Genomic DNA, 144,179 nt, shown 5'->3' with positions numbered 1-144,179 from the left:
AAAGAAATACTTAAAATGCATATACATGAAAATATTTTATTGGATTATTGAATTATCTTTATTGGATTTTTAAAGTTATGAAGTAATACATGTCTGCAACAATGAAACAAGCCAAGGATGATGAAGAAAATGTTACCATTTCTGCATTTGTTCCGTTTCACTGCTTTATGTGAATATTTGAGCGTCAATGCCACACTGTTTTGTTAAAACAGTTTTAAAGCTGTAATATCCCCTGAGGCAAAATACTCCCCTCACACCATTGTTTTATAAGATGTCCAGGCTATTCTCAGACTTTGTTCTTTTCAATTACCTTTAAGATATATTTATTTAAAGATATAGTATAGGGATTCCATTTAAAATCGCATTTCATTTTCATTTTTATACAATTTTGACTTTCTATTTAGGTATATGATATGTCTGTCCAATGTTATTTTAATTTCTTTAATACAGTTGTATAATGTTCTTCAGTAGGTGTTAGATTCTTCTTGCTAGTTTTGTTCCTATGAATGTTGCAGAATTTTAAATAACTAAGATGAGTAGGAGCTTTCCATTTTCATTTCTAACTAAATTTTGACAATAGAGAAAGGCTATTTATTTTCATATATTTACCTTGTATCCAGAAAACTTGCTACATGTTCTACTCAATACTAAGTTTTTAATTACTCTCTCAAGTTTTCAAGATATGCAATCATGATAATTGCATATAAATATAACTTTGTCTGTTTCTAATATTTATATTTTTAATTTAATTTTCATGTTTTATCTTAGTAATAAAAACACATAGTTTTAAAAGTCAAATGATACTAGAAGATTTATAATTTTAAAAAGCAGTTTCTTGCTACATTCACTTTTTTTGCCACACTTACTTTTTATTCTGAATCTTCAGATGCAGTGACCTTGACCTATTTTAGCTACTTCTTTCAACATTTTCACAGAGCCATATTTTTAAATAACATGTTCATACAAGCACATTTTTTTTTAGGTTTAGATACTATCTATTGACTTCCTACAATGGGAAAATAAGAATTTAGCTCTCTTATACCACCCCTCACCCACATATATATTCCCCATTCTTCTAATATAGTTTTACCTACCACAATAAACCAATTTTTATATTCACATAGTCATGGATATGTAAATATTATCTATAGTTGTGCCATACACATAGTGACCATCTTTCCTTTGCTTTACAGTTTTTCTTTTCCCTGAAGTTAATAATGGCTTTAGGTTTTTGTTTCTTCCTTCCTTTCTTTCTTTCTTTGCTTCTTTGTTTTCATGTGTGTGCATGTGTATTGTTGTTATTGTTTCGTTTTGCTTAGCTGTTCATTAACATCTCCTCTGGATACATTCTCCTCTCAATACATTTAAGTATACCCCATAATCTATTAATTTTGTATTTTCTTTTTTCTTTTTTTTTTTTTTTTTTTGGAGATCTCTTTTTGGTGGCCCTCTATATTCCTGCTACAAATGGGATCAGCTGCTCTCATAGGCAACTACATGGCTGTAATTCTGGAATTCCATTCACATTAACCTTTCAAAACATCTTTTTGCCTTTCAGTCATGTTTCCTGCTCGCTTATTTTTCATTTTTTCATGATCTTTTTCTGTATTAATTTACTCTTTGCAGTAGTTAGAAGAGAGATGATGAGAAAGAAGTCATTCCCACTTGTAAAAGTTTTCCAGTAGAGAGAAACATGAACTACTAACCCAAAATGGCAGAAGAGAAAGGGTTAACTGAAAGAGGAAAACTGTGGTCACCCAAGATAAGAAGGTACTATGTGGGAGAAAGTTCCCAGAGATCACACATGGGTGAGCTGGCTTTGGAGAGAGGAAAGTCTTCCCACAAGCATCGACCGGAAGAGCTGAAAGGCAGACTCTGCTTCTGGGAATTTGGCAGACTGGACTATTTGGGTCAACCCTTCTGCAGAACACAATGACAAATGTCAGATAAAATAGGAGAGACACATATTTTGAAGCATCCAAAAGCTGGCTAAATATTAGATCTATTAAAGTTGCCTTTTGACAGTCAAAAATGGTGTACTATTAATAATATCATATGTTGCAACCTAATAGTGAGGAATAATTAGGCCAAACATTTAAGAGAAAGAGGGAGCCCCAGAGAGGAAAGAGCAATACTGGAGTTGCTTTCGTTTTGAGGGCATCTGCTGATCCAGCAAACTTGAACTTTGATTGGTTCCTGATGGTGAAGGGGAAAAAACAAAAGTGAAGAGTATAACAGGAGAATCTCCCCATATTAAATCATGAGCCAAAAAAGCTATACCCTCAGAATAAAAATGAGTCAGTAGTAATCTTCTTCTCCCATCCAAGAGAGGGAATTAAATGAGGCACTGAGCAGAGCAGGAGAGGATAGTGATGTCCTCTCAATATCTGTAATGATAAGTAGGCCTTTAGGAAGATCTGCATCCCAAATTCACATTCCTGGGATGGTCCCAAACTAATCTTAAGTGCAAATTTAGTTTAAAGTACTCTTTGACTAGTAGTGACTCCACACAACTTCAGGAAAAAAAAACAAAAACAAAACATGCAAACCCTGAAGGAAAACACTTTATCCCACAAATAATTTTTCAAGGACAATGAGTATTATACAATAAAAAATAACCAAGAACATAAGGCAACAAGGCACCCATGAGTGAGACCCAATAGAAAGAATGAACAGCAGAAACAAACCCGCAAAAAGTCAGATACTAGAATCATATGACATGGATTATAAAATAACTACACTTCTTGATGTTAAAAGATTTTTGAAGCTTAAAAGATCCTGCAGAGAATAGGAAACTATAAAATGTGACATAGCAAATTTGAAATTGAACCAAATGGAACTTCTAGGAATAAAAATAAGGAATAATCATAGGTTAAAACTCAGTCAACAGGTTCAACAAAAGCAGAAAAAGCTGAAGAAAGAATTTGGGAACTGGAAGCTAGGTCAATAGAAATCACCTAGAATGAAGCACAGAGACGAAAAGTGGAAAATATGAAAGAGAAGCTAAGAAATATGGACGATGGAATGAGAAGACCAACATGCATTTAATCAGAGTCAGAGAAGGGGAAGAAAAGAATGGAGAAAAGTCAATATTTGAGGAGATAGTAGCTAGACATTTTCAGAACTGGTGGAAGTTTGGAATATGATCCTGGGTAGTGTTCCTCACTAAATACATAACAAAATTTGTTCTGCCGTCATAGAGTTGTGGGTGTTAGTAGGACTTGGGGAATTTAAAATTTTATTAAACCAAGATCACACCACCCCACCCTCTGACTTAAAATCCAGTATCAGTGTGATAACGCATTACAAAATTAGCCCTTACTCTGGATGGGAAATGATGACTTACAGCCCAGCTGAAATGGAGTGGATGAAGTTGTTTAGAAACACCGATATTAGTATAGAATTCCTTTGAATCTTCCCAAAAGAGCCATGAAGGTTCATTTTTAAAAATCAGTATTTTGGTGAAAAAGCATAACTTCCTTAAAGGATGAAAAAGAAAATCCCACAAGGTCCTACATCAACAACCCGGGCCAAGGCGCCAGAAAAACTTCATATACTCTGGTCTTGTCATGAGTTACAATCATTGTTCTGGGAATTTTCTCAGGGGCTTGGCATTTTTCCTTATAAACAAAACTACATATCATTCTTGAAGCTGTCTGATAACTGGAATGCTGGCAGTTATAGCATCTTTTCCAGGCCAAAGAGCAATGCCCAGTGGTCCCAAGGGGCAACTAGGGGTCTAGGTTTCAGTTTTCATTCCCCAGTGGAGCTACTCTCATTCAGGACACATGTGGAGACAACCAGCTCACACGGACCTCAGAGGGCTTCTTCCTCTACTCCAAAGCCCTGTACTTTTCTCTGCCTGGAGATATCAAAGGTCAAGGGCTAAGGCTTCTGAGGGTCTATTAGTGTGTACTAAGTTCCTTGAGACTCCTAGCTCAAGTACCTATGGCTGGTACAGCACGTTCCTTGTTTGCAAGTTAATCCTGTGATGAAGTTTATAAGACAAAGTTTGATGACCTCTTGGATAAAGGGATGCAGGCTCAGAGATAGTTTAAATAAACTGAACTAAAAAGGCAAAGAAATAATCATTGGCAAGCTTCCCAGTCATCTTTCTTTTAGTTTCTCTCCCTCTTTTCCTTCCTTCCTTGTTTCCTTTCTGTTAGTAATATCAGGGTAGTTTATCTCTTCATTATCTAGCCTTGATTCCCCACCATGCCTTGAGCAGAGCCCCTGATTCCTTTAGAGATTGATCAGGGAGTCATGTACTCTTCTGTGTCATTGTACCTCTATTGGTAGTGGTGCTGGGCTCTTTCACGTGAATATGAGACTGATCCCTGTAGGACTGGCAGAAGGTGGCTTACAGGTATTCTCAGCTGCCTTGAAAGCCTGCTCTCACTGGAGTCTAGGTTCTCTCCTTCTCCAGTGCCTCCCCCTGGCTGCCCCGCACACTCTTCTTCACTCATAAATCTTCAGTCACTCCCCATCGTCTCCAGCCTTAAGGCTAACCTTGTTTGGCTTTCAAAGCCTTCCTCAGTCTAATCCCAATAACAGTCCCCAGCTGATTTCCAGCTCTTATTTCTCTAGTGGTTCTCAACCTGGGGTGCCCTAGAGGGTATTTGGAAATGTGTAGAAGCATTTTCATTGTCATTAGGATGGGGGTGGTACTTACTGGGCAGGGTCCAGGCATGAGAATTACCCTCTAATGCCTGGAACAGTCCCACACACTGAACAATTGTCTCATCCCGATGCCAGTAGTGCCCCTGTTGAGAAACGCTGCTTGATTCTGGCCAAACTTGTTCACTCTCCGTCCATCAAACCAGTTATGTGTGTTTGTCACTACTGGCCCAACTCACCTGGAATTTCCCTCCTTTCCTCTCTGCTTTTCTGAGTTCTACCCACTTAGAAGGCACTCATTTTGAAGATATGGCTTGCTTGGACACACAGCTGAAGCCATTCCCTCTAAACCTTCAAAGCCACGATTATCACTGAGAGGCTGACCAGCTAGTGGGAAGTATGTGGACACTGGAGCCACATAGCCCCAGGTTTGAGCCTCATTCTGCCACTTTACCCATGTGGCCTGAGGGGAGCCACTTCCTCTTGCTAAGCCTACTTTCCTCATCTCCAAAGTAGAGATGATAATAGCACCTACCTTTTTTCTATGAGGAATTTTCTATGAGGATTAAATGCTGCACCATAGGGTAAAGTGCCCAGTGCCTCCTGGCATGTGGCAGGAACTCCATTAATGCTATATATATACTTATATATATTCCTTACAAAATGGTGTGCTTATTCACTAAATGCTTGTAGAGTTGATATCCACCCCAAGGCTATCTACAAAGTTGAAGCATGTAGTTGCTGCAAAGTTGAAGCATCATGCTAGACAGACTATGTAGGCAAAGATTTATTTTCCTACAGCCACATAATGTGTCTTAGTATAGGAGCCACTTAGAAGCAGCAAATGAAGAGGGGCCCCCATGGGGCAACTCCCTCAGAATCCTATCTTTCCACTATGCTGAAGCACATGCTTAATGATGCCCACTCCCGGAGGTCTGTGCACATCCTGAAGAAGAGCTAAGAGGAGAACCTGGGCTCCATCAGTCTTACTGAGGGCAGTGACTGCCCATAAGAAATGGAAGCCAGAGGGTGGGAGTGAGATGCTGCCCCATGAAATGGAGTGCAACTTCCACGCCACTTCCAGCATCTCTCAGCTGCTCTCTCCTTGCTCTGGTTCTGTACTCCTAAAACTCCATTACCTTGGAGTCTTCCTAACTCGGCTCTGCTCTGTGGCCTAAGAAAAGGCATTGACCCTTAGTGGAGGAATGGCTTCACTGCATTTATCCAGTGACATGGGATGTTACAGATATCCAAGAATGAGGGCAAAGGCCAGACCAGCCCCAGCTTGCTGGTCTGAGCCCAAAGCCTGAGTCCCTGCTGTCTTTGAACTGGCTCATAGCAAACACGAAGGCCTCACCGATGAAAGTCCAGGATGTGACTTGCTTGGTAACCTTTAAGAAATGAAAGTTGAGAAAAATTCTTAGCAAGGAATGACTAAGAGTGATACTGTAAGCCAGGGACTTTCAAGTGCCTCCTCAACGATTTCCTACTTTAAAGCTTAACAACATTCCAGAAGTCTAAGAAGATGCATAGAGAGTATTGCAAACTCCCAAGAGGAAGAGTTCAGATGCAAGGCATTGAATTTGCTGGGCTTTGAAGACAAGGAAATGTCAAAACCAAACTCAGGACAATATGTTAAGGGAAAGGATGGGACTGTCTGGTGGGAGTGAAGGAGCCATGGACAGAGTGAGGAGGACTGAACCTAAGCTAAATGACAGAAGACTTCTGGGCACCTCACACAACTTCTCTGAGCGTCTGCCTCATTATTCCATGAGAACACTGGCCTATAAAGACTACGATGCTCCCTGACTTACAATGGGGTTGCATCCCAATAAACTCTTCATAAGTTGAAAATATCACAAATCGAAAATGCATTTAATACACCTAATGTACCAAACATCATAGCTTAGCCTAGTTGACCTTAAACAGGCTCAGAACATTGACATAAGTCTACAGTTGGGCCAAAATCATCTAACACAAAGCCTACTTTATAATAAAGTGTTGAATACCTCATGCAGTTTATTGAATACTGTACTGAAGTGTGATTTCTAGTCAATGTGTATAACTTTTGCACCATTGTAAAGTTGAAAAACCCTAAGGCAAACCATCATAAAATCTGTACGTTTATGTGATGAGCCAGTTAAACACCCAATGGACTTTTACCCAAGGGATTGGTAAGTGGCCAAAATGATTGCATTGGATGATTTTTTGTCTGCTGGCTCTTTCCACAGAAGACGTCCCCCTCACATGATGAGCCACAAAGGCATCTGAGGATGCCCAGCTCTCTCGGGTCACCCCAGATCCACCTGATGCTACGTTCCTGGCCCTGGGTCCTGGCACCAAGCTCTGCTCTTGACACCAGTCATCTGTTAGTTACCCCTCTGGACTTCCCCTTCTTCGTGTCTCCATGAGCTTGCTCACAGACCCCAGGGCAGGGTTAATTCCATCAGGGCTCTGGACTGGGTGTCAGTTGCACCTGTGCCCAAAAGCCAGAGCCAAGAAGCTGCGATGTCCTTTGCTCACCACACTGCACTGGGTAGCACCTGGTGTACAGTCAGAGCACCAGGCTAAGAATAGACAAGGGCCAACTTGGACTCCTGTTCTCTGAGGGGAATGCGGCTGTCACTTCCCTGAGCAGGTAAGTCAGAGAGGAGCTGGAACAGAAGCCTGATTGGGTTCCCGCACCTGTTGGCACACCTCTCAATACAAGGTCTCGACAGGAGCTCTGGACTGAGAGTCACAATCATTTACACCGCTGGGTAAAAGTCTCTAAAAGAGAAAGGCTGGAGGGGACTCCCTGGCCAATGACAAACACAGTGTTCCTCTTCAGGAGCTGGAGAAGCCTAGGCTTCAACATGGAGAAACATGTGTCTGTCTCAAACCTATGTCTGGTCAATGTAGGCACATGTTTCCCTGCCAGGGGCCAGCTGAAAGCTTCCTAGAACTCCTTATGCTTCTGGCCTCTTCAACTTACAAACTGTTCAGCGGGGCAAAACCCTTAACAAGCTGGAACATAATCAAAACTCTAAATGTATTAGGTCATTTCTCCTGTAATGAGAAAGAAATCACAATAAAACAAATTCACATCAAGGACATACTAAAAGAACAATAACAATAGCCATATCCACAAAACAAGTCTTAGCCTTGTCACCAACGAGGAGGCAACCTTAGGATGGTGACTCTAAGGCCATCAAATCCCCAAGGAACTGTCCAACCATCCAACAAAAGAATCAATACTGGAGATGATTGCTGTTTCCCAAGGCAGAGAACAAACACATGCATCGCGCCTTGTCAGTGACGACGCAAATGGAAATGCTTCTGTGGTCAATCCTCAGTGAATTCGATGATTTTATTAACTGATTCTTGAGTATCCAGGGCCCTCCTTAAACATTTGGGTGAAAGGACATTTGTAAGATACACAAAGGATTCACACACCCTACATCTTGACAAAATCAGACACTTCATATCCTTTGTGGAAATGAGATCGAGAACAAAATAAAATATAAAAATCTTTGAAAATCCACAAAACAATGAGGAAAAGAGAAGGGGACGAGGGGACAAACAAAAAGAAAAGGGGCCACTTGCACGACCCTTTGGAGGCCTGGAAAATTAAGCGTGTCCTGAAGTCATGGCACTGGCTGCCCTCCAAAATTTGAGAGGTACCTCAAGGCATTTGGAAGAAAGCACCACTTGGCTGGGAAAAGTGGTACCAAGGGAGGCTTTCGGGCCAGGAATTACAAGGAAAGTAACAATAATGTTAATCAAGTGCCTAGAATTGGCTTCACACTGACTTTCTCTGCAACTAACTATTGGCAAAGCATAACTTTCAGTTTATTTGCACAATTGACCAAAATTCCTTCTACCTTAGAACGTATTAACCTGTTCTACTTGTTCTTAAGATTCAGGAGATCACAGATTCCTTTGAGAATCCAACAAAGCTACGTACCCTTTCCACCAAAAAATTATTGTTGGCACATACTTTTCAATGAATTAAGAAGGACCCTGAAGCCAACTCGTAGACCCTGGTTTGAAACCCCTGTGCTAAAGTGGGCTCCATTTGTGACCCATGGACCAAGGATGGGAGCAGTTTCATTTCCCAAGTTTCAATGTCAGGGGCCAATCATCTATGGGAGGTGACGGGATCATTCTAATCACAAAAGAAAGGCACCTTGGCACCTCCCAAGTTTGCCCTGGGAATTTAGTATCCTCACTGGTTATTGTGGAGGCATCCATGCAACCTTGCCAGGGCCCTTTCTCCCAGGGGCTTTCAGGCATTTACAAAACACCAGTTGGCACGACTCTTCTAGGCAGGTATGAGACAGGACGACATAGTAGTACTCAAATCAGGGACTGTCTCCATTAGGAGGGTGTGTGTGTGTGTGTGTGTGTGTGTGTGTGTATGCACGTGCGTGCACGCACCGGTGCACCTGGGAATCTCAGGCCATCTCAGTGGGCTGGTTGGGTTCATCTAGACTCACCTGAGCCATTTCTTCACTCTGGAGCATTTCTCCAAAGGAATTATGGGTCAAACCAACATCATAAATGATGTAATGATTTGGCCCAGAAGTGATCCTCATCACTTCCCCTCCCAGCCCTTTGGCTGGGAGCAGTGCTACGGCCCCGTCTGACAAGGGAGGAAAATAGAAACTCCCATGTGGTCCACCAGAGCAGAGCACTGGATCCAGGCAAGCTCAGGAGTTCTCCTCCACACACTCTTTACACAGGAGTCAGAGACACCGATGGGTAAAATGACATGCTCTAGGTTACTGTCTAGAAAGGGCACAGCCAAGACTCCTGCCTGGGTCTGTCGTACACAGTTCCTAAGCCCCAAATCACAGTCGGAGCGCAGTGAGGGTATACAAAGGGAAGGCAGAAACAAAGAACGTTCTTGCTCTGTGTGATGTGTTTTCAGATTGCAAGGAGCTTTCTGCGTGCTGGGGGACCACCTGCCCTGGGAGAGTCTGGGGTCTACAGGCCTCCCCCCATCCCACTACTGGGGAGAGCACACTGATGACAGCCCTCACCTGGTGTTACTGATGTCTTGGCACGTTGGCCATGCGATAAGCGGATTTTCATCTCACCTCTGACTTGGCGACACACAATGAGCCTCCTGGTGAGCTTGAGGGTCGCACTGCAACATTCCATTTCTATTGCATCAGTGTCACTGGGGCACACATAGCCCTTCCTGAAGCCCCAAACCTACTCTGGCTACAGGCTCCCCCTGCAAGGCCCCTCCCTACACAGGGACCAGGGTGGCAAAGAGTGCACAATGCCCTCTTCCTGTGGACTATTGAGAAGGAGTGGGCAGGGCACGGAGGCAGTGGGGAGGCTATGAAGGAAGGCTTGCCTTCGTTTTAAGGGTTGGTGCTTTTAGACATAAACTCTGAGTTTCTATCCTGACACCATGCCCACAGTCAGGAGGCTGGGAAGTCAGGCTTGCTGGGGCTCAGACCTGAGTAGCCCAGTCTTCATGCTCTGAGCCAAAGAGCACAGCAGGGTCTGTGCCTGGGGGCAGTGTCCTCACAGCAGCAGGGCAGCACTGGTGGCCCATAGCAATGAGACTGAACTATTGCCCTGGGGTCCTGAGTGGCACACCACCCCCCAGTATCAACTAGGAAGGGTCTGGAGTCAAGCTTCTGCCCCTACATTGTGTTGTCTGTCTCTTTCCTACACAATGTTTAGGGGTTTGCTTGATTTATTTTGAGGGCAAATTACTCTCACAATTAGAGAGCCCTGCGCCCTCGCCTGTCCCAGGGCTCTCCGTCATTCCCCCAGTGCTTTCTCTCTTTCTCTCTCTCTCTCTCCCCTGTACACTCCCACCCCTGCAGCTGATGTGACACAGCTCAGCAGAATGATTTAACCCTGGGATCATTCCTGCCTGACACTCTGACTTGGGAGAAAACCTGGAAGTTTTTGTGCATAATAGAGCTACCTTCCTCACTCAGCATCAGCATTTACAGGCTGTACAACTCACTCTTCCTGGAATTTGCTCTTCTTGTTCTTGTAATCCTGGGCTGAGTGATGCCATGCCTCCCCGTTCTCTGTTTCCTGCAAGGAGTTTTTTTTTTTTTTTTTTTTTTTTGGCTGGTCACATTAGATCCATTAGAAGGCTCCCCTTTTTTCCCCTTCCATTTCTCCCTTTCCATCCCCCTTTCAGTCCATCCTGAGGGGTTCTGAATAAAGCCGGAGGAGTGCATTCCCGCCTTTGACTCACACTGCTCCAGTTGAAAGTTCACTGAATTTCCTTATGCACCAAGAAGCTTCACATTGAGTATCTCTGAGAAACTCTTACTCATGTGATTACAACATTGCTAAACTTTTGGCAGAACACATGTTTACCCATTTAATTATCATTATTAAGTGTTTCTCCCACTCGGATTTCTGGTTTTACATATTATATCATTTTTGGCTGAGTAGACATGTGTGGGGAGTGGTATATAGAAGGGGGGAAAAGATACAATTGATTAGGCTGTGCACTTAAACTTTAATTTTTTCTCCCAAGGACAACTATCTAGGAGCTATCCATGTCACTAAGCAAATATTCTGTTATTTAAATCACTTTTCTTTTGTTTTCAGAAAAAGTCTCTTTCATTGGTCCTCCCCTCACTGGGTCTTACTCATGCCTCAATCACTTCCTACTGGGGTTATAAATGGCTTTTGTTTCATGACATCTAAAATGATGTCTTTTGAATGAATATCCAAGGAACCAAACAGACATAGAAAGATTGATTCTGGAAAATAAAATATTAGTCATTTGCTTTCCTCACTTGTGAAACATGCTGAAGGATTAAAATTCAAACCACTCATCCGGATTTCCAAGGTTTTCGTCATCCCAATCAATCTCGTAATTCAAATCCAGCATCAACTTCATCTATTCACACATGCCTTTCTTTTTCAGTGGATTTGTGGGTGACCATTTCCAAGCCACTGGCCAGGGAAGACAATACAGGATGACCCCTTTATGAGAACTGCAGGTCACTTGCCCACGAGCCCAGCTGTCTCTAAGAGAGGACTGAGGAGCTACTGCCAAGGACACACTGACCTCTGGGATGCCCTGGCCTGAAAGGACCGCCACATTTGACTCTGCTCTAACTACCTGTCTCGTCACTCTTTTGTTACCCACTGCTCCCCACCAGGGCTCCTGGCTCTAAGTCCACTCTCGAGGACGAAGGCACCAGCTGAGAAGGCATGGTCCGAGAACATCTCATGTGCAAGGGGCCACGCTCTGGCCCCAGCCTCAGCTCATGTGTGCGGCTGACATATCTTCCCATGAGTGGGAACTGCAGGTTCACCCTTGTCTTTGTTCTCCAGCAGGTGGCCCTCAGCGAGCAGCCCTTCCTCACAGTCACCCGCTTCCCTCTGGGCCTTGACGCTGCTACTGTAGAGAAGGCTGTGTGCTCACCAAAAATGTGTGCGCACCTCCGAGTGTGGGGTGGTGCCTGGGAGACAGCCCTGTCCAGCAACAGCCCTGCCGGGAACGACATTTCCCCCTTCGCTTGCTTACAGGCAAGGCCAAGGCCAAGTGACTAGTTCTTGCCAGAGGAATGTCGGCAGATGTGCTGAGTGTCGTTTCTGAGGCAGACGTGACTGAGCCTTCCCTCCACTCTCCAGCTGGAGAAGGAGTAGGTCCAGGAGCCTGGGGGATGGCAAAGACACAAGATGGAGAGATCCAGGTCTCTACGGACAGGTCGCCGTTGCCCAAGCACGTCTGCCTCGGACTGCTGGGCAGTCCGGACTGCCTCGGACTGCTGTTCTGCTGAGATGCAGGGGGTCATTTGTTCCAGCAGCCAGTGTCCCCTCAGCCTCCAACGGCCATCTTCACCCCTCCCCCCCGGAGCTGCTAAGTTCCTGGCAGAGCTCCCTGGGTGTGGCCACCCGTCCTGAGCCTGCCACCTCCCAAGGGGCTAATTTCCCCACAACAGCTGAGACCAGCACCCTGAGGGCCAGCAGCAGTGTCAGCTTCGAACCTCCAAGTCTTTTAATTATTTATTTATTTTTTGAGATGGAGTCTCACTGTGTTGCCCAGGCTGGAGTGCAGTGGCACAATCTCAGCTCACTGCAACCTCTGCCTCCTGGGTTCAAGTGATTCTCCTGTCTCAGCCTCCTGAGTAGCTGGGATTACAGGTGCGCAGCACCACGCCTGGCTAATTTTTGTATTTTTATTAGAGATGGGGTTTCACCATGTTGGTCAGGCTGGTCTCGAACTCCTGACCTCAGGTGATCCACCTGCCTCAGCCTCCCAAAGTGCTGGGATTACAGGTGTGAGCCACCTCACCTAGCCTCCAAGTCTTTTGTCAAGATGACTTCTGTCCCTTCAGGGCACGTCCAGCAGGTGCTGCCCAGGCTGCTGTGAAGGGGACAAGGGCTCATTCCCTAGTAGAGGTGAGGTGAAGCTATACTGGCGTCAGCTCCCCAGGGTGCAAATCTGCACCCAGACTTCACAAGGAGCCTAGCCTGTCTCTCTCTCAGTTCTCAGCCTGCGAAAGAGGAGAATGACACTTCCTGCAGGGTGGCTGGAGGCTTTCAAAGGATAAGACACCTAACGTGGCTGGTGCAAGGGCTCAGGAAACATTAGCTCCCTTCCACCCTCCCTTCTGAGTAGGAAACTATGAGGCTGAAAGTCATCTAGAGAGGCGAAGAGGGAAACCCCCCTAAAATCCCAAGACAGGTCGGGCACAGTGGCTCACGCCTGCAATCCCAGCACTTTGGGAGGCTGAGGCAGGCAGATCACCTGAGGTTGGGCGTTCGAGACCAGCCTGAACAACATGGAGAAAACCCATCTCTCATAATAATACAAAAATTAGCCAGACATGGTTGCACATACCTGTAATCCCAGCTACTTGGGAGGCTGAGGCACGAGAGTTACTTGAACCCCAGGGGGTGGGGGTTGCGGTGAGCCAAGATCGCATCATCGTACTGCAGCCTGGGCAACAAGAGTGAAACTCCATCTGAAAAAAAACAAAAACAAAAACAAAAAAACCCAAACAAACTCCAGACAGGCAGGCAAACCAGACAGGGCGCAGTCACTTCTGGCCATGCCCTTTCCAGTTAGGGCTGAGCTTTACCTGCCTTCTAGCATTCCAGGGAGGTGACATCTGGACCGGAGTCCACAGCAGCCAGCCTAGGCCCACTGTGACCTGTGCCCCAGAACACACCACAGTGGCATGCAGGGTGCTGTTGGGACCCCCTTCCCACCACACCTAGGGTCAGCTGGTGGCAGAAAGGAAGCTGCTTCCAGAGCTCTTTAAAACAGCCCTTGATTACGACAAAGCCAAAAAAAATAACGGATGCTGATAAGGTTGCTGAGAAAAGGGAATGCTTACACACTGTTGGTGGGAGTGTAAATTAGTTCAGTCACTGTGGAAGACAGTGTGGCGATTCCTCAAAGAGCTAAAAACAGAACTACCATTCAAGCCAGCAATCCCATTACTGGGTATATATACCCAAAGGAATATAAATCATTCTACCAAAAGACACATGCACATATATGTTCACTGCAGCTCGAGTCACAATAGCTAAGACATGGAATCAACCTTCATGCCCATTAATGACAGATTGCATAAAGAAAACATTGTTTACATATACACCATAGAATACTATGCAGCCACAAAAAAGAACAAGATCATGTCTTTTGCAGGGACATGCATGGAGCTGGAGGCCATCATCCTTAGCAAACTAACACAGGAACAGAAAACTAAACACCACATGTTCTCACAAATGGAAGCTAAATAATGATAACACATGGACACATAGAGGGGGAACAACACACACTGGGGCCTCCTTGAGGGTGGAGGCTGGGAGGAGGGAGAGGACGGGAAAAAATAGCTGTTGGGGTACTAGGCTTAGTGCCTGGGGACTAAATCTGTACAACAAACTCCCATGACACGTGTTTACATGCACAGGTACCCCTGAACAAACCTGGACATGTATTCCTGAACCTAAAGTTTTAAAAAACCTGCACATGTATGCCTGAACCTAAAATAACAGGTTTTTTAAATCATCCCTAGCTATATGAACTTAAATGAATGAATGAATGAATAAATAAATAAAACAGCTCCTGGGGTGTGCGGCCACCTCCCTCCTTCTCGGATGGAGAATCAGTGCTCTCCCACTGATCTTGTCTTGATGCGGATGCAGCCCAGCCTGCACTTGAGAAAGCCCACAGCTACTTTCCATCCAGCTGCCTGATGAGGAGGGAACACAAGGGTTGTTCTCCAGGAGCAGCTCCAGCTCCACCATCCTCGGGGGCCTGCCTCGCCCTCCACATCTCTTTCAGCATGTGGGCAGCCCTACCCTTGTGTCCTAGGAAATGCGCCTCATGTCCTGCGCTCCACCAGAGCATCCGCTGGAACCGCAGCATGGGAGCCCACTTGTCATCGGGGGTCTTTTTGAGGCTCTGGCCTTCGTCTCAATCCATCCATGAGCACATGGTGCCTGGATGTGGCTTGCCTTAATCCCGCTTCTGCAGCATGTCTGCTCTCAAGGAAACTCAGTCAAGACACCAAATTCCACGGGATGTGGAATTCCTGAAGAAGAATTCAGAACCTCTCATTTCAGATGGAATCAGACACTGAAGGATGATATTCGTCCTCTGTCTTTCCCTAAGACCTGAGAGTGTCTAAATGTCAGCCAGGACAAACTCCATTTGGGGAAAGTAGGGTAACTTGTTTAAAGCCTTGGAGATCATAAGTGGAATTACATTTTTTTATATGCAGGAGTTCTTGGGGAGCTCAGGATGGCTACTGCCCCTCTCTTCTCAGGATGGCCCAGCAGTAAGGAGGAAATAAAGAAGTCACCTCCGTCCTTACCCTAAAGGGGTGCCCTAAAGAGTGAAGGCACTCTTTCCTGCTCTGTGGCCAAGACCTGAGAGCCCTCCAAGGCCAGCTTCCAGGAAAAAGGAGATGACAACTTAAGGGCAAAACATCTCCTCTCTGGAGTGATAAGCCCAGATTCTCTTCCAGACCCACAGGACAAAATCATGGGTTTTTTTGGAGGATGGATAGAGGAAACCCTTCCTTTCTTCTCTGCAGATGGAGCTACTGTCACTAGTGCCTCAGCACCTCCAGAAAGGCCCACATGCCAGCCAGTCCTCCAAAATTAAAGGAGCAGTTCATATTTTCAGCAATCGGAAGGGAGAGGAAAGCATGTGTAGATGACAGCTCTGCATGGCAGGAGTGGGGACAAAAGGGGCTATCAGAAATAGAACCAGGAGACCCACCCCCACCCAGGGACCCTTACTGGCCTTGGGGCCCATGAGTAAAGTCTTGACCACAGCAGGGTCCACAGGAAACCACTCCCTGACTGCTCAGATGGCCCTCAAGTAACTTTGATGTTTAGGGAAGCTTCTGTTAGAGTCCACAATAAAAGAGTCTGTGAAAAAAATAAGATCTGGGGCTTTTGTCTACTGCAGTATTTGAACTGGAACTACCAACTGCCTCTAGAGTTATAGATCCAGCCCTGCGTTAAAATACCCTTTCATGCCTGATGACAAAATGCTAGCAAGTGTTTAAAGCACTCTTCATTTGTGGATGCTGCAAAACCATCAGACTTTAGAGTTTTTGATAGAGGTAGTTCAATGACATTAAAAACACCTTTGCAAAAATTATAACAGTGAGAAAATTATGACAGTTAAATGTGGTCTGACCTAACCAACTTCATCTTGCCTTTAACCTCCAAACTGCCCTTGGTCATTCCTGAGTGTGGGCCAGGCTAACTTTAGGAGAAATTTAGTCTATAGTTTAAATGATAACAGCCCTCCCCGCAAAACTAAACTGCCTCTGTAAAACGAATGAAAGGCCAGTGGCTTAGGCAGCTTAGAGGAGCCTGAATTCACAGTTAAACTATTACCAGCCATGACTCCGGAGGTCATAAGATTTGCAACTTCCCCAATTACTCCTGTAAATAACCTCATGATTGTAGAGCCTGAGATGGGCCTTTTGAGATGTGTTTTCAGACTTTTGCATTTCTGACTACTGGATGACTCCACCAGGACCAGTGATTCCTGTGGCCCCCATCCAGAAGCAAAATCAGTGCATGAGGACCATTTTTCACACCCCCATGATCGTATCCCCAACCAGTCAGCAACACCCATTCTCTAGCCCCCCGCCTGCCAAACTATCTTTAAAAAACCCTAGCTCCAAATTTTCAGGGATGCTTATTTGAGTAATAATAAAACTCCAGTCTCCTGTTTAGCCAGCTCTATGTGTATTAACTCCCTCTCTATTATAATTCCCCTGTGTTGAGAAATGGGCTCTATTTGGGCAGTAGACAAGAAGAACCTGTTGAGTGGTTACAACATCAACCACTTCATTACCAAACATTAATGAAACAGAAAGGCTTCATTTCAGAGGGACTGACCCTTGAGTGAGCAGATCCATTTGCTGGAGATTTTCCAAGGCTCCTGGCCTGCTCCCCATGCCCAGTCGTCATCAAGTCAACTCTTGAAGGTAGAGTAGATGTCTGAATGCTTCCAATCAGGGGTAGGATTTGCACTCCACACAACTCTCTGTGTCTCCATATGCAAAGTCTGGCCACATGCCTCAAGTTTCTCAACTTGCAAAGACACATGGAGGACATTCTGAAAGGATATGTCATGAAGTTTGTGAAAGAGGGTCCCTATGGGGCACACCCATTGTCTGAGTTAGAAGAAAAGTGGGGCCCAGTCCTTTGTGCCCATGAAACCTTCCTCACCCCCACATGCTGGCCAGTCTCTTCTCTCTCCCCTAATCTGATCAGATGCATAAGGGCTTCTGGATAATGGATTGTAGTTAGGAGTTGCCTTTGCAACACTTTTATCTTCATCTTTTCTCCAAATGTCATAACATGATGGTCATAATGTTCATTTGTTTTCTTAAGAAATTTGTGTTAAGCACCAGGTGCTGGATGAAAAAGGTGTCCCATGTTCATGAAGCTCACATTTTTGTGGGAAGGAGAGTCCCACAGCAGGTGATACAGGGAATAACAGGACTCCCCAACTACTCTGGGGTGGTCAGAGAAGGCTTCCTGCAGGACAGGATGTCTCAGCTGAGACCTTAGGAATGCCCAGGATTCAACCAGCAGAAGGGAGAAACTGAAATGGCGTGGAAACCTAGCCAGACTCAGGCCTCAGAAGCAGCAGACGCAGAGACAGTGAGGTGAGAGAGAATGTCGCACTTGGGGAAATGGCTGAGACTGCCAAGAAGAGATGAGTGGGGCCCACAGACCCACAGGAAGCTTTAATTTCATCAGGCGTGGTGGCTCACGCCTATAATCCCAGCAGTTTGGGAGGCTGAGGTGGGTGAATCACTTGAGGTCAGGAGTTCGAGACCAGCCTGGCCAACATGGTGAAACCCCATCTCTTCTAAAAATATAAAAATCTGCCAGGTGTGGTGGCGGCACATCTGTAATCCCAGCTGCTCTGGAGGCTGATGCAGGAAAATTGCCTGAACCCAGGATGCGGAGGTTGCAGTGAGCCGAGATCATCGCGCCACTTCACTCCAGCCTGGGTGACAGAATAAGACTCCATCTCAAAAAAAAAAAAAAAAAAAAGAAAAAAATCTTAAAAAAAACAAAACAAAACAAAAAGAAGCTTTAATTTCACCCCAGGGGCAACGTCAGGACACAAACCTGGCCTGAGAATGGCTGACAGGTAAGTCTGAGTCAGCTGCTATGTGTTATAAACTATAAGATGCCATCCATTTTAAGCCACAGTCTGTTTCAGAAATGTTAAAATGTGAAAAAATGTCAATATTAGAATATGAGAGATGGAAGGCCACTCCATTGAATGAAGAAAAAGTAATATCAGCTCAAAGCAACCCATGCACCAGAGGGGTGAGGCAGTCCCACCTGGGGAATGCAGAGTGTGGGTTGGGGAGAGGAAGTTGCAAACAGTACCACTTTGCTGGGGACAATTGTATGCCCCTATATGCCCTACTCTCAACAATTTTTCCCAGGCCAAACAGATAAAAGTAAACCTCGGCAGGGTGCAGTGGCTCATGCCTATAATCCCAGCACTTTGGGAGGTTGAGGCAGGCAGATCATGAGGTCAGGAATTCAAGACCAGTCTGACCAACATGATGAAACCCCATCTCTACTAAAAATACAAAAATTAGCCAGGCATGGTGGCACATGCCTATAATCCCAGCTACTCAGGAGACTGAGACAGGAGAATCGCTTGAACCTAGGAGGTGTAGGTTACAGTGAGCTGAAATCACACCACTGCACTCCAGCCCTCCAGCCTGGCAACAGAGGAAGACTCCATCAAAAAAACAAAAACAAACAAACAAACAAAAAACAGGATTCCATTCCAAGACGGCTGAATAAGAACAGCTCCAATCTGCAGCTCCCAGTGTGATAGATGCAGAAGATGGGTGATTTCTGCATTTCCAACTGAGGTATCTAGTTCATTTCATTGGGACTGGTTGGACAGTGGGTACAGCCCACAGAGGGCGAGTTGAAGCAGGATGGGGCATCACCTCATCCCGGAAGTGCAAGGGGTCAGGGGATTTCCCTTTCCTAGCCAAGGGAATCTGTGGCAGACGGTACCTGGAAAAATGAGACACTCCCACCCAAACACAGTGCTTTTCCAACAGTCTTAGCAAATGGCACACCAGGAGATTATATCCCGCACCTGGCTTGGTGGGTTCCATGTCCATGGAGCCTTGCTCACTGCCAGTCCGATATGGAACTGTGAGGCAGCAAGCCTGGCAGGGGGAGGGGCGTCAGCCATTGCTGAGGCTTGAGTAGGTAAACAAAGCAGCCAGGGAAGCTCGAACTGGGTGGAGCCCGCCACAGCTCAGCAAGGCCTGCTGCCTCTGTACTCTCCACCTCTGGGGGCAGGGCACAGCTGAACAAAAGGCAGCAGAAACGTCTACAGATTTAAACATCCTTGTCTGACAGCTCTGAAGAGAGCAGTGGTTCTCCCAGCACAGCGTTTGAGCTCTGAGAAGGAACAGACTGCCTCCTCAAGTGGGTCCCTAACCCCGTGTAGCCTAACTGGGAGACACCTCCCAGTAAGGGCTGACTGACACCTCATACAGGTGGGTGCCCCTCTAGGACGAAGCTTCCAGAAAAAGGATCAGGCAGCAATATTTGCTGTTCTGCAATATCCGCTGTTCTGCAGCCTCTGCTGGTGATACCCAGGGAAACAGGGTCTAGAGTGGACCTCCGGCAAACTCCAACAGACCTGCAGCTAAGGGACCTGACTGTTAAAAGGAAAACTAACAAACAGAAAGGAATAACATCAACATCAACAAAAAGGACATCTACAACAAAATCCCATCTGTAGGTCACCAACATCAAACATCAAAGTTAGAAAAAACCACAAAGATGGGGAGAAACCAGAGCAGAAAAGCTGAAAATTCTGAAAACCAGAGAGCCTCTTCTCCTCCAAAGGATCACAGATCCTCGCCAGCAATGGAACAAAGCTGGACAGAGAATGACTTTGACGAGCTGACAGAAGTAGGCTTCAGAAGGTCAGTAATAACAAACTTCTCCGAGCTAAAGGAGGATGTTTGAACCCATTGCAAGGAAGCTAAAAATCTTGAAAAAAGATCACACGAATGGCTAACTAGGAAACAGTGTACAGAAGACCTTAAATGACCTGATGGAGCTGAAAACCATGGCACAAGGACTTCGTGACACATGCACAAGCTTCAATAGCTGATTCGATCAAGTGGAAAAAAGGGCATCAGTGATTCAAGATCAAATTAATGAAATAGAGTGAGAAAAGAAGTTTAGAGAAAAAAGAGTAAGAAGCAATGAACAAAGCCTCCAAGAAATATGGAACTATGTGAAAAGACCAAATCTACATTTGACTGGTGTACCTGAAAGTGACGGGGAGAATGGAACCAAGCTGGAAAACACTTCTCAGGAGAGCTTCCCCAACCTAGCAAGGCAGGTCAGCATTCAAATTCAGGAAATACGGAGAACACTACAAAGATACTCCTTGAGAAGAGCAATCCCAAGACACATAATTGTCAGATTCACCAAGGTTGAAATGAGGAAAAAATGTTAAGGGCAGCCAGAGAGAAAGGTCGGGTTACCCACAAAGGGAAGCCCATCAGACTAACAGCGGATGTCTCAGCAGAAACTCTACAAGCCAGAAGAGAGTGGGGACCAATATTCAACATTCCTAAAGAAAAGAATTTTCAACCCAGGTTTTCATATCCAGCCAAACTAAGCTTCATAAATGAAGGAGAAATAAAATCCTTCACAGACAAGCAAATGCTGAGAGATTTTGTCACCACTAGGCCTGCCTTACAAGAGCTCCTGAAGGAAGCACTAAACATGGAAAGGAACAACCAGTACCAGTCACTGCAAAAACATGCCAGATTGTAAAGACCATTGATGCTAGGAAGAAACTGCGTCAACTAATGGGCAAAATAACCAGCTAACATCATAATGACAGGATCAAATTCACACATAACAATATTAACCTTAAATGTAAATGGGCTAAATGCCCCAATTAAAAGACACAGACTGGAAAATTGGATAAAGAGTCAAGACCCATCACTGTGCTGTATTCAGGAGACCCATCTCACATGCAGAGACACATATAGGCTCAAAGGGATGGAGGAAGAGCTACCAAGCAAATGGAAAACAAAAAAAAAAAAAGCAGGGGCTGCAATCCTAGTCTCTGATAAGACAGACTTTAAACCAACAAAGATGAAAAGAGACAAAGAAGGCCATTACACAATGGTAAATGGATCAATTCAACAAAAAGAGCTAACTATCCTAAATATATATGCACCCAATACAGGAGCACCCAGATTCATAAAGCAAGACCTCAGAGACTTACAAAGAGACTTAGACTCCCACACAATAATAATGGGAGACTTTAACACCCCACTGTCAATATTAGACAGATCAACGAGACAGAAGGTTAACAAGGATATCCAGGACTTGAACTTGGCTCTGCACCAAACGGACCTAATAGACAGCTACAGAACTCTCCACCCCAAATCAACAGAATATACATTCTTCTCAGCATTACATCACACTTATTCCAAAATTGACCACATAGTTGGAAGTAAAGCACTCCTTAGCAAATGTAAAAGAACAGAAATCACAACAAACTGTCTCTCAGACCACAGTGCAATTAAATTAGAACTCAGGATTAAGAAATTCACTCAAAACCACACAAATACATGGAAACTGAACAATTTGCTCCTGAATGACTACTGGGTAAATAACAAAATGAAGGCAGAAATAAATATGTTCTTTGAAAACAATAAGAACAAAGACACAATGTATTAGAATCTCTGGGACACATTTAAAGCAGTGTGTAGAGGGAAATTTATAGCACTAAATGCCCACAAGAGAAAGCTGGAAAGATCTAAAATCAACACCTTAACATCACAAACAAAAGAACTAGAGAAGCAAGAGCAAACAAATTCAAACACTAGCAGAAGGTAAGAAATAACTAAGACCAGAGCAGAACTGAAGGAGATAGAGACACGAAAAAACCCTTCAAAAAAATCAATGAATCCAGCAGCTGGTTTTTTGAAAAGCGCAACAAAATTGATAGACCGCTAGCAAGACTAATAAAGAAGAAAAGAGAGAAGAATCAAATAGACGCAATAAAAAATGATAAAGGGGATATTACCACCAATCCCACAGAAATACAAACTACCATCAGAGAATACTATAAACACCTCTACACAAATAAACTAGAAAATCTAGAAGAAATGGATAAATTCCTGGACACATACATCCTCCCAAGACTAAATTAGGAAGAAGTTGAATCTCTGAATAGACCAATAACAGACTCTGAAATTGAGGAAATAATTAATAGCCTACCAACCAAAAAAAGTCCAGGACCAGACGGATTCACAGCCGAATTCTATCAGAGGTACAAAGAGGAGATGGTACCATTCCTTCTGAAACTATTCCAATCAATAGAAAAAGAGGGAATCCCTCCTAACTCATTTTATGAGGACAGCATCATCCTGATGTCAAAGCCTGGCAGAGACACAACAAAAAAAGAGAATTTTAGACCAATATCCCTGATGAACATCGATGCAAAAATCCTCAATAAAATGCTAGCAAACCGAATCCAGCAGCACATCAAAAAGCTTATTCACCATGATCAAATGGGCTTCATCCCTGGGATGCGAGGTTGGTTTAACATATGCAAATCAATAAACGTAATCCATCACTGTTTATGAACCAATGACAAAAGCCACATGATTATCTCAATAGATGCAGAAAAGGCCTTTGACAAAATTCAACAGCACTTCATGCTAAAAACTCTCAATAAACTAGGTGTTGATGGAACGTATCTCAAAATAATAAGAGCTATTTATGATAAACCCATAGCCAATATCATACTGAATGGGCAAAAACTGGAAGCATTCCCTTTGAAAACTGGCACAAGACAAGGATGCCCTCTCTCACCACTCCTATTCAACATAGTGTCGGAACTTCTGGCCAGGGCAATCAGGCAAGAGAAAGAAATAAAGGGTATTCAATTAGGAAAAGAGAAAGTCAAATTGTCCCTGTTTGCAGATGATATGATTGTATATTTAGAAAACCCAATCATTTCAGCCTAAAATCTCCTTAAGCTGATAAGCAACTTCGGCTAAGTCTCAGGATACAAAATCAATGTGCAAAAATCACAAGCATTCCTATGCACAAATAACAGACAGAGAGCCAAATCATGAGTGAACTCCCATTCACAATTGCTACAAAGAGAATAAAATACCTAGGAATCCAACTTACAAGGGATGTGAAGTACCTCTTCAAGGAGAACTACAAACCACTGCTCAATGAAATACAAGAGGACACAAACAAATGGAAGAACATTCCATGCTCATGGATAGGAAGAATCAATATCGTGAAAATGGCCATATTGCCCAAGATAATTTATAGATTCAATGCCATCCCCATCAAGCTACCAATGACTGTCTTCACAGAGTTAGAAAAAACTACTTTAAACTTCATATGGAACCAAAAAGAAGCCTGCATTTCCAAGACAATCCTAAGCAAAAAGAACAAAGCTGGAGGCATCACACTACCTGACTTCAAACTATACTACAAGGCTACAGTAACCAAAACAGCATGATACTAGTACCAAAACAGAGATATAGATCAATGGAACAGAACAGAGGCCTCAGAAATAACACCACGCATCTACAACCTTTAACAAACCTCATAAAAACAAGAAATGGGGAAAGGATTCTCTATTTAATAAATGGTGCTGGGAAAGCTGGCTAGCTATATGTAGAAAGCTGAAACTACATCTCTTCCTTACACCTTATACAAAAATTAATTCAAGATGGATTAAAGACTTAAATGTTAGACCTAAAACCATAAAAACCCCAGAAGAAAACCTAGGCAATGCCATTCAGGACATAGGCATGGGCAAGGACTTCATGACTAAAACACCAAAAGCAATGGCAACAAAAGCCAAAATAGACAAATGGGATCTAATTAAACTAAAGAGCTTCTGCACAGCAAAAGAAACTATCATCCGAGTGAACGGGCAACCTACAGAATGGGAGAAAATTTTTGCAATCTACCCATCTGACAAAGGGCTAATATCCAGACTCTACAAGGAACTTAAACAAATTTACAAGAAAAAATCAAACAACTCCATCAAAAAGTGGGCAAAGGATATGAACAGACACTTCTCAAAAGAACACATTTATGCAGCCAACAGACAGGTGAAAAAATGCTCATTATCACTGGTCATCAGAGAAATGCAAATCATAACCACAATGAGACACCATCTCACAGCAGTTAGAATGGTGATCGTTAAAAAGTCAGGAAACAACAGGTGCTGGAGGGGATGTGGAGAAATAGGAATGTTTTTACACTGTTGGTGGGAGTATAAACTAGTTCAACCACTGTGGAAGACAGTGTGGTGATTCCTCAAGAATCTAGAACTAGAAATACCATTTGACCCAGTGATCCCATTACTGGGTATATGCCCAAAGGATTAGAAAATCATGCTACTATAAAGACATATGAACACATACACATGTTTATTGCAGCACCATTCACAATAGCAAAGACTTGGAACCAACCCAAATGTCCATCAGTGATAGACTGGATTAAGAAAATGTGGCATATATACACCAAGGAATACTATGCAGCCATAAAAAAGGATGAGTTCATGTCCTTTGCAGGGACATGGATGAAGCTGGAAACCATCATTCTGAGTAAACTATCACAAGGACAGAAAAGCAAACACCACATGTTCTCACTCATAGGTGGGAATTGAACAATGAGAACACTTGGACACAGGATGGGGAACATCACACATCAGGGCCTGTTGTGGGGTGGGAGGCAGGGGGAGGGACAGCATTAGGAGAAATACCTAATGTAAATGACTAGTTAATGGGTGCAGCACACCAACATGGCACATGGATACCTATGCAACAAACCTGCACATTCTGCACATGTACCCTAGAACTTAAAGTCTAAAAAAACAATTTCACATACCAAAAAATGGATTCAAAACTTCATCTCAGTCTGAAATAAAAGTAAGCCTCAAGGCCTAATTAAAAAGAAAAAAAAGGCCAGATGCCGTGGCTCACGCCTGTAATCCCAGCACTTTGGGAGGCCGAGGCGGGTGGATCACGAGGTCAGGAGATCGAGACCACGGTGAAACTCCATCTCTACTAAAAATACAAAAAAATTAGCCAGGCGTGGTGGCGGGCACCTGTAGTCCCAGCTACTCAGGAGGCTGAGTCAGGAGAATGGCGTGAACCCGGGAGGTGGAGCTTGCAGTGAGCTGAGATCGCGCCACTGCACTCCAGCCTGGGCGACAGAGCAAGACTCCATCTCAAAAAAAAAAGAAAATTTATATATATATATATATATATATATATATAAATATATGAATTCATATATATATATATGAAGAAAAGGAAACACTTGAACAATGTTGGTAAATTAGTACAGTCATTATGGAAAACTCTATGGAGGTTCCTCAAAAACATAAAAATAGAACTACCATAGATCCAGCAATCTCACTGTTGGTGATTTAGCCAAAAGATTTGAGATCAGTATGTGAAAGAGGTATCTGCACTCCCATGTTCACTATGGCGTTATTCACAATAGCCAAGATATAGAATCAACCTAAGCGTCCATCAACAGATGAACAGATAAAGGAAATGTGGTATATATACACAATGTAGTACTATTAGCTTTAAAAAGACAGAAATTCTGCCATTTGTAGCCACATGGATGGAACTGAAGAACATTATGCTAAGTGAAATAAGCCAGGCACAGAAGGACAAATACCACATGTTCTCACTTATATGTGGAATCAAAAATAAGCAGATGGCTGGGCATGATAGCTGATGCCTGTAATCTCAGTACTTTGGGAGGCTGAGATGGGAGGATCACTGGAGAGTTAGAGACCATCCCTGGCAACATAGTGATATCCACATCTCTACAAAAGATAAAAAAAAAAAAATAGCTGGGTGGGGTGGCACAGGCCTATGGTCCCAGCTACTGTGGAGGCTAAGTTGGGAGGATTGCTTGAGCCTGAAAGGTTGAAACTGCAGTGAGCCAGGGTCACGCCACTGCACTCCAGCCTGGGTGATAGAGTGAGACCTTATCTCGAAAAAAAAAAAGGGGGAAAGGAGAGGGGAAGGAGGCAGGGAAGGGAGCAGAGAATAGAATGGCAGTTACCAGAGCCAGGGGTTGGGGAAAATGGGAAGACAATGGTCAAAGCGTACAGGGCCTCAATTAAAAAGGAGGAGAAATTTCGTTTTCCTTGGAGATATAGTGCACATCATAATAAAATTATAAAAAATAATGTATTGTACATTTTAACAACGCTGAGAGAGTAAACTTCGTTCTCACCCAAAAAAACGAAAACTTTTGAGGTGATATGTTAATTAGCTTGATTTAATTTTTTCACATTGTATTCATAAATGAAAACAACACTTTGTGCTCCACAAACACATACAACTATAATTTATCAATCTACAATTAAAAAAAGAAAAGTCCAGAAAGGGGTTCCCTAAGTGGGACGTGGAGATGAAAAGTACAACCTGTGCTTTTCTGAGGGGGCACATTTGGGCCAGTCTCATGCATATGAGGCTCCCACCCACACAGAGCTGCCTTTCCAACCCCAAACTCAACAGCAGCCCCCAGACTGTCCCCTGCTCTGTCTCCCACCCTCTAATGAGGCTGTGGTTGTCCTGCCCTCTGCCGGATGGTCGGCATTCACACACCATATTTCCTGGTTTACATTTTACCCTCTTTTTAACATTTCTGTATCGGTGATGCCTTTTACAATCAACGCCTATATTAAGATGGTGGCATTTTTCCCTTCTGAAAATCTGTTACTACCCTGATGGCACATCTTACAATAACGGCACAATCTAGAGCCTGAGACTCCAGAATATTCGGTAATCCCCGTGCCCAGCAGATCATGCTGGAGCGAATGTGACTCATTAAAACACACACGCATGAAAACAGGACACGAGCTTTTTTTCCTTTTTGTAAATACTGCTGTCTCCAACTGGTCTCCCCCTTTTGCAAATGTGCACAAATTCCAAGCTCTATTGGGTAATTCCTCTTAAAAAGGAAAAAAATGGGGGAGTCTTGGGTTAGAGTCACAAGTATTTTGGGTTAGAGTCACAGGAATTAGAGTCACAAGTATTTTAGGGAATGCTTTTTGCCTCCATTTGTAGCAGTATGGATTTTGCAGTGGGGTGGGGGAAACAATCCCAGCAAAGCAAAGGCTGGGCGATTTGGCTGGACGCAGCTTGCTTAACTTGCTGACTGGCATTTGCCAGTGCCTGTTGACACCCATCATCTGGGTCCTCTTCACAGGAGCCCTGTGCCCACTGTCCAGGTGTGGGAACTGAGACTCTGGGAGTGAGGTGGCTTATACATCACCACGCAGCACAGAGGTGCACAGTCAGGACCTGAACACGGGTGCATCTAATTCCATACACCCACAGAGATTCCCAGAGAGAGGCACGGCGCCCAGGGTGCTTTAACCCAAGATGCAAATGAGCTTTCCTTAAGTTCTCCCCAGTAGCCCCTAAGGGCAGAGTTCACCTCCCTGCTACACAGCGCTGCCATTTCCATGTTGAAGAGGAATCGCTGGGTGGAGGTTAGTTCATGAAACGTTTGTTTCTATCTGTACTCCCAAAGCTGCGCTGGAAATGGCCCCTTTAACAACAGAGCCATTGGCAGGGCCCGCCCCTTTCTGGTGACTTCCAGATATTAAAACAGTGTGGTCACCTCCTGCCATGCTCACCTGGCAGCTCTCAGGAAGTCTTGCAGGGGCGGGGGGACTGACTTTCCAATACCTCAAGCGTTTCCATTGCGGGTATGGGCCTTAGTGCCAGAGCCCAGCCTGGGGCTCTGGGGAAAGGGTCCTGAACAGCTGATGTATTAACAGGGCTGGGGTGAGGTAGCCCGGGAGCAGAGCCCATGGCTTCCCAGGTAATAGTGTAAGCATCCCAACTCTCCCCATCTCCTCTTCTCTCCCTGTGACTTCCACATATACCCAGTGCTCCCAGCACTGGGTCCCTGTGATTCACAGCCTCCTGCCACTTCAATGAGCATGCTTTGAAAAGTGAGCCCTTATCCTTCCGATCTTAATCAAGTGTCCTATGACCATGTGGAGGTTGACTGCACCAAGCAGGCCATGGCTATGTGGAGCCAAATATGGTGACTCTGATGGTGGAATTGTGTTCCCAACTAAAATTCATGTGTTGAATTCTAACCCCGAGCACTGCAGACTGTAATTTACTAGGAAATAGGGTCTTTGCAGGCTGTACCAAGTTAAGATGAGGTCATTAGGGCGGGCCCTAATCTAATGAGACTGGCGTCCTTATAAAAAGGAGAGACGTGGACACAGAGAGACATGCACGGGAAGACTGCCACATGGACATGAAGGCACAGACCAGGATGAGTTTTCAACTAGCCAAGGGACACCAAAGATCGCCAGAAAACCCCCGAAGCTAGAGAGAGGCCTGGAGCAGAGTTTTCCTCCCAGCCCTCAGTAGGAACCCACCCTGCCAGCACCTTGATTTTTGACTTTCAGCCTCCAGAACTGAGAGACGATACATTTCTGCTGTTTAAGTCCCCAGGCTGTGGCACTCTGAAACAGCCCTCGCAAACTAATACAGCGACCAAAGACCCTGGAATCTCCAGGAAAGTTACAGTTCCAAGTGTCTAAACCTCAGTCCTCATAAGCTGTCAAAATGTCCCAGAAATTCACATTTAAGCTACAAAATACCCTCTCCCAATCTGCGTCCGAAACCCCCAAACAGCATAAAAGCTCATTGAGAGATCTAAGTCTTAATTCAGGATTCAGAAAATGAGGCATCAAACAAGTAGATCCGTCTACAAAAGCCTGCCTCATTCACGACTCACTTTACCCAGGGGGAAGTAACCAGGTTTTCTCTCGCTCTCCAGACTCCAGTAACGGTGGTGGGGGCTGGACCCACCCTCGGAAGGCAGGTAAATTCCTGCCAGGAGTCAGCCGAGCTGTCTCTCGCAGAAAGCTCCAAGCTCCAGGAGTGAGCCAGGTGCTGCTCCCGTGCTGGGAGTGCTGTCCCTCCCTTGGTGCCCTAGGAGCTGCCCCTGGGAGGACAGCCCCATTTGAAGCCCACGTGCAGGCAAAACTCCTTCAGATCTGGGCATGGGCTTCCAATCATTGCCACATCACTCCCTGTCTGAGCTTGAACATGTCTCAAGCTTGCTGGTTGTTATTGGGTCACAGTAACTAGATTTTCTTGGGGGGCAGGGGGCGGGGATGGGTGGGAAGACACATCCAGAAAATGAAATCAAATGCTGCCTCTTATTCACCAAGAAGTTTTTCAAGCCAGAAGACCATGGTGTTTTTTGTTGATTGGTATCTTGATTTAGATTCAGAAGCTGGGCTCTCCTACAGTTACCCAGCCCTTCACTGGACTGGCTGACAAGGAGCCAAACAGCCCTGTCAACCTGTGTAATGCCTGAGGGTCAGCCAGAAGCCTTGGAGCCCCTGGTCTGAGTGGGGAAAGCAATTCACAGTGGAATGTGCCGAGGCAGGCTTCCAGCAAAACCCAACCCACAGTGGCTAGTGGCCCGAGACACGTCACCTGGGCTCTGGGTGAACTGTTTAAAGATGTCACAGTAAAGCCAGCCAAGGGACCAGTTAGACTACATGCAGCATTGTCTGTCTGCAGAGGAGTCCCCTGAGAGTTCCTAGAGACAGACATGTGGCTACCGTCCCACCTCTACCACTTCCTCGCCATATGACTTCGGGCAACTCCCTTAGCCTCTCTGTGCCTCAGTTTCCTCATCTTCATCTTGCGGTAATGGAGTGCCTGCCTCATAGAGTCATTGAGAAGAGTTGCCTGGAAGAGAGAGTATCGCACAAGCACACACACACACACACACACACACACACACACATGCATGCATGCATGCAATCCACGCACCCAGGTTGCTAAGTTGTCAGTAACCACAGCCTTTAGGCCATCACAGCCAGCAGGGCCCAAAGATCATCGAGTCCAGAGGCCACCCGGGCTTCAGGGCCAGGCGGAAGCCCCCTCCTGAGGGGATCCCCTTGCCCTCACACAGAGCTGGGACGGTCCACATGCTTACACTCACCATGTGTCTTTTTCAGACCCAAGAAACCCACATTTCAGGAAAGATGATTTTCTTTAGTACGAGAGGCTCTTATTACAGGAAGGAAACAATTTTAAAATGGCATCTAGAAATGGCCACTTAGGTTAGGTGGGAACAGAGAGACATAATGACCCTCAGTCCTCCACTTTCCCACACACATTTCTGTGAGGGGTGTGTGTGTGTGTGTGTTTAAATACAAGTCTGAGTCACAGAATTTAAAATCTTAGGAAGGGAATTTTCAAGCAAGTCTCGTCAGCTCCAGCTCTGTGGGACCCACCAGCTTGTCCTATCTATTTACTTTATTATTCGGTTGTTGGCCAGAGAGATGAAATATGGGATTAGAGAGGAGGTGAGGGACAAAACAATCCACCATGGTGTAAATAAATGAAGAGCCAAATCCTCCGTCCAAACAAAACCCAAGTGGCCTGGCCAGGCCTTCCTCTCCACGCGCTGCCCCGCGCCTCGCCTCCCCTCAACCGCAGGAACATATGGAGTCGGAAAATGCACGTTAGCAAAGTGCTGCACATCGCCAGGCGCTGGCTAGTCCCTGGAAGAGACACAAGCATTTCCCAGCCTCTGCTGAAGGGCCAGATGTTTTCCTCATTAGGTTTTCCTCGGGTAGAAATAATTCTTGCCTGTTTAATGTTCAAGTCAATTAGTAATCACTCTACAAGGCCTGGGAGCTGTCTACTTTCAGTTGCCTTTAGAGATGAAACTCTAAAAACATATCCTAGAACACAGCATCATCTATGAAACATACCTGCCAAAAACGCTGACCCTGAACCCAGCCTGCTGCCAAACTTACTTCCAGTTTACCGGATACACCAAAAGTAGAGGAACAAGCTAAATGGCACCAGGGATAAACAGGCACGCAAATCCAGAATATGGGATATTCTCAAGACAAATTTTCTGGACTCTTTAGTCAACTCCTGAGGTTTTTTTTAAGGTAGGGTGTACTATTCTGGAATGAAAAATCAAAGGGACACAACCAAATGCAACGAGTAAACCAAGATTCAATCCTGGCTTTAAAAAGTAAATCAAAACAGTTATAACAGATATTCTTGTGGCAACTGGGGAAATTTGAATAAGACCTCTGTATTAGATTTTGAAATTACCATTGTTTTCTTACGAATGATATCAGTATTCTGGTTATATTGAAGAATGTATTTTTGGATGCAAGTGAAGTATCATAATGTTTATACCTTCGTTTCATTTATTTATTTATTTTCAGAGACAAGGTCTCAGCCTGTCATCCAGGCTGGAGTGCAGTGCACAGTCATGGCTCACTGCAACTTCGACCTCCGGGGCTCAAGTGATCCTCCCACCTCAGCCTCCCAAGTTGCTGGGACTACTGCTATTATTTTAAATTTTTTGTAGAGACAGAGTCTTGCTAGATTGCTCAGATTGGTCTCTAACTCCTGGGCTCAAGTGACCCTCCCACCTCAGCCTCCCAAAGTCCTGGGAGTACAGGTCTAAACCACCATGCCCAACCAATAACTTAGTTTTAAATAGCACAGAAAAAAAGATACATAGGCTTCCCGTACACATAAAGAGAACTCAGCGATGTTAACATCTTTACAAATGTTGAAACCACAAATGCTTTCATATTAAACAGCTGGGGAAGGAAAATAAAGAAAAATAAAAGCAAATGAACAAAAATAGTTTTCAAACTAAAAAAAAAAAAATAAGTTAGTGAAAAATCTATTCTAATTAAAAGCCATGCACTCCACTACTCTGTCTTCTGAAAAGCATAATGGAGAAAATACTGCCAGCCAGCAAGTGTGCATGATAAAACTACTAGGCATGAAAAGAGGAAACAAGAGCATTGTAAGATCAAAATGCAGGGTAGGCCAGGTGCAGTGGCTCACACCTGTAATCCCAGCACTTTGGGAGGCCAAGGCAGGAGGATCACTTGAAAAATGGAAGGGGGGAGCCATCCATAAATGCACCAATGATGATAGCTCAAAAATCAAGTAAAATCAAATACTGCCCAGTTCCTGTACTTGGTTATATGAATGATGAGAAAATGTTCTCACATTGATCTTCAGTCCTCTGGATGCTGAACTAAAAGAATTATACCAGGCCAGGTGCGATGGCTCAAGCCTGTAATTCTAGCACTTTGGGAGGCCGAGGCAGGCAGATCACGAGGTCAAGAGATTGAGACCCTCCTGGCCAATGTGGTGAAACCCCGTCTCTACTAAAAATACAAAAATTAGCTAGGCTTGGTGGTGTGCACCTATAGTCCCAGTTAATCGGGAGGCTGAGGCAGGAGAATCACTTGAACGCGGGAGGTAGAGGTTGCAGTGAGCCAAGATCGTGCCACTGCACTCTAGCCTGGCAACAGAGTAAGAGCCCATCTCAAAAAACAAAAACAAAAACAAAAACAAAAAACAAAAAACAAAAAAACAACTTATACCCATTACAGGATGTTTTAGTTCATTCAATTATTCATTCCATAAATATTTACTGAGGTCCTGCTATAGTCCATGGACATAGACATATACACATATGTCATGCTATCATGAAATACATAAAGCATAGTAAGGGGCTTGGCAATAGAGAGTCTGACTTCTGGCCAAGGGGCCAGGGTTGAGCTCTTGGAGAAGGTGCCCTCTGGGCTGAGACTGGAGTGAGTGAGCGAGCTGCCCTGTGTTCCGGAGGGAGGAGTACTTCTGGCAGAGGAACAGTCAGTGCACAGAAAGGCTGCAGGGCAGGGGTGTGCTCTGCACGTGGGGATTGCAGGGCTCCGAGCGACTCCAGGAAAGTGCTACAGGCCAGAGAGGGCTGGAAGCCATGGGAAGCACTTCAGATTTGGTGAGTTGGAAGCCATCGGTAGGTTTGAGAGGAGTAGTGACATATCTGATCTGTATTTTTAAAGGTTAAAACCAAATGATTATCTTGAAAGAGTAAACCAGATTATTATCAAGTCTATGAAGGCAGGAGTGATATCAAAAACACTGAGCAACTTTTGAGACAAGGGCTCTGCCAGTCTCAGTTGACACTGGTCTTTGCATAGAAACCAGGTGCCAGAGAGCCCGCCTGCTGGGGCAAGGGCCAGTCCTGGAGTTTCTGGATCTGGATGAGGTACCTGAGATCCAGGAGGTCTCAGGGAATGCCTGTTTGCCCATCTGTATGGAAGTAGTTAATATTTTAACAAAAGAAGGGTAAACACACGCACATATAGAGATAAAATGAATATAAATAAGAGTCAGTCGTGTCTCCATTTAACTGTCTAAAGTAGGTAGAATTGAGCTGGAAGTTTAAGAAAACTCAATCAAGGTCATCAATGAGCAGTTCTACTTCTTCCCCAACTGCCTTTATCCATAGACAATTCATCCATCCATCCATCCATCTATCCATCCATCCATCCATCCATCCATCCATGCATAGAGAATCCGTAGTTTTTAAGTTACTGGCACGTGCCAAATACTGTTTTAGTGCAGAGGGTATATCAGTAAAGGCAGGCAACGTCATCAGTCTAATGGAGTTTATATGTATGTAAATGAACAATCAACAAATACACATCAAGCAAATTTCAGCCTGAAAAAATAAAAGCACTTCATGATGATAAGGTGATTGGGAAGTAGGTTAAATACTTTAGATTCCAGAAAAAAAATCAGCAAGAGAAAGACAGTAGAATAGAACCTGTTCCTGCTGTATTTCTGGAAAAGCATCTGGCATGTGGAAGGTTCTTTATATTGTTGGAAGAAAAATTGAATGTGGAATATTATTTAGCCAACAACAAGAATTCACTATATCTGCACATGGTAACATGAAAGGGTTTCTGCAAGTAGAAACATATAAGCTGCAGAGAGATCATTTTTGTAAACTACATGCACACAGATAGATGCACAGAGAAAGAGCTGGAAGAATCCACACTGCAATGGTTAGCACTGGGAAGGAAGAACAGGCTTTCACTTTTTACCTAAGGTATTTGTTCACTGATTATATTTTAAGGGTATATGCTCATTTTGAAATAAAAAAGACTTTTCAAAAGATGCACACAATGATTTATATGCATTGGTGGGGGGTGACTTAGAGCAGGAATACTGCTGAATAATTTGATTCAAACATGAAACCTGCACAAGACAAAGTCACTTTACAGATGACGACTCTTCAGATGTTCAGGCAAACTCACTCACACACTCACACATAATGCATCAGCCAGGCTCCCTGATGCCCCCAAGTCCTCTTCTATGTCCAAGGAAATACTTCTGCAGAGCATGTTAGAGTTTCCAATGCATGTGTGTTATCTCAGAAACAAAGGGCAGAAGGGGAAAAAACAGAAAATAAAGTATTGCAAGTCTCAAATTTCAGCATCCTGTTGTCACCATTGAAATAACTTGCCAGGATTTCTAGCGGTTAAATAGTCCAGATCTCTACTACAGAGGAAAATTAGAGATGCTGACTCGATGAACTCAGTCCAGGCGAATTCTGTTACTGGGTTGCAACAAAAAGAACTGGACGGGATGAGACTGTCCTTGTGGTTTCTCGCCCTAGAAAGACCCGCTTCATGTTAGGAGTATTAAAATCCTGGAGACAAAGGCGTCCTGTGCTGATTTTTGTGACAGTGTTAGAAAACTAACAAGGCATGCCCTCCCTAAATTCTCCTGGGCAGTGTTGGTCCAAGGGCCTCACCATGGACAGCTGCACACAAAAAATCGGTGGGTGGGATGCTGGCAGGAGAGGGTCCCAGGGTGAGGGCTCCCTGACCCCAGAGGCTGAGCTGGCGAATCAGGTGACTCAAACTCCTGAAAGACCCTGTAATTTTCAGTTAACTAAATGGGGGGAAAATCAAGATGCAAATCACCTTTCAAGTATTTAATTTAATTAGACAAGGAAAATGAGGCTTCTTGAAAATTCTTACTTGGTATTAACTTCTGTCACAAAGCAGCCTAGAGTAATTGGTAAAAGTGAAAAAGTGATTACCGAGGCTTAAGCTTATTTATCACAGCTGGTGCACTTTTACAAAGTGAGTTTTATGGTGCTAAACCCTCCACCAGAGCAAAACAGGCCCTGGAGCATGGATTCCAGCCTTTTCATAAGCCACTTCTAATAAGCCATGGTAAGAGGGTGGGTGGAGAGGGGAGCATGGCAACAGGCAGCCGACGTGGGGCTCTCGGCTCCATCTGTTGCCCTGGGTGCCCGGTTTTTCCCCCTGCTGGCCTCTCTGTGATGTTAGGATCACAATGTGTGGCAGCTGAAGGAACCCTTAGCTCATGCCTCTAACCCTGGGCAGATGACTCAGCCAGAGTCATACCACCACTTACCAGCACAGCCAGCTTTCAATGTCAGCCTGCATGAGGCCAGGTTAGGCTCTTTTGTCTTTTTAGCAAGCTAATCAGAAAGAAAATGGAACCAGGTCTCATGAGTGCACTGCAGAAGATGTTCGTCTCTAATTGGCAGCCTTGCTTTAGTGTTAGTGCATTAATAATTTTTGTTTATATTCTTTATTCTCCAAGGGTCTAAACATTTGGAAGGTGGGTTCCTGATCCCATTCCTCTTCCAAGATGAACTACCATATATCGGATATAGGAAGCATTGGACATAACAGAAGAAGAAAAGAAAAGAAGAAAAGAAAAGAAAAAGAAAGGAATCTCTCCATGTCAATAACAAACCTAACTGATGAACTTTAGGAGTCTGTTTTTTCCACCAAAACAGAATAAAACTTCCAAGTAAGGGGTCGACACTTGCAACGCAACAACCTCTGTGCTGAAATTCAAAAACTGAGGAAAAAATAGACTCAGCCCACAAAAAACAATTAAGTGGGTAAGACGACAATTTTCCTTTTTCATTTTTGAAAAAAGATATTAAAATGAAGGCTCAGAGAAAAATAGCACAAACAGTCATATACTTACTTCCAAAACAGTACATTTCATCAAACTCACTTTGTCCCTCCCAACCCAAAACAGTCAAATAAAATCAGTATCATGGCAAGCCAGGACTTGTCTGGGGTCCTGAACCAGTGAGCCGGGGATCTAGCAGCATTTCCCTCTAGAAAAATATTGTTAGGCAAGTCAGTAGATACACAGGTTGGAAAATATGGCCATTGCAATCTATGTGAGGATTCAAAGACCCTAAATATTTTATTAAGCACCTTTGCCTGATGAAAAGATTTCTGAACCCCCTCTCCCTTACATCTTGACAGGCTGTGTTCTTACTAAAAGGGGCTACAAAACTGGGCAGGCTTTGGAGCAGGGCGGGCTGGACCCAGTCCTGGGCTGTGTGTAGTAGATGATTGTACTCTGAAGAGAAACTTTGGATGTCCTTTTTCCTTCAGAGTTGTCTGTTTTTCCAATTTCAAAGAGAAACCTATCAAATTCATCCAATTGTATACATTAAATGTGTGTGATTTTTTGTGTAACACTTATATCTCAAAAAAACTGTTAACCAAAAAAGAACCAAGTTTTTGTTGTTGTTTTTGTTTTTGTTTTTGTTTTTGAGATGAAGTCTCACTTTTTGCCCAGGCTGGTGTGCAGTGGTACGATCTCAGCTCACTGCAACCTCTACTTCCCAGGTTCAAGTGATTCTCCTGCCTCAGACTCCTGAGTAGCTGGGACCATAGGTGCCTGCCACCACACCTGGATATATATTTTTTATTTTTTAGTAGAAACTGGGTTTCACCATGTTGGCCAGGCAGGTCTCAAACTCCTGACCTCAAGCAATCTGCCTGCCTTAGCCTCCCAAAGTGCTGGGATTACAGGTGTGAGCCATCATGCCTAGCAGACCCATCTTTGTTTTAGCAGGCAGATTCCATGCAGAGATGACTCTATGTCGGCGGTCTCACCAGTGGCTCCAGGACCCACAGTAGCAGCAGCATCTGATGTGAGGCTATGCTTACCTCCTAGCTGATTTATTTTTCTTAATGCCCCCGCAAGAAGCTCAGGCTGCATTGAGTGGCTGGGAAAGAATTCATAGGTGCCATGGCTTCTTTTACTATTCAGGGGTTGGGGGTGGGTTGGTCAGGCTGCAGTCAGCTGGAGCTGACAGGGTGTTTTCTATCTGCTATCAGCAATTGGCGCAATGCTGCCCATGCTTCTTAGAGACACTTCGTTGGCAGGCCGCCTCACGGGCAGTGCCAAGGCACATGCTGGCTGAGGCAGCTAGAGTCATTGTCTCTCCCACCCTGGAGCAGGCCGGGGTTGTCATTATTAATGTTTGGCACACATTATTATTTACGAGCCAGCAGATGAGACTGAAGAACATTTAACAGCAGGATAACAGAACTACAGGCTACGGGTTTTGTCTGTGCCCTACTTAAATTAAGTAGTTGCAAAAGATAATTGGAGACATAAAGGCCTAGGATGTCGAGTCAGCTTGTAGTGTGGCAGGAGAGATGTGTAGTCTTTGTTCATATAACACATGCGGAACTATTCAAGGCTAGTCCGTAAAATAAGAAGACTCAGTTTTACGTGTGGGTTCTGAAAATCACTACATCATTACTCACAACTCATGGGTAAGCAGATAGGTGGCTACTGTAACATCTCATAGTGACAGTAGGCTTTCTTTCTTTCTCTTTTCTTTTTTTACCTTGTCCTTTTTTTGCTCCAAACAGTCCAAATACCCTTACACAGTAGTTCTAAGTTGAGTCCACAGACCAACAGCACACACCTCACCTGGGTGCTTGTTAGACATGGATATTATTTTTTTTTTATTTTTTATTTTTTGAGACAGAGCCTCACTTTGTTGCCCAGCCTGGAGTGCAGTGGCACGATCTTGGTTCACTGCAACCTCCACCTCCTTGGCTCAAGCAATTCTCATGGCTCAGTCTCCTGAGTGGCTGGGACTACAAGCATGTGCCACTACACCTGGCATTTTTTTTTTTTTTTTTCCAGTAGAGACAGAGTTTCATCATGTTGGCCAAGCTGGTCTTGAACTCCTGACCTCAGGTGATCTGCCCGCCTCAGCCTCCCAAAGTGCTGGGATTACAGGCATGAGCCGCCATGCCCGGCTAGACATGGAGATTGTTAAGCCCCACCTGAGAACCACTACATCTGAAATTCTGGGGGTAGGACTCGCACTATTTTAAAAAGTTCTCCAGTGGGTACAGATGCTTGCTCACTTGCACTAACACAGAGAGTACCATAATTCCACACCCCAGGGATTGCATATGTTTTGAATCTGGAAAGCAGAAGTCCCTGGCTCCGCAGAGCCCCAGCCCTGATCCCCACCCAGCCCAGTCTTCCCGTGCCAACCCTGCTTCTGTCCTCTTGCTCATCATCTGGGCTCCCACGCGGGCTCCTTCTGAGTGCTGGCACGAATCTGGTCCTTCAGTGTAGGTGCTCAAAAAGTATGTGTTGAATGAGCAAGCAGCACTCACCAGGTTCATTTCTGAACACTCCCGGGATTTTGTGAACATGTGCAGTAAGAAACACCAGGGCAGAACCGAACGGGGATTAGGCTTGACTTAGAAGCACCGCGGGACTCCTCTCAGGGTCTGTATCACTTCCAGGGGATACAGTCTGACCTGAGAAATCTCTCAAAGTGCGTGTCATGAGAAGATGAGCTTCTACTGAGCAGGCTTTTTATTATTGCCCACTAAAACACAAGGTTATTAGAGTACTTTTTAATTAAATAATTGTTAGATGGAGTAGGAAGTAATGGTACAGGTTAATCTCAGGGTAGGGTTTTTTTTTTTTTTTTGAACCCTCTAATAACTTCCTAAACATCAAGCATTTCCATGAAGCTAGCCAAAGTTACTTAATTATAGGCTTCATGAGTAAGTGTTTCTACAGAATTCTCAAAGGGCTCATCAGGCTCCTCATATAACACACGGTTTAGATGTTTCCACGTGGAGCCTATATACGTGCTTTTAAAAAAATTTTTTTAGAGACGGTGTCTCGCTCTGTTGCCCGGGTTGAAGTGCAGTGGCACGATCTCGGCTCACTGCAACCTCCGCCTCACGGGTTCTAGCAATTCTCTTGTCTCAGCCTCCAGAGTAGCTGGGACTATAGGCACACACTGCCACACTGGGCTAATTTTTTGTATTTTAATAGAGACAGGGTTTCACCGTGTTGCCCAGGCCGGTCTCAAACTCCCGAGCTCAGGTAATCCACCTGCCTTAGCCTCCCAAAGTGCTAGGATTATAGGTGTGAGCCACCACGCCCAGCCTGTGCTTTTTTATCTTAAGGCACAAAGCTGTCCAGAAGTACATGCCATGAGGACTTCAACACCTGGGAGCCAGCTGGCTCATGGATGAGGCAACAACCGAACTCAGTTGCTGGCATCCCCACCCTGCCCAGCCACCAGCACTGCGGGGCCTGGCATCAGTTACATAGTGGCTCTCCTGGCGGGGGGGGGGTCCCTCCAGGCAGGTGAGCACACCCTGGTGACAAGAATGTCACAGCTCATCGCCGAGACACCCGACATCGCTGTTGCATCCCCTCACAGCTCTGAGAATCTCCCTTCAAAGTCCTTTCTGCAGGCAAAGCCAGGCTGGGTATTGTAACATAGCAGCCTGCAAGGCGTTGGGGCAAATGTGGGCACAGTGGACCGGCAGCAATGCAGCACCAGAGCCAAGCCCAGCATCGCCACCAGCAGGGAGCTCTCCAGGCTCTTTCAGTCTTGATGTTCCCTCTCTGCCTGGAGGCCGCCTCCTGAGTGCTGACAGACTCTCTCTCTGCATCTAAAACAGGACCCATGTGGAGTTAAGTGAAGCAGCATAAACAGAGTTGGGGGAGAACTCGGGGAACACAGGGGCAGCCTCCGAACCCACTCAGCCTGAGGCCTCCGAACACACATGGCCCAAGGCCTCCAAACCCACCCAGCCTGAGGCAGGGCCTCGGGATGGGGATTCGAGGTCCAGAAGGCAGGAGGTGGCAGGCCCTGTGCGTCACACTCAAGTCACCTGACATCGGCAAGCTCAGCAGAGCAGAGATGCTCGGGAACTATCACAGGGGCGCCCATGTGTGGCGCCTTAATACTGCCGAGATCACAGTCCGCTTGGACATGGTGACAACGCCACAGACCTGCTTCCCAGGAAAGGTCATGTGTCTCCCCTCAGAGGGGCTTCCCAGCCCTGAATTCGGAGCCCCGAGGAGCGCGCACACACACACACACACACACACACACACACACACACACACACAGCAGGACAGCGGGACACGTGTCACAAAACAGGCCTGTGGGGACCCAGGAGGGTGAGCTACACCAGCTCAGGAGCCTGGGGAAAGCATCCCAGTGAGAGGCCCTGCGGAAGTGGGCAGAGAAGGGAAGACGCCCCTCCACCTCTTCACCTGTGGAAATGACTGGAATACCCACTGTGGGGCGGGGTGGGGGGGCGGTGGTGAGGGCGCATGGGAAGGGCTGTAGATTAGGAGTGGGTACACGAACAAATCACTGATTCCTTTCCAGTTCTCTCACCTGGTACCAGGGTTACGACCAGAGGCCTGCCCGTTTCCTCACTCACCCAACATCTGTCACCCAGGGACCACACACAGCGCCGTTCTCTTTGCCGGGCCGCCAAGCCTAAGGCCAGATCCCTGCCTTCCCGGGACTTCCGACGTGGCAGACAAACCAGTTTCCCCATTACAAAGAGGAATTGTGGGGCAACCCTTCCAACCTGGAGTTTCCCAAGGACACAGACAGACCCAAGGGCAAGGAAGGTGCAGGGAAAGGGTACCCTCCCAACTGGAACAGGAATGCCCAAAGCAGCTGGTCTGAGAGGCTGCTGCTGTCCTGGGTACAGATGGGGTGTGCAGCAGGATGGAAATCAGTCCTTTGCTCTCCCCAGCCCGCCGACTAGCAGACCACACTTCTGCATAGGCACCAGCCTCTCTGCCATCTCTGGTGGGATGAAAGGGATGGAAAGTCTAGAAAATTTGAGCATAGGTTACTCTAAATTCACAGGCCATGAACAATGAAGCCCGCCTTGGCCTGCACAACTGTAGCTGACCTCTCTGAAGAGGAGCTATAGGCCCAGCCTTCCCTCCGTGGATGTGGATGAGACAGAGGTATAGTTTCCTCCCCAGCACGGTTTTTGTTTTTGTTTTGTTTTGTTTTGTTTTGAGACAGAGTCTTGCTCTATTGCCCAGGCTAGAGTGCAGTGGCACCATCTCGGCTCACTGCAACCTCCACCTTCTGGGTTTAAGCGATTCTTGCAGCCTCAGCCTCCCTAGTAGCTGGGATTACAGGCACGGGCCACCACACCCGGCTACTTTTTATATTTTTCGTAGAGATGGGGTTTCACCATGTTGGCCAGGCTGGTCTCAAACTCCTGACCTCAAGCGATCCGCCCGCCTCAGCCTCCCAAAATGCTGGGATTACAGGTGTGAGCCACTGCGCCCGGCACCAGCATGCCTTGTATCAGAACCTCATCCTCGTTCATCTAAGGCTTTAATGTAAACGCACACACCCCTTGGGGTGGGTGGTAAACTTATGTCATTTTCACATTAGAGGACAAATGTGTCCTGAGAACAGACTTAATACGAAGCAGGACTAAAGGTGAGTGTTCTGAACAGGTTGTAGCAAAGCAGCAGTTGCTTTCTAGGCCCCCAGTGCAGGCAGGGAACGGTGGCAGAGCTCTCCTGGCCCCAGACAAGATGTGCCCTAGTCTTTGAGGGGCTCCTAGGTAAGGATGCTACTGCTCTCAGTGCTGCCTGTCTCCATCCCAGGCGCCAGGTCTACCTTAGAATCTGTTGTTAGGCTGCCGCTGTGTGTCCTGCTCCATGCCTCTCAGGGAAGGCTCTCCTGACAAGGAGAGGTAGGAGGCAGGGGCCGTTCATCTCTGCTTTACTGGTAGAGTGAAGGGCTGAGCCACTACACTTCATGTCCTAAAAACACCTGCCAGGGATGGGGCTGGGAGGCTGGAGTGGTAGAGGTGATGACTTTCAAATCTACCTGGTATTAGGTTTGACAGGAAGTTGCAAGAGACCTGATCACCTTGTCATTGACATGTGCACTGTGATTTTAAACACAGAACCTCAAGATGCTCCATAGATAGTATATGTGAGTCCACAGTTCTGGGATAAAGCATCACTATCTTAGTCTCAAAGGCTGATAAATTAGGACAAACGCTAATGGTATGACAGTCTTGAAATCAGCACACTGAAATACGCAATCTTACTTTTTACTTGCCTAATGGTCTAACACACTAATAGATTAATTTATCAACTTCTTATAGAAACTTCAGGAGAAGACTCCACGTAAGTAAATGTCAACGTAAAATATATACAGCCACCCAACAAGTGCTATCGGATACAAGGATATTTATTTCAACTTTATTTCTAAGACAAAATATCCACGTTCTTCTCCCTACTCCTCCCCAAGTCTCTTTAACAATTCTCTTTTTCTCTTTTCAGTGGAAGTGTATGTTATAAATGTGAGGGATCATAAAATATGATGAAAGGATAGCAGTATACCAATCTCTTAGCTGACGGTAATGAAAGCTAAAAAAGCCAGCCAAGTATGCATGCCACTGGCCTCTGTGTGCAGGCTCATATGTTCAGTTATCCTGCTCATCTTGTAAACAGTGGACAGGCGGAGCTGAGAGCAGTAGCATCCTTGCCTAGGAAGTAATTCTTATTGCCACACTCCCGAGGCCAGCAAAGGGCACACGGAGTTCCTAAGGGAGTTCTAGAACCCAAGCTGTTTCCTCTTAGTCAAGATTATCCGAAAGACAGTCAGGTGCGGTGGCTCACACCTGTAATCCCAGTACTTTGCAGGGGCTGAGGCAGGCAGATCACCCGAGGTCAGGAGTTCGAGACCAGCCTGGCCAACATGGCTAAACCCTGTCTCTACTAAAATTACAAAAAATTTAGCTAGGCATGGTGGTGTGCACCTGCGGTCCCAGCTACTCAGGAGGCTGAGGCATAAGAATAACTCGAACCCGGGTGGCAGAGGTTGCAGTGAGTCAAGATCACACCACTGCACTCCAGCCTGGGCGACAGACAGAGACTCCGTCTCAATTAAAAAAAAAAAAAAAAAAAAAGGAAGGCATGGTGGAGGCTAAGACTGAACTCTTGGGCCACATTTTATAGGAAATTACAGGCATTTTTATAGATGTGTGGGCTTTAAATCCAGGAAGTATAACATGTGAAATCCTAAGCCTTGCCAACTTTTGCCAAGATGGGTCTCATTCTATTATTGCTGTCCTCATAATGGGGTGATTTCCATTCCGTGGAAACCAACTGATGCCAGCAGGAGAGGAGTGACACCAATTCAGGGATGGTGAGGACCAGCTAAGAGCATAAGAAGGCCTGGCTTTCCCACCTGCCCAAGGAAGGGTTTGGACTAGATTCACTTGAAAATCTGCGGGAGTGAAAATCCATAGTGTGAAAGGCATTGTGCCAGCCAGGCACTAAAGAGGGCAGAAATGGTCAAACCAGGACCGAGTCGGCCAGGGCTTTCCTATGTAAGAATACCACCCATGCAGTGTATGAAACAATGGAGAAAAAGCAACACGGCGTAGAGATGCGGGGGGGATCCACCTCAGTCCCCATCCAGCTTCACGGAGAGCGCTGTACAAGCACAGCCGGAGCCTGCATAGATACTCCAGCGAGGCAGGTGCCTGGGGGCAGCTCTGAGTCAGCCATCTAGACTGTGCCCTGCCCTGCCTCCTTCGGGGGCTTGCAGCACTGTGGGGGATCAGGGAGGGAGAATCCTGACTGATACAATTCCTGGCAACCAAAATCCAGTGGTCTCTGCTGAAGGTCTCAGTGCCCACGAGACCAGTAGCTAGGCTCCACTGCCAGGTGACGCTGACAGCAGGGAGGCTGAAGAGAGGAGGCGGAGGGAAGAAGGAAGAGCCAAAGGCAAGACTGGTGGGAATTAGGAGGGCCTGAGACTTAAAGCTATGAACGACCTGGCCCTCTTTTCCTTGGAGCCCTGAAGGAACAAAGTTAACATGCTAGGGACCAAATGCCACATGCCACTAAGGCCCTGGAAAATGGATTCTGTTGGCAAATACTGTTTGAGGGTCAGGCAAATAAGACCCAGTGTTTGTCTTCAAGGAACTCTCTGCCCAGTGGACTCATAGCAAATGAATTCTTAAGAGCACCAGTGGTAAACCAGCAAGAAATGCAATTTGTTCTCTGGTGCTACCAAAGATGGAAAATGGCTGTAGCCAACTGATGAGGCATTCTTCCAAAATGATAAGCTGTATTTCTACTCAGGTAAGGCAGAGAAAATAAGCCATTTGGGAACTCTAAAATCAGCACACTAAAACAACCTGATGAGGCTGAGTCTACACCTTGTACACAGGCGTGTACCTCACTAAAGGGTTAAGTGACCAGAATGAAGAGAGGGAAAATCTAGAAACTCTCTAGAGAAATCTAAAATGGTCATGTACAGTAAGTCCATGCCCCACAACTGTTCTTTTTTCTGGTAAAGAAAAAGAAAACTAAGAAGTGACCTGACCTGAAACTATTAGAGGAAGAAAAGCAACATTAGCTCAAAACTGAGCAGCAAGAAAAATATGACTACATTTGCCAGATAAAATAGGAAATCTCTGCAGCTGGAGTACTTCTGTGTCAGTCTACTCATCACATAACCAAATTTCTCAACTTAAACTGAATGTCATTGTCCAAATTCAGCCATCTCTGTTCTGATTCATAAACTAGTTTTGCAAAAAAGTGAATAATTTCATTACTTCTTAATGTAACATAACGCTACACTTTTAATTTAAAACAGTGTTCTAATAAAAAGGAAACATAAAGGTTCCAAGTGAGATTTTCAAGATACTGGAATCAAGATTGAAAATATATTTACAGGCCGGGCATGGTGGCTCACGCCTGTAATGCCAACACTTTGAGAGGCTGAGGTGGGTGGATCACTTGAGGTCAGGAGTTCGAGACCAGCCTGGCCAACATGGTGAAACCCCGTCTCTACTAAAAATACAAAAACTAGCTGGGCATAGTGGAGCACACCTATAATCCCAGTTACTTGGGAGCCTGAGGCAGGAGAATCACTTGAACCCGGGAGGCAGAGGTTGCAGTGAGCCAAGACTGTGCCAACTGCACTCCAGCCTGTGCGACAGAGTGAGACTCTGTCTCTAAAATAAAATAAAATAAAATAAACTTACAATAACTACCAATGATGACGTTTTTAAAAGGTCACATCTGCGAAAGAAGAGAAATACTGTGCTTGAATGTGATCCTTTACTTCCAATGGTTTAAGGGTCAGAATGAATCAAACCCTTGCCTTGCAGATACACAACTGAAAAGCAGCACGAGGTGCTCTAGGCATAGCTGGATGAATGAGACTTAAAGATCACATCTAATCATTTAGTGTAAGATACTCGCTCAGGACAGTGAGACCAAGCACTGGGGCAACAGGGCTAGTTTAGGGTTTTACTCCCACACTGATGATCTTTCATAGTCCATACACAAATCACCTCAGTCTTTTCAAATGTGATTCAGAATGTTGACTGTCACTCAGGAATCATAGAGTTCTTCTGGAAGATAAGGAAATATCCATCAAATGAGCCACGGTCTTCAGGAAATATATTACCAAGAGTGGAACACTATTTGTCAGGGGCATACAAGAGAAGTCATGAGATCCAGTTGGCCATATGCTGTCTGAACCTTTGTTTCATTTAATAGGTAATAACAAAATAACTAAAGATAGAATAAAGAAAAATTATCTTTGTATCTTAGTATGTTGAGTTCTATCATCAAAACTTGTAAAACTTCACTCTTACTCCTTCAGTTAAGCACACACAGTTACATTAAGTTACATAAATACAGGCAGAGGATACAAATCCATGTTCTTTCATCTCAGATATCCAAATATGTGAGATGTGGAACTATTTTTTTTATCAAGTAGATAATGTTTTATCAATAGCTGTAAACTATTTTTGTAAACTGTCTTTCAGCTGAGAAAACAATACACTACTTCTATCATATTGGAAAAGGAATGATCTCAAGGTTTCCAAGCAACACAGCAATTTTTCAAAGCTGAACTCCCCTGCTGATCATTAGAAATAGTTTCAAATGTCCTATTCTTGGCCTTCATTCGTGCCAAACCCTGGACAAGGCTGCAACAAGATTATAATTCCAAAACATCCCACTTCTGCATGGGGTGCTAAGCAGTCCCTCTTCCCTTTCTCTTAGCACACCATCATTCATATTCACTTTGGGTCTCTCCTGAATCAAGCTGTGTTTATGTTTTATAGAGGAAATGTGAAATCAAAGTTGTTTTGCTTCATCCCCTGCAGGGTAACTCCGTCAGATTCATTGCTTTGACTGCATACTGTCCTACGTTTAGAAACGCTGTGGTCTAAATCCTGTCCTCAGTCAAGGTGTGACACGCGTGAGGTAGGTGGCGATTACGGCCCAAGAAAGCTCAGTGCTGGATCGATACACTCAACACTGTGATAATCTTTAGTTGGTTGGTATTTGCAGAATGCATTAAACAAATTAAAGGAGGGTAAGAAATGGCTTATCTGGTGACAATGTAGAGTGGTATTGTTTTCTGCATCATCATATTCTTAAACAATTCCCAGTGATCTAAAATGCTGATGAAGGAAGGACAGAGTTTTATTTATTTTCACCAAATAGCTGGACATATTAAAAAGTTAAGGTAGACTGGAAATAAAATACAACTCCAACATGTTTTAAATCAGATTTGATTTTTTTTTAATTCAAATTGACCCAAAGCAAAACTTACATTAAAAAGGAAGAACAAAATACATTATGATATAACACACTAGGAGTTACATGAAAGCTAAATTTGTGGGCAAATGGCCTTATCCCAATCACATTCTGGGCTAATGAGCACTTCTGCAGGAAAGTTAGAATCTCAATTTTGTATGGTCCACGCTGGTCATTAAACTACACATTCTCGTCTCTTAGGGTGTGCATCTGACAAATCATGCTAGACTCCCTCATGCTCCAGATGTGCACTCTTGCTACTGCCAGAACACTGAATTCTCTAGTGGAAATGCTGTTCCAAGCATGACTGATAATGAATTAAAAAACGAAACAGTCAAGTCCTCCAAACTAACAGGCATGGATTACTGTGTAGTAAATAGTTTAGAAATATGGGAATTAAATAATCTAAAAAACACTCTTACTCTGCTGTACATTTATAAACACAAATATTTACAAAAAAAAAACAAAACACAAAACCTTGTTTTCGAAAGATGAGGTTTACAGTTCATTAATGATCATAATCTTTTATGAGCTGGTTTCTTTGGTGTATTTGCCAAATATATTTTTATAAAGGTTTAGTAATAGGCTTAAATAATAAATTTCAAAGGAAACATAAAAGAATCTGACAAATTTGAAAATATTCTGAACATTTTCTGCTCTGTCTTCTGGAAAAAACAATCAGTTGATTTTTCTGAAAAGTTCTGTTCTCCCTATTCATTATGTGACCACGGAATGCTTCTCTGTCAATCCAATTCAAATGCAGACCTGCAGGTTTCACCACTATAATCTACCAGTAACCCACTTGGAGACATTTTAGTTATTGTGAAATGTGATTGGGATTTTATTAACAACAAAAATAAAACATTCTTTTTAAGCTTCCAGATAAATCAAACCTCAAACAATAAATAATGGAATTATACACTTCTTCATTAAATAGAAATTTCAAAATTCCAGGAAGAGCTCTCATAATTTTTTTCTGAAGTCACAGCAGCAATACAGAACAAAGAATTTACCTTAATCTGATCTTTTTTTACTTGGAATTCCCTGACTCAAACTCAGTGGCTTAGTTTGGAAACCTCTGAATGGCTGGGGAGAGAAAATCATTTTAAACTAGGTGAATAAATTAACACACACATACGTGGAAATAAGCCCTGTGCAAGTGTAACATTAACATCACTGCTCAGAGTGCAGAAACTCCAGGCACCCCTCTGCCTCCTCACATCCCTGGGCCTGGGGTTTTAGGGAGAAGTCACACTCAATTCATTTCTAGCCACACCATGTCCCTAAGACTGCTAGTGTGTCCTAGCCCTGACCTGGGTATTGGTTTAAAGAATGAGAATATAGCTTGGCAACTGTCTTCACAGGGGACTTTCTCTGGAGATAAATTTTTGGAATATTTTTATGGAAAAAAGGACAGACTACTCGTTCCTATCCATCAGGCTCCAGCTAGTTTGGGGATGGTTATAGAACTGGCCACACTCAGACTGGCTGCCTGCGAAACAGTCTATGCCAAAGAGTCTATGGGTCACACCAGTAATCTCCCGAATAATCCTTTTTTCTGAAGCTGCCCGTCTTTGGAAACCTGTGCAATGCCTAGGCACAAGCAGATCGAGTGTAAGACGCCACAACTACTCTGCACCCAAGAGAACAAACACTGTGCTTGAGAAAACAGCACTGCTGGCTCTGAAAAAGGTAAAGCCAGAGACAACTCCTAATTCTGCTTAGTTACACTTCTGGGTGAAACAGTTTTACGCTTTATGACTTAAATCTAGAAATTCAGATGAGAGAAGCCCTTCGTCTTGTAAACTTCTGATAACAAATTTATTAACAGTGTGTGAATATTTTTTCCCAAAGCACTAAAAACGATACTGGGACATTTGAAAAGGTTCTTCTGAAGCTAATAACACAAATCAAGCACAGAATACATTTCTGAGGGCATCATCTTAGATGCCTAATGCCTCTGGGACCTTTTCCATTGTTACTGACACTTATCATATCCGTGTTTACACAGCAAACAAATGCCCAATCAACCCAGAAAATAATTGTCCTGAAGAGCCTCACTGTATATAACCTTAAAATAGGAAATGTTTAATTAGCATATTAGAAATTAGCCAGACTTACAAATGTGTACCCCTTAAAGATTTTACCCTTAAAAAGTTTTTTTTTTTTTTAAACTGGGAGAAAAAGAAACACCATGAAGCCATTCCAAATTATTGAACCATTAAAGCCAAATGATTTAACAATTTTTAAGGGAAGACTCTACCACCAGGATACAAAATTTTCTGCTTAAAGTGAAGTAAAAGACATAGCTTAAAATGGAAATTGCAACTGACATACTATGGTTCTGCCATGAAAATTAAAGTGGCGGCTCCTGTTCTCACGGGCATGTCAAAGCTGGCTGTGAAATGATGACCAGCAAGTGAAATAATGGATAAAATACACCAGAAAGAGTATTGCACTGCAGGCACAGTTTTAAAAACAGAATACACTGGCTTCAATTAAAGTTAGTTTCTTTCCCATTAATTTTTTTAAAAGCACAACTCTAACTAGAGATAGAAATCGAGACACAATGTCTCAGGGTAGTGTACTACAGTTGTTAAAAAAAAAAAAAGTTAAAAACAAGAGCACACCAAAAGAAAAGCAGAGATACTGAATTTATGTCATCCGAAAGCTACATCAATTAGGAAAAAGAACAGTTTGAAACAGCCAATTTATACTCATTAAAAATGAATGAGGTGACAGCATTACTTTAAACATTTCTTAGGGCATTTTCCAGAAGAACCCAGGGCCCCCCTGGGTGAAACTGTGCCTCCAAACATTAACAAGTGCTCTGCTGGTTTAGAATATCGTGCTTACCAAGGAAACCATAAATTTGGAAAGGGTAAATTCTCCACTCCAAACCTGCTTGTGTCATTTAAGAAAAGACAATTTTTCTAAATGCAGTATTGTATACAAAGCTTGGACCTCTTAAACTTGGACCAAGAAACCAAATTAAGACCTTCAAGCATGTGGTGTGTGTTTTTATATATATATAAAAAAATCCCTTCCCTACAATGAAAACCAACCAAACAAACAGAAAACCCAAAAGTGTATACCTGCTTTCTGATTTCACAGCAAATCAGAAATTGCATAGGATATACTTTGTGCAAGGCAAAAAGCCTTTTAAGTATCTGGAATATAACTCCTAATCCTGCTCACAGTTCTGGTATATCAGATATCATCAAATTTGTGTTTTAAGTAGTCTTTCATGACCTTGGCAATTGGTAGTTCATCAAGTAGCTTTAGGTTTTGAAGGCCTATACATTGTCGAATTTTAATTCGGCACAGGTCCTGCAAGTTTCTGGGCTGTCCTAAAAAGACAGAAAAAAGAGAATGTTACAAAGCCACAAAGCACAATATTTAAGGCACTTTTGAAAAGAACTGTTTATTTCACTGAGAAGTTCTCTCTACGGACTTTACACGCAAAGGCCCGGAAAGATACCAACTCAAACAAAGTGTCCTAGGACCTTCATGCGATGCCTTATTTGATCTTTTTCACAACTCTGGGATGGTGGATATTTTCACCTCCATTTTACAAATAAGAATACTGAGTATCAGATGTAAACAAGCTGCTTAATATCAGACAACCAATTAAGGCTTTAGACTGAGACTAAAAACAGTTCTGATTCTAAGCCTCATATCCTTTCTGTTACAAATCAGGAAAACTCTGGTTCTTGTCCTGATTAGGTCTCTCTCAGGCTGGGTGAGCCACTGTGAGCCAATCATTGCTCTGAGTCTTGGGTTCTCAATCTGAAAAGTGTGGGGACTGAATGAGATGTCCCCTATTGTGAGCCTCCCTTTCGGCTCTGGGTCTAGGACACTGGAGCCCCGAAGTCCACCATGGTCTCTGTGGAAATTTCCAAACGAGCTTTCCAGATCTGCCCACCTGTTTTCCGTGATTCTGAACATAGCAGAACCTTGGTTATAAGGCTGAGAGTTGAGGAGTGCAGCAGGAATGGGGTGTGAAAAAGCACCTCAAGGTATTCTGAATCTACATCGATTCAAGCTTCTACACCCTGATCATTTGCCAATAAAAACTCCTGTTATATCTCAATTCAAAAGAAAAATCACAAAATCCTATTTCTTTCCCTTTGGAATATTTTGTTTTACAAAAACAATACAGATGGCTCCAAAAACAAGCAAGAATTCTTCGACTGCGCTTCAGTAGTGTTTGGAGTCCAGGGAGTTTTGCTTTCATATTAAACATGATAATAAAGCTAATATATATTGAATACTTACTCTGTGCCATATATTGTGAAGAGGAAATGACATGTATGAACTCCTTTCATCCTTTTATGAGGGAAGTACTTTGATCATCGCCCCCATTTTATAGAGTCTCAGAGAGATTAGCTAACATGCTTAAAGTCAAGTTGAATGCCATATTTGTCATTCTCAAACTTTTTGGTTTCAAAACTCCTTTACACTTTAAAAAAATTATTGCAAACCCCAAAAAAACTTCTCTGTGGGCTATCCCTATAGATAAATGCCATATTTTAAGTTAAAACAGAAATTTTAGAAATACTTTTAAATTCATTCTAATAAACCCTTTACATGTTAACATAAATAACACATCATTATGAAAATTAACTATATTTTCCAAAACCAAAAAAAAATTTAACAAGAAGAATGTCATTCTTTCACATTTTTGCAAAGCTTTTAATGCCTGGCTTAATAGATGATAGCTGAATTTTCATATATGCTTCTGAATTCAATCTGTTGAGATAAATCACACCAATCACACCACCTCGTCTCTGGAAAACACACTCGTGTCAAAAGGAATGAGAAAAAGGCAAATCATATCTCAGTGTTATTATGAAAATCAGGAGCAGACCTATGGAGAGAAAGCAAAGTCCGAGATTAGACTGCAGCTTCTCGCTTACCTGTGCAGTGTAATTTTGAGCTGTCTGTTTGTAGTCCTGAGATACAGGAGCTCCCGTTCTCAGCCTACTAACCCATATGTTTCTGTGGTCAAGTCTTGTGTGCACTCCCTGCCATTGCTCAGCTGTAAACACACTTCTACACTGATCACAAGAAATAGGCCATTGATGATGATGTTCCCTTCTCAGTCACTGCTGTCTCTGAAAGTGATGACTTTACTAACGTCATCAATAAATTACTAAAGGACAGAAATGAGTTCCACAAATATATGGAGTTGATTTCCTTTTTAAGGATCAGTTTCTGCGAATGCCCTTGGTCAAACACATGGAACAGGAGAACATCTCATTAGAAGAAGTTGTGGAAATAGAATACGCGGAGAAGTATACTGCACCCCAACCAGAATGATGTGTCCATGATGACTGCACCAGTTCAATTTAAGGGACAGAGGTATGGATCTTGACTGGTTTGGATCTGGTCCTTGGAAGGAAAGTCAACATTGACAACTGTGGGACACATGGATGTTGTAAAAGATATGGCCTGGGTGATAAAACACAGTTTGTGTTATTACTGAGTGCCTCTATGGATCAGACTATTCTCTCATGGGACTGGAATGTTGAGAGAAACAAAGTGAAAACCCTACACTGCGGCACAAGTATAGATTCTACAGCTATTGATAGCTCAGCAACTAAATTTTGCAGTGGCTCCTGGGATAAGATGCTAAGGATCTGGTCTACAGTCCCTACAGAAGAAGATGAAATGGAGGAATCCACAAATTGACCAAGAAAGAAACAGAAAACAGAGCAGTTGGGACTAACAAGGACTCCCATAGTGACCTTCTCTGGCCACAAGGAAGCAATTCCCTCAGTGCTGTGGTCAGATGCTGAAGAAATCTGCAGTGTACCTTGGGACCATACAATTAGTGTGTGGGATGTCATGTTTGGCAATCTTAAGTCAACTTTGCAGGAAATAAAGTGTTTAATTGTATCTCCTATTCTCCACTTTGTAAATGTTTAGCATCTGGAAGCACAGATAGGTATATCAGACTGTGGGATCCCCAAACTAAAGATGGTTCTTTCATGTTGCATCCCTAACCTCACATGCAGGTTGGGAGACATCAGTACAATGGTCTCCTACCCATGAACCACAGCTGATTTCAGGATCCTTATATAACACTGTCAAGCTGTGGGATTCAAGAAGTTGTAAGGCTTCTCTCTATGATGTGGCTGCTCATGAAGACAAAGTTCTGAGAGCAGACTAGACAGACACAGGGCTCCTTCGAGTGGAGGAGCAGACAATAAACTGTATTCCTACGGATATGGGGGACACGAACACGAATAATAATTTGATTACAGAGATTCTTTCTATAAATGAAACTGGTAGAGAATCATGAAATTACATTGATGCAGATGCAGAAAGCAGCCTTTTGAAGTTTATATAAAGTTTTCACCCTTCATAACAGCTAACATATCACTATCTTTTCTTATTTTGTATTTATAATATAAAAGTTTGTGTTTATAGAACAGAAACTGTGGCTTGCATTCTCTATTAAAAACAAAAAAAAAAAGAAAAGAAATCATTTTGACCTCACAGATACCCCAAAAGGGTCTTGGGGACTCCAGGGTCCACTAGACCATACTTGGAAAACTATTCTTGTACTTTATCCCTTATATCCATTGTACTTGCTTACCGTGATCACCATTATTCAAAATGAAGTACTTCTTCATAAATGACAAAGGCTGACTTAGACCTCTGCTCTGTAAGGCCTGTATGAACATATGCTTTTCGAGAGGTTACGTGCTATGTGGTCTCTTAACAGAATGGCAGCAGAAGTGACTGCTTTCTTACAAATGTCTGCAAACTAGGAATATGTGTATCCACAGATGTCTGTACATGGATCTGTGCAGGGATGTGACACACACACTCATGTGTCTCTTGGGAGGATTATGTCTCCTCCACCTTTCAGATCTCTGCCAAAATAGCACTTCATCACAGGAGACTATGTCAGGATTCACCATCAGATACTCCCAGAGCTCCTTTCCTTTATAACATTTAATAAGGTTGTGAGTTCACATTTATTTGGTGATTATGTGTTAATTAATGCCCATCTTCCTCACTATATGACATGTTCCATGAGGAGAGGACCATGTCTGGCTCCATTTGCCAATGTAAACCTGACAGCTGACACAGTATTCAGCGAATATTAGTTGAATGAATGCTTAATAGGGTTGTCCTTAAAGTATAAAACAGTCAACGCAAAACACACCCAGGTCAACAGCAAATCATTTCCAAGCCTGTTTTGAATTGTTTTTCAACACTATTCATGGGCTACTTTAGGAAAAGAATAAATTATCATTGTCATTTTTCAGGAAATGCTTACAGTATTTGATCTGCAAATGCAAACCGGAATGTGAACTAGATGTGAATCTTCTTTCTTTAAAGAATTTGATTTTCCTAATAGATGATGGGTTCTTTTTAAGTATTATTTATTTATTTATTTATTGCGAAGTAGTCTCACTCTGTTGCCCAGGCTGGAGTGCAGTGGTGTAATCTCACCTCACTGCAACCTCCATCTCCCAAGTTCAAGCTATTCTCATGCCTCAGCCTCCTGAGTAGCTAGGATTATAGGCATGTGCCACTATGCCCAGCTAATTTTTGTATTTTTAGTAGAGATGGGGTCTCATCATGTTGGCCAGGCTGGTCTTGGACTCCTGGCCTCAAGTGATCCAGCTGCCTCAGCCTCCCAAAGTGCTGGGATTACAAGGCATGAGCTGCCATGCCAGGCCCTTTTTAATACTAATAAAAAGAACCACCACAACATATTCAGGCAAAAACAGACGAGGAACGAGTTTACATATGTGTATACAGGCATACTTAAATGAAAACATCATGCAAAAAAATGGTAAAAACTAAATTACTAGAATTTGCTTAGCTAAAGTAAAAAAGAAGGGGCTGGCCGGGCGCGGTGTCTCACGCCTGTAATCCCAGCACTTTGGAAGGCTGAAGTGGGCAGATCACAAGGTCAGGAGATTGAGACCATCCTGGCCAACATGGTGAAACTTTGTCTCTACTAAACAAACACACACACACACACACACACACACACACACAAATTAGCCAGGCATGGTGGTGGCACCTGTAGTCCCAGCTACTCAGAAGGCTGAGGCAGGAGAATCACTTAAACCCGGGAGGCAGAGGTTGCAGTGAGCCAAGATCGTGCCACTGCACTCCAGCCTAGGCAAGAGTGAGACTGTGTCAAAAAATAAAAAAAAAGAAGGGACTGAGACAAAAGGTTACGGAATGGGGGATCTGTTGACATGGATTTGTTTTGTGACAGACTTCTCTCCAAAGATGACCACATTACCTCCTATCTCTCATGCCTTTCCACAATGAGGCTGGACACTCCTATCATTAAGAGATGAGGTCTATGTTCCCTCTTCTTGAAACTGGGTGGGTCTGTGATAATGGTGATACAGTTGTTATGTAACTTCCAAGGCTAAGTCATAAAAGGTGATGCAGCTTCTGCCAGACTCTTGGGACATTTACTACTGCAGCACAGCCACCATTCCACGAAGATGCCCTGGCAGCCTACACAAGGGAACTGAGGTCACTGACCAATAATCCTGGCTGAGCTCCCAGACAACTGCCAGCACCAACTCGCCAGCCACCTGAGCCAGCCTTTTGTTTATTTGTTTTTTAGCCAGTCTCACTCCTTCACCCAGCCTGGAGTGCAGTGGCACAATCTCTGCTCACTGCAACCTCCACCTCCAGGGTTTAAGCAATTCTCCTGCCTCAGCCTCCCAGGCAGCTGGGACTGCAGGCATGCACCACCACGCCTGGCTAATTTTTGTATATTTAATAGAGACAGGGTTTCACCATGTTGGCCAGGCTGGTCTCAAACTCCTGACCTCAGGTGATCTGCCTGCCTCGGCCTCCCAAGGTGCTGGGATTACAGACGTAAGCCACCGCGCCTGACCGCAAGAGTGAGCCATTTTCAAAACAGAGAGGCCCCAGTCAAATTGCTCCAGAAAATAATGTGTGGAGCAGGGAAGTAAAACAAATGACTCTTGTTGTTTTAAGCCACTAAAGTTCTGCAGCATTAGATAACCGAGTGAGACTCTGGCACCTGAAAGTGGGGCTTTGCCCTTGGCACCAGGCAGTGGGAGGGCTTTGAGGTGAGTGTTACAAGGAAGCCAGAAGGGCTTTAAGAAGCCTGTTGGTTGGGGCTGTATAAAAAAGTTTTTTGAATGTTACTAGAAGCTGGAAGACAGGGAAGCCTTGTATGTATGTAATAGTGCAAAGTCTGGCAACACTGTCACCTGGGGAAATGTGGTAAACAGGAAATGTCCTATGACCTAATGGTCTATTTAAGTAAATTCCTCAGGCAGAATACTGTAAGTATCACTGGCTTTTCTTCATTATCTATGATAAGATGCAAGAGGGCAAAAATGAGACAATAACTTTAATTCAAGGGAAGCACCGACAGAAATGCTACCATCTTCACAAGTTATTTATCTCTGCGTAAGCCTTTTCCAGGGAAAAACACACATTCTTAGGCCTGAATATGTTGAAATGCTCTAGTCAATATGTTGAAATGCTCTAGACTAATTTTTCTTCCCCTTAAAACGTGTGTTGTTGGAAGAATCTGACCTTTTAAAGGTTTCTTGACCATGTGTAACTCCTGTCTGCAGAATTTCCTTTAATGATAGAGGCATATCATGGTGGTTAAAAGCATCAACTTTGGAGCCAGGCTGCCTGGATTTGGCTCCTGGCCCCACCACCACTTACAATCTGTGTGATCTTGGGCTCCTTAGCTTCCTGCCTGTTTTCTCATAATAATCACACTCACCTCAAAGGTTTTACAAGCATTAAAAAAGTTAATTTTGGTAAAGTGCTTACAATAGTGCCAAGCACACAGTAACTACCAGGTAAATATATTTTTAAATATTTGTAAGGATGTCTGCTCTGGTTACCAAAAAAGTAGAGGGCCCTCTTTGGAAGCTGCAGTCTCCATCTTCCTGGTGTCAGGACAGTAAGAAAACTAGGTGACAGTTTAACAGTAAAGGAGCAACTGGAAACCCATTAGTGGGAAACAGTCCTGGGCAAATTGATATAAATCATATTCTAGAAATCCCTGCCTGACTTGAATCAGGCAGAGATGTGAGGGCTTTTACCTGTATAAAAAGATGTGCAGAGATGAAGTGAGGGAGGATATCATTACACTGTTCTCTACGAGTGTACAGGTATGAGCTCATCTTGCCATGTACCAGTATTGCTGAGTGAAAAGTGAGCTAAATTTTAGGAATAATAAGGACTGCTCATGGTAAGTAGTGTCATTTCTAAGACTGTCTAAGGAGCTATTTTTTTTCAGAAATGGCATTTTAGGAATAGAAGATTATGACTGAAAGAGAAGTACTTATTTTTTTGTCAACTGATCGCTTAAAAGTATTTACTGAGCATCTATTAATGCTATATGTATTCAACAATGCACTATCCCAGAGATTAAAGGGCCAAGGGAAGAGAAGGGCAGTGGCAGAAGAAGAGAAGGCAGAGAAAGAGAATAAAGAGAATGAAAGAAGAAAAATCAACACAAATGTGCACACCATTTACTAGGCATCTTAGAAAATTAATTCCTCCCATTAAAGAACAACTTCCCTGTCCATGGGATCATAACAGGGGAAAACTGGAAGACATCTCACAAAAGAGCATAATTTAAAGAACTAGAAACCCTTTAGGGGATGCAGAAAAAACTACCAGGTATTCATACTAATGAACTACAATGGAATTACATAATAGTTCAAAGAGTTATTAGTCTTTCCATTTTATAAAGAAGCCCATCATTAGTAATAATTGGGCTGGTATAAAATAGGAAATCAGCTTTTGAAGGGTCTAGTATAAATTACAAAACCAGGGCCAGCGGCGTAATTTAGAAAATTAAATATCCTAAATCACCTCCCTGTGACATCGCCATTACCGTTTTTATGATAGGATCAACTTATTTGTTTAAAAATATCTGGATTCATAAAGGTAGAGAGGAAAAATATTTTTAAATACCCAAAGTGAGCAAAATGAAGGCAAAACAAAGTTCCAAAGTTGTTCTTTCGGGTGGAGAAGGGTAGAAATTGGAGGTGGGGGGGAGGCACAAAGGAATAAGTGAAAGATTTGCGTCCCCTGGATTGCTCTACACACCTGACCTGGTCCTTCCAGACTCTCTCCATCTTAGGTCAACATCTGGGATGGTCGTCCAATATCTCTTTGTTTTATTTCAGCTTCCCATTTTAAAATCCTACCATAGGCTGGGCATGGTGGCTTACGCCTGTAATCACAGCACTTTGAGAGGCTAAGGTGGACAGATCACCTGAGGTCAGGAGTTCGAGACCAGCCTGACCAACACGGCGAAACTCCATCTCTACTAAAAATGCAAAAATTAGCTGGGTATGGTGGCACGTGCCTGTAGTCCCAACTACTCAGGAGGCTGAGGCAGGAAAATTGCATGGTGGAGGGTGCAGTCAGCTGAGATCAAACCATTGTACTCCAGCATGGGCGACAAGTGAGACTCTGTCTCCGAAAAAAAAAAAAAAGAAAAAAGAAAAAGAGAAAAAAAATCCTACCATAAATACATTTTATTCCTTTTGCATCTGAATTCCCTTCACAGGGACCTAGTATGAAATGTGCTAAACAAATCTTACTTTATAGGACAAAGGCAGTTTCCAGCTCTCCTTAAAATAACAATTAAGGTATTCTCTTCAATAGAATCCTAATGTATACAACATCAGGCTTATGATATTTTTCTATTGCTAGATTTTTTCCATAGGTAAATGAGCTCTGAATTATATTTTCCATTTGCACTAAGTCAAATGACAACAAATCTCTAGATGTCTATATTAAAAATATAAAGTAATACAAATACTATAAATGGCAGGATATTTTTTGTATCAAAGAACCTTAAAATGGGATGCAATCTGACTAAAAATTGTGTTACTATTTATTTCTAAAAGCGATTCTTAGTAACTGGGACTGAAAAATCTAGTAAGACTATGATATAATTATAAATCAATAATCAAAAATGCCCCTGGTTAAAATGTATTACACAAATTACTTCTCCAAAGAGTTGTACTATACAACACTGCTTTGGATAAACCATCCTACAAAAATATCAAAGTAGCATTCAAAAGGAACACAGGAGGGGAAGGCACTTGTTTTAGAGGCATTTTGTGTGATCCGCTGCTCATATACTTATTGCTGTATGGGGTTTAACCTGAGAAAGCCGAAGCCTAAATTTTGCTTTCTCAAAATTAAAAAAAAAGGAGGAGTCGTGATTTTTATTATGCCTTATTTAAGTTATTTTAAAGTTGGAAATGCTGTCTTTAAAGTTTACTTCTACAGCTAGAACACAGTACTTGACTATTGCTAAAATTTAAACAAAAATATTTCAGGTTACTGTGATATTTATAAAATAGTATTTTCAAATATCTGTATTTAATGTTCCAGAAAGCAATTACTTTAAGTACTCGACAGACTGTCTTCTGCAAAACCGTTTATACAACTCAATTCCCATCTACCTGATCTTTTTCTTGTAGAAATACATGCCAGTTAACTCCTTAAAACGTACAAATCAAAACACAGCCCAGCCCTCCCTGTTATACACCACCAAAGCATACTGGTGGTGGCTTCCAGTCTGTGAACAGTGTCTACTACAAACACCTCACTTACTCAGCTCAGCCTCCTATGGATAGTAAATACCAAACTAGCATATTCTCTGACTTAAGAGTCACCTAGACCAGAGCCTGCCACAGGAATAGAAGATGCTCTGTTCTCACTCATAAGTGAGAGTTTAACAATGAGACCACATGGACACAGGGAGGGAACATCATACACCAGGGCCTGTCGGAGGGTGGGGGGGCAAAGGGAGGGAGAGCATTAGGACAAACACCTAATGTATGCGGGTCTTAAAACCTAGATGACGGGTTGACAGGTGCAGTAAACCACCATGGCACATGTATACCCATGCAACAAACCTGCACGTTCTACATGTGTATCCCAGAACTTAATAATAATTAAAAAGATGCTACAGTGTAAAAGTAAGATGTGAAAGTAAGTTGTTCACACTAGTGAACAAATAAATGCTTTATTTATTCAAGGACTTCCCGGCCCCTTTGATATGTTACTGTGCACAGTGAACCTCTGAAACCTGGACCTAGGATCCAAGGTACTTGTCTTCCAAACTGATTTGAATCATGAATCCACTTGACTCCACAGTATCTGGTAGACCACAATTTTTCTTTTTCTTTAAGACTAGTCAAGTGCAGTCTTGAGAGCGGAGGAAAGAGTAGAACGAGGGATCTGATCTGTAACTGACTGTGGACACTACCTTTGAACTAGCCAGCCAGTTTCATAAACAAATTTCAGGAAATCACGGATCTCTGCAGAGCCTACATAGTAAATATGATAGTAAACGGCAAGCAATAATGTAATACATCTCGTATTATCTACAGATTTTAACTTTAAACAGAAATACATTAGAGATTCATCAAATTCTGAAACACTAGGCTAACAGGACACTCTAAAAATCTGATTGTAGGGAATGTATATCACTAGGTCTCAGTCTTTTAGTTTTAGGACCCCCTTGCACTTTTAAAATTGGAGAAGCGCAAAGAATCTTTATGTCAGTTATACTTACCTACATTTACCATTTTAGAAATTGAGAAATTTTTAAAATATCCAATTCACTTAAAAATCCATCATCAATTGAAATATTTTTATGTAAAAATAAGAGCTGCTTTCCAAACCAAAAGGGATTTTTGTGAGAACAGCACTTCTTACAGTTTTCTGCAAATCTCTTTTAATGTCTGGCTTCACAGAAGGCAGCCGCAGTCAGAGATCTGCTTCTGCATTTCATCTGCTACAACACGCTGTCTTGACTGGAGCACCTGAAGAAAATCCAGCCTCACTCAGACACGTAGTTGGAAAAGGAAGGAATTTTAAAATAATTTTTTTCAAGTAACTGTGGATCTTCTCTGATACTCCATCAAAACTAGACAAGTGGGCGTTTCTTAATGGTTAGTTACAATATGAAATCTGGTACCAAACTGATGAACTTTCATGCTCTGTTACATTAAAATCCACTGGTTCAACTCGCACTTGAAATGGATCATTTATCCATGTGTGATTGTTGTCACATTATGCATTAGTCATTTGGAAAACAAGGTTCATTGGGTTATATGGATCTTCCAAATGTTAACTTGTTCCATTATGTAAGATCAAAAAATCACTTTGTTAATATCTTCATTGATTGAAGAAGTCTCTAGATACTAGGAATCTCACAGCAGCAAATATAAGTTTTCTCAAATCCTCATTTGCAAAGTTCAAATTTTATGACTGGCCATAAGTCCTGTCAGTTGTTTTCCTTAAAGTGACAAGTGAATTTTACTCATTTTCAAGAAAATGTCTGCCAAATACCCAAGACTAACTGGCTAGAGTTTAGTTGTTACTCTCTCAAGTAAAAATGGTGTTTCATGAAAAAGTTGCCAGTTCAGCTCCAACAAATTGAAGTTGCTTTTCCTCAATCAAATCACTGCACTTTGGTATGCAGTAAGAATACTTGCCATTTCTATCCCACAGAAAATTTAAAAAGTATTCGCAGGGACAAGATTTAATAAAATTAATTTTAACGCTTCATCACAGACCTTCTTAAGTGGAATTGGAATCTTTTTTCCTGAGAGTGTCTGGCAGTGAACAATGACCAGTACCGGCTGGGGCCACTGTCTCGATTCATGCTAACATGCCAGCAGTTTCACCTGCCACTGCTTGTACACCATCAACACAAATGTCATCACAGTGAAAAAGGCAAATCACATCTTAGTATTGTTAGGAAATTAGTTTTGATCTCATAGGCACCTAAAACAATCTTGAAGAGCCCCGGCTATAAAGTCCACACTGAAAAACATTCTAACATAAATTTAAAAAAGAAAAACCATTTTTGTTTCATTTTCAATCATAAGCAGCAGAAAATCATAGCCTTTAAGAGTAGTTAGTGGCAAGAAATTTTAAAAGGGAGGGATTTGGGGACTATGTTCCAATTCCTCTGTTTTTCAGAGAAGGAAACTGATGCCAGTGGGGTGGGGGGAGTGTTAAACATCTTGTCCAAGTTTCTAAGGCGAGTCAGACACTAAATCAGAAGCCCATTAGCTGCTCTACCGTCCCATCCTACTGATTCAACAGTGCCTCTGGCACAGGCACAGTGGCGAGATCTTTGGGATGATGTACGGGAGACACCTGATCCCAGTGGGCAAAACATTAACCAGCTCAAAGGACAATGGACAGAGTATATGTTTTTCCTATTTTAAATAAAAATGATAAAACTAAATAGACTTCCAGTTTTAGTTCCAACATGTAAAGAGCTTGGAAATCATCACGCCCACCCTTACAAGACAAAAAACCTGAACAAACTCGAAGTCAATGACTTTTCATGGATCTATCAGAAAACTGAAGCTGTGGGGCAAACCTCCACCACAAAATCTGGAGAGGAAACAAATTCAGAGCCATGGCTGAGATCTGTGCACCTGCAGCCAAAGTCACTGAAGCCAAAAACTGGAAGGAACACTGAAATGGTAATTTTGACGAATGGCCAGACTGTGAATTGACTAGTCTGAGAGTGGCAGCCGGTCTTATGAAGCCTCCCACTTGGTTGTGAGTTCTAATCCCAGGAACCCCACCAAGTCCTCAAGGTAAAGAGCCAGTAAAGACCCTCTTATGGCTCCAGCATGAAGAGGTGAAGAGTAACCCTTGTGAAATGCACCCAGAACCTTCTCCATGATAAAGGCCTGCACCCCAGAGGTAGGGAAGACTTTCTCAGAGCCTTGTCTCAGAGCCATGAGGAAAGGGCATTCCTGAGTCCAGTCCCCTCTGGCCTCCTGTCTCACTTATGGGGCTGGAAAAGCTACACAAGAAGAAACATGTGAAGACGCAGCCTAGAGACACAGGTCCACTGAAAGACTGAGAGTGAATCAGAAGACTGCAGACCACTGGCCCTTCCCACACCTTACAACTGCACCAATGGGGCTCCAACGTGTGACATAGGATGAAAGCCAAGAAAGCTGCAGGATGCACCCTTTCTCCAATGAGGGTGCTTGGGGAAGCCCAAAGCCAAGACACGGGACAAAAACAAGGGCACTGCAGGGACCGGAACCCTCTGGCACCCACAGCTGCAACAAACATGACGCACAGCCCAATTCACAGTCAGATTAACAAAAAGCCTCACGTCAAAGGACTGTTTACCTCAGTTTCTGTTACCCACCATGTCTAGCTTCAGTAAAAAAATCACAAAACATGCTAAGAGGCACGAAAAAAAAAACACAGTCTGGAGAGACAAAATAACCATCAGAACCAGACTTAAATATGACACAGGTGTTGGAATTACCAGTCAGGGAATTTAAAATAACCAGAATTATTAAGATTAATGAAATTATTAAATGGTAATTGTAAAATCTTGACTGTCTTCATGCCTTAATAAGCAGTAGCTCTGAGGAGGTGAAATTCTCAACACAGTAGAGATGTGGATGTCACTGGCAGAGGGGAAAAGGAGTGACAAGGTGACCCCTCCAACAGCACTGTACCTTGTCTGCTGGGGCAAACAAACCTTTGACTCCACTTTGCCTTTCGAACCTTTCCCCCCTACATAAAGGGAAAAAAGCCTCACAGTGAAAGGAATTCCTAGGTAGAAAGCACAGTATGGCATCTTTTTTGCAAATAATCTAGCCAATCAGACACCGCCTCTTTTCCAGTGGCCTTCTCCAGGAGGGAGCCATCCTGTTTACTGCTGTCTCAACTTTCACCGGACTGTGTTACTGAAAAGTTTCCTCCAATTTCCATACCATTTGCACAAGGAACTGCAGCTACTATTTCTTTCTTTTTTTTTTTTTTTTTTTTTTTTTGAGATGGAGTCTCACTCTGTCACCCAGGCTGGAGTGCAATGGCATGATTGCAGCTCACTGCAACTGCAGCCTCCCGGGTCCAGATTCTCCTGCCTCAGCCTCATGAGTACCTGGGACAATAGGTGCATGCCACCACACCCAGCCAATTTTTGTGCTTTTAGTGGAGATGGGGTTTCACCATGTTGGACAGGCTGGTCTCTAACTCCTGGCCTCAAGTGATCTACCTGCTTTGGCCTCCCAAAGTGCTGGGATTACAAGTGTCAGCCACTGCACCTGGCCCTTTCTCTTTTCTTTTGAATCCTTTCCTTTCACCTAAAGAAGTGGTTTTAGAGTGAGAACAGTACTTACCTTGCCAGGTCTATAATTTGTGCTTAAGCATTCTGAGGTGGGGTTTTCCCCAAAAACATACGTTCTCTCCTACTTCTCTTTGAAACAAAATTCCAGTTGTGCCAATCATTAAAGCCTCATTTTTATATGTGTGTATATGTGAATATATGTATGATTAAATGTTCTTGCTAGTCACTGCCTCAGGTTCAGCTTTCTCATGGAATCTCTTTCTAAAAGATTTCATATTCTGAATAACTCCTTGGTCCATACATTGACTATAGGAGTTTACATTGTGAGCAAGAAGAAAAAAAAATCACTAACTCACTATCTGATTCTTCAGGGTGGGTGGTATTATTATTTACTCCTCAAGCTTTACTGAGGAACGATCTTTTCACGAGGTTATAGTACTGTACCTGTTTAACAACATTTTCTTGTGTCACCCTTTTCTTGTGCATAACCACTAAGTTTCTCTTTTGAATGGGGCAAACATTCCCACAACCTTCTGCTCTTCACCTGAGGCTGGAGAACTGTAACCAATGCCCACACGCCAGAGCCTCTGGGATCGTCTTAGTTCTGGAGTGGTGTGTGTGCAAACATTATGTACACATTATTCCACTTTGTGTGCACGAGCCTGAGAATGAGGGCCTCCTAAGTTTTGTGCCCTGGCCACGTCACTTGCCTCAACCTAGTCCTGGCCCAGGTACAAGGGGCTATTTACCTCTAGAATGGCCACTGCTGTCTGTCCTCATCACCATTTATTTCTCTTTCTTTTCTTTTTTTTCTTCCTTTCTTTCTTCTTCCTTTCCTTTTCCTTTTCCTCCCTCCCTCCTTCCTTCCTCTCTCTCTCTCCGTCTCTGTCTCTTTCTTTTTGTTCTTGAGAGAGTTTCGCTCTTGTTACCCAGGCTGGAGTGCAGTAGCACAATCTCGGCTCACTGCAACCTCCAACTCCTGGGTTCAAGTGATTCTCCTGCCTCAGCCTCCCAAGTAGCTGGGATTACAGGTATGTGCCACCATGCCCAGCTAATTTTTGTATTTTTAGTAGAGACGGGGTTTCACCACGTTGGCCAGGCTAGCCTCAAATTCCTGACCTCAGGTGCTCCACCCACCTCGGCCTCCCAAAGTGCTAGGATTACTGCACCTGGCCGTCACTACCATTTCTACTTGACACTGGTCACACCTTCACTGTTCTCTCTTTAATTTATTCATTTCTTTTTTTTTTTTTTTTGACTACAAGTAAAAAACTAAAAACTGGTTTCTCATAAACACTGCCAACTAAGCAGGACATAGCTTTCCCTCCACAAGTGATGCTCATTATTCAAGCAGGTGCTTTGGCTCCTCTTAACTGTGTTTATCATTCCTGGGCACAGAGAAGAGGCTCCTCCATGGATGGGCCCTGCTGTGCTCCTGCCATCCTGGAAGGGGGAGGTTCTGAGGTCTGAATGCTAGACAGCGGGCTGGCTGAAGGGAACAGCAACAGCAGCTCTTCCTGGCCTCTCCCCCTACTCAGCATCAACAAGTCACCAGCAGATGCTACTTTATTACCAAGCCACGAGTGCACTCTGTTTTGTTTTTGTTTTTGTTTGCACTATATATTAGAGTTTTTATGGCAATTTTTCCAAAAGGCCAGAGTAGTTTTTAAATTCCGGTATTATAATTTTTTTGGTCTCTTCCAATGTAAATAATCTTGTTTTTAGTCAAAACAGTGTGATGAAGAGTAAAATGTCCCTGAATGAAGACCACCATGTGGCCCCTCTGCTGTCCTTATGCCTCGGCAGTCTGCGATCTCCAATCATAAGCCAACAGCATGATGCCCGGGGCTGCAGTGCTTAGAGCACACGGGCTAGAAGAAGCTCTCAGCTTTGATTTAGTGCTCCCTAAACTAACCAACCTTCTTTCGAGCTGCTTTTCATAAGAAAGCTCAGTCCAGAGCATCAGCCACAGTTGCTCCTTCTGGCCCACATTGTTCACTAGGAAAAGAAAAGCTATTTAGACCCAAAGAACACACAGGTGAAGCAGAAACACCAATTTGCTTTTGGCAGGAAACATCACTGGAGAGTCAAGAAATACTAAATTATGTTGAGGCACCTGAAGACAAAGGACAACTGCAGCCTTAACAGACAGAGGGCCCTGCACTCAGGAAAGCAGTCTGTGCTTCCTCAGTCCCCACCCCTCGTTGTACAGAGTTAGCCAGACTGCCTGGACTTACTGAGGACCTCCTAGGTGCACAGCTCTGCTCCTCGTGCAGTGGAGAACCTAAGCACAGACAGAGGCAGTCCCCACTGATGTTTCTATCTGCTCAAATTTTAAAGTGCATGTGAGCCTTTAACTCAACATTCCTGCTGTGCAACAGCACTGCTGCGGGCAGCTCTAAGGGCTCAGGGACACAGGGCGGCTGCCCACATGCTTTTCCTGCCCAGCGGCTCCTTTCAGCCACCTGGCTGCGTGGCTCCACGTACAGACTCTAAACAGTTGTATATACGGTTGAAACTGGGAGGCTTGAGTTGAATATGAATCTAAAGATTTTGCTCTGTTGGTAGCAAGCCAGTCCTCGCTGTTAATCCACCCTCACTTTATTAGTTACACACTTTATCTTGAAAAACAATGACAAAGAACAGCGCCTGGAACGTGTTAAATGTTAAGTGCATTATAAATATTAACTCATTTAATTCTCATAACAAGCCTATATTATCTTAATTTGAAGGTGAGGACACTAAGGCACAGAGAGATTAGGTGATCTGCTCAAGGTCACAGCTAACATGTGATAGAGTTAGGGCTCAAACTCTTGCAGTCTAGCTCTAGTCTATGCCATTAACCGCTGAACAAAGTATTTTAAAAAAAGGGGGCTGAGGCATTTAGGTGAGTATATAACACGCCTTCCTAAGGGGAGCCACACTCATGATAACTAAGTCTCTAATATAGAAGTTAAAAGAACAACAACAACAAGGCAACCAGGAACTGCAGCACTGCAGATATCACATCTCCCGTCTTTGGCTACTTGTGTGTGTCTCAGAAGCTTTCTGCAATGGAACGCCCACCAGTCAGCCCCAAATACCCCTCCCAAGGCAGGCAGATCTGTGTGGACCAACAAAGGAGTCACCAGGCACTTGTGGCCATTTAAACTTAAATCGCAATTAAATAAAATTTCAATTCCTCAGTGGCAATGGTCACATTAATAGGTGCTCAACAGCCACATGGGACCAGTGGCTACTATACTGGACAGTAATGAGAGACCATTTCCAACATTACAGAAACTGGTACTAGCCAGCACTGAGTAGACAAAGTAGTGTGATTTCTTCTTATGCTTTAGTCTGAATACATTAGTGATAATAATTTCATCTTTTCTTCCATGAATCTGCGAAATTCAAGTTACATTTTGTTTCTTCATAAAGCAAGTTTGTACTCCAAAGGTCGGTTCTAAGGGGTAGAGTGGGTTATTTACAAGCAAGTCAAGTAAAGCCTTTGTCCTCTAGAAGCTGGTACCCAGGATATTAATATGTCTTCTTCTATCATCATGATCAAAGGTTCAAAACCAGTGAGGAAAAAGGAATTCATTAAAAAGTTCAGCAGACAGCAAAATCAATTTTGTTTACAGATTTCAGCTTCATGTTGGACATTAAGCATGAGACACACAATCAACTGGTCACGTGGAAGCTTGACAAGAGAGGATGGCTAAGTCCACACAAACTGATACCCCATCACAGAAACAACTAGGATGCATGTATTACTACAGAAAGTGGGTCAGACACTTCAAGGCTTTAAAAAAAGCACCCACACAAAAATTGTTCAAATACAATGGAAGCCATGTGGTCCAGGGACAGTGGTGCCAAACTTCCCACTGCTAGCAAATATTTTCTTACAACAATTTCTAGCATCCTTAACTTCCACTAGCAGTATCCCTAAATAAACAGTACCACTGTTCCATTTCATGTGGGTTCTCATGAAGCAGAAAAGCCACAACTAAAACGTGAACAACTTAGCAATAAAGCACAAATTCTAGGATATTTTCACAGCTAAGGAATCTAAAATCCAAAATTCTCCCTCTAACTCCTCAACTTGAAGTCCATGGAAGCCAGGTAAGATTATCCTTATGACCAACAGGAATTGCCTTGTTCTAACACAGATCTTTGTTTATTTAAAGAAATTCTCCTCTCTGTCCTTCTCTCCATTCCTTCCCTCACTCTTACTGTCTACCCCTATTACATTTAGAAACACAATTGAATTTTTATGAAATCTTGTGATTCAAAGTTATTTTTTTATTTCAGAAGAATGAGGCATCGCTTACCAAGCAGTGGTTATAGGAATGATTAATATCTAGTCATCTTAAGTTGCAAAAACACATTAAGCTCCTCAGAAGATGCAAATTTTTTTAAAATGCAATAAAGTAATAATTATATTACATACTTGTGACTTCTTGTAAGAAATCCAAACATGGTCGACTACTTCCAGAAATACTTATTGAAACAGCCAATGGGGTCTGTCCTTCATAGTTCCGTGTGTTCGTGTCTGCTCCATAATTATATAACATCCGTGCACAGAGCACATCATCCCTAAGGGCAGATAAGTGTAAAGGAGTCTGTCCGTCTTCTAAGCGACCCAAGTTTGTGTCTGCCCCTCTCTGAAGGAACATTCGGCAATAAGAGTGATTGCTTTTGATCACGGCGTATCGCAACAGGAAACCATTCTGAATGTCGATGTTGGCATTGTGGTCCAGGAGGATTTTCACACAGCTTGACCTCTCTCGGATAATGGCGAGCTGAAGCGGTGTGGTACCTTTATCACTGAGTGGGTCAACCTCAGCCTTGAACTCCAGGAGAAGCCGGACAAATGAGTCCCTGCCGTAGTGGGCAGCCACATGGAGGGGAGTCCAGCCGTCATTGCTTTTTGCATTAATGATGTCGCTCCTGTATTCAGATTCTAACATCAAGCGTGCAATACGGGCCCGGCCATGCATGGCTGCATAATGAAGAGCCGTGAAGCCTCCGATTAAGTCTTTAACTGTGGGATCAGCTGGAGTTAAAACCAAAATGAAAGTATTAGCAGACTCTAAGACAAAACAACAAACATTACCATGGCACAGCAAACTGTGGCCAATTCTCATATAAAATGTGAAGCAACCAACCACTGTAATGAATATCAAGTACTTTTTTCCTCAGTTTAATTCAAGTCTAGTTTTAATGGAAAATAAATTTTGTAGAATGTTATCACGTCTGGGTTAATGAAAGGAGAAAGACAAAGTGTTTAAAATGATACACACAAAAAACACGGAGTACAGATCACCACATTCCCTGTCTTTGCTAATTTAACCAACTGCCTTTGGCTACTCAACTCCTTCATCTCTGCACTGTTTCACGTTGCTCTTCTGTTTTGAACTTTTTGTTTTATTTTCTCTTGTGCTTCTTCTTGGTCTTAAAGAGAAGCATGTGTAGCAACATCTGCTGCTCTAAATTACGGATGTACTATGGTGTGGCACACTGTGTTGTTTTAGGGTATATTAAGTAATAAGAAAAAAGTTTTTCTGTGGTCTATAAAAATTCCAAAGCATTTCAGATATATGTCAAGTAATCTTGATAAATTGTTTTTTCAAAAGATAGAAGTCTATTCTGAATTCCTAGTTTTATATGAACTTTAGAGTTTATAAGAATTAAGCAATGCATTATGTGAATAACCTCAGCATTGTGTAAATATTATTTTCTAAAACAGTTCCAAAAACCTCTCCTAATTGATCTCTGCAGAAGAAAAAACAACTATAATAATTTATCTGCTATGTGACTCAAGTCACAGACTTTTGTCACTGGCCTCAGATATTTCATTAAGTCAAAGGTTGGTTCTTGATGGTGTTCACCCCATGGCATCTCTGGCTGGGGGCAGAAGAGGGACAAGGACTGGTTATGCAGGGCACCGCCTGGAAGCCAGCAATTCCATGCAAAAGACAAATTGATCAGACTTAACTATCCAGGATGAAAATGCTCGCTTCTTGTAAAAGTCACCCTTAATTTTTGGCTTGTTAACAAAAGAAAAAAAAATCATTAATGTTTCACACACACACACACACACATACACACACACACACAACACACACAGCCTCCACAGGTGAGTAAAAACTCATGTATTATTTAATAAATGTTATTTAGGTCTAGAACATATTATGATAAATGGTTCTCTTAGAAAAATCTAAGAGGCAGAAAACTGTATGTAAAATAACACTGTGGAGAGTACTTCAGTGAAGCAGTTGCTAACAAAACCTATACCAAATACGATTTTTTTAGGTAAGCCATATCATGTAGATTTCTAAAAATATTTATTGTAAAGTGACAGTACACAATGGTAGTATTAGTTGTATCTCTTTAGAGGAAATAAGAGCATCATATCTACCTTGGTCTTAAATGAAAGAAAAATATACAGTACCTGTTTACTATATGACTTAAATAAATAGGGCAAGAACATTTTAACACAGCATTTTGCTGCCATCTGCTGGTAAGGCATGAGCATGAGCTACTAATGTTTATGTTGGGCAGATACTGCTGAGCCCTCAAGTCACTCAAGCCTGTTTCAGGTGCATCGCTCACCAAAAGTTTGAAATCAGGCGTGAAATCTACAAGATGCTCTCCCATTCAAATGAAACAAAAAATCTTGCCAAAGGTCATTTCTAATCTATACCTGGCCAGTCAACTGCTTGCAGACATTCCCTCTTAATCTGCAAGTGAAATTTAAGAATACCTTCTTTCACTTCTCCCACCTTTCAGCCACCAGCGGTGCTTTTAAAGGAGCCAGCCAACATCCTTATTTGCATCCTATACTCGTTCTATTTGATGGTAAAATTAAAATTATGTTACAAAACACTGCACTTGCATCTTTGGTTTCCATTTCAGGTCTCTTTTAGGTTTTATGTACGTTTTGATGCTACACTGAGCTAAGGAAAAACAGAGATTAACACACACAACAATGACCTGCTTAGTCTCTGTTAAAACCAAATGGGAGATTAGAAAGCAAATGAAAATGCAAACAAAATGTAATTTAAAGATTATTAGCCCATGAAATAAGGTAAGAAAAATATGTCATTTGTAATAGCAACAAAAACTACAAAACACCTAGACAGAAATTCAGTAAGAAATGTATAAGACATGTGAAAAGAAAACATTAATTCAACTCATGTCATCTGTACTCATTCAAATGTCCCTTTATCAAAAAAAGAAAAGCCTCCCCTAAACATTTCATCTAAAACAGCAACCCCACCAAACTAATTACTTTGTCCCCTTATCAAACATTTTCTCTCCAGGTAGAACTTATTTTAAAAAAGCTGTAGCAAAATCTCAACGGGTTCATTTAAATTTACTGGGAAAAAAAATGTAATGTATATAAACAGAAGCAAAGAAACATTCCCTATGAATATGAGGGGATTTTTTTTTTCTAACAGCTTTATTGAGGTAAAATGCATTCACTTTAAGTGTACAGACTGATTAGCTCTGATAATTGTATACAGGTATATAACCCACCACCCTATTTAAAATATAGAACATTCCATCATCTCAAAAAGTTCCTTCATCTCTCTTTAGCCCTTCCCAGTCTCTGGGTCCCATGCAAACCACTGGTCAACAAAAAGTTTTCTCTTTTCTGGAAATTCATATTAATAGAATCATATGTAGACTTTTGTGTTTGACTTACTTCACTTTGCATTATGTTTCCGAAATATTTCCACGTTGTATTAACAGTTCATTCTTTTGTATTGCTGGATAGTACCGTATACTATAGATATATAGTTTTTCTAATCCATTTATGAGAAGATGGACATTTGAGTTATTGCCAATTTGAGGCTATTTGAATAATGCTATCATGAATTAATACATGAGAGAGAAGGAGAGAGGGACAGTGTGTTTTCATTTCACTTGGGTTTAATATCTATGAGAGACTTGCTGGGTCATATGTTAAATGCACATTAAACTTTTATAAGTGGCTTTTTAAATGGCTATACCATTTTACATTCTCACCAGCAATGGATGAGTTCAAATTGTTCTACATCTTGGTATCATTAGTAATTTTAATTTCACTCATTCTAGACAGGTAAAATCGTGACTTTTCCATTTCCCAAATAACCAGCTATACTGAACTTATTCATATACTTTGTTTTGTGAATTGTCTGTTCACATCCTTTATCCACTTTTATTGGTTGCCTCCTCATTAATGAGTTGTACAAATTCTATGTATATTCTGGATACAAGCCTTTTGTCAGATGTGTTTTGTAAATATTTTCTGCTAGTTTGTTGCTTGCTTTTTCATTTTCTGTATTATGTTTTGAAGAGCAATACTCTTGATTTTGATGAAGCCCATTGTTTATTTTACAGTTTGTGGTTTTGTATCTTATTTTAAAAATCTTTGCCCAATGCAATGTCACAAAGATTTTCTTTTTTCTTCTAGGAACTTTGCACTTTTAACTCTCACATTTAGATCAATGGCCCATAATTAATTTTTGTGTGTGGTATACCGTAAGTTCGAGGTTGAGTACTTTCCACAAAGATACCTACTTGTTCTAGCACAATTTGTTAAAACGACTCTTTTCTTAATGATTTACCCTAGTGTCACTGCTGAAAATCAATTTACCATAAAAGTGCAGGTCTATTTCTGAACTGTTTTGCTCCATTGGTCTAAAAGTCTCTCCATACACCAAACCTACACTGTCTTGACTACTGTAGCTTACAGTAAGTTTTAATAGCAGGTAGCTTAAGTTCTCTAGCCTTCTTTAAAATTATTAATATTCGGGATAATACATTTTAGAATCAGCTTGTCAATTCTTCAAACAAGTCTGCTGGAATTTTGATTAGAACTCCACTGACTCTAAGGACAGCAACCTCTCTAAAATGATCTAAACAATATTGATTCTTCCAAACCATAAACATGGGATAATTCTCTATTTAGGTCTTAATTCTCTTAAGCAATGTTTTATAGCTTATATACATCATGCATACATTTTGTTAAATTCTTAAATATTTTAAACTTTGTTGCTATTATAATGAGCTAAAATTCCATTTTCCAAATGATGACTGTTGATAGAAATAAAGCTGATTTTTGTACACTGACTTGTGTATTCTATAATCTACCCAAAATCACTTTTAGTTCTAGTACACATTTGTAGGTTTCTTTTTTTTTTTGAGACAGAGTCTTGCTCTGCCACCCAGGCTGGAGTGCAGTGGCACGATCTCAGCTCACTGCAAGCTCCACCTCCAGGTTCACACCATACTCCTGCCTCAGCCTCTCCAGTAGCTGGGGCTCCAGGCGCCTGCCACTACGTCCGTTTTTTTTGTTGTTGTTGTTGTTGTTGTTTTTTGTAGTTTTTGTAGAGACAGGGTTTCACCGTGTTAGCCAGGATGGTCTCGATCTCCTGACATCTTGATCCGCCCGCCTCGGCCTCCCAAAGTGCTGTGATTACAGATGTGAGCTACCATGCCTGGCCTGTAGTTTTCTTGCCAGTGTCTACATGCACAATTATTTTCTCTGCAAATAAAGACAGTTTGACTTCTTTCTTTCCAATTCATGACCCTTGATTACTGCTCTGCTCTCATTCCACTGGTTAGAACCTACAGTAAAGTGCTGAATAAAGTGGCAAAAGCAGAGACCCTTCCCTTGGTTCCTGATCTTAAAAGGAAAGAAATCAGTAGTTCACCACCCGGGAAGCTGTAGCTTTTCATTGCTTTGGAAATCACCTTCTGCTTCTGGTTTCCTGTCTTTCTCATGAAGGTATTTAAGACTGTCCCATTTTCTGAATCTACTGAAATGACTGTTTGGTATTTATGTTTTATTCTAATGTGACAAATTACTTAGCCTATTGATTTTCAGATGTCAAACAAATATTGCATTCCTGGAATAAATACTACTTGGGCATAATATCCTTTTTTTTATACACCAATAGACTGAATTTGCCAATATTTTGTTAAGAATTTTTGTATCTGTTGTCATGAAAAATACTGTCCTATAGTTTTCTTCCAAGGTCTTTGTTTGGTCTGTATCACGGCTACACAAGCCTCATACAACAAGCTTGGAAGTGTTCCCTCCTCTGTCAAAAATATTGTGTAGAATTCTTATTTATGTCCTTTAATATTTGAAATAATTCAATGAGAAGCCAGGTGGGCCTAAAGTGTTCTCAGTGAAAAGTTTCAGTGATTAGCTAGATTTCTTAAATTGATATAAGGCTATTAATCTATTTTTTCCTTGGGTCAGTTTTAGCAATGTGCATCAGGAAATCTGTCCATTTTTCCTAATGGCACACAGGTGCCCATTATACTCCTTATTATCTTTTTGATGTCTAGAGGATCTGTAGAAACATACCCCTTTCCATTCTTTTTAAATTTTTTTTATTGGTAATATTTTACATGTTTATTGGGTATATGGGAATGTTTATTACATGAACAGAATGTGTAATGATCAAGTCAGGGTATTTGTATTATTCATCATCACCTTGAGCATTTATCATTTCTATGAGCTGGGAACATTTCAAGTCTTCTCTTGCAGCTACTCTGAGATACATAATACATTGTTGCTAACTATAATCACCCTATTCTGCTACTGAAAGTCAGAGCTTATTCCTTCTAACAAATGGTACCCATTAACCAACCTGTCTTCATCTCCTCCTACCACCAACATACCCTTCCCAGCCTCTTGTTATCTATCATTCTATTCTTTACTCCCGAGAGGCCAACTTTTTTAGCTTCCACATGAGTGAGAACGTAATGTGCTTATTTCACCTCGCATAATGACCTCCAGTCATCTATGTGGCTGCAAATGATCTCATTTTTTTATGGCCCAATTTTATTCTATTGTGTGTATATATACCACGATGGACACTTAGGTTGATTCCAAATCTTTGCTATTGTGAATAGTGCTGTAATAAACACACAAGTGCAGGTATTTCTTTGACATACTGATTTCTTTTCCTTTGGATACTCAGTAGTGGGACTGCTGGATTATATGTATTTCTATTTTTAGCTTGAGAAATGTCCAGTTTTCCACAGTGGATGTACTAATTTACAGTCCCACCAACATCATATTAAGAGTTTTCTTTTCTCTGCCTCTTCGCTGGCATCTGGTATTTTTTGTCTTTTTAATAGTAGCCATTATAACTGGGATAAGATATCTCATTGTGGTTTTGATTTGCATTTCCCTAATGATTAATGATGTTGAGCAATTTTTCACATACCTGCTGGACATGTGCATGCCTTCTTTCAAGAAATGTCTATTTGTGTCCTTTGCTAACTTTTGTTTTTTTGAGATGGAATTTTGCTCTCGTCACCCAGGCCGGAGTGCAGTGGCGCCATCTCGGCTCACTGCAAACTCTGCCTCCCGGGTTCAAGTGATTCTCCTGCCTCAGCCTCCCGAGTAGCTGGGATTACAGGCACCCACCACCACGTGGGCCCAGCTGGTTTTCATAGTTTTAGTAGAGATGGGGTTTCACCATGTTGGCCAGGCTGGTCTTGAACTCCTGGCCTCAGGTGACCCACCCGCCTCAGCCTCCCAAAGTGCTGGGATTACAGGTGTGGGCCACCACGCCTGACTTGCCCACTTTTTAATCGGATTATTTGTTGTTTTTACTGTTGAGTTCTTTGTATATTCTGGATATTACAATTTCCCTTGTCAGATGAATAGTTTGCAAATATTTTCTCCCATTCAACAGGTTGTCTCTTCATTCTATCAATTGTTCCTTTTGCTGTATAGAGGATTTTCAGTTTCTAAAATATAGTCCCGTTTGCCTATATTTTAGGTGTCTGTGTTTCTGAGGTCTTAGCCATAAAATCTCTGCCTAAACCAATGTCCTGAAGCATTTTCCCTGTTTTCTTCCAGTAGATTTGTGGTTCCAGGTCTTGTGCTTATGTTTTTCATCCATTTTGTGTTGTTTTGCATATGGTGAGAGACAGGAGTCTGGTTTTATTCTTCTGCATATGGATATCCAGTTTTCCCAGCAACATTTACCTGAAGAGGGTGTCCTTTCCCCAATGTACGTTCTTGTTATCTTTGTCGAAAATCAGTTTGCTATAAATACACAGATTTCTGGATTCTCTGTTCCATTGGTCTGTGTTTTTAGGTCAATACCATGCTGTATTGTAACCATTTGGTTACTAGAGCCTTGTAGTATATTCTGAAGTCAGGTAGTGTGATGTCTCCAGCTTTGTCCCTTTTGCTCAGGATTGCTTCAGCTATTCGGGCTCTTTTTTGGTTCCTTATTAATTTTAGGATTGTTGTTTCTAATTTCACAAAAATTGACGTTGGTATTTTGATAGAAATTGCCTCGAACCTACACATTGCCTTGGACAGAAGAGTCATTTTAACAAAATTAATTCTTCCAATCCATGAGCATGGGATGTCTTTCCATTTGTTTGTGTCCTCTTCAATTTGTTTCATCAGTGCTTTGTACTTTTCCTTGTAGAGATCTCTCATCTTCTTGGTTAAATTTATGCCTAGGTTTTTTTTTTGTTTTTGTTTTTTTGTTTTTTTTGTAGCTATTATGAGTGAGAATACCTTCATGATTTCTTTTTTTGCCTGTTTCATTACTGGTATACAGAAATGCTACTGACTTTTGTATGTTGATTTTGTATCCTACAACTTTACTGATTTATCAGATCTAAGAGTTTTTTAGGTAAAGTCTTTAGGGTTTTCTAGACATAGATCGTATCAGCAGCAAAGAGGGACAATTTGACTTCCTCTTTTCCAATTTGAATGCCTTTTATTCCTTTCTCTTGCTTGACTGCTCTGGCTAGGATTTCCAGTATTACAGGAAATCTTTCTTCCACTCTTGATATTGGTTATGTATCTTTTCTCTTGTTTCCCCCCCCCACCATTCTAGACAAAGATTCATCAATAAAATTGATCTTTTCAAAGAATCCTTTTTTGTTTTTCAGTTCCATCTATCTTCTCTGTCATTTACCCATTTTCAATTCCACTGATTTCAATTATTCTCTTTATTACTTCATTCCTGTTTTTACTTTGGGATTAACTGGATTCTAGAAGTATACAGAAACTGTTTCAATATAGCTCCTTTCTTTGTGCAATTACTGTCATATATTTCATCTTTATATGTTATAAGCCCAACAACAATTTAATTTCATAATTATTGTCTATTTTCGTTTAAAAGATGAAATGATGACAAAAATATACTGTCTGTGGCAAAACTCCTCAAAGGTAAGAGAACAGCATTTCCTAAAAACTACTGTCAACATTGATGATAGACTTTCAGCTTTTCTTCTACACATTTTTAAAAAGTTATACGTAGCTGTAACCATACTCTAATTACTTAATTGCTTCTCTATATGCGTTGAGAATGCCTACATTTGAAAAATTATATACAATGAAAGATAGGCTTTTTTCAATACATCATGACATTTAGTAAGGTGAAACTTTTATATAGAAAATATTTCCTGCTTTTAAGACTGATTCCTCTGGCCACGTTAAAAGAATTGTATTTAATCTAATTATTAACTAAACTTAATTTAAATGAATAGAGTTAATATAAATTCTATACTGGCAAGAGAAGCTACTGTTTTTAAGACTTCAATACATACTACTAAACTGCTTTCCAAATGTACTCTTGTAAATTCCCATCAATGTGCCAGTTTCACCACATTTGGAATTATCATTTGCAAAATCTTTCATTTTTGAAAAGCTAAAAGTATTTTTCACCATTCTTCTGTGGATTTGATTACCCCCTTATCTCTCACTTTTTTCCCTGTGTTTCACCAAAAGTATTTTACCTATTTTATCGAGAGGTTTTCTCAGGTTCCTCTGGGGATCTGCTTTATAGACTTAACTTCTAGATCTTTAGCCAACTTCCCTCAGGCCAATTTGTATAAACACTGAATCTGAAGATGAATAAATGCACTAAGACATTGTCTCTTCAACATTATTTTCTTGAAACGTCCAGCATGGTCTTGGAGTTTTTAGAAGACTCAAAATTGGGAAATGAAGACAATCAGGAGTTTGTTACAATTTCCACCGTTAAAATAGAGACTCTTCCATTATGATTCTAACAGTACACTAACCTGGTCAGAAAGACTACCAGGATTTGTACAGATGTGCTATTATATGCATCCCATTTGTTTTTAAAAACTCAAATAATTTTGGACCATTGTAAAACCCTAAGTTTTCATCATTTTGAAGCAGGATGCTTGAAAGTAAAGCAGGAATATATCACTTATATGCACAGGCCAATGTTCCACTGTCAGTCCTTCATATCCATGTGTTCCCTAGCACAGCATCAACAAACCACAGATGAAAAATAATTTGATTAAAAAATTAGAAATAACAATACAACAATAAAAATACATTTTTAAAAAACAATACAGTATAATAACTACTTACACAGCATTTACAGTGTGTTAGGTATTATAAGTAGTTTAAAGATGATTTTAAAGTATACAGGAAGATACGTGTAGGTTATATGCAAATACTATGCCATTTTCTCCCAGGGACTCGAGTATCTGTGGTTTTGTTACACTGAGGGGGTAGTTCTGGAACCAGTCCCCTGTAGACACCAAAGGACAACTGTGCTCTCCAATATGGCAGCCACTTGTCACACATAACATTTAAAACATGGCTAGTGTGTCTGAGGAACTGAACTTTTTAATTAACTTGGCTGAAATTTAAATAACCACACCTGCTATGGACAGCACAGGCTTAGATTAAACTAGAAAGAGAGCCACACTGTGTTTTCCTTTTGGAATATAGGTAGTGTCAGTTACCCAACTCAAACTCGCTCATGTTCTCAACAAAACTGGATTTCTCCAGAAGCGCCAGCAAGTGTGGCTTCACGTGGTCGCTCCCCACCAGGCTGTCTGTGGTCACAATGCTTTCCCCAAACTATGGTCACAGACAATCTCTTTCTCTGATTTTGGCTAGCTCTGTGTGATCACTGGTCGATGGTTTCACCAGGCAGGTATCTGAATTTAACACGAGTAAAATGTGACCCATCAATATATTTGAGTAATTTCTAGTTGGGTGAGCGACTGGTATTAGATACCTATGTCCCATTTAATAAACTGCATCTGGCTAGCTTCACTCCTGTTCCTTTGCTAATCTTTATTTCAATTAACAACAATCTTCCTAATCCTCAGGCCAAAACCTCAGTCATTCTTGATTTATTTCACTCTCACCTCACATCCCAGCTAATTTTCTTGCCTTAGGGCTTACGCCCTTCTGATATGTCCACATACTACAACCAGATAGATTACTAAACCACGAATCTGTTCTCCCATTCCTCTGTCAAATGTTTTGACACCTCACCAATGTCCCTACAATTACCGGATATGCTCCAATCCTACTGAACATTTTTCAGCTCCTAAAACCAAAAGTGTTCCTTCTTTCCTTCAACCCGTCACATGTAGTGTACCCTGAGTTGGAATAATTCCACACCTCCATCATTCCAGTCTCCATCCTTGCCTCACCTTTCCAGATTTCCACTCCAACCCTGCTTTATCTAGGAAGCCTTCCTTGCACTCATCCACCCACCCCAGCAGACAGCGAGGACCTTATTACACATGGCACTTAAATTCACTCTTTTGGAACTGCCTTGTTTTCTTAGGGGCAATACAGAATTATAGGTAAGACAATGGTTTGAATGCCAGCTCCACTGCTTATGAAGTAATGACTTTGGGTGAATTACTTACTCTTCTGCAGCTTAGAATTTTTAATGTAAAAACTGATAATACTTACTATCCTAAAAGAGCTGTGAGGAATTTGGCATATACTAAACCCTCAATAAATGTTGGCTATAACTCTATCCCCCAGCAGATGATGAAGTACCAGAAGGAGAGCCCCATATTTGCTCATTTCTGCATCTTGGGGCCCAGCCCTGGGCCTGGCATCTATTAGGCGCTCAATTAATATTTGCTGAATACATAGTTTATAAGGGATCAACTGGCCACCTTGTCTATCTACATATATGAATTCTTGTTCTTTCTTTCTGTCTCTACACACACACACACACACAGCAGGGTGAGAAGGTGAGGGAGAGTGAAAAGTCAAGTCTTGTTTCTTATGAGCTTTTCCACTCACTCTGTTCCCTATTGAGATCTTTGACTTCCTTTTGGTTTACTATGCACCACAAAATAAGCTACTAACAGGAAGAGCCAATCTGACTGGAGTTCACAAAGTTTTAAAGAAATCATTGTTTTGAGGCCAGGTGCGGTAGCTCATGCCTGTAATTCCAGCACTTTGGGGGGCTGAGGTGGGTGGATCACCTGGGATCAGGAGTTCGGGACTAGCCTAGCCAACATGGCGAAACCCCATCTCTACTAAAAAAAAAAAAAAAAAAAAAAATTAGCCGGGTGTGGTGGCACACACCCGTAGTCCCACCTACTCGGAAGGCTAAGGCAGGAGAATCGCTTGAACTTGGGAGGTGGAGGTTGCAGTGAGCCAAGATCACGCCACTGCACTCCAGCCTGGGTGACAGACCGAGACTCCATCTCAAAAGGAAAGGAAAAGGAAAGGGAAAGGGAAAGGGAAAAGGAAAGGGAAAGGGAAAGGAAAGATAAACTACCTTGTTTTGCAAGTAACAGGTATGGCTGAGGCAGGAGGACAGCTTGAGCCCAGGAGGTAGAGGCTGCGGTGAGCTATGATTATGCCACTGCACTCCTGGGTGTGCCACTGCACAGCCTGGGTGACACAGGGAGACCCTGTGGGAGGTGAGGGATGTATGATGTATTCAAGCGACTTCCTAATCCCACCAAAAGGCAGCCCATTTCCAATCTTTTTTGATAAAAGCAAAGATTAGTCTTGTCTCTGTAAAACTGAGGAACAATTACTTTAGATAATTGGTGTTAGTTTTCGCTCTCTTTCTTGATGGAAGCAAAACAGATATGGGTTCTACCCTCAAGAAGCTTTAGACTAATCAAAGATAGACATTAAATAAAGATCTATAAAACAATTCATTGTGCTCATGACAGCTGTAATAATAAAAAGTACAGGGAACAATAATATCATATAACAGAAGGATAACATTACACAGGGAACAATAGTATCACATAGCAGGGATATATACAAGGATTCTAGGTGACCTGGTCTGGCTGGTAAGAGAAGGTTTCCCTGAGAAAAGGATCAGTGAGAGCTGAGAGAGAAGCAGGCAGAGCAACGTGATGGGGCAGGGGTGGGGAGTGAGTAGAAGAGTGATCCAAGAGGGTCCCAGGCCAAAACCTTTGCACTCAGCGACTCTGCAAGAACGCAGAGGGGCTGTGGCTCAAAGCTGCAGCTGGAAAGGTAAGAGGAGCCAGGCATTGCAGGACCATGTGGATCACATTATAAACTTTCAATATCATCGTAAGAGAAATGGGAAACCAATTATGGATTTTTTTTTTTTTTTTTGAGACGGAGTCTCGCTCGGTCGCCCAGGCTGGAGTGCAGTGGCTGGATCTCAGCTCACTGCAAGCTCCACCTCCCAGGTTTACGCCATTCTCTGGCCTCAGCCTCCCGACTAGCTGGGACTACAGGCGCCCGCCACCTCGCCCGGCTAGTTTTTTGTATTTTTTAGTAGAGACGGGGTTTCACCGTGTTAGCCAGGATGGTCACGATCTCCTGACCTCGTGATCCACCCGTCTCGGCCTCCCAAAGTGCTGGGACTACAGGCTTGAGCCACCGCGCCCGGCCCAATTATGGATTTTTAAAAGGAAATATTTTTATTTCCATTTTAACAGGTCACATTATTTGGAGACAGGTTGGGAGGGGGCAAGACTGGAAGCAGGGATGGAAGAGACCACTGTAACAGTCCTGGTGAGGAATGTTTCCTGGCCCAAGAATGGGGCAGCATCTCCAGGGAAAGAAAGTGAAAAGATCTGACAACTTTTTTTTTTTTTTTTTTTTTTTTTTTTTTATTTGAGGCGGAGTCTGGCTCTGTCACCCAGGCTGGAGTGCAGTGGCGCGATCTCGGCTCACTGCAAGCTCCGCCTCCCGGGTTTACGCCATTCTCCTGCCTCAGCCTCCCGAGTAGCTGGGACTACAGGCGCCCGCCACCTCGCCCGGCTAGTTTTTTGTATTTTTTAGTAGAGACGGGGTTTCACTGTGTTAGCCAGGATGGTCTCGATCTCCTGACCTCGTGATCCGCCCGTCTCGGCCTCCCAAAGTGCTGGGATTACAGGCTTGAGCCACCGCGCCCGGCCAAGATCTGACAACTTTTTAGGAGGCAGAATCTATAAGACTTAGCCATCAGTCATACTGGAGGTAAAGAAAAGGTACCAAGGATGGTTTCTAGATTCCTGGCATGGCAATCAGAGGCTGTGGTGTCATTTGCTAGAATGAACACCGTAGTGAGAATACGAACACAGCTTGTGCTGTGCTGATGACATCTATGAGCCATGGGAGTGCAGAGGTTAAACACACTTGGCTACACTGGTCTAGAGGTCACAAGCCAGGACTAGACTAAATACAGAGCACACCTAAGCACCACAAGTGGTCATAAGCAAGTGGGGCAGTAGATGTTTTCTTCTACTAATTTTTCTAAGTTGGTTCATAATACACTAGGTGAAACACTCTCTGAAACTCTTATTCTACTAGGGAAAGGGTATCAGGTAGGAGGTGCTATATAAAAACAAATATAGGGCTTATCCAAAATATTTGTTGTTTTAAATAAAAACTCAGAAATGGAACCACACATATATGAAACTCTTACATCTGACCTAGCAGTGCACGATAATGAAGAAAGAAGGCATGATTTAGGCTATCTTCATGGGAAAAAAGTGAAACTTTACCAGGCTACCTCATATACACCAAATCCAATTCTGAACAGATAAAAAACCTAAATGTCATAAAACATTTTAGAAGAAAATAAAGGCAAATAATGACCCTGCAGTATATTTCCTAAACAAGACACAAAGGGCACAAACTATAAGGCTAAAGAAAACCATAATTCACCTACATTAAAAAGTAGACTTTTGCCCAACAACAGAAACAAGAATGTGAAAAACAAACTACAAAAAGAGAGAAAATATTGCAACATGTTAACAAAGGAGAATATATAAACAATCCCAACAAATCAATAAGACAAAAAGCCCAGTCTTTCAATGTTTGTTACTCATGTCATTTTTTCAAAGAAAAAAAAAAAAAAAAGAGAGAGAGGCAGGCATATCACACCAGGAAGGAGAAAACCATCTGGTAGTACATCACTACAAAGGCAGGTAAACAGGTACTATCCTGCCCTGTCAGTAAGGACATAAAATGATGACAGTCTCTTTGGAGGACAACTTGCCAATATCCATAAAAAATGTTTTGACTTGGCAAATGCACTTCTAGCACTTAGTCAAGAAATAAACTCTCACATAATGTAAGATGATCAGTCAAGGACATTCTCTGTAATGTTTCTAGTAGCAGAAAAATGAAAACGTAAAATGTCCAACAATAGAAAGTAAGTGTAAATAAATTACACATCTATACGATGGAATCTGAGACAGAGTCCTATGCAGATAAGGAACTATCACTAAATTAACTGTCATGTGAAAAAACCAAGAGGTGGAACAGAACGTTTAAAAAAGGGAGCTGGCTACAAGGTAGAAAATGGAAAAATATTTCTGCCTACATGCATAGACTATCTCTGGATGGTACAAAAGAAACCAGTGAAAGAGATGGCCTTTAGGAAGAAGAGTAAGGGACTGGGGCTAAAAGTTAGAGATTTGCCCTTCATTGATCAGTCTATAGCAGCTTTAATTTGCTTTTTAACCATGTATGTATGCACTACCTTTTAAAAAACAAAATCTCCTGCTGTGAACATTTCAGCCATTCTCAAAAAATAAAAGAGAATAAACAAATGATAGTATATCCATACTTATCAATACTATATTCAGCAGCTGAAAAGAAGAGTGAATCAATATGTATTAATAGAACCCATAGAAGGTTTCTTTGGGGATAATGAAAATGTCTTAAAATTGACTGTGGTGATGAATATCCAACTCTATGAATATGCCAAAAGCCATTAACTGTACACTTTAAATGAGTGAATTCTATAGCATTTGAATTATATCTCAATAAAGCTATTAAAATATATATAGATATACAGTCATATACTGCTTAACAACAGGGATACATTCTGAGGACTAGGTTGTTAGGTGATTTCGCTCTTGTGTGAACATCATAAAATGCACTTACACAAACCTAGATGGCACAGCGTACTACACACCCAGGTTATATCATATAGCCTACCATTCCTAGGCCACAAGCCTGTACAGCATGTTACTGTACTGAATACTGTAGGCAACTGTAATACAATGGCATTTGTGTACCTAACCATAGAAAACGTACAGTAAAACATGGTATTATAATTTTATGGGACCACCATTGTAAATGGGGTCCATGATTGAGCAAAATGTCCTTATGCTGCATGTAACCAGATACATACACATATATAGAGAGAAAGATTCAGAAACTTAGCCCAAGCTGGTCAACCTGCAGCCCAGGACAGCTTTGAATGCAGCCTAACACAAATTCATAAACTTTCTTGAAACATTATGATAATTTTTCGCTTTTTTTTTTTAAGCTTATCAGCTATTGTTAGTGTTAGTACATTTTATTCGTGGCTCAAGACAATTCTTCTTCCAATGTGGCCCAGGGAAGTCAAAAGATTGGACACCCCTGCTACAGCCTCTAAGCCCCTCACTGGTTTTTTTCTTTTTTTCACCCCACATTGGTTTTGATAAAGTTTTATTGGAACACTGCCACACCCATTAATTTACATACTATCTGTGGCTGCCTCCATGCTATGACAGCAGAGCTGGGTAGTTACAAAAGCCAGTATGGCATACAAAGTCTAACATGTTTACTATCTGGCCTTTTACAGAACAAGTTTGCAGACCCCTGTTATTAAAAAGTCTTTAAGTCAGTTGTATAAAAAACAACAGTTGTAGAATTACACAGTCAGTATATTATTGATGTTCAAAAACCACGCACAACATAATACCATAGAATTTTTCTTTTTTTTTTTTTTTTTTGAGACAGAGTTTCACAGTTTTGCCCAGACAGGAGTGCAATGGCATGATCTCGGCTCACTGCAACCTCCACCCACCAGGTTCAAGCGATTCTCCTGCCTCAGTCTCCTGAGTAACTGGGATCACAGGCGCCCGCCACCATGCCCACCTGAATTTTTATTTTTAGTAGAGATGGGGTTTCGCCACCTTGGCCAGGCGGGTCTCGAACTCCTGACCTCAGGCGATCCACTCACCTTGGCCTCCCAAAGTGCTAGGATTACAGGCGTGAGCTACCGTGCCTGGCCATATGACTGAATTTCTATGAGTTCATGTAATAGTGTTAGGAAATACTCTAGAAGGGTAAGCACTAAACCAAATGTATACCCAGTTACATCCACACAGAGGCAGACGGACAAGGATTAGGGTTAGTCAAAGGGGACTTTGGCTTTATTTGTAATTTAACTGAAGATTTGCTTTGTTTGAAAGAGACAATATTCATGTATTACTTGAATAACAGAATATTTTTTATTAACTTTTTTTTAAAGTGAGGCTGGCAGAAGTGAAAAGCAACAGGACTAGGTGGAATAAACATTGTGAGCCCTGATCTTGGTCTTAATGTCATGAAACCCTGCATAAAATTTTAACCGTTCTGACTTTACACCCACCTTTTACTTTTTACATATCTTTTTCCTGGCATTCCACTTCTATTTCCCTTTCATCAACTTCAGAACTGAGGTTTTTGTGTTATAAGGTGAAATTACATGGAAGACAAGCTACAAAGTAGGCACAGGCCAGAGAATTTCTGGGTTCTGACAATGGTCAACTATTTCAGGCATATAGTTCCCATTTCAAGGCCCCTGGGCCATACGGCTACTCCTAGTCTCAGTGTTAGCACGCCTTGCAATCAGTCCATCCTGTTAGCCTTTGTATTCATATTATTCACATGACCCTCATAAGAATTCTAGAACTTCCAACATTTTTCTGCACCTCAAAATGCAAGTAAGTTTGGCTAGTTTTGTAACAAAGTGCACCTTAGCAAGGAAACTAAATCACTTCTAATGAGCAATTAAAGCCCTAGAATGGCACGTATGTAATTTGAGTCCCCAACCAAGCTGCTTTCAACCATAATTTACAGAGATAATATGGGTATACATGATCAAATATATATAAAATCCATCTCTAGGAAAATAAAGTAGGTTGAAATTCAACTGGAGAAAGTAGTTTTGGACAATTATTGGTTTAAAAACCATGGGAATGGACAGTTTTTTGAAGCAAAAACATTAATATGTCAAATATAGTTTCCAATTGCATATATTTATACAAAATTAGATCTCAGATAACCAATCTTCTTACAGTATACCTACAAACTATGTACAGTTTCTGGAAAAAACAAGTGCTCTAAAATAACAAAGGAAAGCATCTAAAAGAAAAAGATAAGGATTTAAACATCATTAGGCCATGATGTTTAAAGGACTGGTGCTCGGTCTATATGCTTGAGCAATAATCAACAGGGGAAACTTGTGTAATTCTCTAATTATGAGTATACCACAGCCACTTCTGCTTCTGAAACAAAAGCAACTGGACAACCTGAAGAAAGGTTGCTTAGCTGAAATAACCTGGGCAAACCTGGCTGTACAGAAACTACAGTTTCAGCGAAAATAATCCATTCATAAAACTGATCTTTTAAACAATCTGGTTTTAAACAAAAAGGCACACTTATAGCAAATCTTCACAAAGGAGAGAGAATAAAATGTTGAGTATTAACAGAAAAGAAGCATTAAAAATTACACATAGACACATTTTAAACAAAAATAATTTATGCTTCTCCTTGGGGAAAAAGATTTGCTTCTACAAAACTCACCTCCGTGTTCTAGAAAAACCCGAACACATCTTTCCTTTCCTCTTGCTGCAGAGAAATGAAGCAGAGTCCAGCCATTAGCATCTCGGCCATTTGGAGAATAGCCTTGTTCTAACATCTTTCGCACTGTGTGGACATCTCCAGCAGCCACCGCAGCCTGAATCTGCAACTCTTCCTGGAGTTCAGGGTTCCTTCGACAATGATGGTGTAACATCCTAGCTGAGTCCACTTTTTACAAAGGATTCATTAGGTCACGGGGAACAGCCTTTAAGAAGAGAAGGTAGAAAATGTAAAATTTAGAATAGCTGGTTCCTGATACTGTGTCCATTAAATATTATAGAACATTCCATTTGCTAAATCAGTAAACCTTACTAATGACAGTGCATACTACTAGCCGGGTGTGGTGGTGCACACCTATAGTCCCAGCAACTCAGGAAGCTGAGGTGGGAGGATTACCTGAACCCAGGAGATCAAAGCTGCAGTGAGCCATGACAGCACCACTGCACTCCAGTCTGGACCACAGAGCAAGACCCCATCTCAAAAAAAAAAAAAAAAAACCCACAAAAAAACAAACTAGCAAGATGATACAATATATTTTAAAACCTTAAGAATCTAAACAATCAGGCCAGGCACAGTGGCTCACTCCTATAATCCTAGCACTCTAGGAGGCCAAGGCAGGCGGCTCACTTGAGGCCAGGAGTTCGAGACCAGCCTGGCCAACATGGTGAAACCCCGTCTCTACCAAAAACACAAAAATTAGCTGGGTGTGGTGGCACATGCCTGTAATCCCAGCTATTTGAGTGGCTGAGGCACAAGAATTGCTTGAACCCGGCAGGTGGAGGTTTCAGTGAGCTGAGATTGTACCACTGCATTCCAGCCTGGGCAACAGAGTGAAATTCTATCACAAAAAAAAAAACAAAAAAAGAATCTAAACAATCTGGTGATTAACCACATGATAAAATTACTGAAAGGAAAAGTAGTACAGTGAATTCTCATACTCTCTAATAGTTCAGAAAAGAGGACTGTACTAAAACCGAATATAGAATGAAATATCTGGCCAGGCACAGTGGCTCACGTCTGTAATCCCAGCACCTTGGGAGGCCAAGGCAGAAGGGATCACTTGAACCCAGGAGTTCGAGACCAACCTGGACAACACAGTGAGACCCTGTTTCTACAAAAAAAATACAAAATAAAAAAATTAGCCAGGCATAGTAGTGTGCACCTGTAGTCCCAGCTACTCGGGTAGAAGCAAGAGGATCACTTGAGCCTGGATCGAAGCTGCAGTGAGCTGTGATTGTGCCACTGCACTCCAGCCTGGGATACAGAGCAAGACCCTGCCTCAAAAATTAAAGAAAGTAAAATGAGACCTCCTTTATGGAAACAGGAACAGTCCAAAGTGAAATGGTAAAAAGTTGCATCTTACGCGTGTATACAAAAACATTTTTAGTGTGTTTTTAAGTTTTTAACTACATACAGCAAACTAAACTAACAAGCTTCTGGAAAGCAACTCCAGGTGTGCTAACTGGAAGGAATAGATTAGACTCATCTCTTAACTAGCAGCCTCTGTTTCTAAAAATTTTTTCAAGTGTGATACAGCCCTTTAAAGACATTTCTGTTCTCATATGTAGGTTAGACATCTCAGGATAATCTTGCTACCAACAATCATTTATCTTGCAAAACTTATTATAGACTGTATAAAGGTAAACTTAGGGCTAACTTAAGTTAAATCGTTACAACTTAAGAATACAAATATCCTATGTTGTTTTATACATAGGAAATGGTGTCATTACCTACTCATAAGTATCATGACTAAGTGCTCAACTTTAAAAATATCAAGCTACTTCTACAAATAGCTATTTCCTCAGAGAAGATTGCCTCCTTTTTTTTTTTTTTTTTTTTTTTTTGAGACAGAGTCTTGCTCTGTCCCCCAGCTGGAGTGCAGTGGTGCAATCTCGGCTCATTGCAAGCTCCGCCTCCCAGGTTCAAGCCATTCTCCTGCCTCAGCCTCCCAAGTAGCTGGGACTACAGGTGCCCGCCATCACACCCGGCTAATTTTTTTGTATTTTTAGTAGAGACGGGTTTTCACCATGTTAGCCAGGATGGTCTTGATCTCCTGACCTCGTGATGTGCACTCCCAAAGTGCTGGGATTACAGGCTTGAGCCACCGCGCCCCACCACAAGATTGTCTCTTATTTCTTCTCTCAATTCCTTCACAAAAATTGTCCCTTCTCAGAAATTTTAAAACGAGAATCCTTTCAGAATAGGTTTTTGCTTATTCTCAGTTATAACAGAAAATGCTGAAGACCATCTGAAGGAACTAATGGAAACTTACTATGCTCACAATCATCCTTAACAGATTTTCTTTTTAATGAAGTGATTATGTTGGCACTTAAAATGAGGTCTACCACACAAGAAAAAGACTGAAACAATATGAAAACAAACCTGGGTTTTCTTTAGTGAGTGGTGTATTTAGTACACATTAACCGATTTAAGAGAGAAGTAAAAAAGTTAAATGAGTTTTCCCCCAGAACAACACAGATGATCAATGACCCTGAGTCAACTCACCTTATGGAAGAGTGTCCCTTCTCCTGATGTATGGATTGCCTAATAACCATTGTGCACATACAGCATCGTGGGGAGGGGCTTCAAAATATGTCCAGCTTGCAGAGCAAAAAAGCCTTCTTGACCTAAAAACAAATAAAAATAACAATCATAGGAAAATTCCTTAAAATAATAATCATAGCTGTCTGCACAGTCTATCTTTTGATGAATTTAAACTTCAGGGCTTTACAATAAATCTGTAGAGCAGAGAAAGAACTCAGATCAACTCTTACAGAAAATAACAAGATTATTATTTCTGTAAGAAAATAATCTTGTTATTTTCTGTAAGAAATAATTTAGTTTCAGGATTTTTCCCCCAAAATGCAGCTATTTGAAAAAGAGCAAATAAAAAAAATAATAAATCACATATTTGGAATTTAGATGCAAACATAGATTCTTCATTTTCCTCTACTGAGAATATAGTTTCAGACTTGCTTTATCTGAATTACTTTTTAACTGACACCATTAGTCACCTGCACTTTCTAAACAGGACTTAAATGAGAATATGTGTGCATTAAATATAGTAGGTGGCCTGGGTTAAAATAAAATCTGTGACAACTAAAAGGAGACTGTGTCTTTAAATGCTTTTTCTTCACATGCCCTAAAGGCATCAAGTCAATCACTTTGAAATTGTTATTCCTCTATGCATACACCAAACTAGATAAAACATTAACAACAGCCTTGCCAGGTTCCCCATGCGAATTCCGAATAAACTCTCTCTACAACTAAAAGAAAAGGGATCATTCTTCTTGTCAATTAAATTTCAGCTCTGTTAATTCCATCAAGGTTAAAGACACAAAGTGACTTCCACACAAAACTCAAGGAATTACGTATTGGGAGAACTACTACCCCATCCCCCGATGGTGGGTGAGCATCACTTAAACCTTCAGACAAGAAAAGGTCAGACCACTTAGCAACCTGGCATGTGGCAGTTGTATGTCCTGCCAGCTGCACACCAGAATTTTCAACCAATCCAAATTGGTATATCCACTTCTCTCTTTTCTTCTATTCTCATCTACTTTTCCTTGTCAAACTTCTTCAAGGAAGGTAAAGAGTTTGCCAACTTGCTCTTGGAAATAAAATTTGTTTTAAAATTCTATTATTATTTCTAAATAAATGAGGCAGACAGGATCAGAACAAATCCTACGAAACAAGCTGTGAAACATGCAAAAAGATCCTTATACAAATGGCTGATTCCAAGACTGGAACATCGCACAGTGCCAGAAAGCAAGGAGGTGCTCAAAGAAAGACACCACGATGGGGGAAGTCAAAGGGACACAGGAGCCAACTGAAAGATCCCTCAATAGCCAAAAAGGGAACAACTGGAGCAATACTTAAAATAGTACCAAATGACAAAGTACAAAGCAGATACCAAGAGTTCACACTGATACAAATAACTGATTGGATAAATAAAGAGGGGGAGAAACACATCTGTTGTTCAGAATTCCAAATAATTTGTATAGATAGTCCCTCCTCAAGGTGGTGACAAACATATATGTTAATACAAGACGTTAATATGAGAAACTGAGTGTCGAGCATCTAGGAACTCTGTACTGCCTTTGTAATTTTTCTGTAAATCCAAAGCTTTCCTATAATAAATTTTATTTTAAAATGCAAATCAACATCTCCAATGATGAACCTCACACATTGCCACAAATGAATATGCTACCACTTTTCACATGAGCTACGTCTACATTTCAAGAGTGAACATTACTGGACTTCTCACTTCTAAGTGTGTCCTCAGCACCCCTTGCTTCCCATAAGAAGTTAAAATGACCCAATATAGCTTCAAGCCTGTAAGAATTCCTGTGGTTGTTGCTGGCTTCCAACTACCCATCTCCACATCCACGGAGGCAGCTGGAGGTGACAGGGAAGAGGGCATGAGAGCTGAGCAGAATAGGAAATGGTGTTAATTTATTAATAATATCAAGAGAAGGCCTGGTGGTAGAAGATGAAGTGGCGAAACTATTTCTCCCCACAAGAAAGATGCACAGGCGGTAGCAACTTGTGATAATTCCATACGAGCTCCTTCAGTCAAACAAACAAATATCTACGGAATGCTTCACAAGTACTTGGCACAGTGATAGGGTCTGGCCACAGGTAGCACCTCCAGGTGGTATTACAATAGAGTTCTGCATACTTAAAATGAATTTTTAAAAATCCCAGACATTCTAAGATTATTTTTCTCTTTTCTGAAAATACCAAGTGCTATAAACAATAACCACAGGTTTAAACCAAAAAAGTACTCCCTGCATGTACTAGTGCATCAGTGTTTACCAGAAAAAAACATACACACAAGTCATGCACACATGATCCCTGTCAGTGCACTGCTTTGAATTGTGACAGACAATAATTTATTATAAAAGACCCCCAAATAGTCAAAAGCATGAACAAGTAATTTCCTCTTGGTATTACTTTATGAGAGCTGCGCCTGACAGAGTAGGGCTAGTCACATGTGTATAAATGAAGACAAGACCATGGAGCTGAAAAGCAAACACAATATCCAGTGGGAAAGATGTCTATTAAAAAACGACAGAGGAAGTCCAGAGATGAGAATAGAAGAAAGTCTATTTTCCCTCAGGGAGTTTACTAAAAAACGGATAGCTCACGGAAGTCACCTATAAAATAAAAAACGAATATAGCAAAGGAAGTAATTTTCTGGTTTTTTTTTTTTTTTTTTTTTTTTTGAGACGGAGGCTCGCTCTATCGCCAGGCTGGAGTGCAGTGGTATGATCCTGGCTCACTGCAACCTCTGCCTTCAGGGTTCAAGCGATTCTCCTGTCTCAGCCTCCCGAGTAGCTGGGACTACAGGTGCGAGCCACCACGCCCGGCTAATTCTTGTGTTTTTAGTAGAGATGGGGTTTCACCATGTTGGCCAGGATGATCTCAATCTCTTGACCTCCTGATCCACCGCCTTAGCCTCCCAAAGTGCTGGGATTACAGGTGTGAGCCATTGTGCCCAGCCAGGAGGTAATTTTCTAAGTTATGTATGTTCAGTTAAGCTTTTGTGGACTCAGGAGCTACTGATACTCTGAGGGTATGATCTTTAGAAATTCTATTCTAGGCTTCAATCAGAAGGAAAAAAAAAGCATACAAACAAGGAAGACTTTCTTTTCCACTCGGGGTCAAAATAAAACAATCTAGGCTCCAAGCTTTAGTACTACTGACCATATTAAAAACTACTAATTTAGAAATTCAAATACATTACCATCTAATTTCCACATAGATGTCAAGTGTAGTTCATTTAAACCCAAAACTTCTTGCTTCACACAGTTAAAAGTCTATACTGATAGAACAGAGTGAAGAATAAAATAAACATAAAACAAAATATGCTTAAGACCTGTCCAAAGTTACAAAACCTTCACCAAATTTGACCATATTTCCCAAATTTCCTTCAGCATAAATGATTAGACATTAATGACTTTTTGCATATTATTATCATTAAAAGTCCACAGTTTTGATTAAGTGATGTAAACTGAACTGTGCTTTCCAATGTCACATAAACTTAGAAACAAGATATTGGCTTGCTGCTCAAAGAAAGAAATAAGCATTTCTTTGCAAAGTAAACAAAAATACACGCTGCTAAGAAAATAAATGCAATCAGCAACTCCAATGACACTGGGTCTGAGGAAAAAAAAAATCCTTCAATGGTTCACATTCACAAGATCTAAGAGGGAAGACGGATGTGAAAACACTACACGGCCCTACCAAAATGGAGAACATGGCTGAGACGCCTGTTCACAAGCTCTGCTAATAGGATCAGGAGCCTGGAACCCAAAATAAAGTAGAAGTGTTATTTCAGTAACACTCAACAAAATATAGCATAGTGGTTATGTTCCAAAACAAATAAAGGCATTAGTATTTCCTCCAAATTACTGGGCCACCATATAACATAAGGGTTTATTACCATGCACAACTTATCCATGACTCACATAAATTCCAGCAGAGAAACCAGTAACTTTCATGAAGTGTGGATGAAGCAACAGAAGAAATTTTAGAATTCACTTATCCAGACCCAACTCAAAGCTTAAATCACAAGTATTATAACAATGAGGTCCTGTCAATATTATCCTATTAACCCAGGTCTGCCAACACCATCTTTGCAGCCTGTGTCAGTTCCTAGAAAGTTTGCAAGAAAGGAGACAATCATCCTACATAAGAAGTGCATTCAGTTGATTATGAAATGGAAGGCTGCAAGTCAGGTAACAGATATGCCAATATAAATGATATCTGGCTTTAGACCTTTTAGGGATGAGGTGTATCTCTGTGTCACCAAAGTTAAACATGAACGAATTAAAGAAATATTGTATGCGTCACAGTATTAAATAATTGTAAATGACATCACTTTATGTGTAAAGAATGTAAGTACTGGCCACAGTATACTAAAGATGCATCGTTGTATATCTTCAATTAAAATCAATTATTCGCACTACATGATTATAAATCTATATTTGGTGACCAAATAAATTGGACTTTTTTAAAGCCACATGATTGGCAATAGAATTAATACAAAGCTAACTGCCAGGTTAAAAAATGTAAGCTACCTAACTAGCCATGTTGGTAAATAAATACCCAAATTAAATATTCTAAATGTCTGGTATAATCTAGACAAAACTCTCTCAATCATTCTGATATTAGAAACATGACAGATGTTGACAATTTATATATATTCCCTAATCTTAGAAAAACCATTAAAAAATGAGATGATCCAATACTATTTAAGCAATGAGAATGAACTGGCTGAGAGTCAGAGTAAAGCCCTCTTCTCTCTTACCTTATATACTGGAATAGCCACAGACTCCCTCCCTTACCATCTCAGGTGAAACTACTTCTTAGAAATGAAAGCATCCTAGAGTTAAATCTAAAGCTGAAAAAATATTTAACTGAGAGGCTTGAATACAAAACACAGTACTTCATTTTGATCTTTAAAACATGCTTCAAATATTTTAGCATTTTTTAAAAGTTCTGAAGTAATCATTAGGCCATCTCCCTGGCAACTTCCATACTTACATAATAAAAATTAGCCTTTAAAGATTTCTGCTTAGCTTTTACTGAAATGACATAGTCAAGTACTCCTGATTCCCCACATATACATACAAAAGCTGCCCTAAGTATTCATCAGGGAACAGTCATTGGTAGATACTGATTCTAAATCCTATTCCCTAGAATCTCTTCTTTTAGCATGCAGTTCCATGTCTCAAGAATATGTATACCGCAGATCCCCTTAAAAACGTCTTTAGCTATGTCTTGAGAATTAACAGAATCAGTAAAGATGCTAATTTCTTTTTGTGGAAGGCAGAAAGTCCAGTGGAACATAGGAAATCAAAAATATTAACTTCTGCTATTTTAAGTACTTCTCCTTGTAACAAAAATTCCCTAAACAATCTGGGATATTAAAATAACTCAGATTAACAAGTCACTTTATACTTTTGCTACTGGACGTTAGAAAAGTCATTCATTTGGCTAATTTTGGAATTAAACCTTGTATAATTTTCATGCTTATATCCCCTTTTTAGGAATTACACTAACGTCCTAAGTTTACTTTCAGTGCATATTCAGAAGCAACAACAAAATATGGCAGAAGAAATGTGATCACATGAATTGGATGCCTAAATTTCAATCTAGCAAACTCTATGTAAAGGTTTTAGAAAGATAAATCTTTTTTATAGAGTGCTAAAATTAAGACCCAGATATGTAAACACACCAAAAGGTTCCTTTGTTTTTAAAATCCTGAGTCAAATGATTAATAAGATATTGTGTAAATTTTTAAAAGCTCTTCTAGAAAATCTGAGGTGTAACAAACATTGTTTGTATCTTTATAAGTTTCAAAGCCCATCCACATTTGTCACACACAAACACACAGAAAGCCCAAAGAGTTAATTACGCCTAAGTGCTTCAGGGTAATAATGTTGCCTTCATACCATTCACACTCTTAAGGTACACAGGTTGGCTTTCTAGTAGGAAATAAAATCAAATTATTTTCTGAAACTCATAAATCTCAGGCCAATAATTTACCTTTCTCTACCAAATCGATGTCAGTTCGATAACTCAAAAGATTTTTCTGATGCTGGTAGAAGAAAGGTGATAGGAAAGAATAAGGGGGAAAACAGTAAATTGTGGTTTAATTAAAAACGAAAGTCGTTCAGAATTAACAAGCAATTAACAAGGAATTGAGGAATTCCTATGAGAGTAAGGAAGGGAGGGTAGCTACAAAAAGGTCTCAAAGCCTCAGAGCAGAGTAAATGGCACAGTGTACCAAAAGATAATGAAAAACACAGAAACACACTGTACAGAGAGAAAGTGGGAAAATACGTTACTGAGTAGAGAAGTTATAAAATGTTAAGGATCAGGCACGGCTAATGTTTTTATTTTTCCTGGGAAACTGGGGGTGGGGGGGCTAGAAAAGGTTGCATTCCCAGGCAACCACCCTGAAAATAAACCACTGCTTAATGAGGTAGGGGCCAGGAATAAACAGTGGGGGAGGGGAGGGCTGGCTCATTACCTTTATAGACGATGCTGGTCAGAGGCACTGTGCCTTCTGCTTCTCTGATAGGTGGGCAGACCCGTTCCTGCTTTCGCGTCCTCTTCAGCCAGCTCAAACCTAGAAAAACAGAAACCAGTGAGTGGTGTAGTGCCTCAGGGGTGAGGAGGAGGGGGCTCTGAAGAAGGGGGAACTCAGGAAAGGGGCTGGAGAGTGGCAAGAGCAGGCAAGAAAAAGCAGAGATTTTCCTCCCTCCTTCCTCAGCCAGCCCTCTTCCCTTCGGGAGAGGTAAAGGACTTTACCTGTCTCCTCAGCTGCTGCTTCTCTTCCTCCTTTCAGCCTCCTCTACACTCACCAACTTCTCCATAGAAGAAATACCCCAGGCAGGGCCGGACCCTGGCGTTCCTGAACCTCCTCGGTGCCTCACGGCCCCAGCCCGGCGAGCATCCGAACAGACGAGCAGGCAGGAGGTGGCGATCCCGGCCGCCGGGCAGCCTTGGGGCAGGGGTGCAGGGAGGCAGGGAGGAAGTCCCGGCTCGGGTGGGGGGGCAGTCCCGGTCCAGGGCTCGGAGCAGGGGGCTGCCGCGCTCCGGGCCGGAGGCTTCCAGCTACGGAAGGACCCAGGAGGTCTCGGGACGGCGAGGTCCCAGGTCATACGGGGCCCGAAGTGCCAGTCGTGGGGTCTCCGGACAGGGGGCTTTCGAGATGCACTTTGCACTGGGCCACCCCCGCCCCCTCCCTCCAGCACTTTGGGGTCACTGGGATGGGACCAAGCCTTCAGCAACCAATCAGCGGCCGCAGTGGAGCCTGAGCCTGGAGCCGTAAACCAGGTCCGGGATGGGTGGGGGTGGGGGGAGTGGGGGCGACTTGGTTGGTTGCTTGCTTCCTTCTCTCCTCCTTACCCCCAGCAGCCCCCACCCTCTGCCTGCCGTAAAGTTGCCTCTGCATTCGCGACAGTTAAGGGAGGCGTGCCGAACGAAGCAGAGATTCGTCTCCGATTGGTCTCACTCACTTCCCCCTACAGCTTCCCCGTGGTGGCTTCCGAGGCTCCGCCCCTGGCGGAGGGACTCAAAGCCGTTGCTAAGAGACACTATACGCCGAACGCGGGCTCTGCGCATGCGGAGGGAGGGGCCAGCTTGTACTTTCTGTGAACTACGGTGGCCCAGAGGGAGCATTTGTGTTCCCTCGAATGGCGGTGTGAAGAGTGTTCGCCTGAGCCAGATCCCAAGCAGGTAACCGGGAGCGGCCGCTGAGCTGGCAGCAGGGGAGGCACGAGTGCGGCCAAATGAGGGACTGGTTCAGGGCTTAAGGCTGGGAGGGCAGCAGGCTCCAGGAAGCAAACAAAGGGGTGCCCTGTCTCTCCGCCCCTGTTCAACGCTTCTCAGACGCAAGTACCCGGTCTTGGCGCGGCTGTTGGTCCCTGAGACCCCGGTAGCTTCCAGGCTGCCAATGCCTCCCCTAGAGTGGGAGAAGGGCCTGTCTTTGGGATGGCGATGCCGGGCCAAGGACTTTCCTGAAAGGATAGCAACGTTGGCGGGTTCCTGTGAATGAATGGAGAGGGGGCGTGGAGAAAATGCGAGATAAACTGATCAAGGCATGTTTATTAAGCACTTTATATTCATCTAGCAAGTGTTTACTGGCCACAGTTCTAGTCCTTGGGGAGACAACAGTGAACAAGATAGTGATTTCGGGGAGACATACACAAAATTATCAGATAGGGATGGGTTATATGAGGAAAATCAAGCAGAATGGTGGGATCGATTTTGACCAGGACGTGATGGGCTATATTAGATAGGTAGTGCTATGGTGTGAATATCTGTCCGCTCCATAACTCATGTTGAAATTTAATCCCCAATGTGGCAGTACTGAGAGGTAGAGTCTTTAAGATGTGGTTGGATCATGAGGGTTCTGTCTTCATGAGTGGATTAATCTATTCATGGGTTAATGGGTTATCATGGAGGTAGAACTGGTGGCTTTTTAAGGAGAGACTTGACAACACGTGAGCCTGCTCAGCCCCCTGACCACGTGATACTTAGCAGCGCTGCCTCCTGACACCAGATGTGGTCCGTCAGTCTTAGACTTCCCAGCCTCCAAAACTGTAGACAATAAATTACTTTTATTTATAAATTACCGAGTTTTAGAAATCATTTTATAAGCAGAAGGAAACGAACTAAGAAAGATAGGAAAGGTCTCTGAAGAAGTGACATTTGAGCAGCCATCTGAATGACAAATAGCCAGCCATGCCAAGGTCTAGGGAAAGGATTTTGCCAACAGAGAGAATTAGAAATGCAAAGCCTCTGATGCCAGAATATGCTTTGCTCTTTACAGGAACTGCCAGAAAGAAGGCTAGGGTAGCTGAAGCAGAGTGGTGGGAAAATGACTGGTAATGAAACTGGGGGGTGGGGCATAGAGGTAAGAATGACTGGTAATGAGACTGGGGCTTGGGGTATAAAGGTGAGAAGACGCCAAGAGTCAGATCTTGAAGGGCCTTTGTAAGCCTTGTTTAGGAGTTTGGACTCTATCCTAAGGAAAGTGGATTGGTTTTTCAGAAGGAAGTGGGTGTAGGGTGGGCCAGGATACAACCACTTTGGGAGGGATTGGTTGCAGTTGTCCAGGGTAGAAGTGCAGTAGTGGCAGTGAAGATAGATTCAGCTTTTTTATTTTTGTCCCTTTGTACTTCCCAGCAATCATATTTCATAATTTCAACTTTATAAATTTCCATTTCTCCTTGAAATTGGTAGCTGAATTATAATTAGAAACAACTTATTCAGGACTATTAAATGGTATCAATTTTTAATAGCTTTCGGTCTTTCAATTCTACCATGATTTTTCCCTGTTTTTTTTTTTTTTTTTCTTAACAGCAGGACTCCAATGTAAAAAATAAAATAAAAGCGGTATTTTATTAGTATTGTTAAATGAAATGTATAGGAAGCCATTGTTTTAGATTAAACTCCTGCACTAGGCCCAACAGACCAGGCCAAATCAGAATGGAGTTGCTGGTGCTAGCTGCCACATAATCAAACAACTTAGAAATAGGCCAGTTGTCAAAAAATCCAGAAGATACAGAGCAAGGAGTCAAGGGGGCCTGGCTTACCTGAGCCAGCGTGATAAAAAAGTCTCTCCTCCATTTTGTCTCTATAAGGAAAGTAACTTTGAAATGACCAGTCTGTCTTTTATTCTCTTTTTGCTTCTTCAACCCTCTTCAGCCCACCTCTGCTCAGCTAATCAGAACACCTTTTCTAAATTTTCAGTTGAGATGCTGCCAGATTCATGAATTGCTAATAAAAGCCGATTACATCTTTAAATTTGTTCAAATTTTGTTTGTTTTTGTTTTTGAGACGGAGTCTCACTCTGTCGCCTAGGCTGGAGTACAGTGGTGCGATCTTGGCTCACTGCAACCTCCACCTCCCAAGTTCAACCAGTTCTCCTGCCCCAACCTCCCCAGTACCTGGGACTACAGGTGTGCTCCACCACACCCAGCTAATTTTTGTATTTTTAGTGGAGGTGGGGTTTTACCATGTTGGCCAGGCTGGTCTCGAACCTCTGACCTCAGGTGATCCACCCACCTCGGCCTCCCAGAGTGCTGGGATTACAGGTGTGAGCCACTGTGCCCAGCCTCAAATTTTGTTTTTTAACAGTTCACATATAATATATATGTTCAGTTTTATAACATTTACTAATTATAGACTCAAGAAGTTTTGAACTCCAAAAAGAAGGAAAAAGAGGCAGAAAGAGGTGAATAAATATGTAAATTGTTGTGGAGAATATATTCATTCTTATAGCAGACTCGGCACCCGTGCAATTCATATGGTGTGTTTGCTAAATGATGGTTAAGTAGAGAGATGGGGGGCTAAGAACTTGTTGGTGAAGAGCCTAGAAACAGAGTTGTCTCCTAATTCCTAGTTCTTTGTATTTCTGGCCATTTGTTTTTCATTTAAAATCCTGCCTTCGAGTTAAACAACCATTTTTCAAATGATTGAAGTACATGATTATATTATAACCAAGTAACATCATGTTGTCAAAGTTTTACAGAATGTGCTACTAGATGATTTTAAATTGCTTTATTGAATTGGTGCTATCAGATTTGCTAATTTTTATAACTTTTTGTTGATTTGTTTTTTATCCTCTGGTGTTGAAACAGACTTTTCATTGATGTAAAAGCGGTTTAGATTGTGGAGTATTTTTAACAAGTTAATATTGATTAGGTTTTAACAGATATACTTCATTTCCCATTCACTTAGTTAACCATACAAAACTCACAAAAATGGGAACATCTTACAACATATAAGTGAAATAATTTGGGGTAGGTAGGAAGCTTAATTCATGAAACCCTGACTCAATCAGAATTGAGTTTATTTCTTGAGTAGAAAAAGACTTTATCATTGGAAAAATGCCCCAGCCCCACTGCAGCAATTCTGATTTAGCTGGTCTCCAGGGAGTCAAAGGCTCATGGATTTTCCTAATGATCCAGTGATGTTGGTGTCAAGGTCAGATTCCAAGGTCAAGGACCACTGCCCAGGAGGCTGTGTCCTGGCCCATAAAGCACTTGGTGGTGGAGAGAACGAGCAGTTTATGCTCTAGTTGGCAGTAGGCACTGTTCTGGGCAGTAGGCTGTTCTGGGCCTGCAGGTGGTGTCTGGGGATCTTGGTGTAATAAAGAGGGCCACCAGAAAGACAGATGCAGCAAAGTTTGGAGCCCATTTTCTGCCTTGTTAGCCCAACTTAGTTCAGCTGTACCTGGCAGAAAAGGAGATGGGGCTGGGTAGACAAATTATATTTCAGACCTTAGTCATCACAGCAAAAAGAATGCTGAAAGAAAGGAAGCTAACTGGAGGCTTTTGAGTTCCTTATAGTTCTTGCCCTGCTAATTTAAGGGATTTTGGTCTTCCAGGGTAGTTTTAATTTGTACTCTACCACAACCATTTTAAGATGGTACTTCAATGTGTGTTGCTTCTGTCAAGTACGTTGTCAGATGTATAATACGGTAAAGACTGAACGAGCTCAGAACTTAATCCCTGCTATGGATACTACTGTTTATAGTTTTTTGATACTACATTTTTATTTTAATTTAAAATTCAGAACTTAAAATATTACATGGTATTTTAAAAGTTTTTTGAGATCAAAATGGTACTAAAATATACTTCGGGACTGATTTTAGGATTGAGACATATACACTACTAAATTAATCTTCAGCTAGGAATGTATCCCACAAATACAAGTACCTACTGTGTATCAAATGCTGTGCTAGGAGCTGGGGAAGAACCAAGCAGACAACTCTTAACAGAATTTACAGTCTAGTAAATCATACAAATCATTGCACAGATTGTTAAAGTGTAATTGTGACACATTCTGTAAGATATGGCACCAGAACTAGAAGACAGAATATCACCGGAGGACCTACCCCTGCCAATGAAAGTCATATTTAAGTCTAAAACAAAAGGGAAAGTGGGCGGAAGGAGAAACATTATGTCAAGGCCCAGAGGCTGGAAGGAACCTTTCAAGGTTAATAAATAAAGACATACCGAAGTCCTCCTACTTGGGTTCTATAGGTGTTTTCACATATAAGCCAGTTGATTTTTGCAAATTTTTGAGTATGCTGCTATCTGAGGTAGATAGATAATCTCATTTTATCTATTGAAAAATCACATCTTGTCTGCATACAGAATTTAGGAGTTCAGTAAAATCTGGACAGTATCCCATCTATAGACAGTTCCTAAATGCTACCCTGCCACTGGTGGTGGGTTTGTGGGGGCAGATGGAAAAGGGACAAGACATAGACTGGAAAAGGAGAAGACTAAGGAAAACCTTTCTGTGAAATATTTCATTCTGAACTACCACTTAAAACATACAGTCATAATTTAGCAACTAAGTGTAGAAAAGTATCATTCATATTGATACATTGGAGAGTTTCCATTTATTTAAAAAAATGCTTAGCATTAGCATAATATGATAAAAACCTAAGGAGCTCAGATTCCTCATCAATAAATCAAGTAGATTGCACAGTGGTTCTCAAAGCATAGTCCCTGGTTCAATTCTTGGGCCCTCCCCAGACCCACTAAATCAGAATCTCTGGAAGTGGGCCCAGCCATTTGTGTTCTAATAAGCCTTTCAGGGAATTCTGATGCTGCAGTTTGAGAATTATCTCTAAATTATCTCTGAGATTTTTTCTAGTATGAACACGTTATGATTCTAATGTCCAGCATTAATCTGTGCTATGTTTAAAAAAAAAAAAAAAAAAAAAAAAAAAAAAGGTTTGCCTTTGGAGTGGTCACATAATAGAGCTCCTTGAGAAAGATACTGTTGCCAGTAGGCCAGGTCAGGTTCTTCTCTGCACAAAAGAATTTGAAAGGGAGACCACAGTGAAAATGTAGGTTTGTTACAGAGTGAAAGTACACACTCAAAAGAGGAGTGTGGATATGCTCAAAAGAGGCATGTAATGTGGTCTGGGCTCACTACACAGATAGGCATGATGAAGACACAAAGTATTCTATAATAAAAGGAGAAGGTTTACAGGAAATGGGCAGGCAGTTCCCCGAATAAGGGTGCCACCCTTTTCTTGACTAAATGTGATTAATCTGGAACTGTCATGGCTTCAGGTACGTGGCAGGGAGTGGGAGGTTTCCCCAGGGAAGTTTTATGGTAATAGGGGCATAGTGCAGCCAAGAGTATGCATTCGGTCAAGGTTTTGGCCAGCTTGGATTTAACCAATTGCAGCAGGCTTCCTCTTTGTTACATTCTTATCTGTGCCTGGTCCCCAGGTAGCCCTTTCCTATTGGCATAGCTGCCGGCATTCACCTATGCAGGCTTTTAGCTTGCATATCTATGCTTGCAGCTTGATTTTTCAGGCCGCTTTTTGTTAGAAAAGAAATGATTTGGGGGCTGCTTTTTATTAAAAGGGAAGCCTTGCTGAGGACTCTCTTACCCTCACTATCTGTCTAAATAATTTCTAGCTCCTGTATCATCAGGCTGTTACCAGTATATCGCTTTGACAGAAAAATGCTTTTAAGCATTAAGTCTTTTATCTATAAGTTGATTGCCAGGCTCTTCCTTCATGCCAAAAAAATCTGGCCTCTTTCAGAGTCCTAAGACAAGAGTTTAATAGGAAGACAATTTACAAACAAGTGACAGAATTTGTGTTCTCACTATCTCAGAAGTAACCTGGAAACTTGTTAGAAATACAAATTATTGGGCCCCACCCCAGAACTATCTTATGGGAAACTCCTAGGGTAGGGCCCTGCAGTCTGCTTTCATAAACCTGTCAAGTGCATAGCACAGTTTGAGCAAAGGGCCAGTAACCACCAGCACCCACTTTAGCCCTGAAGGTAAGGAGAGCTGGCAGTTGCTGGAGCTTGAAAGTCCAGCCTGCCTTCGGCCCCTCCCACTCCAAATCTCCTGGAGCCTGTTGGGGCACTGAGGAGGGTGAAGAATGGAACTAAAGGGAAGATACTGGCACACGGCATGCTGTTGGAAGATATCTGCCCCACTTCTTTTAATAGGGGAGGGAGGTGCCCTTGTCTAATCAGACCCATTTTATTTTTTTCTGTCAAAATTCATGCAGTTTTGATTGGTGGAGGGAACCAGAATCTTGGAAGACAGCCTTGTTTTGGAGTGCCTCAACTTCTGCTTCAAGTGTCATTGCATCTCCATTAATGGAACAAAATAGATTAAGTATCCTCTTGGGCTGTGGTCAGATTTGAACCTGTTGTTGAATTAGGGGAAGGCCCACTATTGACTTTCCAGTCTATTAGTCTGTATAGTAGCCACATCATATTATGAAAACTAGTAATTTTTTTACTTTTAATATTGACCATGAAACTAGATTTTTTTTGTATTCTGAATTTAAACATAGACTTTATCTAAAGAAAACGTCCTAAAAAGTAGTGGCATTTTTGGTCACATAAAAACAAAGATTAAATTACTAGGAGCTTGTTCTTTGATAATTTCAAAATTAAGTGATGGGAGAGCGTTATCTAACGAGTAGACAGTGTACTTAGACGTTCTTCGTATTTCAGCTGAGTGCAGTAGCATGCGCCTGTGGTTCAGCTACTGGAGAGGCTGAGGTAGGAGGATCATTTGAGCTCAGGAGTTTGAAGCTGTAGTGTGCTATGCTTGCACCTTTGTGAATAGCCACCGCTATCCAGCCCGGGCAACATAGTGTGACCCTGTCTCTTAATATTCTGTAAGAAAATACTCTTAACATTTTTAGATACCGTTCTGTTCAGTTTTAGGTCTAGAGACCTTTAAAATCAAAATTCAAGTATATTTTATTTATATTTTAATTGATACTAATGAAATCCTATACATATTAATGCTAGGAATCAAAAGACTGACGTCTGAAATTTTTTTATTAAACTATTTTGAGATGATTATGGATTCATAAGCAGTGAATAATATAAAAGAATTAATACAGAGAGATACTATATAGTCTTTACCCACTTTGCCCTAATGGTAGCATCTTACAAAACAATCGTGTAATATCACAGCCAGGATATTGACACCAACACAATCCACCAGCTTATTCAGATTTCCCGTTTTACTTTTATTCATTTATGTATGTGTATAGTTAATTTTGTGCAACTTTATCATATATGTAGGGTAGCGTGTCCTCCACCAGTTCCATCATCACAAGTATCCCTTACGTCACCCCTTATAGTCCTTCCCACCAAGTGAGAGTGGCCTCCCTAACAGCTGGCAAGCACTGCTCTCTTCTCCATTCTTTAATGTCGTCATTTCAAGAGTGGAATCATACAGTATGCAGCCTTCTGAGATTGGCTTTTTTTCCCCTCAATGTACTTCTCTTGAGAACCATCCAAGTTGTTGCATGTATCAAAGGTACTTTCATTTTTTATTGCTGAGTAGTATTTCATGGTATGGGTGGACCACAGGTTGTTTAACCATTCATTACTGAAGGACATCAGGTACAGGTTTTTATGTGAATAAGTCTCCATTTTTCTGGAGTAAATGCCCAGGTGCACAGTTGCTGGGTCATATGACAGTTGCATATTTAGTTTTTAAAGATAACCACAAATTGTTTTCCGAAGAGGATGTGCAATTTTACATTCTCACCAGCAGTGTAAGAGAGGTCTAGTTTCTCAGCATCCTTCCCAGCATTTGGAATCATTTTTAGCTCTTCTTGTAGTGGTAGTTCACTGTAGTTTTAATTCTTATTTCCGTAATGTCTAATATGGTTCAGCATCTTTCTGTGTGATTATTTGCCGTCTTTATATCCTCTTCGGTGAAATGTCTGTGATCCATTTTGTAATTCATTTTTTTTTTAATGTTGAGTTTTGGGAGTCCTTTGTATATTCTAGGTACTAGTCATGTGCTTTGCAAATGTTTTTCTTTAAGTCTGTAGCTTGTCTCCTCATCTTCTTAGGGTTTTTCGCAGAGCAAGTTTTAAATTTTGCTGAGTTCCGGTTTATCAGTTTTTACATTTGTGGATCATGCTTTTATGGTCAAGTCTGAGAATGCTTTGACTAGCCTCAGATCCCTAAGATTTTTCCTACACTTTTTTTCTAAAAGCTTAAATTTTACAGCCATGACCAATTTAGGGTTAATTTTTGTAAAAGGTTGGAATTATTTTAGAGAAAGCAAAATCAAGGTCATAGTCACCTTTATTCACAGTGCCTTTAATGTTGATGAACTGTTGATGCCTGAGGAGGAACAGTGGATAGTTGATTTTTCACGAGGAGCTTGCTGGGTTTGGTACAGCCACTAAAAGTACAGTCAGCCCTCCATATCCACGGATTCCATTCCAGTGGGTTCTGCTCCCTTGGATTCAACCAACCCCAGATCAAAAGTATTTAGGGAATTGGGGAAAATTTTTGGCTACAGGATGGTGTGCTGACTGCCAGGGGAACCAGCCCTGTGCTCAGAGTTGGCGCTGAACATGTTTGGATTTTTTCTTCTTGTCATTATTTCCTAAACTATACAGTGTAACAAATGTTTACATAGCGTTTACAATGTACAGTGTCAAATATTTTAAGTAATCTTGAGATCATTTAAAATACCTACGACGATGTGTATAGATTATATGCAAATAACTACACCATTTTATATATGGGACTTGAGCATCTGTAGATTTTGGTATGCTTAGAGGGTCCTGGAACAAATGTCCCATGGATCCTGAGGGACAACTGCTCTTTGTTTTGTTCAGAAACTCACAATTCCAGAAAACCATGTCACTGACAGTAGCACTACCAACAGCATTTGATCTCACAAGATTCATGATCATTAACCAAAATCAGAGACCCCTGAAGGTCTGATTACCATGCTGGCCTATTGATTCTGGGGCTTAAATGGAACTATAGTCGGCCCTCTGGATCCACGGGTTCCACATCCACAGATTCAACCAACCTCAGATAAAAAAAAAAAAAAAATTAAGAAAAAATTAAAAATAACAATATGATAATAAAAATAATACAAATCAAAACAGTACGGTGTAACAACTATTTACACATTACTTACATTGTGTTAGATATTATAAGTAATATAGAGATGATTTAAAGTATATGGCAGGATGTGCACAGGTTATATGCAAATATTATGCAATTTTTTGCCAGGGAGTTGAGCATCCATGGATTTTGGTATCCTTGGTGGGTCTTGGAGCCAATCCCCCACAGGTACCGAGGGGTGACTATATAATTTTAAAAATTCAGTCAAATGGTTGTCCTGATTCACCTTTCAACCTGTAGTTGCTGAGTATCTTTTGAAAAAAATAATCTTAGTTTATATTGGGAAATTGCATAGTAATTGACCTTGATTTTAGATCTTGCATGGCGTGTGAAAATGATTCTGAGCACTGATATTGTTTTACAATGTGAACAGTTAAGCTGTATAAGTTACTACTTAATTTGAGGTCCAATGTTGAACTCTTGTCCTGGGCTTTTGGAGCACCAGTGGAAGTTTGAAGAGTGCTGTGGTGGAGTGGTGAAGGGCACAGGCTCTGATAATAGATTTTCTGGCTTCACATCCTGACTCTGACCCTTAAGCTCTGTGACATAACAGCTCTCTGTCTTAGTTTTCTTATCTGTAAAATGGGTACAATAATTAAGTACCCCCCCCATAAAGTTTTTGTGAAACTCACTTAGAGCAGTATCTGGTACATAATAGGTACTCAATAACGATTCGTATTCCTAACACAGCAATTTTGGTGAAGATGGGTAGAAAGTATGTTATTTTATATTAATAAACACATGGTTTTATTAGGCATATAATGCAAAATTCAAATAGTTTACAGAACTTAATTAATAGAGGCTTCAGACAAATTTTATACTTAATATGGGTCACCCTTAGGCCACGTGGTATGGGATTTCAGCTCCTCTGCCAAGAGAAAACACTTAAGAGAAGCACTGCCCCTTCATTTACCTAGTAAGACTGCCCCAATTGTTTGTTTCCTCTCCAGGCTAGAAAAATCTCTCATTTATCATATATAGATGGCCTCAAAGCCTGTCAGCATCCTGTGCACCCTTCCTCAGACACTTGGGTTTGTTGGTGTCTCTTAAAAGCTTGTTGTCTGAAGAGTACACATTCCCCCAGGCCAGCATGATAATGCAGAATGAGATGTGCAAACCTCAGAGCATCCACTTCAGAAAAAATTGTGGTCAGTTAAATCCCCTAGTTTGTTTTAAGGATTTATCCTTTCCTTTAATACCACAATTGATTTAAAAAACACACACAAACTGCAATTTTCAATTCCACTGGGCTACCCACAGACATTTATTTTAAAGACAGTGTAATTAAGAGGGGTTTATGCTTGATCATAATAGAAAACAGCCTAGCACCTATTGTCGTCATTCATTCATTAGCTGCCTGGCCCCTTGGCATTTGTGACCTGTATTACTAAGATGAATGTATTTTGATTTCCATCTAAGATTCCAGGCTCATCTCCTTTAAGCCTGTTATTTCCTATGGGACTAGAACAGTAAGTTGATCTTCTGTTAAAGTAAATATATGGCCTTTTGTCCTGGGTTCCTGAAGCAGCTCAAGAACAGCTTCAGAGCACTAAAGGTCAAAGGCAGTCTTTTGTTATTTATAATAAACACCTTTCGCACACCCCACCTTATGTGAATGAGGTGATTTTTTTTGGACCATCTAGATGGCTACAGGATGGAGTGCTGGCTGCGGGGAGGGAACCAGCCCTTTGTTCAGAGTTGGAACTTTCAGCCCTATCCCCAGTCTCAGGAAGAGGAGAGGGACTTGAGGTTGAGTTTATCACCAAGGGCCAGTGATTTAATCAACCATGCCTAAGTAAGGAAGCCTCCGTAAAAATCCGGAAGTGTTATCAGTTGATGGGTGTCCAGGTTCTTGGCGTCTTTAACAAAGAAAGCACAAACAAAGCAAGGAAAGGCACATAAAACACACAAACAAAGCAAAGAAAGATGAAGCAACAAAAGCAGAGATTTATTGAAAACGAAAGTACACCCCACAGGGTGGGAGTGGGCCAAGCTCAAGAGCCCCGTTACAGAATTTTCTGGCGTTTACATACCCTCTAGAGGTTTCCATTGATTACTAGGTGATGCCTTATATAAATGAAGAGGGTAAAGTCAAGTCACTTACTTAATCTACGTGCTATGTAAATGGAGAGGATACTTCATAGGTGAAGTGTTTCCATTTGATTTAGTTCTAGAAAGTCAGCATGAATTAGCCTTATGTTCCTACCTCCAGACCCTATTTTGCTTCATTCCCCCCAGAAAGATGTGATCCCCATAAATCTTTATGGAGGCAGAGAGACCGATGATCTGTCTTCTGTAACTGCTTCATGCTGGCTTGGGGCATAGTCCCTACCTATTGGAAATCAACGGAACTCTCGCCCCACTCTGTCTAGTGGAGGCAGGGTAGCTTCTTGATGACCAGGAGTAGTGTCTGGAACTGGCTGGAACCTTTGTTGCATGATCATCTGAAGCTTGATGGTTTCTAGGCGAGAGGAAATGAATTTAGTTAAAAGATTTAATGAGAACTTCAGGTAGTGGATACCTATGCTTCCAGGAACATTTTTTAGAGATTTGTAGGAGAAAAACAAAACCTAGTCTGTTCTAGGATCTATGTGTTTCCTTAATGTCTTAATGCAAGCGACTCCATTTTGGTTTGATTTGGTTTGGTTTGTTGGGGCCTAGTGCATGAGTTCAGTGCAAAACAATGGCCTCCCATAATTTTGTTTAAAAAATTCCCCCTTTTGGTCAGATTCTCACTTAGGTGAGAGTGTGACCAAAACTTAGGGCCTTAGCACCTCTCTCAGTTACCTTCATTTTGGGTTTCTGGTCTCAGTGTGTGATTCATAGGTTATGGTGTCCTCATGTTCACACATTTCTTTCAGCTCTTGTCATTCCAGTTGAAAACAGACCATTTGACATTCTAGAGATGGCTGTGTGCAAGCATTTAAAACCTTTAAGAGAATACAGTGCACAAGGGAAACTTATTGTTATTATTATTATTTTTTTTTTTTTGAGACAAGAGTTTTGCTCTTTTCGCCGAGGCTAGAGTGCAGTGGTGCGATCTTGACTGACTGCAACCTCCGCCTCCCGGGTTCAAGTGATTCTGCCATCTCAGCCTCCTGAGCAGCTGGGATTACAGGTGTGTGCCACCACGCCTGCCTAATTTTGTATTTTTAGTAGAGACAGGGTTTAATCATGTTGGCCAGGCTGGTCTCAAACTCCTGACTTCAGGTGATCTGCCTGCCTCGGCCTCCCAAAGTGCTGGGATTACAGGTATGAGCCACTACGCCTGGCCAAGACCATTGTTACGACTATCGGGAGGATAATACCAAGAGTTTGGAGTATGCTTCTTACCCGGGATTCCCATAAACCAAACCACCTAGAATCAAATAGATCAAAGAATGAGCTCAAGAGCCTACTCATTTAACCAAGCAGTCTTTTTGTTAATGCCCTACAATGAATCTCTATACTTTTCATTTGATGTATTTCTCCATAGGCCACAAGTGCCAGCAGCTCCTCTGTTCAGCCATTTCTATCATAACTTTAACAAGGGAATTTAAAGTCTGTTGTGTAACTGTAGCCTTTACAGAAGAATCTGTTATACAGCCTATCATGAGGGAAGCATTTCTAATTATTGCTTCTTTTGCAATGGAAAAGGGCCATGGAAAAAGGACCTAACAAATGATGCCCTTCTAGAAGATTGAATGCCTCCTAGCAATGTTCTCTTTAACTCGTGATATGGGTTAAGAGGAGTGAACCAATGTTCTCTTTCTGACTGATTATGAGGCAATGTGTGTACCATTAAAGTTTCTCACCTGCATTGGACCTTCATATTTTATCTGTCAAAGTATAAGGTTATTCATATATGAGGCTGGCAGCAAAATCCTTCACAAATAAAAGTGTACCCCATAAGTGCATACAACAGACCCCCTTTTCATTTCTGTTGTTCTTAGAGGCATAAACAAAAAATATTCAAAGATAAGAGGCTCATAATAGAAGTCTTAATCTGTGATCTTGGGAAAAGCTGTTCACATCAAGGATGCCATGTTCTTCTGGGGAGAGACTTCCTTGGTTAGCTTTATCTTAAGGGTTCCTGTGGGTGTACAGCTCCAAGAGTGTGGAGGGACCCTCCTCAGTTGTGAGATTATGAACCCAAAGTTCAGGGTTCCAAAATTTTGCTGCAATGCGGATGGCAAGGACAATCTTTCTCTGATGTTCTCAGAAGATCTAATCTTTAGGTTCTAGATTGTGAAGGGGTTGATTGTCCTCAGTGAACCATAAAAAACTTTCTCTACCTGGTGAAAATACACCGTGGTATAATGTCTTAGTTTTATAACATGAGCCTTCTTGCATAGGAGAGCTTTTATACAACCAGAAAACATGCATTGAAAATAACAATTGAATGAAATCACTTTATAAAATGTTTAGATGGCCCATCAGGTGACCAAATGTACCTGAAGCTTTGATTGTTTTCCTAGGAATATGGGCCCAAACATTGGTTATAAACTATTTCAGTAATTTGTAAGTCACCACACCAGTATATTCAGTTTGGATCATTTTATCTTTTCTGTGATGAGTCATCGAATGCAGAACTTTTAATAATAAAAGCTTTAAGGACTTGGAAAGGACAAGGTGACCATCCTGGTTCTCAGTGAGTCCATGCTTAGTTAATATTAGACTTATATCCTCTTGAATGCCAGTTGTTTCTCCAAATTAGCTGCATAGCACTAGTAACTGATGGGTTATCATAAGGTAATTTGACTTAGATCATGGAGTTCATTCATAATGTATATCTAAACAATTTCAGTATTAGCTGGTTTAACATGAAAATCTGACAAAAAGTATTTTCTTAAACTATTTAATTCATTCTTGTTCTAGTTGTGTTAGCTGCTTTATACAAGGAAATTTAGTTATTTCTGTTTTTTAACCCTTTAAACTAGGCAAAAATGTACATTCCCATGCTTTCTTATAGTCTTTTATGAACAACACCTTTCACTTTTCTTACACACCTTGCATGTAAAACTGTTTCTTCAGTAGTCTCAGTTACATGTTACAATGTTAACTCTTAGTGACTTTTACTTTTGGTGAAAACTTTGATAAGTTTGGGGTTTTAATTAAGTACTAGGTGTGAGGCGCCTAGAACCCAGAAAGAAATGCGGATAAAGTCTGACTCTTTCTAGCGTCTAACTCCATGTGTCCCAGGCCCTACCTAGCTGTAAAACAGGCAAATTGTACAGTTAAGAGTCATAGTGGCATTTACAAAGCATTTAGGAGGCCTAATCACCTTTAAATTGTACAACATTTCTTGCATAAATTCTTTTTCATAAATTCTTTCGTGACTTACACAGACCATCTATTACATGCTTGGACTTTCTGACTTGTCCTAAACATCCCTCTTTTAAACTAGCAGTTATTTTACTTTAGGACAAGAATTTATCATACAAGATCCTTTCTTATATAAAACCTTCTTTGCATAGCTAGAGGGCATGGCTCATTTCACATGTCCCCAAGATTCATCTAGAATCTAATGCTCCAGAGTAAATTAAGGAATTTTTAAAAGTCAAAGAAGCAGTTTGTGACCTTAAAGCATTTAGCAAACCTAATATCTGACCTGCATAATTTAGACCAAATGTTTACATTTGTGAAGATATTTTTATTTTACCAATACTCTTTAAAACTGTCTTTATTTCCCAGAGATTACTTAAGTCACATGAACTAAATGAAAGGCATTACACTTTTTACTTTTCTGACAAAATATTTGATTTAAGCTCTTAATTAACCAGTTAATTAAAGCTCTTTTATATTATACACACAACGCATATAAATACACAGGTATAACATAAAGGATTCATTCCCTGAGCCAGGAATTGAACCCTAAACCGGGCCACCGTTGTGAAAAGAGAAAGTACAGCCACATAGTTACAAGGTCAAACTCCCAAGGACATGACTGACCAATTTGCTGGGCCATCTTGAACAGTGGGCTTTTGGGGCCCTACACACACAGTTTATCCTAAGGTACCCCTCTTTATGACAGAACAACACAGGAAGACACACAAAGCACACCAGATTCACTACAGCTTACAACCAGCCTCAGAATTCCTTTTGTATTAATTAAAACTTTATAGAGGAGATAAACAGTGACATTTACCTTTCATTTAACCAGTTTGCACAGAGAGAGAGGCCAGAGTCTAACTACTAAGAAATTCTTGCCCTTTTGATGGCATGCCAGATTTCTGGGCTCTTTCTCCCTAAGCAACCCTAGTGACCCTAGTCAACTGTAATGCAAACAAACACATTCACATGAGTTAAGAATATTCACAAATGGTTTCCAAATTTTGGAGAAATTAGGCAGAGTGAGAAATATGACTCAAATTCTATTTACAAAAGTATAATCAAGACACTTAAAGTATCAGGAAGCCTAAACTCCAAAAAAGTTAGTTTAAGATTAAAAAGCTGGTGTGCTCCATTAATTCCTGTAGGCCCAACAAAGGTAGCCTAGGAATTCCAGATAAATGGGACAAATGATGACTTTCTAGAAACCCATAGGAAACAAAATACCCACAGAACCAAATAAAAGCCTTCCACTTAGGAACTTTAAAAAATCCTGGTTTTATATATATGCATACACCAGCAAAGCCCAGAGGAGAATAAACAGCAAACAAATGAAAACTAGAAGCACAAAGAAGCAGAAAACCAACCATAAATTTTCCTACTGAGTCTATCTTGGAGGCTACAGTGTTACCCAGGGCCCCAAAAAACCCACATAATGAATATTTAGTTACTATTACACAATTCGGTTTCCTTAAGTTCACCAGTATCATTATACATCCTGTGCAATCAAGAAATTCACTCTAGGCACATGACCAATAAGTACTTCAGTGCCAGCACTATCCATGCAAAACAGTAAACATAGTGTGAAGCAATGCGTGCACGTATGTGAAATTTGGCTCTACATTAAATCCAGCTTCAGGCTTAACTATATTAAAGAATTGCCAAACTGCTAATGCTTTTTTTAAAAATTTTTTTATTTTCTTTATTTTTGAGGCATTGTCTCCCTCTGTTGCCAGGCTGGAGTGCAGTGGCGTGATCTTGGCTCACTGCAACCTCCGCCTCCTGGGCTCAAGCAATTCTCCTGCCTCAGCCTCCCGAGTAGCTGGGACTACAGGTGCGGGCCACCACACCCAGCTAATTTTTGTATTTTCAGTAGAGACAGGGTTTTACCATTTTGGCCAGGATGGTCTCGATCTCCTGACCTCGTGATCTGCCCACCTCGGCCTTCAAAGGTTCTGGGATTACAGGCGTGAGCCATTGAACCTGGCTGCATTTCTTTACAATACTTACTTTATTTTAATCAAGACTAAGAGCTTTAACTGAAAACATTAATTAGCCAAATGTCTCCAATTCTCTATCAGGTTTTAAAGAATATTTTATTATCTAAACCTTTTCCACATCTTTCTCCACTACTTACTGGTTTCTTACTACGGTATTTCATAAATAACCTTTTCAAATCTGTAATCTGAACTAACTTTTAGATAACTTCTGAATTAAACAAAATTATTATGTTTCTACTAGTAATATAAACTTTTCGGCACATATTATCTACAGAATTATGTGTTAACTAGAATTCTTATCCTTAGTAACCTAAAACTTGTGTGAAACCCCAAAAAGCAAGAAATTCTGAACCATCAGTGTGGGCATTTATAGATAAGAACAGTTCCACAATTTACAAACATACTTCCCCATATCACATCCCTTTCTTTATTGGAAATGACACAGATATTAAATGAGCATCAAAAATAACTCAAAGCATTTAATTTACACAAAAAGTTTACCTAAAACATTTATCCCATTCACTGTGCTCAGTTCTTTCAGTTTTAACAAGGGTGACATCAGACATCAATCATGGTATGTAAAATGAACATTGGTTCAGTCCAGAAAGGTGGGACAACTCTAAGGGGGGTGGGGAGGGGGGGCTTCCAGGGCACAGGTAGGTGAGAGACAAACAGTTGCATGCTCTTGAGTTTCTGATTAGCCTTTCTAAAGGAGGCAATCAGATATGCATTTATCTCAATGACCAGAGGGATGACTTTGAGTAAAATGGGACACACATTTGCCCTAAGCAATTCCCAGCTTGAATGTTCCCTTTAGCTTAGTGATTTTGGGGGCCCAAGATATTTTCCTTTCACAGATTTCTCTGATTTGTCAAAAAAAAAAAAAAAGTCACGCTAACCAAGATCATTTTGTTTTGGCTAGGTTTATAGTTTTATAATCTTCTATGCCAAACGCTGACATCTCAAAATATCTAGCGAAGACAAACATAAAACCAGACAAAAAATGTATGCTGATAGTTCTGGCATTTGTTTTTATTTTACCAGTAATTTTAAAGCCAGCTTGTTTAGTAAAGTTATACTTAAGTCATGTGAACTTAAAAATTGCTTAGACTTAGTTAATGTATGAGCACTCTTATAAGTCAGTTCAGTAAACACAGCATATAACAACAAATGTACATACAAATAAACACATCTAGACATGTATACACATACACGAACCAAGATCCAATAGCTTGGAACCCTAGCCGTGAGATAGCAATACAAGCTCACCGGTTTTACTTCGTTTGCCGCAATAAATAATCCCATGAAGGCTGTGAACCAAAATTTCGAGTAAAGCATTTTCCATGGCAGTTTGATTTTTAAACGCCAAACCTCACCAGACCCCAAAGGACACTGGGGCCAAACAGTTCCAAACAAGAGCACCACACATTAACCAGGCCCTCTGCTTAGAACAGCAGCACAAAAGCCTGGATACATGCAACACCATCCCACTTTCCCATTCAACGGCAAACTCCAGATTCCAAACAATAGTGGGGCCAAACAGTATTGCAACTACGAGAGAAAGTTCTAAGGAGAGTTTAGTACTAGACCTCAGAACCTCTGCCAAGGGCATCCCCTTTGTAGAGATTGAAGTCCAGAGGATCCCCGTGGGTTGTTCCCCTTTGGAGTCCAATCTTAGAGTATCAGACGTCTCTGACCTTAGGTGGGCACTGGTGCTGCTTTGTATACTTTTCCTCCAGAGGTGATGGCTTGCTGTGAGCTTTCCTTTGATACCTGGGTGTAATCCCCAACTTTCAGCATCTGTATAATTTGATAAGACCACGCTTTCCCATGCTTCTCGTTCCACTAGAGTGACAGCCATGAACTGTAATGATAGGATGTGGAGCCTGAGTGGGCTTCTTTTGTCCTTAGCCAGTCGAGTAGGGGAGGGAAGAATTTATGGTTATGTTTTTCTGATTTCTGTGAGCTGCCGTAACATATTAATCAAACCCAAAGGAGAAATCAGGGGAACTCCGATTTAGAGCCAGTTGATCAGAAGCACAGGTGAAACATCCTGGGGCTTGCAATTGGCATTAGAATTGTGGCTCAGTCTTCAATCTGTGTGATCTGATGGTATCCCCAGGTAGATAATGTAGAATTGAATTGGAGGATGCCCAAGTAGTGGTCTGTGCAGAGTTGCTTTGTTTGCTTACTGGCTGGTGGGGAGAAATCTTCACACATCTGAGGTCAGAAGCATGTTGTAAGAGAATAGTGGAAGAAACTGAGTTTATTTCTTCCTCTCATAACCCCAATGCTTTTTTTCCCCCCTCTGTCTCTAAAGGCTCATTTTGAATCTGCATTTCTTAAAGTTTACAAACTTTCAGTCTAATTTCTCACAATCACTCTTACCAAAGAACCTGGGTCCCACCATGAGAGAAAACAGCCCATCAACCCCCTGGAATATTTTATTTACTGGCATTCACTTTGGTTGGTGTGCTAAAATGATTGAGCCATATGAAATTGCCCTTTGTGTGGGTTGAAACTGGGTCAGATAGCAATTTCATTCTCATTTTGGTAAAATTTAAGGACTTAGTGACCCATAAGAATATTATTGGAAGTATTTTTATTGCTATAGCATTTAAATAAAAATAATTCCATTTGTTGCTGAAATTTTTACTAAAAGAGTTGAGCATGTGATAGTAATTAAAACAAAATATTCTGTTTTATAGTATCAGTAGTTTGAAAAGAAATATTATAACTAAAATATAAAGTAAGTGCAATGGAATTAGACTTTGAGGTGGAACATGAAGACCTAATTTCTGATGTGTGACAGATGATATATCAGGCAATTAAGGAGATTATTTTGTTCAGGCAGTTGCAATAGGGAGAATGTTCACTAATGGGAAACCTCTTGAAGAGGAAGGAGAAAAGGTAGGGATTAATAAAACGGGAGTCATCAAGGAAGGGTAGAAGTAGGTCCTATTTGGGAATTGTATTTCAGTTGGTCCTTTCTGGTTAACCGTTTCTTGGTTTAAAAAAGGGTGTGGTGCTTATCCATTCTGGCCTTCTGAGAGCACTCAGGGCTAAGATAAAGTGTAACACTGTCAGATGGAACAACATTATGAACGTTTGTATTAATAAATCATATGGGATGCATACCACAGGTTGAAAGTGTGATTCAGAGAAAACTTATCAAAAGTTTCATTCATAACTTTAAAATCTATAGGTTTCTTAATATTTATTTCTCCATGAAAGGACTAAAACAGGGCAGCTTTGTGTTGTGGAGTAATCAACAATTGAAATTCAGGCTAAATCGGGAAGAAGCCAGCCATTAAAGACCAAGACTAGGCTAGTGGGCCATATTGTAGTTGGAAGACCCAGTATAAGTGGTAGCCTTCCGAAGTCTTTTGGAAGTTGAAGATGGGAAGGGTGTCTATAAATGGGTCAGGGCAGAGAAGTCTGTAATTTTGTTAAAGGGTAAATTTCAAGAGTGCAAAATCACAACCCGTATAAAATGACCACGTATCAAAGATTTTATTTACCTTTTTAGTAAGGGAACCAGGCACAACCTGTTTAAAGGAGCAGTAAGAAAACCATGAAATCTATGTAGAGTGAAGGAATGTTAAAATGAGTTTACAGATGGAAGCAAAACTGATTTTTCCCGCTAGGGAGAGGGTTGCCTCTTTGTCAGACAGTTATTCACATATCTCTGGACAAGAATTATTTGAGGTGTGAAATAGCTCAAAGGCAATGAAAGGAGCAAAACCCCCTTCCTCCCCAGGGTCAGATTGTTCCCAGAGGCTCCAGCATTCCATTGTCATGGTATTCAGTAATCTCTTTTGCTTATGCCAAAGTCCTAAGTTTTTCCTTGCCATACTCCCTCTATAGTAACTACTTGCTGCTTCTGATATTGATGCATTTTAAGTTGGAATTTCATTGGCAATAGCCATAATCTAGTTTGACCATATAGCAGTCTAACTTTAAATTTTTATCTATAAATTTGAGGTGAAGGTTAGTGAATTTGAATTAGCTCAGTGGTTCTCAGTTGGTGTGATTTTGTCCCCCAGGGGACATTTGACAATGTCTGCAGACATTTTTTTGGTTGTCAAAATCTGGCAGGTCAGGTGGGAAGTGCTTTGGGCGTGTAGAAGGTAGAGGTCAGGAATGCTGCCAGACATCTTATAATACACAAAACAGCTCCCCACCACAAAGTTATCTGGCTCCAAATATTAATAGTGCCAAGATTAAGAAACCCTGATAGCCATTGAAAACTGTTAGAGGGAAGCTCAAGTTTCTGCTGTGTTAAAATTAAACATAATTTTATGCTCTCAAATCTGTGTGGAAAGCATACATTTCATTGTTAAGGTCTTGAAATAATGTTCCTGTTACAATTTTCCATTTTAAAAATTAAGCAGTCAGCATACCCTTTAACTTGAGAGAGTTGGTGATTAAGTGGAAACAGTTGCTTTCTCTTGTAATAAGTGTATAGCACTTAGAATTTTTTTATTACTTTTCCTATTTTAGGTTTCACTGAAGAAACATCTTAGAGATTCATTGCACCTCTGAGATTTAATGTTTACAACTTGGAGTTGTTGACCTTCTTAAACATTTTGAAAGTCAAAATGAAAGTTTTCTGTGAAGTTTTAGAACAGTTATACAAGAAGGTACTTCTTGGAGTCACACTTGAAAATGACAGCCATGATTACATCTTTTATCTCAACCCAGGAGTTTCAGATCAAGATTGCCCTACAGCCACCTCCTTAGAATGGGCAAACACCTATGGTATCCAGGGCAGGCATCAGCCTATCTCTGTCGGTGTGGCTCCCATTGCTGTAGCACCTGCATGTTTGAAGACCAACTCTCTGATGAGCAGTTCCAGAGAAGTAATGCTCCTTCAGTTAACAGTGATCAAAGTGATGACAACCCGGATATTGTCTGTCAAAACTGAGTTCCATGCAAAGGAGAAATACAGAGATATAATTAAAATTCTCTTAGAATCAGCTAAAGTTGATTCTAAATTAGTAAGCCATTTGTTTTTTTTAAAGATCTAGATATTTAAAATAAAAATTTTAAGAACATTCAGCAATAGTGGTTAATTGTATTTGTTTTCCTCTAGATCTGTATGTTCCAAAATTCAGATAAATTGTTATGTCACATGGCCGCACAGTGCCTTGCATTGCTTCTCTATTTCCAATTGAGAGAAAAGGTAAGATAAGTAATCAAAGTGCGTTATTATTTCTCTTTCTTAATTTTTTTTTTTAATTTAAATGTTTTGTGGAGACAAGGTCTCAGTGTGTTGCCCACTCTGGTCTCAAACTTCTGGGCTCAAGCAATCCTCCTGCCTTAACCTCCCAAAGTGCTGGGATTAAAGACGAGAGCCATGGCACCCAACTTGTTTCTCTTATAGTTTCTTTAAAATTGCTCTTTGACATTTGATTTTTACCCTTCAAATGTTTGTATTAATAAGACGTTTGCTCACATAATAACATATGTAAAACCATAAAAATTTAAGAATAGAATAGATTATTTGTGTCAAGGATTAGAGTCTTAAATATGTTGTCAATCTTAATCAGATTCTTAACCTGAGAGGTGAGTTTCACGTAAGAGTCCATAACTTTCTGCATATTCTCAAACTACTAGGTGGACCCCTTTCCCCTAAAAAGATTTAGGAACCACCTCTTGAGAACAAGCCTATTTTCACAGGTTTAATGTAAATTCTAACAACAATCCTCAGCATAATGTAAAACAATATAAACAAATTCAGAGTTGAGTTTTTCTCTTATCTCTGAATTAAACAAATGAAGTATCTACTGACTTTTCAACCATAATCTCTTGCTTCTTTCAATAACTTTTTCCTGAATATAAAAAGTGATATTATAGTAGAAAATTTGGAAAATAGACAAAGTATAAAGAGCAAATTAAAATTAAAAATTCACCACTTAGAGATAACACTGCTAACGTTTTCATCTTCCTTTTTTATTTTATTTCTATGGCATATTCAAATTTTTTACTTAAATTATATTAGGATATTTCTGTTCCTTCTCAGTTTACCACATATTATCATACTTCTTTTGACCAAATGTGTAAACAATGTGGTATACAGTTGTGTTATGTAAAGAAAATATTGTATTTTAACTACTTTTTTTTTTTTTTTTGACACAGAGTCTCACTCTGTCGCCCAGGCTGGAGTGCAGTGGCCGGATCTCAGCTCACTGCAAGCTCCCCCTCCCAGGTTTACGCCATTCTCCTGCCTCAGCTTCCCGAGTAGCTGGGACTACAGGCGCCCGCCACCTCGCCTGGCTAGTTTTTTTGTATTTTTTAGTAGAGACAGGGTTTCACCATGTTAGCCAGGATGGTCTCGATCTCCTGACCTCGTGATCAGCCTGTCTCGGCCTCCCTTAACTACTTTCTTTATTTTCTCACTTGCAGATAACCTTAAGTAATTCCTGGATTGCTTTTTGCCAGAAAAATCTTTCTGAATACTCTGAGAGTAATAAAGCAATATACTGCCTCTGGACTCTTACAGCAATAATAAAAGAAATCTTTAAAGATTCATGTTCACAAAAAACAGGTATGGATTACATGGCCCCATAAACAATCATCATCTTGCTCCTGGGAGTATTGTATTTATAATGAGAAACAAAACTTACTTTGGAACATCTGATCTGTCTTAAAGTAATGAAAAACTCAGTCTCTTCCAATATATTTTGATTGAGGATAACCTGTTTTAAAAGAAAAAAGCATAAGGAAAAAAGTAAAACTTTTCATGGTCGTAAATCCCTTGCATTGTTTGATGCTACTGATATTCGTACGATGAATTTCTTTTTGTTTTGTTTTTTTTGTTTTTATTTTTTTGAGACAAGTCTTGCTTTGTTGCCCAGGCTGGAGTGCAATGGCATGATCTTGGCTGACTGCAACTCCTGCCTTGCGAGTTCAGGTGATTCTTCTGCCTCAGCCTTCCGAGTAGCTGGGATTATGGGTGCTCACCACCACACCCAGCTGATTTCTGTATTTTTAGTAGACACAGGGTTTTACCATGTTGACCAGACTGGTCTCAAACGCCTGACCTCAAGTGATCCACCAGCATCGGCCTCCCAAAGTGCTGGGATTACAGTTGTGAGCCACTGCACCTGATCATAAAATGAATTTTAACTGTGGTTCTTAGCCATTACTCTGTGTAACCTCATTTGTTAATGTTAGAGGTAAACATTCCAAATCTGTTTTTTCATCTTATAAAGTGATATTTATAAAAACCGAATTGTAAAATTATTTGAAGAAAACTGCATTTTCCCTGTTTATAATTCCCCCTATTTTTATAATTGCAGAAATTCTAAAGCAGTTCCTGACTCATTTCGACACTATTTTTGAAGTGTTTTACAATTCCTTATTCTCTCAGCATTTTGAAAACTGCCAGGATACTTCTAAAATAGTAAACATCCTGATATGTTTCCTGGAGTTGCTTGAGCTTCTCATAGCCTCCAGAATCTACCTGAAGTTACATTTCACTTGCCAGAGGATTTTATTTTTGAAACCATCTTGCATGCTAGAAGTTATTACCTGGCCTATTCAGGCTTTTGTCAAAAGGAAGGTCATCATATTCCTCAAAAAATGCCTTCTCTTTAAAGTGGGTGAAGACCTTTGTCGTGGATCTGTACCTCCCCTAATGCCGCCAGACCGTCATGTAGCAATGGACATGCTGGCTTTAGCTAATGCCGTTTTGCAAGCTGTGAATTCGGGATTGTTGAAGACATTGTCTGTTGATGGAAAACATTCCTTTTTTGGAGGTGATGAAGTTCAACCTGGATGTGAACATATCGCTAGTCCAGATCATGTGATCCTTAGAGCAGCAAGCTTAGTTATAATGAAATCCTTGGAAATCAAGTTTCAGAATTGTTCGTCAGCAAGTGAAATGAAAGGTAATTCCCCGAACTCCTTTTGTATGCAGCGTGAAATTATTAAGTATAGTAATTCATAATTATCAAATCTCAGGACTAATATAAATTCCACTAATTTCAGCTGTATGTTATCCTATTTATAACTTGCTACATTTTCCAAAAAAAAAAAAAAAAAGAGAACTGGATTTACCTTTAAGAAACATGTCAGCTTTTTGTGGCTACAATGAATTTGTAAAGTATAAGGAATGATTTAGGTTTAAAAAACTTGCTGTTGAGTCATCTCAAAGTAAGTGATGGAAATTCATATTCAAGTATTTATAGCATTTTATTTATATTAATCCTTCGTTTTTAAAAAAAAATCTAAAGTGCAGTTGCGTGACCATGGCCCACTGCAGCCCTGGCCCGCCTTCGGCCCATGCTATTCCTCCCGTCCCAACCTGGGAGGTCCCATCCTGGGAGATCAAGGCTACAGTGAGCTGCGATCCATCGCACACCTGTACTCCAGTCCTGGTGCAACAGATGGAAATCCTGTCAGAGAGAGAGAGAAAGAGAGTGAGGAGACAGAGAGATTAAAGAAAAATGTGTTCACTCCCACTTAAGTGTTGTTACTATTGTTAGTTATTATTTCTTTGTTATTGTTATGTTTACTGTTTGTTTGTTTATTTTGAGGCTGGGTCTTGCTCTGTTGCCCAGGCTCACTGCAGCCTCAACTTTTTTATCTCAAGCGATCCTCCCGCCTCCATTTCCCTACCCCATTTATATTAATCCTTCATACAATTATTAATTCTACTAATGTAGATTATTGAAAATTAGATATTGATTTGAAGCTAATATATGAGAAGTTATATTGATAAAGAAATTGTTACATATATAATTTCCAGGATAGTAACACAGGAGTTCAAAGTCTTCCATTTTACTTGAGAAAAATGAATAGTAAATGTCTCTAAACAAGCAGCATACAGATTCAGTGAAAAGTTTGAATGTGAGCAGTGACATCACTGAATTGCTTTGGATATAATTTAGCTTCTAATAACTACACATTAGTTATAATTCTGTGCAGTTATAATTTATAACACTAGATGGCACCTGTTATATAATTCAGTTTTAAATTGTAGTTAAAACTACCTAAAATGTTTTTTATTTTTGTGCTTAGTAGTAGTACTTCTGTGCTCTAAACAAACAAAAAATGTTTTTCTGTTATTTTGAAGACAAAATTATTTTTGCTTGGTCGCATTCTTGCCTCTAGTAACAGACAGCTCTGGCATCCGATGAAGTGATCTTTGTGGTCTGCTCATTTATTTATCTGCTTTTAGCAAGAAATCACATAGCTTTTATTTCTGAGAGACAGTTATTTGGCAGTTGTTGCGAATAGATGATCTAGCTGTACATTTTAAATGTATGCTCTGGAATGAGCCTCAGTGTCCTCATTTGCCAAATAAAGATGATTCCTAACTGATTCCTGATGACTTTTTGAAAGTGAATTAGGATAATTGCATCTTAAGGTAGTCTAGGCACTATGAGTTTATATATAGGCAAGATATTAATTCATTCATGAACTATTGCCTATAGTTTGAAATTTGCATTTTTTGAAGTTGACTTACAGAGGTTCATGTCTGAGTTATTGACCTTCTTAAAGCCTCACCTTCAGCCCTCTCTGCAATTACACAATCCATGCAAATGGCTGTCTAGAGTTTTCATAGAACAAGATGATGACATGCTGGAGGCTGCCAAGGCATCACTGGGCATCTACTTAACACTGACCAGGTTAGTGTATTTTAAAGTATTTATTGAACGGCCTACAAGTCAGGAAAGCAGAAAACATTTCTGAGAATTTGCTGGGCGTGTTGCTTACTTTGCATCATTTGGGGTAAAACATCCTGTGGTTTCCTCGTAAGTGGCAGTTCCTTTCTTTAACCCTGACTTACATGAAAAGGAGACTGCATTTGCATCACTGTGAAAACTTGGCTGGCTGGGCCGATCTCAGGTAGTATAAGCAGACTGGTATCTAAAACCATGGCTTCTGATTTAGTCTTCAGTAAGTCAATACACTTCTCTGAATCCTAATTGTTGTTCATTTAAGACCTCTTTTCACCCCTAAGACTTACTTTTTTGTGTTAAGCTTCAGTAAGATGATCTTTGCTTTTGTAAAGGTGAATACAAACTTAGAAATAGTCAAAAGGAGCTGTTCTGAATTTTCATTTCAATATTCAGTTGAATTTGGGCTGATACCTTCTTGAGGCAAATGTCTGAAATTGGTTATGTTACTGATGATTTATACTGATTGTCTCTGCTTTATTAAAATAGCTGTACTTGAGATAATATCTTCTTGTGGCAAATATCTATAATTGGTTATGAAGCTAATAACTGATGACCTTTTCCACTGTTTCTGCTTCTGCTTTATTAAAACACTCACATACTTGCTTTATTTCCATTTCTTTCTTGGCCTGGGAGAAAGGGATTTCTTGCTAATGATCTGTGGTGCAGTGTTGTGCTGCCAGTACTTACTTGTATTATGACACTGCTGGCAATGGCTGCTCTTAGACTCTTAAGTGTTTGGGGCCAATTTTCAAAAGATTCTAATCAAGAACACAAAATTCCTGCATGTGATTTGAATTAGGTTCAAAACGGTCAAATACAAATTCAGTCTGAAAATGCACACGCCTGTAAGAGTATATCTTAATTGTACTCAAAGTTAGCTCCTTACTCCTCAGGAAGTGGAAACCCCTGAATTAAACTTACTTTGTATGTGAATTTCTGACTTTCTTAATTCCAGTTCGGTGTGTCCAGAGAGGCATGTGCTTACAACATAGATACTTTTTTCAGATGTAGTTGTATTTGTTAAGATTTTTTTGGTTGTAAATGATGGAAACCAACTCTAATTTGAGCGAAAACCAAAGTTTATTGGCTCATAACTGGGAATTCTAAAGGGTCAAGTTGGAGTTAGGTATGTACAGGGACTATAATCATGTCATCAGTCACTTCTCTTTTTCTCTGTCTCACAGTTTTGAATTCATTCTCAAGGCATGGCCACCAGCAGTTCAAGGCTTACCTCAGCCCTACAGTTATAATCTTCCGTAGCTCCAGCAAAAGTCCCAGGAGAGATCTGATTTAACCCACTTGGGTTACAGAGCCTTGTCAGAACCAGTCATGGTGGCCAGGAGCATGGAGTGTTCTGATTGGTCAGCCTGGGTCACCATGCCCACCCTTGTTGAGGAGGGTAAGGAAGGAGGTTTAGGAATTATCTTACCAAATGGAATTGGTTACCTGTAAGAATGAGGAATTCTGATGTCAAGAGAAAGGATGACAGAGAACTTTTATTGGGCAGACAAAAACTAGAACTGCCAAAGTCAGTGGATTTTGCTTTACTGAGTTGGACTTATTTAGAGCTTATGGGGAAAGGAATAGGTTTTGAAATTTTTTCTTTTAAGAAGTGATGCATAGATTTAAAAGTAATCTAATAGGTTAATTTATGGTATGTGAATTATATCTGTTAAAACTGTTTATTTTTGTAAGGTCGTTAATCTGGATTCTCCATTATCTTCATTTTCAGAGGATGTGAAGCCACTGAAAGCTTGACCCAAGGAAAAGAAATGTGGGACCATCACACACATGAAAATGGCTACAATCCCCACTGTATTTTCTTGTTCTTCTTAAAAAATATAGGATTTGATTCTACAGTTCTTCTTGACTTTTTGATTTCATCAGAAACCTGTTTTCTTGAATATTTTGTTAGATATTTAAAATTACTGCAAAAGGACTGGGATAATTTTTTCACCATTTGCAATAACTTTGATGCAACTGAATCTAAATATGACATAAGTATTTGTGACTGTGTCCCCTCACTTGTCCAAGACCAAAGCACCAACCGAACAATACCCCATCATTTGACTGCTCCTCATAGTCACATAGATGTGTGTACTCGGCACTCCTGGGCTTCCGATGCTCCCTCTGAACCACTGAAAGCTATGATGTCCAAGGGGACTGACACCATGTGTACTTCTAGTCTGTCTTCCCCCCGGGCCTCTCAAAGTCTGGTAGATTACGACAGCTCTGATGATTCTGAAGTGGAATCTACAGACCAGTGTTTAGCTAACAGTAAACAGACATCTTTACACCAACAAGCAACTATGGAGATTCAGGATGCAGCTGGGACAAGCAGAGATAAAGAAGAATTTAGCCTTGAGCCTCCATCAAGGCCTCTGTTTCTGAAAGAATTTGATACTGCCTTCTCCTTTGATTGTGAAGTAGCCCCAAATGATGTCGTCTCTGAAGTGGGAATATTTTACACAATAGTAAAATGCTTCCAGGAACTACAAGATGCCATCTGCCGTTTGCAAAAGAAAAATCTTTTCCCATATAATCCAACTGCACTTTTGAAGTTGTTAAAATACATAGAAATGATAAGTAATAAAACTATGAACACTTTGTAAAACATTGGCATTTTATTTTCCAGGAATTGTTTTTCCTTAATATAAATTATGTCTCAATGAAATAATAGTATAAAATAATCACCACAAAAGGGTTTTCCTTTTTTTTTTTGAGGCAGAGTCTGATTCTGTCACCCAGGCTGGAGTGCAGTGGTACGATCTCAGCTCACGGCAACCTCCACCTCCCTGGTTCAAGTGATTCTCCTGCCTCAGCCTCCCGAGTAGCTGGAATTACAGGTGCCCGCCACCACACCCAGCTAATTTTTGTATTTTAGTAGAGACGGGGGTTTCACCATGTTGCCAGGCTGGTCTTGAACTCCTGACCTCAAGTGATCCACCCGCCTTGGCCTCCCAAAGTGCTGGGATTGCAGGCATGAGCCTCTGTGCCTGGCTGGGTTTTCTAAACAAGTTCTTACTTTTTGCCTTATTGGAAGCAACCTAGTGACTGAAAAAGAGATATCAAGTGACAAGTCACTCAATATACCTATATACCACTGGAGATTTATGACAGTTCAAACTGATACAAAATCAGGGGTGGTGATCACGCTTCTTAACTAGGGCTGCCATAACAACTTGCCACATGTGCTGCAGCTTCAGACACCTGAAATTATTCTCATAGTTCCGGAGGCCAGAATCCAAACTCAAGGTTCAGCAGGGCAGTGCTCTCAGGGTCTGGAGAAGAATCCCTCCCTGCCCCTTTCTGGCTTCTGGTGGCAGCCAACCATCCATGGTGTCCCTTGTCTTGTAGCGGCATCACTCCAGTTCCTGCCTCACATAGCATTTTCCTGTGTCGGTGTCCAGTTTCCCTCCTACAAGGACATCATCGGTCATTGGATTAGAACCCACCCTCATCCAGTATGGTCTCAACTTGATTGCAGCTGCAAAGACCCTAATTCCAGATAAGGTCAATTTCACGTGTTCTTGATGGACTTGAATCCAGGAGGGTCACTAACCAAATATAGTTACTATTTCCTTCTGGGGTATTTACACAGAAAGTGATATATTAAAAATGTAAAACCTTAGCCATTTCTTTGAGAAGTTATTATACCTGGCCTACTGTATGAACATGATTCTTTCTAAAAAAAATTTTAATCACTATATAATTTTCCTATTTAAAATTGTGACATGAATAATTGTGTTCCATACTCTTGAAGGGAAGCAGTAAAGTCAATTTTAATATGTTTGTGTAATAGGAGCAATAGCTACATTGTGCTGCTAAGTCTTGCATTAAGGCAGTCTAAAGTATTGCCTGTAAATTTTTTTTAAAATGATCTCTTTGCAGAGAAACAGAATAAAGACTAAACCTACCAGACATTAAAATATAGATTAAGGCTATGGTATTTGAAACAGTTTAGTACTTAATTCAGGTAGAAATGGAAAAAACAGTGGAGCTAAATAGAAGGTTGCTGATTAAAATAACAGTGAAGTACCAGTGTTAGCCAAATAGCAATGCAAAGGTCAAAAGGTTTGCATTTAACATGATGTTGGTGAGGCTGTTGAGAAACGGCATTGAGGCAGTTTCTACTATAATTGAAAAAGCACGTCAAAGAATGTGTATTCAAGGATGCCACATTATTTGCAAAATATTTTAAGGTTTTATTTAGAGTTTTACTAGAAATATCTGGTTAACTAAGTCAGGATTTGTTCAGTGGAATACTATATGCCTGTGAAAATAATGCATTTTATGCATGTTTGTGGATGTGAAACATCTCCAGTAAAAAACAAGTAAATACATGGGGCTTGCAATTATTTAGGGAAAGAAGCAGGGCAGGAGTAATACACATTAATATATGTGCTTTTGTGCATGTATAAAATATGTATGTAAGACTATATAAGAAAGTCATAATAGTGGTTGCCTTAGGAGACAGGTCTGATGTGGAAGACAAATTCTCATCTTTTTGTACTATTTTTAGCTGGATACATGCAGCACTGCATTAGGATATTTCAGTAACAGACCACATAGTACAGTGGTCCCATAAGACTATCAAGCCATTATTTTTACTATAACTCTCCTCTGTTTAGGCATGTTTAGATACACAGATACTTACTATTGTGTTACAGTTGCCCACAGTATTCAGTACAGTAACATGCTGTGTACAGGTTTGTAGCCTAGGAGCAATGGGCAATACCATACAGCCTAGGTGTGTAGTAGGCTATGCCATCTACGTTGTTGAATATACTCTGTAACACACATGACATGACAACAAAATTGCCTTACAACTCATTTCTCAGAACATGTCCCTGTCAAGTGACACATGGGTAACTGTGTTTTAATGGAAATAACTGGGAAAAGGAAAAAAAAAAAAAAATATTGTTCCAAAGGGTACATAAATGTTGAATGCATTATAACTCATGCTTATGCAGGTGTGGTTTTGACCTGTGTTTTTCTATAGGATTAGCAAGGAACTGTCAGCCCCTCATTGCGTGTAAAATGAGGGAAAAGCAGTCTTACAGGTATGCTAAGTTGGTGTTTCAGAATATCTACATTTATAACTAACTAGAGTGTAAGTCAATTCATCACACACTCACTAAGCCCTGCTTTTGCTAAAGGTGACCCTTGGCTGGTGTGATCACTATCCTTGGCCCTTCTGAGCATCTAAGTGCTATTCCCAGAGTTACGTCATAAAGGAACACAAAACTATTGATATATGTCTGCACAGTGAGTTCCCAGAGCAGTCTGTAACCTCGGCCCTTCCAGTAAAAGCATATGGAAATGCAAGTGAGTACATGGTGCCATGCACCTAACTTACTTGTTTTAAAGCAGAAGAGATACAGAAAAGTGCACTGTAAGTATACAGTTTGTTGAATTTTCAGAAACAGCACATCTATGCAGCCAGTCCCCAGACAAATAGCATGAGGCACCCAGAAGTCCCTCTTGAGTCCTCTCCCTGTCACTGTCCACCCCTGAAGGCAACTGTGTCGTGAACTGAGACAACAGAAATGATCTTTGCCTGGTTTTCTCTTTCTTTTACTCTTATAAATGGAGTCATAGATTATGTATTCTTCTGTTCAACATCATTTGGGAGTGTGTCCTCATTTATTTTTAAAATGTCAAGTACCTGGCCAGGTGTGGTGGCTCACGCCTGTAATCCCAGCACTTTGGGAGGCCGAGGTGGGTGGATCACCTGAGGTCAGGAGTTTGAGACCAGCCTGGCCAATGTAGTGAAACCCCGTCTCTTCTAAAAATACAAAAAACTAGCCGAGCGTGTGGCACACACCTGTAATCCCAGCTACATAGGAGGCTGAGGCAGGAGAATCACTTGAACCCCAGAGGCAGAGGCTGCAATGAGCTGAGATCGCGCCATTGTACTCCAGCTTGGGCAACAAGAGCAAAACTCCCATCTCAGAAAGAAAAAAAAAAAAAACAGTCCCCACATTTCAGCTATTATTAGTAACAAAATACTTTGACTCCTCATAATTCTCTGACACACCCTATATGCTAGCACACTGAGATTAACAAACACTGGTCAAACAATAAAGTGTATGGTAAACAGGTTATGCAGGGCCTTGTGCAATTGGCCCCAACCTGCTTCTCCAGCCTGTCTGTGCTTTTTTCCCCATCCACTGTTCCTTGCACAACTCTTGGCCCTTACATACTCATTCATCAAACCCCATCTTCAGTGTTAGATCTGTGAAGCCTTTCCCCATCTGTTCCACACCATTCAATTTTGCATGCTCTATTCTCTGCACTTTGCTCTTTCCTGTGTTGTATCATTTGTCGCATTATATTTGAACCATAAGTCAACAGTCTTTCCATTTGCTAAGCTCTTTTTACATCGTCACATCATAGGCACAGCACAAATGTTGAATAAATGAGAAGTGATCCTTCTCCAGGGACTTGATAATCTGCTGGAGGAGACAGATGTGCAGAGAATTATAATCATTATCCTTACCTTGCACTTCCTACTTGCCACTGTTTTAAGTGCTCATCTAATCCTTCTAACAATGTTAGAAAGTAGGTCCTATTATTATTACTATTATTGTTTTGCAGACATGGAGATTAGGTAGCTTGCCCAAGATCATAAAGTGGCAGAGCTGAAGTAATGGATTCAAGTAGTTGGGTTCCAACCTCTTCTCAGACTCCTTGCATAATTTATTCCCTGCCTTCAAGACAGAAGATGAGGAATGTACACTATTAAAACGAAAATTGTTGCAGCTTTGGATATGTGTGGTGGGTGGTATAAGTCACACCATAAAAGTATATTGGAGTCAGGTCATCCAAGACCTAGGGTGATGTGCTAAGGAGTATTGACTTTTCTATACACAGTAGACAGCTGATGAGGTTTTTGAGTAAATGACTGGTTTTGTGTTGGAAGAAAGTGACTTTAGTGGCAATATAGTGGCTACATTGACAAGCACAAAGATTGGGAAGAGTTTGTTGCAGAAATCCCACTGAAGGCAAGGGCAATGGGAATGGGATGCAGGCCTGGCTGAATGCTCACATCAGCTTCTCTGCCTTCAGACACCCACTAACAACAATAAAGAGGCCAAATCACAAGCAACAAGACACATGAGGACAAAATCGAAAAGGAGAAAACAATTTTGGAAGCTCAAAGGTAGGTAGGTTGAAAATTCGTAACCACCCAGTGGGTTCATCTTGCCTGCTCCCTAAACAGAGCTGATTTATCAAGACAGGGGAATTTCAATAAAGAAAGAGTAATTCACTCAAAGCCGTCTGTGGGGGGGACTGAAGTTTTATTATAACTCAAATCGGTCTTTCCGAGCATTCAGGGATCAGAGTTTTTAAGGATAATTTGGTGGGTAGGGGATGTTGAGTCAAGAGTGCTGATTGGTTGGGTCAGAGATGAAATCAGGGAATTAAAGCTGTCTTCTTGTGCTGAATCAGTTCCTGGGTGGGGGCCACAAGAGCCAAGATCAGATGAGCCAGTTTATCAATCTGGGTGATGCCAGCTGATCCATCAAGTGCAGACTCTGCAAAATAGTTACTGACTTAGGAGCAGTTTAGGGAGGGTCAGAATCTTGCAGCCTCCAGCTGCATGACTCCTAAACCATAATTTATAATCTTGTGACTAATTTGTTAATCCTATAAAGGCAGTCTAGTCCCCAGTCAAGAAGGGGATTTGCCTCTTATCTTTGTTTTAAACTATAAACTAAATTCCTCCCAAACTTAGTTCAGCCTATGCCCAGGGATGAACAAGGACAGCTTGGAGGTTAGAAGCAAGATGGAGTTGGTTAGGTCAGATCTCTTTCACTGTCTCAGTTTCAATTTTGCAGTGGCGGGTTCAAACTAACTTAGTCGACCCAGGAACATTACATTCCTATCTGGAATGGGGAAAACTGAAAAAGCCTGACTTATGAGCTGGATTCCTCTGAAGGCTCAGGAGCTTGTAGTCTTGAGTACCATGCTGTACCATGGGGTGGTGGGTGGAAAAGCAATTGGAAACAATTACTTCTAGATCCTCTGCCCCATTCCATGTAGTTAGCGATTGCTCCCTCCACCACCTAGCAGATTAGAGGTTTATTCCCGGAGAGTGTGAAACAACAGGTCTTTGGACTAGAGAACACCAGACACAGCTGGAGATAGGAATAAAACACTGAAAACAGGATTAATTAAACATGTACATACTAAATATAACCACCATCCTCCCCGGCCTTCTCCCCAACTCTACTGCCAGAACACTTCTAACTCTAGGTAGGAGGCTAGAAGAGACTTTTCTGGGGAATTTAACAAACCCAAGAAAAAAGATCTAAAGACAGATATCAGGGTTCCCCAAGTAAATTACTCAGCCAAATCACCCTACTATGAAGCCCATAGTGGCAAATATCACCATGTACATAGAGCTAATTGGCATTTAAGTGGCTCACTCTTACATATGAGTGAATAGCCAAGGATCATCAGGAATTAGGGGAAAGCCTCTAACCCAAAAGGCGGAGATCAAAACAAACACGAAACAGATTAAACAAAGAGGAAGTTAATTTATCAATACCCTCAAAGAAATTATAAAGTATTCTACATAAAAAATTTTCAGTGAGGGGCTGGGCATGGCAGCTCACACCTGTAATTCCAGCACTTTGGTAGGCCAAGGCAAGAGGATCACTTGAGCCCAGGAGTCTAAGACTAGCCTGGGCAACATCATGAGACTCTGTCCCTCAAAAAACAAACAAAAAAACAAAAAAAAACAAAAAAAACTAAATAGCTGAGTAGAGTAGTCCCAGCTACTTGGGAGGCTTGGCAGAAGGATGGTTTGAACCCAGGAGTTTGAGGTTACAGTGAACTATAATCGTATGATCACACCACTGCACTCCAGCCTGGGTGACAAAGCAGAGCAAGACCCTGTCTCGAAAAAGAAAAAAATATTCAGTGGGGAAACAAATACCTTTTATAAATTAATAATGTGATAGCAAAAATGAAAAACTCAGAAATACAGTAGAAATAGGTTGAGGAAATCTAGATTTTACAGCAACAGGACAAAGAAATTAGAAAACAGGAGAGAGAGATGATACAATGTGAGAACTGGTCACCAAGGTCCGATAATTGAATAATAGGAGTACCAAAAAGAGTAAAAAGGACTGGAAAAGAGAAAGTACCAAAGAAATTCAAGAAAAGTTTTTAGAACTGAAAGACTTAGTCTTTAAATAATGTGTGCAAGTATAACCGGAAAAAAAATTTTTAAAGGAGAAACAGGATCGACCTGAAATAAAGAGCCATCGTTTCACTGGCATGCTGAGATGCTGCTCTGTTTACTCAGTAAGGAAGTAGGAAACCCTAGGAGGAAGAAAAGTTCAGTTCTCACCTGAGTGACTTCTGATACTGTTATCGGCACAGCGTGGAATCCAGCAGAGAGTTAGAAATGCTCTGTTGAAAATTAGGACAGATCCAAATATGAGTCATTTGTGTACAGGTATTATGAAAATAATGGAAGAAAATGTGATTGCCCTGAGAGTGGAGAGAGACAAGGTGGGGTGGGTAGGGGGAGGACTGGATAGAAGGAGGAAAGTGAGGGAAATTTGAGTCAGGAGAACAAAAAATACTATGAGGAAACTAAGAAAGGTTTTATAGAGCTTTGAGAAGGAAAATGTATGTGGGGTTTAGTATCTCTGAGAGCAACAGTGGGATGAGATCTGAGAAACCACCAGATGATTTGACCATTAGGAAGCAGTTGATGATATTTAAGAGAGAATTTTTAGTTAGACCCAAGTGTGCACGGGAGGGGAAGAGGTAGAAACCAAGGATGGTGGTTTTCAATTTATTTGTATTCTCTGCACACAAATAATACTGGCATTCTGGGTTGCACCTTTGAAATGACAGGCTGAAAATAATACCATTCAAGTCAAAAATAGTTTTAACACAATCACCAAAGGTGATGTTCCAGACATCCAAACCATCTCCCTGGGCACCAACTGGACTTACTGCTGTATCTCCCACTTTTTCCTTAATACAACCCACCAGGGCTGCACTTGGCAGGCATGGACTGCCCAGATGTTTGGACACTTGACCTAAATATTAAACTTTAATTGGTCTTGATTGTCACTTATGACAGTATAAAACGTGTCTTGCTTTATCAAAATGCACATTTGAAAATTATGGTTGATAAAATGCCTTTTCTAATAGTAGGATCATAGATCAGACTAGCAAACCATTTCTGAGTTTCTCTGGTTATTTTAAAGACGGTACAGCTGAACTCACATCAAAGCCTTTACAGTAAACGCCATGTATGCCCTCTTAATTGCAAAGCTGGCCTATGTCTTTTCTAAGATAAAGGAAAAGCAAACAGTGATCCCTTTCTAAGTTTGCAGTTCACAGTGAACCTTACCAAGTAGTTGGAATGAACTGTAGTCCAGTTACTTACTGCATTGGGTACAATACATGTTTATGTACACCGTGGATTGCTTGTGTTTTTCCTTTTCAGGATTTTTGCTTTGTTTTCAAAGTACGCTTCTCTGATATTTATTTTAAATTTACTTTACATACTGTTTTTTTGCAATGGAATCTTGCTTTGTTGCCCAGACTAGTCTCAAACTCCTGGGTTCAAAGGATCCTCCTGCCTCAGCCTCCCAAGTACCGAGATTACAGGCACACACCACTGTGCCAGCAGTTCTCTGACACTTAGAAGCATTAAGATATGGAATGTGATCTGCCTGTGATTTTCTTTCCAGTGAGAATGGCTCAGGTGTTTGCTGTTTGGTAGAGCCTACCTAATCATTGAAGGCAGTAGAGTTGATGCATGGTTTTACCTGAAAAATGTGCAATGGCGTGATCCCGCTTACCGCAAGCTCCACCTCCCAGGTTCAAGCGATTCTCCTGCCTCTGCCTCCCAAGTAGCTGGTATTACAGGCATGCGTCACCAGGCCTGGCTAATTTTGTATTTTTAGTAGAGACGGAGTTTCTCAATGTTGGTCATGCTGGTCTCTAACTCCTGACCTCAGGTGATCCATCTACCTAGGCCTCCCAAAGTGCTGGGATTACAGGCATGAGCCACCATGCCTGGCCATCTGAAAAACACTTTCTATGCTTATATTGGCAGCACATATACTAAAATTGGAATGATACAGAGAAGATTAGCATGGCCCCTGCTCAAGGATAACATGTAAATTTATGAAGCATTTCATATTTTTTAACTTTTAAAAAAAAGCACTTTCTAGGGGTGGCAATCAGAATGTCTGTGTGTTTTTTAAGTGCCTCAAGCCTCCTGTCAGACTCATTTCTCCCTTTGAGGCCCGTGAAGTTAGCACCCCAGAAGCACATTTATAATTGCTGATGACATCTTTTTAAGCTATTCAATAAACTATGAAGAAGGGCAGGTTTCCCCACAGCTAAACTTCTTTCATTTACTAAGGATCATATATTGTCCATCTCCAAATCACCAGATATTTGTTTTTCTGCAAAACACAAAAGAGTAGTATATCCTACTTTTGTAAGACAACATTGGATTTTTAACTGTCAGTTTTCCTGAAAATTATCTTTTAATATTTTTTCTGATTGTGCTATTTTTCTCCACAATAAAGAGAAAGGGTTCCCCTGACTCACTGGACTATTGACAAGTACATAATTTTTTTATTGCATAGCATTTTTTTTTTTGAGATGGCATCTCATTCTGTTGCCCAGACTGGAGTGCAGTGGTGCAATCTTGGCTCACTGCAACCTCCACCTCCTGGGTTCAAGCAGTTCTCCTGCCTCAGCCTCCCAAGTAGCTAGGATTACAAGCGTGTGCCACCATGCCCAGCTTTTTTTTTTTTTTTTTTTTTTTTTTTTTGGATTTTTAGTAGAAATGGGGTTTCACCATGTTGGCCAGACTGGTCTCAAACTCCTGACCTCAATTTGTCCACCCGCCCTTGGCCTCCCAAAGTGCTGAGATTACAGGCGTGAGCCACCATGCCTGGCTCACATAGCATTCTTTGCTTGAATATAGCATATGCCCTCTTGATTGTGTGTTATTTTTAATATGTACAACAAACAGTTTGACGATTACATGGAAGGGAAGATAGGTGACAAACGAAAATAAAATTAATTGGCAACAGCCTTTCCACCATACAAGTGAGTTTTATTACAAGTTGATAATAGAATCAGGGCAACATTTGAGGGTGATCGCAAATAGCTGAGTCTTGGAAAAGGCTGTACGGACAGAAGGCATGTCAGCACAGCTTCACCTGGGGATTTGGAAACAGGGCTCAACAGCTCTCTACACTTCCTGGATTGGTAAGAAGAGAGAAGAAGGCACCAGGATTTCATCAGAGGCTTTAAAAAAAAACAGCATAGTAAGAAGTAAATAAATAGTATTGCTTATTTTGTTACTTAATAGTCTGCTGTGGAGGATGGCCAAGGCCCGCCTCTAGTGAAAATGTGTCATTCCAATTGTTACAGGTCAGTGGTGACATACCCACCGTGGGAGGCTGGATTCACAAACACAGCAGCATGCCATTTGGAATAGTGATATGTAGAACAGACGATGCTGGGATGCTTGGGCAGCCCGTATTGTCCACCCTCACTGTGCTACTTGAGTTGTGAATCAGCTGGCAAACAAACAAACAAAAGCAAAACACCGTAGAGCGCGCTCCCGGCTACTGAACTGGAGGCGGCGGCAGGCGCCAGGCGAGACCGGGAATGTGCAGGGCCCCCTCCCTGCCCCGGCAGCCCTGGCCGCGGTCCCCGTCTTCGCCGCCACCGCGCAGCACTCGGTGCCAGACCCCTGAGGTCGGCGGCTGCTCCCACCCGGGGGCTTAGTCAGCCGCGCCGGGCCGAGCGTCGGGCAGAGCACCAGGAGGCGAGGGCGCGCACCGGGAGCCTCCGTTGGTGCCGCCGCCGCGCCGCCCTCAGAGGCTGCGTCCCGGGAAGCCCGGCTCCCAGAGCGCTCCGGCCTGGCCCGGTGCCCCGGACCTGAGTGGAGAGCCTGGGCCAGCTCTCCGCCGTGACTGGACCAGGCAGCCGCCGCGGAGAGCGACCCAGAGAGGTGGGGGAGGAGACCCCCAGCTGGGGGCCCGCGCTCTGCCCCAGCCTAGCCGCCTGCCTACCGCCTGCAGAATTTCGACACGCTGGCCATCGTGGGCACTGGGATGTTCGGGCGGGTGGACCCGGTGAAGAAGAAAACAGCCAAGCATTTCTTCGCCCTCAAGGTGATGAGCATTCACGACGTCATCCGCCTGAAGCAGGAGCAGCACATGCACATTGAGAGGTCGGTCCTGAAGGAAGTCATCCACCTGTTCCTCATCAGGTTGTTCTGGACGTGGCATGACTAGCGCTTCCTCTACAGGTTCATGGAGTACCTGCCGGGCGGCGAGCTCTTCAGCTACCCGCGCAACCGGGGGCGCTTCTCCAGCGCCAAGGGTCTCTTTTACTCTGCGGAGATCACCTGTGCCATCGAGTACCTCCACTCCAAGCAGATCGTCTACAGGAACTTAAGCCGGAGAACATCCTGCTGGATAGGGACGGCCACATCAAGCTCATGGACTTTGGGTTCGCCGAGAAGCTGGTAGACAGGACTTGGACCCTCTGTGGAACACCCGAGTACCTGGCCCCCAAAGTCATTCAAAGCGAGGGCCACGGAAGGGCCGTGGATTGGTGGGCCCTCGGCATCCTGATAATTCAAGATGCTCTCAGGGTTTCCTCCCTTTGTGTGTGTGTGTGTGATAACACATTTGGCATTTATCAGAAAATTCTTGCAGGCAAAATAGATTTCCCCAGACACTTGAATTTCTGTGTAAAAGACCTCATTAAGAAACTGCTCGTGGTTGACAGAACAAGGCGGTTAGGAAACATGAAGAACAGGGCTAATGATGTGAAACGCCATCGGTGGTTCCGCTCCGTGGACTGGGAAGCTGTTCCGCAGAGAAAACTGAAGCCTCCCATTGTGCCCAAGATAGCCCGCGACGGAGACACCTCCAACTTCGAAACTTACCCAGAGAATGACTAGGACACAGCCGCCGCCATGCCGCAGAAGGATTTAGAAATCTTCAAGAATTTCTGAGGAAAGGAGCTCACATCTGGAAGAAACAGGAAGATTGGAATCTGCCTGGAACAAAGACCTGCACCTAAGCAGACCAGAAGCAATGTCTTCTTCACGTGATAAGGACATTTCCACTTTTCTGTGTGCCTGTATGTACAGAAACAGATCAGAGCATAGATGAAAATAATGTAACTGGCATTATTTAAGCAACTGGAATTCCACACTGTAGAAAGGTTTTGAAAGTTGTTTGGTTGTAGATTTTGTCTTATCCTTTAGTGTTGTGTTTCTATTGTGATGTCTTGGTTTTTCTCATAGACCTAAGTTTGTAAGTTTGAACTGGACTTGTTCGATTATAACCACAAATTTGTGTGTGTGTGTGTGTGTATGTACCTGTGTGTATATATAGAAGTCATTATGGCAGATCCACAGAAATTGTGCAGTGATGTAAATGTTAATGCTTCACAGAGCCTATAATTTTTATTTTTCAATTTGTTTTTTCAAAAATCTCTTCTCTTGGGGACAACATCTGAAGGGTGTGTTGCATGGATTTAAAAAATCACCTCACATGCATTTTTTAGTTTGGGTGAAAAAAATATCATGGGGAGATCCACCTTCAGTAGCTTTAGTGCTTCCTACCTGGTAACTTGAGACTTTAAAAGAAGAAACAAAGAGAAGAAGATATGGGAATGAATTTATTCCAAGAATCTACAATGACATTGAAGTTGTTGGAGGAATGTACTGTATTTAAAAACACCTTCTGTGTCACTTTCAAAAATTTCATCTAAGCTGGGTGCAGTGGCTTGTTCCTGTAGTCCCAGCACTGTGGGAGGCTGAGGTGGGCACATTGCTTGAGCCCAGCAGTTGGAGACCAGTCTGGGCAACATGGTGAGACCTCATCTCTACAAAATACAAAAAAGTTAGCCGGGCATGGTGGCGTGTGCCTGTAGTCTCAGCTACTCAGGAGGCTGAGATGAGAGGACCGCTTGAGCCCGGGAAGGTCCAGGCCACAGTGATCCAAGATCACACCACTACACTCCAGCCTGGGTGACACGTGAGACCCTGTCTAAAAACAAAAACAAAAACAAAAACCAACAACAACAAAAAAAACCGGCAATGGCTTTGAAGGTGGAATGAAGAGAACGTCCACCTTAAGACTTTAAAGGACAGTGAAGCTGGGTGCGGTGGCTTACTCCTATTATCCTAGGATTTGAGGAAGCCAAGGCAGGAGGATTGCTTGAGCCTAGGAGTTTGAGACCAGGCTGGGCAGCATAGCAAGACCCCATCTCTGTAAAAAGAAAAAAATGTTAACAGAACATAGCCGCCCTTTTTCATCAATGACCTTTTCTTCACGTTGAGGTCAACTCAGTAGGTGAGAATAATTAGTGGGTTGAGTAGAATAAACTCTTTACAATTAATAACTATGTTATTAATTGGAAAATGATGTTCAGATAGTGAAATGTGGAAATGTTTTAGACAACTGTATTTTCAGCCTGTGCACCTCAGTCACCATCCTGTTGGGATTAACAGTTGAGGGCCATCATTGTCTAAACATTTCACATTCAGTTTCCCATCAGTTTTACTATGAATGTGAAAAGGTGAAACTGGTGCTGACTTCGGCAGCAGGTATACTAAAATTGGAATGGCACAGAGGAGGTTAGCATGGCCCCCTGTGCAGGGAAGATCCGCAGATTCATGCAGCATTCCATATTTTTTTTTAAAAATGTTACACTGTGCACTGATATGTGGAGCTAGAAGGAAAAGCATTAAGTCTCATGTTTGCTGACTATAAAAAAAATCATAGTAATAATATTATTGAACATTCTACTTTAAAAAAGTATTAATAAAACCGTAAATGAAACACTTTTCTTGAGCACACTTTAAAAAGTACATAGTCCATATGCCTATTTTTAGGTTGCCTGTTTTGTTATCCAGGATTTCATACTGATGAAAATTTGCATCAGGAAAAGCCTGAAATACCTTGTCTTAATTGTGAACAGATATGCAGGACAAAGAAATATGCAAGCACATTGATGACCTTGTTCTTTACAGACATTGTAATAAGCCTCCAGCCATACAGAACAAATGAGAAATTAGAAGCGCTTCCAAGAACGTGTGATGGTGTGAAACCCACTTTTGATCGTCATGCACACTTCAACATTTGAAGTGATACAGGCTACCTGGTAACTGCCCCATGGTGGTGTCATAGTTTAAATGGCCCAATGTCATGTAGAGGTTAATTTAATCAAAATGAGCTATAAACATGGAAAAATCACTATGTATAATTTTTAAATAGTTTACCTGGCCAGACATGGTGGCTCACGCCTGTGATCCCAGCACTTTGGGAGGCCGAGGCAGATGGATCAACCGAGGCTGGGAGTTCGAGACCAGCCTGGCCAGCATGGCAAAACCCCCATCTCCACTAAAACTACAAAAATTAGGCGTGCTGGCTGGTGGGCACCTGTAGTCCCAGCTGCTGGGGAGGCTGAGGCAGGAGAATCACTTGGACCTGGGAAGCAGAGGCTGCAGTGAGCCGGGATTGTGCCACTGCACTCCAGCCTGGGCGACAGGGTGAGACTCCATCTCAAAAAATAAAAAATAAATAAATAAAAATAGTTTATCTGGATGGCATTCCAAAATTTTCGCATAGATGATCACATGAAACAATCACTGTGCTGAATGTGGAGGAAAATTCATTACAATAATCACAAAATTTGTATCAGAAAAAATTACAAATTTACTTTGCTTCATGTAATTTTATGAGTTGGCAGTATTTTCTCAAACTGGAACTCTATAAGAGAATATCTTCAGGAAATGGATATGCCACAACAGGAAGTATAGTGGGGCAAGTCTTGTTTTCCTCAAGGGAAATGCCACCAGCCTGCTTTCATAGGCATTGATAAAGCCAGGAAGAAAATAAAGTCACAACTGAATAGTATACGCTGCATCTACTGAATTATTCTAATTCCTTCCCAACACAAGTCTAAATCCTGCTTAGCCTAAACTATCTATAGCCAGTGATGGGCAAATTATATTTGCTGTCAGCATGATAGAATAAGAAGCAGAAACCCCCCAGTAATGGGGTAAGATTGCACACTTCATCCCCTCAAAATGCTGTTCAACCCCACTCCCTCTCCATGCCCATGAAACAACTGTACAGTCACTTGTTAGTGAATTTCTTGTTCAGCGTGTTGTTTCTTTCTGTCCATACTTAAAGACCAAATCATTTGTTTGCTTTGAAGAAAAACAAAACAAAACAAAACAAAACAAAACAAAAAAAAGACCAAATCATTTGAAATCACTACCCATTAAAAAAAAAAATCTCCAGTGGAACTAAACAGTTGAGTGCTTTGGGATGTGTTCACCATTTCTTTGTTTGACCTACGTGGCCTCTAGTTCTTTGGACCGTTGTAACTGTGAATCTATGGCTTAATACTGTTAAAGACCCCAAGGCTCAACTCTGTGCCCAGGGTGTACCTCAGGCTGCACAAATATCACACCAGAATGTCACAATCATTCATTGCTCCAGCTACTGAGTGAACAGAGTGCAACACAGCACTGGCTTGGGTTTTATTTTTGTGGCCTGTTAACTTTGCATCAGGTCTACACAGTCCTTGCAACCTTTGATTTCTCCAGTTGCAGAGATTTGAAATGGGGTGCCGGGGTTCCTCTCATTTTTCCTTCAATCTAACTAGCATGAATTTTACACACATTGGAGGAGTCATTTGCACCATTTTTCTCTGTTGCCGACAGAGGCAAGAAGCCCTTCTAATTAGTCTAACTTAAACCAATGGGATTCACTTAACAAAAGCAAGAAGAAAAGCACAAGAACAGGTGTCTTAATGTATTTGGATAGTTTCTTTGGGGTGTGTGCATGTGTGTGTGTGTGTGTGTCTTGGTGAAGGTGGGGGCTGTATTTTCACCAAGCCTTTTCATAATCAAGTTTGCTTTGCAAACCTTATGGCCTTGCACCCAGCAGAACAGTCCTTCCTAATAAAAGGTGGATGCCCTGTCACGGTTCTCTATAAATTATCATGTGTTGGGAAGTTCTGTTAAGGCTTAGTTTGATCTTCCATGGTGGACACGTCTGTTCTGTATGTAAAAGGCTTTACATGTGTGTTTTAGCAGATGGGATTTGAAGGCTTTCCACAGTTCTTGTCCTCTGAGATGACTGTTGAGCTCTGCTCAGCTGTCATAGCCTAATTCTTTTTTTTTCTGCGCTGAACGCTGAGCAGCCTCACCATGTTGCCAATGTGCTTCTGGGGCCCCTGTTACTGCTGGCGGATGCCATGCACACAGGTGGAGTGCCTTTGCAGGTTTGTGCACCCCTTGGTGAGCCGGAACTGGGAGCCCTGTGGCGTGATCTCACCTTTTCATGGGGGGTGGGGAGGGGAGTGCCTATTTTTAATCCTGTCTGTTTGTTGCACAATGGAAATCACTGTAATTTGTACATATGCCCTAGGAAAATCTTACTGCTGTCTAATTTATGTAATAATACTGTTGATTCCAGGTTTGTTTAATAAAACTTTGTATCTTTTAAGGAAAAAAAAAAAAAACTGTAGTATGTCCAGGAAAGTGCGTTGGGATAATCCAAGGCCAGGCTTTGAGGTTCCACCACTCTATTATGTGACTAAAAGTCTAAAACATTGGTATAATTTCTTTGGCCTGATTGTTTATAAGTAGTAGATAATAAATGAATTTTATATTATAAACACAATTGACAAGCTTTTGCCTCTTTTCCCTTTTTATTAAAGTAAAACATACATAGGTGTAACGTCTTAAATAATTTTTCTTGTCATAAATTACGTATTTGCCATTTTATTTTAGTCTTAGTGTTTCTTTTGTTTTCTTTTGGGTTGCATATGAATTGTTAGTGATTTCTATTTCTCTCTTATAGTTATTTGGAAAATATATCTGTTTTAAATCATTGCCTTTCTTTTTTTTGAGACCAAGTCTCACTCTGTCACCCAGGCTGGAGTGCAGTGGCATGATCTCAGCTCACTGCAACCTTTGCCTCCTGGGTTCAAGCAATTCTGTCTCAGCCACCTGAGTAGCTATGATTACAGACATGCACCACCACACATAGCTGACTTTTGTATCTTTAGTAGAGACAGGGTTTCACCATGTTGGCCAGGTTGGTCTCCAACTCCTGACCAAGAGATCTGTCTGCCTCAGCCTCCCAAAGTGCTGATATTATAGGTGTGAGCCACTACGCCCAGCCAAATCATTGCCTTTCTATGCTTTTTATTTTTTAGTTTTTTGGAAACAGGGTCTAACTCTGTCACCCAGGCTGGGGTGCAGTGACACAATCATGGTAACCCACTGCACCCTTGAAACTCTTGCGTGCAAGTGATCCTCCCCTATCAGCCCCCCGAGTAGCTGAGACTATGGGTGTGTGCCACAATGTCCAGCCTTTTAAATTTGTTTGTAGAGACTGGGTCTCGCTATGTTGCCCAGGTTGGTATCAAGCTCAGCCTCAAGTGATCCTCCCACATCAGCCTCCCAAAGCACTAGGATTACAGGCATGAGCCTCTGTACCCAGGCACCTTTCTCCTCTTTTCAAAAAATATGCTTGAAAATTCCTTTTTTCAGTAATCAAAGCCAAGACCGAAGTAAATTCTGCATGCAATGCGCTTCCTGCCCCCGCCAGCTTTCTGGCCATTGTTAATTTCACTTGAATTTATAAACCAAATTGCTATTCCCAGTGATTTTTTACATTATGTATCTTCTCAAATTTTATTCTTGACTTTTACACTACATTTTGTTATCACCATTATATTTATTATTTAGTCTTTATTTCATGATGTGTCTAATGAGAAAATCTTAATTTGGGTTCCTTTCTTTGGTAATGTTTCCAGGAAAAATGACTGGGTTATGTTTGCATCCCAACTATTTCCTAAGAAGAAAGATATATTTTCTCACACTATGTATCAGAGTATGTCTTTTGGTTGCCATTCTTTTTGTTAATGGCAATATGTCTTTTATAGACCCATCACACGTATTTTTTTCTCTAAGTTATTTTGCCATCCTTCAATATTACATTTCACTGTCTTCAGGAATTATTTGTAAATTGAGTTTCTGCTTTCCAATCTGCATGTTTAATTACCACTTTCATCTTCTCCTGAGTGTTCTGGGAGAATATCTGAATTCTTCTTCTTTTTTTTTTTTTTTTTGAGATGGAGTTGCTCTTGTTACCCAGGCTAGAGTGCAGTGGCACAATCTCGGCTCAGTGCAAACTCCGCCTCCCCGGTCTCAGCCTCCCAGGTAGCTGGGATTACAGGCATGCCCCACTATGCCCGGCTAATTTTGTTTTTTTTAGTAGAGACAGGGTTTCACCATGTTGGTCAGGCTGGTCTCGAACTCCTGACCTCAGGTGATCCACCCGCCTCGGCCTCCCAAATCGCTGGGATTACAGGCGTAAGTCACCGCGCCCGGCCTTCTTTACTTCTTCATACCCGATTTGATCTTCTTCATACCCGATTTGATCTTCTTCCATGTCAATTCAATTCATTACACTCAAAGCAGGTTTTACTCATGAGGGAATTCATGTGTCAAAAGGCAATTAAAAAGCACTAACAAGGCTGGGTGTGGAGGCTCACATCTGTAATCCTAGCACTTTGGGAGGCCAAGGTGGGCAGATTGCTTGAGTCCGGGAGTTGGAGATCAGTCTGGGTAATATGGTGAAACCCCGTCTCTACAAAAAAATACAAAAATTAGTCTGGTATGGTGGCTCACGCCTGTGGTTACTCAGGAGGCTGGGGCGAAAGGATCACCTGAACTCAGCAAGTTAAGGCTGCGGTAAGCTGTGATTGTGCCACTGCACTCTAGCCTGGGTGAGAGTGAGACTCTGTCTCAAAAAAAAAAAAAAAAAGAGGTCAGGCATGGTGGCTCACTCCTGTAATCCCA

The 144,179-nt window shown here is 41.5% G+C and overlaps 3 protein-coding genes, 1 long non-coding RNA gene, 2 other non-coding genes and 2 pseudogenes across 13 annotated transcripts; 7 read left to right on the top strand and 1 right to left on the bottom strand.

Annotated features, from left to right (window-relative positions):
• Positions 1-49,376: 49,376 nt before the first annotated feature.
• ASB7 (ankyrin repeat and SOCS box containing 7) lies at positions 49,377-96,392 on the bottom strand. The gene is given in 6 exon segments (NM_001266289.2): positions 49,377-50,128; positions 68,354-68,959; positions 86,732-86,993; positions 89,294-89,415; positions 95,832-95,930; positions 96,113-96,392. Coding segments are annotated over 3 exon segments (957 nt in total). The 5' UTR covers positions 86,943-86,993; positions 89,294-89,415; positions 95,832-95,930; positions 96,113-96,392; the 3' UTR covers positions 49,377-49,988.
• LOC106999309 (ribosome biogenesis protein WDR12 pseudogene) lies at positions 52,275-53,180 on the top strand (annotated as a pseudogene).
• LOC144329737 (uncharacterized) lies at positions 95,820-96,974 on the top strand. Its single transcript, XM_077938766.1, has 3 exons — positions 95,820-95,948; positions 96,150-96,640; positions 96,835-96,974. The coding sequence occupies exons 1-3, from the start codon at positions 95,843-95,845 to the stop codon at positions 96,892-96,894; spliced, it is 657 nt and encodes a 218-aa protein (XP_077794892.1). The 5' UTR covers positions 95,820-95,842; the 3' UTR covers positions 96,895-96,974.
• On the top strand, positions 96,975-126,896 carry LINS1 (lines homolog 1). Of its 8 annotated transcripts, XR_013395370.1 has the most exons (8): positions 96,975-97,042; positions 118,077-118,573; positions 118,669-118,758; positions 119,982-120,123; positions 120,878-121,468; positions 123,040-123,211; positions 124,450-124,664; positions 124,998-125,879. XR_013395370.1 is itself a non-coding variant. In XM_077938764.1 (7 exons), the coding sequence occupies exons 2-7, from the start codon at positions 118,418-118,420 to the stop codon at positions 125,875-125,877; spliced, it is 2,031 nt and encodes a 676-aa protein (XP_077794890.1). In that variant the 5' UTR covers positions 96,975-97,042; positions 118,278-118,417; the 3' UTR covers positions 125,878-125,879. The 8 variants fall into 8 exon arrangements, 7 of the variants coding, with proteins under 7 accessions (XP_077794890.1, XP_028707175.2, XP_028707174.2 ...); XM_077938764.1 differs by lacking the exon at positions 124,450-124,664 and having other exon boundaries at positions 118,278-118,573; XM_028851342.2 differs by lacking the exon at positions 124,450-124,664 and having other exon boundaries at positions 121,337-121,468.
• A 1,647-nt stretch (positions 126,897-128,543) lies between these two features.
• On the top strand, positions 128,544-135,830 carry LOC144329738 (uncharacterized). The gene is made up of 3 exons (XR_013395371.1): positions 128,544-128,593; positions 130,337-130,430; positions 135,698-135,830. It is a non-coding gene; the product is annotated as an uncharacterized LOC144329738 (long non-coding RNA).
• On the top strand, positions 134,345-134,451 carry LOC114679744 (U6 spliceosomal RNA). Its single transcript, XR_003731857.1, has one exon. It is a non-coding gene; the product is annotated as a U6 spliceosomal RNA (small nuclear RNA).
• Positions 135,831-135,937: 107 nt separating the features above from the next.
• Positions 135,938-137,428, top strand: LOC722535 (cAMP-dependent protein kinase catalytic subunit PRKX pseudogene; annotated as a pseudogene).
• A 1,453-nt stretch (positions 137,429-138,881) lies between these two features.
• On the top strand, positions 138,882-138,988 carry LOC114679793 (U6 spliceosomal RNA). Its single transcript, XR_003731897.1, has one exon. It is a non-coding gene; the product is annotated as a U6 spliceosomal RNA (small nuclear RNA).
• The last annotated feature ends 5,191 nt before the right edge of the window (positions 138,989-144,179 follow it).

This window comes from Macaca mulatta, chromosome 7 (genome assembly GCF_049350105.2).
Source record: "Macaca mulatta isolate MMU2019108-1 chromosome 7, T2T-MMU8v2.0, whole genome shotgun sequence".
Lineage (NCBI taxonomy): Eukaryota > Metazoa > Chordata > Mammalia > Primates > Cercopithecidae > Macaca > Macaca mulatta.
Note: the sequence above shows the minus strand (reverse complement) of the source record. Positions and strands in the feature narration are given on the sequence as shown.

Coding starts and splice junctions, on each gene's coding strand:
- LOC144329737 (XM_077938766.1), top strand. CDS start 95,843: ATGCTGGTCAGAGGCACTGTGCCTTCTGCTTCTCTGATAGGTGGGCAG. Junction 95,949..96,149: donor ACCTAGAAAAACAGAAACCA/GTGAGTGGTGTA, acceptor TCCTCCTTTCAG/CCTCCTCTACACTCACCAAC. Junction 96,641..96,834: donor AGCCTGGAGCCGTAAACCAG/GTCCGGGATGGG, acceptor TTCCCCCTACAG/CTTCCCCGTGGTGGCTTCCG.
- LINS1 (XM_001083049.5), top strand. CDS start 118,175: ATGAAAGTTTTCTGTGAAGTTTTAGAACAGTTATACAAGAAGGTACTT. Junction 118,574..118,668: donor CTAAAGTTGATTCTAAATTA/GTAAGCCATTTG, acceptor GTTTTCCTCTAG/ATCTGTATGTTCCAAAATTC. Junction 118,759..119,981: donor ATTTCCAATTGAGAGAAAAG/GTAAGATAAGTA, acceptor TCTCACTTGCAG/ATAACCTTAAGTAATTCCTG.